The sequence below is a fragment of the Aythya marila genome, assembly GCF_965140915.1.
Source record: "Aythya marila genome assembly, chromosome: 3".
In the NCBI taxonomy this organism is placed as follows: domain Eukaryota; kingdom Metazoa; phylum Chordata; class Aves; order Anseriformes; family Anatidae; genus Aythya; species Aythya marila.
Genome location: NC_139044.1, coordinates 104712363 through 104834258, shown reverse-complemented (window position 1 = coordinate 104834258; position 121896 = coordinate 104712363). Strand labels below are relative to the sequence as shown.

The 121896-nt window shown below is 37.2% G+C and overlaps 1 protein-coding gene across 1 annotated transcript; it reads right to left on the bottom strand.

Annotated features, from left to right (window-relative positions):
- Positions 1–9350: 9350 nt before the first annotated feature.
- Positions 9351–66378, bottom strand: GREB1 (growth regulating estrogen receptor binding 1; the record flags this gene model as incomplete). The annotated part of the gene is made up of 32 exons (XM_082758453.1): positions 66109–66378; positions 59233–59352; positions 58290–58466; positions 51829–52011; positions 51385–51528; positions 49939–50064; positions 47808–47930; positions 46886–47023; positions 46429–46614; positions 45637–45987; positions 44824–44952; positions 43237–43362; positions 42575–42772; positions 42312–42492; positions 40376–40568; positions 39609–39745; positions 37932–38271; positions 36341–36456; positions 35422–35621; positions 33601–33690; positions 31626–32236; positions 25300–25402; positions 24412–24570; positions 21856–21998; positions 20912–21073; positions 19040–19244; positions 17753–17927; positions 16591–16809; positions 13691–13826; positions 12674–12874; positions 11199–11337; positions 9351–9514 (listed from the first exon to the last, which is right to left on the bottom strand). The coding sequence occupies exons 1-32, from the start codon at positions 66263–66265 to the stop codon at positions 9351–9353; spliced, it is 5832 nt and encodes a 1943-aa protein (XP_082614579.1). The 5' UTR covers positions 66266–66378.
- Positions 66379–121896: the final 55518 nt, after the last annotated feature.

Here is a 121896-nt window from a genome sequence, read left to right as displayed (position 1 = left end):
ATTACAAATTTTGTCCTGTGTAGCTTCAGACAAACTTGTCCTGATACATGTGTGATGTCTCTTTCTGTAAGAGGGGACTGCAGAGCTGTGTCCTAAAATCATATGTGGCAACTGAACTGACTGGCAGTTTCATCCCCTACATCAGGCCTAGAGAGACTTTGAAATTGAACTGACCAGTAATTCATGGCTCTGTTATGCTTTCAGGATCATAACCTTTGGCTTGGATTTTATTAATGCTTATAAGGCATCTGGTTGCAATAGGTGGTGAAATAAAATTATTATTGAAAAATCTGAACTGTGGTGATACATCTGTGACTTCAGGCAAAGCCTTCTAAATCTTTCCAGTGTTACATAATGAAATGTGCTATTTATAGGGAGCTATTGCAGGAGAGACCCAGCACTAGCTACGAGCTGATAATGATTATCGAATCAACAAGTGCACCCAGCTATGTTTGATATTTCACCTTAAGCTATATGCAAATTCAGTAAGTAGGGAAACAAGCAATGGAAAAATAAAACTTTGGAAATATAACAATTAATAGAGAAATAGCCCGTAGCCAGCATGTGGTCTATCATCACTGCAAGTGGCACTAAGCTTGGTAGCATGTAATGGTAGAGAGGACAGAAGAGGGGCAGCCCTCTCTAATAGCTGGCAGTCCACCAGGCATTATGAGCTCGAGGATTAGGGTATCACCATCTCACAAGCTGTGGTCTGACAGTATGTTTTTTTCAAGAGCTACATCAGCTTCAGCTGTGTCCTCAGTCACCCTCCTGGTCCCAAACTACACCACACAGGGCTTTTTAGGGCCTGAAACAGGTTCCTGATATGATTTATTCGGGGGTCTCCAGAAGAGCCCAAGACAGCCCAGCTGAGGTGGAAACACATTGCCTCAGCATCCCTCCTGTGCCGTCAGGCAGCCTCCTGCTGCCCCCTGTACCCTGCTCCTGCCCTGAAACTCTGCCGTTCCAGCCCACTGGTGCCAGTGCTTGACAGACTTCCACTTGATAGGAGGTAGGATCACAGGACATTGACTTGGAAGACACTTGAAGGAGAGCCGATTTTCAAAATAAATGATGCTTACTTAGATTTACATTAGAAACTCTGAATCTGAGGTGGCCAAATAGTTATGTCACTTTAAAATTGCAGGCTAACACTTCCCAGAGAAAAGAGAACAGAACTGAAGTTACCAGGATGCTCAAGTTACTGGCTTCTGTTGTACTGAAAATGGTAAGACTGGGAGCACAGAAACCCATTTATTAGCTATCTGACACATCACATTTTCTTTCTGGAGCAGTTTCAGGGAAGGAAATTCAATACAATTCTCCTCATTGCTGCTTAGCAGGGAAATGCCACACCTAGTGAATTTCAATGGCATTCCTGCTTCTGCTGAAAAGTCTATTCACAGCACTTGAAAGATAGGAACCACTGCTTGTTGGAGTAATTTTCCACTGTACCACCCAGTTCTTATGTTAAGTTGGCTTTCAAACGGTGATGAGCAAGTATAACAATCTATCAGTAATTGTTTCAATCATTATAATCCTTTGCATAATATTTATTTATACATTCTTCAAGAAGTGGATGTACATCTTTCCCAGCTCACTGTATATCTGAAGCCTTTGTCATCTTGTGCATCGTCCGGCTTTGGGATTTTTCTGCTTTCACCAGGAAGCCCTGACAGCTATGAACATTTCTACCATGCAACAGGTGAACCCAGCAACCCCTAGATTGATGCTCTTCATAGTCAGAGTTGGCATCTTATGTTCAAGGGTGACCAACACCAGATGTTTCTGATCAAGAAATCCATAAATGGAATAATAATCAGTGGTGAAAAAGTCTCTAATTTCCATAAATTAAGACAGTGGTTCCTAGCCTTTTCCCAAGTTTACCACTGCCACTAGCTGCTCCCCTTCCCACCTCCTCTGCTTCCACACTCCCCAGCCAGGCTGATGTCTCTTTCTCTCCTGAAGTCTCCTCCCAGTGCTCCCTATAGTCTCAGACCTCAGCTGCTTTTCCTTGCTCCAATCCCAATTCTCTGTGACTTTACAACGTTCCTGCTACATACACGCTTAGTATTTCTAACCAAAGACACACTGGGACTGACCCAGAAGTCACAGAAAATATTCTCAGGCTCACGTTCATGTAAGCTTTGCAGCCACTTTTGGATTCCTACCCAGCTTGTTGCCTCTCTGAGATCTTATATCAGCAAGTTTCACTGGATAATCATGCAGCATATAAAGAAGTCTTCTGTCAGTTTTAACATAGCCTAATGATTTCATTACATGATCATACAGGGCAAACAGGAGCCAATTTCTTTTTATAAACAGCATCTGTAAGTGCTCTGTCATGAGAAGGAAAAAAAAAATGTAGTCACCCCAGAATATTTAAAATAGTAATATGAGCTCACTGCAGCCATGGTGTAAACTTTATTTTCTAAGCTGATAAGATCGTCTTCTTATTTTTAATAGAATAGCTATTCTTTTAATAGTTATTTTGAAGCTCATTGAATATTAATTTAATTTATTTTTAAATACAATTACAACTCTGCTGTTGGGACAGAGCCACTCTCTTAGAGCAGTTTAACTTTCCCCAGCTTTTTCACATAGCCAAAGTTGCTATGAACACAGCATATGGAACTGCTTTTCTCTGTTTTCTTTGTTCTATCTCATAAACAGCCATGGCAATTTACAATCCCTTGAAATAGGGGCTTTGTAAAGTAAGCAAGAATAAAATCTGCCTTACACAAATGCCAAGTAGTAAGCCTCCTGCTTTGCATGTACACCGCTTGTTTTTTCTCCCTGGACACTGTTTCCGATTATGGTTACTGCAAATGCAATGTACAATGTGCAGACTAAGTAAATACATGAGATACATTGGTGGGTTTTCTAACTGTCATCTCTTTCAGCTGGGGAGATTCACCAGGCAAATAAAAGAAAATTAAATAGCAGCAGATTTGGGGATTTTTAGCTATACAAATAACAAAGAGAAAAAGGAATGAAAGACACTCAGTTAGGGCAGAGGTAAGATTCAAGATGCTGCAGGTTTGGCTTGAACAGGAGCCCAGTGGGGGACTTCAGGCTGGTACCCAGGGCTGCCATCATGCCCCAGTACAGGTGCCATTTAGTCTGGGAAAGATCCATGCCATTTTTGGCTGAAACACCAGGGGCATTTACAATAATAAAATTCAAATAGAAAAAAATGATACCATCACCAAAAACAGGTTCTGTGAGATTACAGAATGATCTGCTGTGTCGATAGAGAATCCAGTGGTTACCACAATACCCTGTGAGCAAACAGTAGTTCTCCATGGTCACTGGGTCCCTACAGGCAGAAAGAAGTAAAAACTCGCTTTTGTGTCAATCCCATTGTCTCTAAGTAAAAGGAAATCTTTCAGCTGCTGATAGCAATGCCCCTACACTTTTTCTGTAGTACCTCAGCATGCACTTTGCCAGAACAATCCTCCTTAATATGTTCAGAGCTTAAAATACATCACTGATGTAACAAGTACAAAGAAATTTCTTTCTGTTTATGCTACTATGCAAATCAAACATGTCAGTTTTCTTGATGATTTTAATCAAAACAACATTTGCATATGAAGTAGCTTTATGAAGCTTTTCTAAAAATCAAGGCAGTCAATTCCAAAAGTCTTTTTCTGACTGAGCAGGACTCTCACTGTTACATTTGACATCCCCTCTCTCTTTTACTGAATAATATGTTAGCAGTGGGCAATGCCAGCAAATGGACAATGCCTCAAAACTCCCTGAGCTGTCTCCTCTACAACCATCAGTGCTTACTTTTTGGGCTGCCAAAACAGGACTGGAAATGCTATAAAAGCATTTGCCAGTGACCAGAACTGCTGACATTTCTTTTTCAGATGAAAAGCAGAACAGATATAAGGGGTGGAAGGCAGTCAACAGGCAGAGGATATATGAGATTAGTTTGCTTTTCAATGAAGACCTGGGTCTTTAAGGAGGTAGGAAAAAAAGAAAGAATAATATGAATTTTATTTCTCACCAGCATAGCTACGGTATTTCAGTGAAAGCTGATGAACTACTGAAGCTGTACACTGAGGGGCAAATGCAGAGGCTCTTCTGTCTCCATTGTTAGCCCCCCTTCCCTTGCTCTCCATTTTCCCTTTTGTAACTTCTCCCCTGACACTTATTTTGGGTTTATCTCTCTTGTACTTCTTTCTTTTTGTCTGACTGACACCTATCACCACAGAGTATCACAGATCTAGCTTTTGATATATTTAGCAGCTGCTTTTAGATGCTGCGTAGGAGCCAAGATCTGTACATTCCCCATAACACCAGGAGGTGCTTACTAAGGGAAGGAGGCTGAAATCTCTTACATCCTGTAGCGTTCAAATCATCTGTAAAGCCTGTGCTATTCAAATGCCAGACATTAGTGCTTAAGTGCTTGTGAAGAGTTTTTTGATAGTGGAGAGAGATGGTAAGAAGGAAAATAATGTCACCTTCCCAGTAACCTTCTCTATATTTGGATACTGTCTTTTGCAGAAGCTGAATCATAAAATGCTTCACCCCCTGACACACAGTACTGAACACGATAACAATACTATCAGCAGGTGATAATGGTGGATGACTAAGCCAGCAAGCATGGAAGGCACTAGAGAAGAAGGCAGGGGCTGGATAAAGGTCTGTAAAAGCATGCTGTCAATTCCATTTTGCCTTTCATTTTGTTTCCTATTACATTATCAAGTCAATCCACATGATGGAGAGTTCTATGTTCTTGTTGCATCCAAAGTCAGAAAGGAGAGACTAAATGTTTGCATGAATGCAGGCTAATTTTTCTCACAATGGTCACTGTAATGGACCCTCCCACAACAGGCAAGACAAGAACAGGGTGGAGCTGGGACCTAGGTTCCCTACCTCCCTGTGCAGACCTGGTAAAAAACATTAGCACAAAGAAGCTGCTGTATTTTGTACAGCACAAGATGTCAGTCCCACCCAAACAAATTTGATTTTATTTATCATGATTATTTATCTGCATTACTGTAGTCACCTCAGAATCTCAATTGGACACAAAACCCCACGTGTTCCCCATATCTGAATGCTTATGGATTAAAGGAGTTTTGCTTGTAAACTATGTCAGGGATGAAAAAATTTTTGTACAGAGGTCTGGAGAGTTGCTCTCCCTGACTTATTCACCATTAATATTTGGCATCATGTGAACAAAGTGCTGTGTTCTTCTGCTATGTCAGGTGCACAGCTGGTCATTTGAAGGGAAGTAACTGCATTTTGGTCACGCAAGAGGTGTGTATCTAGTCTTATAGCAGGATATAATAAAAACAAGACCTTGCAGAGAAGTCCAGATAGATCACAGAATCACAGAATTTCTAGGTTGGAAGAGACCTCAAGATCATCGAGTCCAACCTCTGACCTAATGCTAGCAGTCCCCACTAAACCATATCCCTAAGCTCTACATCTAAACGTCTTTTGAAGACTTCCAGGGATGGTGACTCCACCACTTCCCTGGGCAGCCTGTTCCAATGCCTCACAACCCTTTCAGTGAAGAAGTTCTTCCTAACATCTAACCTAAAACTCCCCTGGCTCAACTTAAGCCCATTCCCCCTCGTCCTGTCACCAGGCACGTGGGAGAACAGACCAACCCCCACCTCGCTACAGGCTCCCTTGAGGTACCTATAGAGAGTGATAAGGTCGCCCCTGAGCCTCCTCTTCTCCAGGCTGAACAAGCCCAGCTCCCTCAGCCACTCCTCGTAGGACTTGTTCTCCAGGCCCCTCACCAGCTTCGTCGCCCTTCTCTGCACCTGCCCAAGCACCTTGATGTCCTTCTTGTAGCGATGACATCGATCAGTTTTCCCTTGTCAACTGATACAGTCAATCCATCATAGAAGGTCACCAGATTGGTCAGGCACAATTTGCCCTTGGTAAAGTCTTCCTGCCTGTCTTGGATCACTTCCTTGTCTTGCATATGCCTTGACATTGCTTCCAGGAGGACCCATTCTATGATCTTCCCAGGCACAGAGGTGAGGCTCACTGGTCTGTAGTTCCCCAGGTCCTCCTTTCTACCCTTTTTTAAAATGAGAGTGATGTTACCCTTTTCTTCCAGGCACCAGGGACTTCACCTGATTGCAATGACTTTTCAAATAGGATGGAGAGTAGCTTGGCAACTCCACCAGTCAGTTTCCTCAGGACTCTGGGATGCATGTCATAGGGTCCCATAGACTTGTACCTGTTCCTTTTCATCAGGAAACATGTCTGGTGAGGCCAGGTCCGAGACCCCTATCCTGTAAGCAGGATACTGTGGGTAGGTAACTCACAGAACAAAAGGTTAAAAGTGAGACGTTACTTAAGTATATGATGGTTTCAGCCCACCCACAGCTGCATTTTGTGAAAATCTTGAAGATGTCATACCAAAAGAGAATGTTAAGAAAGGATGTGATTTACTATTTCCATCTGATTTAGTGATATGTTTTAATTTCACACATGAGAACAGTTTTGAATTAGGAATGCTAAAGCTCAGCCTTGTGGCAGCAATCAAGTAAATATGCCTTTCTGGAATTACTTTTAAACTATTCCCCATTCACTTGAAACAATTGTACATGAAACAATACAAGATACTGAATGTTTTAATTTGGCCATTTTCTGGTGAAATTTCCAAACTTTTATAATTTCTTAATTGCAACAGTAGTGATCTTACCCATGCAGAATACTTTTAAATAACTATGCAGTTAAAGTGTTTTATTTTTTCATAATGCTTCTGCCTTTGTGTGTCAGCACCTCAATTCTTAACAAGTAACCTCAATATGTGAAGTTCAGAATTCTCGTGTGAAGTTACCTCAGTGTTTCAGACAGTAAATGTACCTGTTCAAACACAAGTACAGAGCCTAGACTGCCACAATGCCAACAACCATTCTAACCAGTGCAGGGAATTGTCCTCATAACGAGCAAACAAAGACAACAAATAAAAACCTGATGTATGAACAGGAAGCTGAAATGCATTTTTTTTTTAATCTTACAGATATTTAATGGAAAGCTCTGAGCTTGTGATCTTTCCAAATGGTTTGGCCATTACTTGTAGAGCTGAACACAACTAACAGCATGGGACACAGAAGGGGTTGTGTGCTGGATAATTCCATGAAAAAATACAGAGGCTAAGCAGCACCCAGCAGCGTTGCAAAGGTCTGAGGAACTTCGACAGCCACACTAGTGAACCTATATTTTATCAGAGTACCGTTCACAGAAATACTGCAAAACAAACCAGTCAACAACTTTATGGGAAGATACACAAGCTTGCACTGAGAAGGCACTCTGATTTTCCCAGCACTGTGATGTGAGGATCAGAGAAATATTACTGTGCAAAGCCACCACTTCTGAAAGCAAAACTGGAAAGCTTCTTGTTTCAACACAAATACTTAAGGCTTTTTTTCAGGATGAATCTTGGAGAAAGATGCATGTCTAAGCATTTGCAAAGCAAATCTCACATCTAAAAAATAAGGAAAGTTTACAGACATTTAGCATAATTTGTTTGAGTACAAGACAGGAGTTTTCAACCCTCTGTCTTTAGTCTTGATTTCTTCTAAAAGCTCCTGTACCTTTGAAGCCATGTTACATTTCAAGCCATTAAATAACACTGTTTTTTCTCTTGATCCGTTTCAGGAATTCTTTAATAGTGAGTTCCTTTCATCCAACTTTCCCCTCACCCCCAAAAAAAGTATGCTTGATAGTGCTATATATCACCAAGACAGATATCCATGCAGTGTCAGCTTTATTTATAAAGGATGGATTAGACATGAATGTCACACTCCTTTAAAAAGTTTAAATTAACTGACTAACTGTCGAAAACTGCCCAGGTGATGCTATTTACATAAAACAGTGCCGACCTTTATTCCCAAAATTTAAATGAAGCAAATCTCTGAAAAAAAAAAAGAAAAAAAAAAAAAAAAAAAAAAAAACAATAAAATATACATGCACGCCAATTTCTACCAGTTATCTTGTAAACAGCAGTCTAAATCTCTTACAGTTACTGTAATTAGCTTTTCCCTGTGAAGGAACCTAAATTTGCTCTTTGGCACAATCATACTCATGCCTCCATTTCAAGACCAGTACTATCATGGCTTCAGCCACCTAATGGCATTTCATCAGTATAAAAATCAATGACCATCTGACTGGCATATCTAGCAAGAAAGATTGCCCAAATATTACACACCTTCTGGCAATGTCTACACTCATCCTTCCTGCGCTCAGACTGAGCAAAGTAAACACTGATTCCGTAAAGACAAAAATGATGTCCAAAACTCAGAGAACATTTCCAAAAATCTAAACAAGGACTGTGATCACTGACTTCACATTTAGAGTGTACAAAATACCATGATGCCTCATGCCTTTCTATAACATGTTTTTAGATTGCCACCTAAATTCCTCTGAGTCACAGTCTCTATTTTCTCACTCTTTTGAAGCACCTTGGCCAGAAAATATCCCCAGAAAGTGTATTGGGATGGTTTCAGAACCATCTCTTCTCTGTTTTGACTGCACTGGGCCCAGCTTGAAGTCTGTAGTCAGTGCAACAGTTCAGTCAGAGGCCAAAAAACACCATCATTTTAGGTGCAAAAAGTTACTTGCAGGTCAGTCTCACCGTTTGGTATTCTCAGTTGTGTCAGGTAATTTCATTTTCAGGTTTAATTGTTCAGATTTCACTGTTAAGTCTATTTTCTTGACTCTTCTTTAAGTTAATAAAATCAGACATATATTTATGATTTCAACCCACAATTCCTCTATGGTAAAACTATCCAGTACGGTACCTGTTCAAAAATTAAGGCTCCAATGGGTTTCCTATTTTTTAAGAGTTATACTTTACATAGACTTTACTTCATATAAAAAACCTACCTGGATCAATCAGTAGCAATATACTACAAGACTAACAATAACCTGTTGCTTTGTGCCAACTGTTAGATAAATAAGACTCATAAAACAAAATCTGCACCTAGTTTTTCATTTCCTATTTTGGGAATGTACAAAAAGTTTTCTAAAACTCTTGCTTATAAACTTGTTTGTGGTGATTTTTTGCTACAGAATAAATGCATTCATTGACGTTCTTTCTGATCCAAAATAATTTCTGCCACATGCAATGATAACTTTCTGCATCATTCCCAGGAATCAAGAATTACTTCCATCAGACATTTGAATTAGAAGAGTCACTTATAGTACTTGGAAATAAGAGGATAAATTGATTGATTCTAATAAGCAATGTCATCAAACAGTCCTGTTTTTCCTAAGAAAGCAGAGCCTCTCAGAAGTCATCTTGTGAGATGGTGGCAATTAGTCTCTTGTCATTATTTTTTTCCTAGTTATATAGAAAACTTGTCTAATTCCTATTAAATATGTCGTCCGGTCAGGAAGAAAAGTGGTCTGTCCTCTTTTGCATTGGCAGTCTGGAATTCATCCCTCAGTCGGAACTGCCACTCATCTTCCAGCTCTAGCCGGACAACAGTCTGGCGAAGAGAATTGCGATCTTGACAAATAACACACAGGGTGGCACCTAGGCAAACAATTAAAAAGAATGTGAGTATCAACTTTGTTCTCAAATCACCCAGCTCCCACCACCCCTTAGCAGAAGGAATGTCCACCACTTTCAAAACAGGAGTTACAGGTGTTCTTAAGAGAAAATTAGGACACATTGGATTTCAGAGAGCTACGTTTAGCTCCCTGTTAATCAGGGTCTTCTTGTGTAGCCTGAGATGCCTAGTACTCATCTGGTAAACAGGACAAGCAATACATTCCTTACACCTTGGGGTAAAAACGCATAAAAATGTCAAGTCTAAGCAGGTGGTGATAGATCCTGACAGAAAGCAAGGTAACGCCCTACATCCATTACTGTCCTAGCCCTGCTGATCATCATTACCTCGTTGAGTAAAACCTCAATCAACAAAACACTTAAACCCACAAGACAATCACCATAATGGCTGATTAAGCTTTGTGTGCTTTGCTGACCAGAGATGGTTTAATATCAACTGTTTTGACTGGCATTCTGATACCATTTCTTGCATGACTTCCTGTCTTATGAAAAGAAGTGCTCAATTAAGAGGAACCTCACCTGCACCCAATACTCTGAAAGAGAGGTAGTGAAGTAGGAAGAGATACCCAAGACAAAACCAGCTGAGAATACAGTAAAAAGAAACAAGACAGTCAGGTGGTGTTTAACACTCAGGTAGCTGGCTAGAAGGTCAATTGGACTGCCAGTGGAGACAGAGAAATCCTGGATCAAACACACTATGTGCTACACAGCACAAAAATTGGCTGGTTTTTGCAAATTGAAACTGATAGCTTCTTGTCACTCCCTTGAAGAAATGCAGTACAAAAGCACTTCTTTCATTATACGTTATTCTGACAGCCTTGTCAGAGAAACTAAAGGCTGATTAAAATGTGGGCATTGGTCCAGAATGAGAATAGACACTGGAACTTACGTGGCTTCAGTAACATGTGCAGGTGTAAGCACTGTATGCACCAATTTGCATCTTATTACACATATCTATACAAAATTGTATTAACTACAACAAAGAACATAGCAGTCCATAATTCTGCCTGTTTCAGCAAGGCATTTGCAATAGTGTTCCTACTCCAGTAGCAGTTATAGCCAAGTAAAACAAATCCCCAGAGCATTAGATGTCTACAATAGTAGCAGAACAATCCAAAAGAAGTTAGCAATGTGACCTGCAGTGCCGATAATTTGTCTCCAGTACTGTCCATCATCACAAGCACCACATGGAGAAATTGATTATTGGGAATAAATTGGAAATAGACACTGTAATTTGAAAGGACAGCAAATAAACTTTGATGGAGTCACATCCATCATCTATTTTCTCTTGAAAATTAGAAAATATCACTTGCAAGACACAACAGGAAAATTCTTCATACATAAATCTTAAATACTCAGTTTTCAAGCAAAAGGTAATGAGTTATGAATATACACTAGGCATAATGATAGAGATCCAACATTGCCTCTCCACTTCGAAATCTGCAGAACACAGTTATAGACTGGTACAGGGCCAGCATGACCAAACAGCAAAGATGCTAGAACATATAAAGAGAAATATAAATATATACATAAATATATATGCAAAATTTTATATAAAATGCAAAAACAATAGTACTTTTCACATTTTTACCCAGATTCCTAGAGACCAGGATATAAAATTGTCTGTAATAAAATTACTGCAGCTCACCTTTAAGAAAATGAAACTTCTTCAAAAAGCTAGCTACAACAAAGGAATCACAGAGGTACAGCAAGAGACCACTGAATGTCAAACCAGAGGAACTGATATTCAGAGAGTGAGGCCGAGAACTCACATAGCAAACTGCAATCTAATTGGGAGAGAAGAAAAAAAAAACACACACACATACGTAAATTAGCTTTCTTCAGGCTTCTATATAACACCACTAGCTAAGGTTTCATACCTTGTAGTATTCACACCTGATTCGCATTCAGACTTGCTTTCCAACTCCAAATATTGTGATTGTTACAGTTCTTTTCTAAAAATCCTCCTAGTTATTAAAAAGCTATATAAAAACAGTATTCAGAACTATTCATTAGTCCTAATTATTCATTATTATTATTACCATGAAGTTTAGATATGATAGGGTTTGAAAGCTGTGGTAATGACAGCTCCCCACAACCATAACTCTGTGATCTACCCAGCACAGTTTATCTACATAAGAGCAAATACAGTAATTGTGCAGTCTGACACAAGAAGAAGCCTTTGAAAATGTCTAATTTCATTTACATCACAATGGGATTACTCAAGTCAGTAGAGCTGTGCATATACATATGTGCATATGAGGTTTCTTGTTGTCTAGTTACTTTGTTTCTATAGCTATTCCCCCAATCCACAGGGCACCAGGAATATTTATAGCACCCTTTCAGGGTTTATAAGTTTAAAATTAAGGAAACTTTCACACATGAACTGACTTCCAAAGTGCTATTCTACTTACTTGGGGCAGACCCATATCTAGCATAAATCAGCATGATTCAGTGGAGGAAGGTTGACCCACAACAAGATGTCTATATTTATGCATAAAATAGATGCATGAATTCCTTCAATCCTACTGTATCATATACCAACTCAGGTTAAAACTCCAGAACTTTACTAAACACCACCACCTCACTATTGCACTTCTATCTGACCTACATTTGTGTTTAAATATGACCTTGCTTTTAGATCCAAACCCACTAGGGAGAGTCAACAGCTCTTGAGATCTAATGTCAACTTCTCCCATTCTGGCTGCGTGTCTTGGTATTTGCTTCTTTGCCTCAGCAAATCAGTCATAAGTAATCTAACACATACATACTCTGAAGTGTTTTCTCAGGACTAGGTAGCATTTGTAAAACATTCATTTGGAAGAAATTTGTTATAGGAAGGGTCAAATTGTAACAACACATTTAAAAAACAACAACAACAAAAAGTGCTTTGTATTAATTAAGACTAACACCACTCACAGACTATATGAGTATTTTGGACAGCTCTGGTATTGCTCTATCTGTATTTTATATGTAATTTCTCCCAGTATCTCTATAGGACAAAGAATTTTATTTTAACAACATGAGGATTCAATATCTGATTGTTTGAATGCTGTTATGAATGAATGCTTCAACATAGGCCATACATTTCTAGAGCTGACTGAAGATTACTTTGTTCCATACCTGTGGTCCTAAGTTAAGGTAACAGTCCACAGATAGCACTGGATGACTGTAATTCTTCAGTGAGAGGGGGAAGAAGCGATGGCTGTGATACTGGAGGTATTTTTCAAGAAGCAACTGAGCAGGTGCTGCCAAGAAGGTATGCTTGCTGTCAGGGGCACAAATGTACTGAGCAGGTGAGATTGAAACTGGAGTGTCAGACACCTATGAGGAAAAACATTTCTGGCACAGATGAATCATGATCAATCAAGTTGCACTTATCTGAATTTTGGTTTGTACAAAACACATCTCTATTCTATATATCTATATATCCTATATAGACCTATATAGATCTCTATATATAGGTCTATATATATATAGATAGGATATACAGATCTATATAGATCTATATGTCTATAGATACACTAGATCTAGATATAGATCTATATGTCTACAGATCTATATAGGTCTATATATATGGGTCTATATATATATATATAAAAATCTTTATAGATCTAGATAGATATGGATCTATATATATATAGACCTATATATATCTATATATCCTATATAGATATATATCCTATAGATATATATCCTATATATCTAAGATTTATATAAGAAACAAAGTCATTCAGGCAAAAATATCTGCTACCAAAAATGTTTCAATGGTTCAAAGAATTATATTTGTATTTATAGAGTCTTTGGGGTTTCTTCTTTGAACCCAAGGTACTCCTAAATATGAAATCATGTGAAGATGAGTAATCAAATAGCTATAGAAAAAAAAGGTATAGTGAATGGTTATCTGAATTGTAGAGATACTTTAGGTAGTTTTGAAAGTTTTAGAGAAAATGATTACAAACTGGTGCGTTTATACCAAGAATATTGTGGATTTCAGGAAGAAAGACAAAAAAGACATGTCAGACATACCCCATTACTGGTAACTGGTGATGCACCATAATACCTCAGCTCTCCTGGTTATAGGGTACAAAAGAGAAAACAGAAATTTAACAACAGTGAAGCAGAGGTGCCGGTTCTCACCTTAGATTTAATGTGGAAGGATCTCTGTCCTCCTACTGCAATTTGCTTCTTCATGACACTGAAGTGATTGAACCGACAGATGAGAAGGCCCGCACTGTGGACACGCAAGTTGAAGTCAACATCATCACACGTAAACCTGGGAAGAAGAAAATCATAGCAATTCAGAGCAATGTTTCTCATCACAGACTAACAAACTCATGGTCTTTGATCAGTACGATAGAAAGGACAGCTGTCAAACATACAAACCCTCCACTCAGTAGCTAAGAGTCAGGGAAAGAGGCTTCATTTTCCTGATAATAAATGACGCCATTAACAATGGTTGAGCTGAGATTAAGAAAATCTGAATGAGGGAAGAACCACTTACAGAGTAAAAGGACTGGAAAAACAGCAGAAAGTGAAAGGAGAAAGGCAGCAAAATGCCAGGGAAAAGACCTAGGAGTTATTTTATTTGCCTCATCGTACAGTAATGCAGTCATAGAAAAAAGATACACAAATTACTATCCCAAATAAGGTCAAGAAAATTAACTCCTTTGACTTACAAGGACATGGATGATGTACATTTGATCTATTAAATTCAAAGAGGTCTGATTACTTATTTTTTCCTTTAGAATACAAATATGTGTTGGTGGTGGTTTATATAGTCCTCTACAGAAATAATGTCATTCTACATTAGAGACAAATTTATTTTAAGACGATTTCTCTTTTCATAGTCCAACAGAACTGCTGAGACATAGGAATAAAGCACACAGAGGTCAAACATCCTTGAGCTAAATTTGGCCCACTTCAGAAATAAAATGGAACAGAAGGTAAGCTTCTAGAGCTGACTACATGCAAATCCTCTGGCCTTTGGGAAATTCAAACTCATTTCTCCATTTCGAATGTAGATATTACACAGGAAACAGGATGATATGCAGAACTGTGGGATTAATATCCAGGGCTTGGATTTATGAGAGCTAAGCCATTACTGCAACAGTGAGCATTAGTGAGAAAAATGATATTTAATTATATGTTTTGAAAACCTTCTCTTTGATCTATGTGGATACTTGTTATCCCTGACTGTCAGTGCCTCTGTGTTTTAAAATATACCTTTTTCCTTGCCAGCTCAGCTCAGCATGTCATGTAATGCTTTGGCCTTAACAGCACCCCCATACAGCATTATGGTGAGCAACTCGTGGATTAGAGACACAGACAGGAAATGAGTGGCGTGGTCTCGCATTCCTGACATTTTAGCATTGCTGCCTGTACTCATGTCATTGTGTTTTATTGCACTGTCATTCTCTCTATTAGCCCTTCATATTGCTTCATAAGATAATACAGCTAGACAGTGTGGGAGAACAACTCTGTGCCAGAATATGGATGGGAGCAAATTTAAAATGTTCTTTTAAAGTGTCAGACTGTTCATGATAAAAATTTAGGTCATCTGTTTAGCCAGACTAAAGGAAGCAGAAGCGCTTCCCCACAGTTACAAATAAATTTGGACTTCAGAAGACATCTTCCTGAGTCAGTTTTACTGAGAAAAACAGCGGGGTTTGGTTATCCAAGTGTAGGTACTCAGTGCCATTTTAGATGACTTGGGCTATCCCAAATAGCTCACAGAAAAATAAGTGTCTTAGATTTCATGTCATACCTGCCAGCCCCATGTGGACACATCCAGAGATGCCAAAGTCTCACTTTAGACAAGTGACTCCCACCTTTAGCAATAGCTACTTCATTCTGTTGTGATAAATGCTTGTCCCTCAGAAACAGGAACAAAAAATATTTCTTTCAGATAAATCAGTGAATTTCTCTGAGATTATATATTTAGTGAATACAATTCTGGCAACTGTGGTGATACTGTGTATGGCAGTATTTTAATCTGAAATACTCTATGTGAAATAATAAATGGGAAAAAAAATGGGAAATCAGAGACAGAAGAATATAAGAAAAAACACTAATGTTAATGACGTTCATTTACTCCTTCTGAATTTGTTGATGAGCATGCATGTAGTATGCTCCAGTGTTTAGAACAGAACAGAACAGAATGGAGCAGAACAGAACGAAATAGAATCGAATGGAACAGAATGGAATGGAATGGAATGGAACAATTAAGTTGGAATGGGCCTTCAAGGATCATACAGTACAACTGCCTGATCACTTCAGGGCTGACCAAAAGTTAAAGAAAATTATTGAGGGCATTATCCAAATGTCTCTTGAACACTGACAGCCATGGGGCATCAACCATCCTGCAAGGAATCTTCTTCCAGTGTTTGACCACCTTCACAGTAAGGAAATTTGTCCTTTTTTGTGCTCTGTGTTGTGCTGCTCAGTATAAAAAGCCCAGCTATACCTCAGTTCCATGTCAGAACAAGACTTGGTTTTGTACCATCCAGACATATGGTGTTTGCCAGAAGGCCACTTGAACTAGACACCTGGGGGACTTGCACTACAGGGCACACTACTGAATGCATTTACTCTGTAACTCAAATATGACCGCTTATTTCATGGAATCACAGAATTTCTAGGTTGGAAGAGACCTCAAGATCATTGAGTCCAACCTCTGACCTAACACTAACAGTCCTCCACTAAACCATATCCCTAAGCTCTACATCTAAACGTCTTTTAAAGACCTCCAGGGATGGTGACTCCACCACTTCCCTGGGCAGCCCGTTCCAATGTCTAACAACCCTTTCAGTAAAGTTCTTCCTAACATCCAACCTAAAACCTATATTTGAAACTATTTGAAACTATAGAGATTAATGTCTTTTATGAACTGATGGTAATTTGGAAAGAATTTGAACCTTCAATAAGAAAATCTCCTTGCTTCCCATTAACAACTTCCCCCAAAAGCCAACAAGATTATTTGTAAAACTTCTTTTATTTGGTTCGTTATGTCTTTTGAAAGATGCTATTTATTCACTTACCTGTTCTGATTGTACTGTACATTCTGTGTCAGATCAACATTTAGCATAATGAAATCATGCACATGGCAACAGGAGAATGGCTCCTTGAACTCAGTACTGTTTGCTTTACTAGACCATTTTCTCATCCCAATTAAGGCATAGTGAGTGACATTGGGAGTTGCTTCAATACGTTGCAGAATTTGCTTCAAGGAAACATTCCTTTCAGTCCATGTATAGTCACTATAATAATTAGGAAAATGTGTTAAAGTATATAGAGAATGATCAGAATATTAGTTATGTGAACAACAGTTCTCAACAGTCAAAAGTAGTTATGAGCATCAAGTAGATAACTTCAGTGTTGTCTTACTTTATTGCAATGTTTCACCTCTCACTCCAGGATAGAGTGAAAACTTACAATTAACTAATACTTATGCACTGGGGACTGATATACTAGGTCTGAAATTTATCTTAAATCTTGCAAAATATTTACTCAGGTTTGTAAACTTTTCAAGTTACCTGGATAAGGTTCCAAATGACCACTCAAGGGTTGCTGACTTTGTGCTATAACTCAAGAGCAAAGCATAAGATCCTCCTAGCCTACCACTCAAGTCCATAAATACCAAAGCTTTCACTGACTTTAGTTCTCTTTCAAGGTTTGCTATAAAACCTGAATAGCACTGTTATGGGAGTAGACAGAAATACCTAGTACAAATAATGTTCTAAAGCAATGAAAATAAAAACATTTGTTCGGAAATTTGGGGAAATAATGACAGAGACACACAGACTAGGAAATTAGATGCCCAATTTTCACAGAAATATCTTTTAGCTTCCTTGGAAAAAAACTGACAAAAATGTAAATTTGAATGCATTTGTTTTCCCAGTGTATCAGGGATTGTTTAAAGAACTTGAAATTTGCAGTCCCAGTTATTCTAGTTTGAAACAGTGTTACACTATACAGCAAAGGCTGCAAGGCACTTAAATCCTCAGGGGACAGGAATGAAAAGCAGGCACTAAACATTGTGCTATGCAAAGCCAGATATCTAAGGAAAACACTTGTTTCATTAGGCAAATATTATTCTGTACTTGTACAGGGTAAAAGTATATCAAACATGCAATTTCAAAACTGATATGCAGTGAAAGCTTAAAAGAGATCAGCTGAAAAAGCCTGTGTTCCTCTATTTACCTTTTCCTGTCTCCTGAACAATCAACTTCTACTGCATTCCACATAACACAGGAGTCATCTGAAATGACAATGAAAGGCCAAATATCCTGGGGTTTTATCCCCAGCTCCTCCTGCCGATTTCGTTCTAGCTCCAAGTTATGATAAGACAACTCTTTTATCAGGAAGTGTGCAGCACCTGAAACCAAGGGCATAAACCATATGATCAAAAATAGGGACAGAAATTGTTTGCTTTTAGCTTGGAAAACTCTTGAAGAGAACATTTCTGCAGCCCAGGGTATGACTCACTGTGAAGATTTTAACACCCTCACACTCCCTGGAGCCAATCTCCCATGTCACTTGCTGTAAGTGACTTACAGGACCTCACTGGGAAGCACACAAAATGAAGCCTTTACTTCTGTGGTAAAGATTTGTTAATGTCTCAAGGGTTTAGTCACTGATTCTTTTAACACCTTACAGATTTATATATATATAAATATATATATAAATAACAGATATTTGCCTCCACTATCATATCTGAGTAGGAACATCTAGAAATGATTAACTAGCTGAACAACATAGGAACAATTTCCCTTGACTGTCAATTCTGAATGCTTGTCACTACTGCTGTCTATAAATTGTTCAAGCAGTAAATCGAAGTGCTGAATATTTCACAGGTGTTATATTAACAGAATCTACCTAAGAGATGCACATGATCAGCATGCTTACTAATCTTCCCCCATCTCTGTTCTCCCCTACACACATCTGAGACTGTAGTAGAGGGCTTCCAGCCTTATAAATTGACATGATCCACTTCTGTGAGATCCTGTAGTTCCCTCCTCTACCAATAAGCCTGAGCATGACTCAGTTGAATAAACAGAAGCATCTAGCGATATTTGAGGCTCCCCGTGCTACCTGAGATATCCACACAGAACTAGCAGTGACACAGGCTTCTGGAGATAGCACACAATTTACTTCCAAAAATAAAAATAACAAAAAATAAAAAAAAAAAAAGAGGAGGTAACTCCATCTGAATTAACCATCTCTGTTTCCATTTAAAATCAGTAGTGAAAAGTAAATATTTCTATATATGAGTCATCTAGCTTTTCCTAGGTGACTAGGATTAAGTGAATGGCACCCGAGACTGTGACACATTGTCTTCAAAGAAAAACCAGGTCACGAGAGCAGATATGGTAGCTCTGCATATAATATGATCTATATAATGTATATCTCCATTTCACTGGTGAATAACACCACCTCAAGGGCCCAGATCATGTGTTCTCATTTGTTAGAACCTTTGGCTATACTTACCTACTCCTGCACTGTTGAAAATGCTTGGAAGAACAAGCATGATGTGGTTGGGCCAGTACTTCTTATATATGGCCATTTCATATTCCTTGACAACTAAAACGTGCAAATGACTGGCTCCATCCATTGCATGGTATAAATTGAAAAGTCCATGTTCATGACGCCCAGTGGTGGGAGTAAAAGTGGGGCTTTTTATGTAATCTTCATTCTGTAAATAAATAGAAATGTGAATTTCTATATTAAGCCAGATGATGTTTAAACAAGGAGAACCAAATCTGTCAGCAGAGTAAGTCAGATTCAGTGACACTGCATTTTTACATTTTAAACTAGCTTAATAGGGAAATAAGCACAAGTTAGAAAAAAGAAGAAAACTCTTTCTATTAAATTATTTGACCATTGAGAGTGTGGTGAACTGGACAGTATTGTTAAAAACTTGACGTGACAAATGTACATGGATCTTGAGGTTAGATCTGGAGAAGGATTCATGTCCATATGACTTAAGAAGGTACGAAACATCTTAGTCCAAAACTGCAATACAAGTCTTATGACTGGCTATCATCCAAACTTGAATGCATTTAAACTCACTAGATACCTTCAGGTTTGATAGTACAGCTCCTTAGAGGCCTGTTTCTACAGACTTCCAGGACTATTACAGTCAGGGCAACTGATTTCAGCCTGGTCCCTACTAAGACCATTAAGGATGCAGAATGAATGTGTGCTTCTTCACAGAGACTCTCCAAAGTCCTCACAATTAAGCAGACCAGATTTAAAACTGCCAAAGTACAACATGGTGTGTTTGATGCCCATGGAGTTCTACAACGGAGAAGTTAAAACACATTGAGAAAAATATATATATATATTGTAAAGGTTTCATAATCTAGGTTGCAATCTAGATCATAGCACTTTTCAAGCTTGCAGAAAGATTGAAGGCACCATTTTGGAGCAGATGAATAAAGAAGCAAAGAAAGAATAAACAGTTTTGGCAAACTCTTAGAGCAAGCCACTAGCAGAAGCAAGAAAAAATCCACAAGGACCCAATGCACAGTTCAAATTACCTAGCCAAGCACAGGCTTACTGAAGTTTCATTCTTACATCGTACAGTTGTGACTCAGTTGCTGTTTGGGGTCTCCCATTTCAATCTTGAGCTGGGCATAAATGCCCAAACTGGGGGGTCATATTGATTGATTATCATTTATTGGAAGCAGCTTATTTTCTCAAATATAGAAGTGCTACTATTGTTCCACAAATTGTTTCAATAATACAGACAGTGTGGCCTGAACCATTCAGAGCTTCATCATAAGCATAGATATTAGGAGTCTCTGTAAAGGCCAGCATTCAAGATTGCATAGCCTGTCAGATGGATGATCATATGAAGTGTTTTCTGCAAGAGCACCCTGCAATTCTTTGTGCAGTTTTAAAGCCATGACAAAGATTCTTTGAAAGCCTTGCTTTTTTATGAAAGCATTTAAGCATTTATGCAGAATAGAATAGATAATCTACTGTCATCTTCTACAACAACAAAAAATGCTTCTTTACAGTAAACTGTTTAATAATTAAAACCATGTCTGAGGCTCATTGCTGAAACCATTCTCACTTTAACATCTTAAACTCATAACCAAAGAACTTTTGCCCCAGATTAAGAAAGTATGTACTGAAGGATCAGCCTTGGCAATGAGCAAAAGAAATAATTTATTAGCTGTTTGACAGCTTTGCTTCATGTCTCCCTTTCTGGCAGAAAATACAAGCTTAGTGTCAGGACATCCTTATTATCTCTTGATAGCAGGACCAGAAGTACAAAGAATCCTATTTTAACAAATTGAAAAATCGGTCATGTTGCTCTCCCATACATGGACATAAAAATAAAAATCCATCTACCTTATCTGTGACTAGTGGTAGCCGCATGCTTTCCAATTGTCTTCCTGGTTGGCTAAAGACAAAATGATGTTCCTTTGACTTTGGAATGATAAAATGCAACTGGATCTCTTCTCCCAGCATGGAATAGGAAAAGGCAAATGCATGTAGAGTGGATTCATAAAGCTGAGAATGGAAAAAAAAATAAGATAATTCAGGTGGTTAGAATCAAACATTTCCTACAAGGTCTTGCTGTGTTTAATACACATTCATAATATTACCAAATACATAACAATCACTTAATGTATTGCACTATATTTTACCTAATGATTCACTATATGTTAAACAATTCCCCCTATGATATATTACACTGAGAAAAAAAAAAAAAAGTTATGTCTCCCTCTTTTGAAACCATTGTTTCAGCTTTGTATGTAGATAGTACCAATGCTACAGGCCACTTTCTGCTTACAGAAATGCTATCTGACCCATAAAAAACAGTATTGACATCACTAATACATTCTTCCTCACAAGCTAATAGGCAGGAAATTGGAGGGTCACACTGAGTAATAACAACGTGCATGCCATTTATAACACACATACTGCAATACTGCAGTTTCAGAAGTAACATCTTTTGTGGTAACTGAGACCAAAATGTAAGCAAATCCCAGTGAAAAAGTTTACTGGGAGAGCAGTTTTCACTGATATTATACATGTAGACTGCTCATAACAGCACTGAAACAAGTTAGTGTAAATGAGATGAGGAACAGTCCTGTGAAGTACCCATATCTGCAGTCTGGTCAAGGCAAGCAAACCCCAAGAAATAACAAAATCTGTCAATCAGCTCTTTCTTTGTTTTTAATACATAGATACAGTTTGTAAGCTAATTCAAATACAGTGAATGAACACAAAACTGAGTTCAGTCTCTGTATCAGCTTTTGTTCTGAAGAGTAGCATCTGGAAATCTTTACCTGGTACCTGGGATTGAAACCCATATACTGATGGCACTGTTCACAGTGATGATAGGTGTTATACGCTGCATACTTGGATAATCTCATTCTAGTTGTTTGACGGCGTGTATACATATCCTCCTGTCTCCTGCTCATTGATCTATCTATTAAAAAAAAGAAACAACATATATGTAACATATATTCAAGTCCAGAATGTATTCCCTTGTGACAGACTGTTTCTGTCACCGTATCTTCTAGGAAAAATGGCATGAGTAAATACACGCAAAACAAAATAGGAAATTATTCTGATGTGTTTTACAAATTAATGCGTACACCAAAGAGCACTACAAAGATGTATCTGCAAGTTCATGATTATGGTAATTCTGTACAAATGTACATAAAGCTGAGGCATAAGCAAATCTAGATTTTTAAAATTAATATTGCTGCTGCTGTTATTACTGGTTGAACACTTTGAAAATTAAAAAATAGTAAAAAAGGGTCTTAAGACAGATATCTGCAATCCTGTGATGGACATCACAGTAATTAAGTGAAATGAACTCAATAAACTTACTGATGTTGCTTTTTAATGTATAACCACGTTAAATAAAAAGTTTTCTCTTGTGGGAGACAGAAGAACGATGAGATTTAATGATAACCTATGATGAGAACACCTACCTATGCAGAGTTGAGACCATGACTACATGAGCTTCATGCAGCCTTTAAATGGGAACCATTTCTGTTGAAAAGGGCTTATGTTATGTCTGTCATCTGGCCAAATACTTCATTCAAATTTTCAGCATCAAATCAGGCTGCTCTTGTCCTATCAATTTTAAAAATCACTAAGTATAGATTTTCCACAGTCTGCTTGGGCAACTTGCTCCAGAGCTTGATCACTCTTATTCTGGAAGTATTTTTCATACTATCTGCTTGTATTTTCACATGTTGCACCTTGTTTCTATTGTCGCTTGTCCTTACACTGTGTATCTATATTAGTTTGTGAATACAAGCTCCCATTATGAAGCAGTAATCAAATAGTCCTGTGAGACTTTTCCAGACTTAACAAACCCCATTCTCTCTGCTTTTCTATGTACATCATGTGCTTCAGGCTTCTATCCATCTTGGTTGCTACCCACTAGACGCACTTCTGTATGGCAAAGCCTTTCTTGTACTGGGAAGCTCAAAGCTTGACACAATACTCCAGATGTGGTCTTACAAATGCAAGGCATAGAGGAATAATCACTTTCTTTGAGTTGCTTGCTAGATTTGTAGTTGGTTGGTTTAGTAAACCAATAACTCAATGGAGAACTGGTGACTCATGTTCAAATTGCTGTCTAGAGGATCAGAAGGTTACTTTCCTCAAAGCTGCTTTCTATACAGATAGTCCCATGCCTGTACAGGTACAGAGGGTTATTCCACCCCAAGTGCAGGATTTTGTATTTGCCTTTGTTGAACTGTGTGAGGTTCCTGTGAGCCAATTTCTTCAGCCTGTCATGCTCTCTGAAAGGCTGTGCTGCCTTCCAGCATATTGACTGCTCCCCCAGCTTGGCATCATCCATGAACTTGCTAAGATTGCATTCTGTCCCTTTGACCAGGTTATAAATTGCAATCTCAAACAGCATTTGCCCTACTGAGTCCCTGATTATTACCATGCATAAGTATTTGGCCACAAGGGTGATCACAGGGTGGGAGTCTGGACATGACTTGCAGGAGGGTTTGTTCCATAATTGTTTGGGGGACTGAGGATAGGTTGACTAGGGTGTATTTTCTTCAATCTTCCTTCTAGTTCTGTAGAGGAAAGGCATAGTATTTACCTCTTCCCAGTCATCAGAAAACCCCAACAATTGTCATTACCTTTAAAGATGATAGACAACAGGAGCTGGATGTTAGCCAGCTCCATTGTTGTGCTTGGATGCATCCTACCCAGTCTCATGGGCCTGTGTATGTCCAGCTGGCTTATGTACAGGACCATAGTAAGAGATTTATTTCACCTGACCATAGACATTTTCATTTATTAATTTGCCTGTAAGAGTATTATGGCCCACAGAAAGCAGCAGACACATCTAGCCTCTAACTGACCTGACCTACCTTACATGTATACTTTATCATGAGATAATTTATACTTTAGAAGAGCTTATTTCTCATGAAATATTTTTAAGGGTGTCCAGAGGACTAATTCACACCTCAGTACTCCAGGAATCTAGATGCATTTCACCATTTCCAAAACCTAAACTAAATAAACCTATAAACACTTTTAAGAACACAAATTTACGTACATAACTAATACATGTCACTGCATTGCTACAAAACAAGACAATGTTACTACATAAAAACATTCCAGTATGCAATTATTTTTGTGGGATCAGAAAGTTTTCAATGAGACGCTACCCATTTAATATTCCATAAACTATTGATAAGCCTCATACTCTGGTGTTTCATCTAACAAACTACAAATCTCTTTCCATTATTACCTAGTCAAGTGCAATTCTGATTTCATTCTGTTCAAAATCAACAGAATTCTCACATTAAAACCAAATTAATACATATGTGTGTGCCATTCTAAATTTTTCAGATTCTAACCTTCACTGTTTATTGTCTGAAGCTTGGAACAAATCAGACTTGCATCTTCATATTTCGGGTCATGGATAGTGTAGTTAAAAGGGATCTTCTTAAATGTCTCCAAATCTGGCCATGTATCTCCAGGTTGATGGTAGCTTTGAACAGATTCTTCTTTTAAGTCTATGGTATTAATGAAAAATAAAAATTCATGGAATTACAATTTTAAACATTCTTTATACTGTTATAGAAGGTTTTGTTATGCCTACAATTCTTAAATCTTTTTTTTTTTTTTTTTTAATTTCATCATTCTGATGAAGCAATATTATTATGCATAAAGATGTGTACCTTTGAACAAAAGAACCTCATACCTCAAGAAAATTCTGGCTTTTAAACATTTCTTTTCACTGTAATACCTTGATAATCTTTTTAGAACAGTTGGTGGAATGATAATGAAAACAATGTCAAGGTCCTAGTAAGTCTGATCTACCTGGATCCAGGCATTTGCAGTATTTCCACACCACATTTGTGAACTCAGTTGAGGAAAGATACTTTATTCCCATTAAAGAAAATAAACCTTACTTCAGAAATCACAGTATTAAGTCCAGTGCATAGTTAAAGCTTGCTACACCTTCTAGTGATAAGCCTAGAGCAGTCAAAGAGAATGTGCACTGAAATCAGGCCTTTTTTTGAAATCGGTAAAAAAAGAGCACTAGTCCAATTAAATGCTTTTCTACCCTTTTCAAGAGGATGAAGGATCTGACAAGTAAAATGGACAGTATAACATATTTCAATAAAGCAAATCAATTACAAAGGTGAACAGCATCAAATATGCATGCAAATTACTTCTTGAATTAACATAACAAATGTCTACACTTTCCAGAAGCAAATATTTTTATAACAAGAACTTACTAATGTTGATTTCTTCCTCATCATAAACATCCACTTCTGTCAGTCTAATCAGCATTCTGGACAAAATACTAAGGAACTGCAGATAGGCACCCGTTTTCCCTATCTGTAAATATATAAATCAGAAAATACAAAAGAAAACTTTCATTTTCATCTGGAAATTGCACCTGCAGTGAAACATTTGGTGTTTGCATATCCCTATACTTGTATATTCATAAGCCAAAATGACATGCTTAAATGTCCAACATTTCTGTGCTCTCTCTGCAGGAAATTAGTTTGGAAAATGCATTTTATATCACATGTCTAATTCTCTCTTTCTTCTATAGTTTCTACATTGGCAGTGAACTTCTAAAAATCCATATAAGCTCAAAAAATCTTTCAAAAATTACTCCTTTATATACAAGATAGCTAAAGAGTTACTTCAACCTTGTTGTACTTGTACAATTCATCAGCACACTGACTGCTGTTGAAGTACATTGATTATTCTGAATAACAGTGTCATACCTCTGTTGGAGAACTTGTGCAGGCCACATCCACTCCTGGAGGACCTGGCATATGTAATAATGTGTTTTTTCACCTCTTGAGCTGAAAAGATATTATTTTCCTTCCCTTGTTTTCAAATTATCATTTAAAAACCTGTTTTAAAGTTACTTTAAGACTGTAGCTTTAACCTTTCTTTTTTACCAACACAAAATACATATTTTATCTTACACCCAACTGTATCACTGTCCCTTTATAGCTTTTTTTAGCTAAAAGGTGCAAGCCACAGCCAGCTATTTACTCAATTAATTGCTGTCTTCTATACAAAGTTTTTGATGATAACATCAAGAAAATAATGCCATGTCTAAGCAGACAGCTTTGCAAACCATTACATTTTAACAGAGAGCAGAACATACGGGGTTTCAATGAGCAAAAAGAGACCAGCAAACTCCTGCCATTCTCACAGGAGAATACAGAGTGAGGTTAACATGTAGACCACTATGGCACATTCTCCTGCTGGAACTGTCTGATTTTGGACTACATCTACATTACTACTGAATTGAAAGTCCAGCTTTCACTGCCATTACTTCTAGGACACGTCAGAAGCATATGGCGTTGAATTATTAAAAATAGTATTGTATTTAATATTTTCCATGATTTTTTTTATTTTTTAATTTTTAATTTAAGGCTTTGCAGATGAAGCAAGAGCAAGTAAGCATTTATTTTGTCAAAGTTCACTGTCTGTTGCCCTTAATAAATCAGATTGCACATGAAACATTTTTTTGCCAACGGTGGAAAAGGGTCCCCTGTTCCCTGCTGAGGGTTAAATAAGTCTTTCAGGTGCACTTGGTAGACCTTGCAAGAGCACACAACCCCATGTTATCCAGGGGTAACACATTAAAAAACACGACTGAATAGCGGAAATTAGGGCATGGGCTATACTCGGCCCACAGACCAGATGTTTCTAACTCCCAGTCTAGGTTTTCATGCAAAATCCCTTAAGACTGATGAGATTCTTTCTACTGACCTTGGAATAAGGCTCTAGGGTTCACTGGGATGGATATTTATTGATAAAGCAGACAAAGAACATTTTATCTTCCCACATCTGAGGAAAACTTGATCATAATTTGTTCTGTTAGAAAATGATTTCTACGTTTTTTCTCACATCAGAGTTTACCTTTATGTGCCATTATGAACATACTCTTTTTAAGTGCCTCCCACCATCCTTTCATTAAACACTGGGTGGCCTGACAGATTAAGAGCTCCTTAATTTTGAACAAATGAGAGACGAATTGTCAAAAGCACACAGCCGTAATTCCTAATTTTTTTGAAGTATATATTTAGAATTGTCAACAGATCAACAGGCTGAAAACCTTACTTCTCCCCTTCAGTAACTGTTTAAAACTTACTCTGTACATGTATTTTTCCTTTCCCTCATGAAACAGGTTTTCACCAATGGTTTTCAACAATGTATCTGGGGTCAGCAGGCTACCTCTAAGTGGTATTTGGATGAAAGGTGTCAATTGACTCAAATTTACAAAGCTGTAGGGTCACAAATTGGAAATGTTGAAAACCACAGAACTAAAATACTACTCCCAAACCAGGAAACTAAAACGTCTGCACTTTTGATATTCTGTGCATCACATCTCATTATCTGTCACATAAAAACTGACTAAGACAATACTGTGAGCTTTATGGACTGTTAGATATTTGCAGCACTGTATGAAAAATACTGGTGGGAACAAGCAAATATCTCTCATTTTCAGGATCTTTTTTTGTTAGCAGAAAGCTTAGGCTGAACACATGACAACATTCATATTTTGACTCCACTCAGTTGCACATTTACCTGCATTTTTCTGCTGAAGAAATGAATTGCTGTAATACAGAACACTTTTCCCAGTTCATTTAGAGAACAAGAAAAAATAAAAATGAATTTTTACTGACAATCAATGTTTACTCCAGAAGGGAAGAGCCGTGAACATTTGAATTCGTAGCATACCCAGATGGGTAAATGTGACTTTAAATTTAATAATATTGTTTTCTTTATGCACCATCTCTAGACAAAACAGAAATGCAAAAAGTGTCTTTGCTTGTTTGAAAATACAGAGTAGCTGTCAACAAACAGAGCTTCCAGATCTCTCTGAAGAGTTCTCATCTCATCTGTCACTCTTTTGGATCAGTTTTATGGGGCATCTGCAAAGAGATCCTGCAAGCAGGATAAGGCACTTGGGGGCCAGACATACTCAAGCAATGGAACTATTACTCTTTTGTTTCTGGCTATGTGAATTTGGAAGACAAAAGTATGATGAAGTAGACTCCAAAGAAGAAAATCACAGAAGATTAATAAACAAAAATCTCAAATCTTGAGAAAACTTATGATAGGATTGTGGGTCCTGCAAAGATTTTGTATCTTGGTTTCTATTTGTATCCTAAACAGAAGGTGTGATTTGGCCTATGAGAAACTAAGAGCATGTTTACTCTGCAGTTCTTCATTCACAAAGAGTTTTGTGAATGAAGAGCAAGAGGAAAGAATATGAATTCAAATTCTTCCTGCAGAAAATTCTAGAGATATGAAGGTCCTTTTTTTGTGTGTGTGTCAAAGACACATAGTGCCTATTTTTTTAACTTGTTCCAGGACCACTGGTAGTATTTTATTACTCTTACATGTTGATAGAAAGTACCAAATGATTTCAGTCTTCACATTTGGAGAAATGTGGCAAAGGGGAAATAATTCCATAAGGCTTTTCTGTTTTAATTTCCAGGCAAGATAGTTCTTCACATACCACAGCAGTGGTTTTCAGACTGTGGTCTGCAAACCAGTAGTGATTCATAGAAAATATGCTGATGGTCCACAGACAGCTGGTCAAATGGTGCTGGCTCTTCTCCTTGTTTCCACTTGCTATGTTCTGCTAGAAGACAGCTAACAAAAGATATATTAAATATTTCCCTAATACTTTTATTACATTAGAAGAATGGCATATAAGCCCATTGTAATAAGGTTTTAATAAGAGTAGAGGAAATTCTAAACGTATCTAAGTTTTTAGCGAGATCAAAACTTGAAGATCCTCTTTTTCAGGATTTATCTACAGCTTATAATGCAGAAACTCCAAGCACTCAGTAAGGATTCAATATAACAAACTTGCTTTCAATTTGAAGCTACGAAAAACAAAATATTGGAATGATACAGCAGAAAGCCTACAACATCATTTCATTCCAAAGGATCCACTCAGACCATAACTTAACTTCTAAGCCCACTGTTTTATTAGTATTTTAAATGATGTCAGGAGGCACCTTTCAGGATAAGAATCACTTGTGTTTGAGAATTTAATCATCTGTGTGGATAGATGAAAAGTAGCCTTATGATAGAACATTTTGACCAGTCCAGAGGGTAAAATGTCTCTGTGAAGGGTAAGCGTACTTTACTACCAATTGCCCTGACAGTGAGAAATGTAATTTTGTTTCACTAATATGTCTAATTTTCTTCATGTGTTTATTTCATATTTTTTTCATTCTAACCAACAAATTGCTTCCTGATTTGAATTTTAATAAAGTAATTGCTGTCTAATAAAAAAATAACTACTTCCTAATTTTTTAAAAAGAACTTTAATGCTTTGGTTGAGATGTTATCAATCCTCCAATAGGTACTATCTAATAATTGCCTTTTATTAAGATGCCACAGTTTTCTGCCTATATCTCTTCATGCATTAATCATGAGTCCATGTAACATGATAGTACTATCGATCACACATGAGCAAAACTTATATCAGTAAGGAAAATTCCCCAAAAGAGAAGGGACATTCTTATTTTTGTAAATTTTACTGTAACTACACACTAGAAGAGATCCTCTGTTGTTATACCTTAAATCAATAAACAGTCAACATACATTTACAGCTCTTTTGGGGGCTTACAGGTGTTTTTAGTACTTTGGGAGGTTAAAATACCAAAATAAGCAAAGCTGCTTTTTCCCACCTAATTAAATTAAGATATACCCCTAAACTGTGAATTGTGACATCAGTGTGTGAATTTTTTCTGTGTCAAACATCTATATTCTTCAGAAAGTACTGGAAAATATAAATTGGATATAAATGCAAAGAGCGTCTTTCAGGAACTGATCCAACTGTATGATCTAATTAACAGACTAGGAAATAACCCGTATTGTGCAAACAGCTGGAGAAGGGATGAAATTTCATGTAAAGGAAGGGATATCAAGGGTGAAATTCACTGCTGTACAAAAGGTCTATAGGAGACATATTCTGTATTTGGGAAAAAAAAAAAAAAAAAAAAAAAAAAAAAAGGTTTCACCTGGTTGCAAAAAGTGTTGATTGCCATACCCTGGTAGGGAGCCAGTGAATAAGCAAGTTGCCTGTCTCGTTATAATTAGTTAAACGGCACATATCATACGTGTTAAGCAATAAATCCTTCTCATGGATGTGTAGTATGCTTTCAGAAATTTCTGAATGACTCTTCTGAGAACCTCAGGTTTGCAATTGTGACCCCAAACCAAATGCTTTATGATCAAATGAATACTAAAGTGGTATTTACTTACCAGCAAATCTGGATATTTAAGGTGTCTCTGGAAATAGTATCTTTGTGGGTTTTGATGTGTATACATATAAAATTCTATCAAAAATTGTCACAGCCTGTGTTTTTCTTAGAGATGCAAATTGGCAATCTGTTCCAGAATGTATTCATTTTTGTGCTGCAGCTTTGTATGACATTTATTTTCTTGACCATGTAATTCCTCAGTCTTTGGCAGGCAAACACAGATAATTTAGATCAAAGGAATGGAGAGTAGTGTAAAACTTCTCATCAGAGTACTTTCTGGAATCCTTTATGCATTACAGTAACATTTGCAGGAAGTTCCAACATGGAAAGTCCATTTATGCTCTTCCTACTCTACTGAACCCTCATTTCAGATGTACAATGAAATTAAATCATTTATTAAATAGTAATATATACTTTCTTTTTGAAATGGATTGGCATGGAAGAGTGTTAACTCATTAACTATCTTTAGATGAATTATCTCGTTTGATGTTAGAATAACAGGAAACATGGGTCTTTGCCCTGTTTTGATTTATCCTTTTTGACTTCTGATGTTCACAGGATGTCTATATGTTCTCTGTAGGCATGGGGTCTCTTTCTAGCTTGGTACTCCTAGCTTCATTTCTTGGTACTCCAGCAGAACAAGAGGCACAATATTAACTTTAGCGTGTAACATGAGTTGAACTGAGAGCCACCTTGCTCAGAGATTAGAAAATTTAAAAGACAAGGAACTTCTTAGATCATTGCATGATTTCCATGCATCCTTTGAAATAAAATTTTAAAATTCTGAGTCTGCCACTCATCTTGTAAATACAGCTTTGCTAGTGAACAGACTTTCTTGCATGTGTTATTTACAACAGCTTCTATTTCTGTCTGCCACGTGGAGGAGACAGAGAAATACCTTAATTGCAGACTCTCAACTATCTTTAGATTGATCATAAGAAAGTGGTTTTGTTCAGATCTTTGATCTTTATTCAAAATGTAAATGATTATTCATCTTTAGCAAACTGAAATAATACATGCAATATATCTTCTGAGAAAACTATATTTTTAAGCATTTTAAGTGAGAGAGCCTGACAGAAAATGAACATTGCTGCAGCTTCATTGTCTTTGAACTTAGACTAACAAACAGTAAAGAGAGATTATTTTATTAGAAGGGAGTTAGGAAATAACGAAATAAAATAAAACATAAGCAACTTAATTCTTCACCAAAGATGTTTCAAGTATGAATACTAACTAGTATATTTTTTCAGAGAATAAAATTAAACAAAATAAATGAATGATAATACCTTGCTCTTATTACACACCTGTGGTGGCCCACTCAGCAGCAGCCTCCTTGGGTGAAAGGTGTCCATTCTGCCCTCATTCCTATTATTGTAGTCCATATGGGTTGGCTTGGGCACCGTCCATTGGCGGTAGTATAGAGATTGCTCCGTGCAAGTCATCATCTTACTCATAAGAGGACGAAAAGAACTTGCCCACATAACAGAATGATAAGGTAAAAGGGAAGATGATTTGGGAAGTCCACTGCTGTCCGTAGAGGTAATAATATCATAAACCAGTTTGGGCAAGAAAACTATAGGAGGCTGTTTTGATGCTTTGGTCATGGAGCATTGAGAGGTCTGTAGGATGAAGGAGTTGTGAGTAGGCGCAGAGAAGGAAGAGGAGGAGGAAAAAGGTGAAGAGGATGAGGAGGTGATGGAAACTTGGGCACTTTTTATGTTTTGTTTTGTATCCAGTTGTTCTGTTACTGGTGATAAGTGTTTGCTGACTGTTGTTTGTGCCCCCTTGTCTACCTTCTGCTTCTGCCTTTCATGGTTGTTTGTAGTTTCTTCAGTGCTGTTACTTAGGTGGGGGGATTTTGCTGTATCTCCTGCTGTTACGAAAGGAGGTGATGACTCACTGCAGAATGCTGTAACTAAAAGAAAAATTCTATTTCAATACAAGGCAACAATGTCATCTAGTCAATGTCATAGTTAAACACTGAAAAATCATTGTGATATGGTGCCTGTCAAGTAATGCAACCTCACCCCTGTTCCTGCTTTCAAATTAATCATACAGGAAGTATTAATGGGACTAGTTTGGAATATCTGTCTCAATGCAGCAACCACCTTTACAAAAACTGAATTTGCATAGGAAAGCTGTCAGTGATTGTTTTGTCCTCTTCTTCCCTCATCCATTCCCTGCTTGACTCAGGAGTTCATCAGATACCATCATCTCTCAAGACCACTATAAAATTATGTAAACTGTTGTTTAAAGGAATGCAAGAAAATAAGTACTAACAGGAGAGGAAGATTTCCTTAATCACAGGCAAATTTTGGCCACATGGACACTGTGAATTGAACAACAGCACAATTTTAAAAAAGAAAAACAAGTGGTGAGAAAGTTTATAAAAATTTCTTCAAGTTGTTTTGGTGATGGTGGGTTTGTGTGTGGGGTTTTTTTGTTTTGTTTTGTTTTGTTTTTATTTTTCTTTTGTAACAACCATTGTGTCTACAGAAAAGAAATCAGGCCAAATATGCATGTCAGCATGGTGAAAACTACAATTAGATCAAAAAGATTTTATTGTCACTGGCAAAAAACAACATGTCTTTAAAAAGCTGCATGACATCTCAACTCCTATATAGTTATGGTACAATTTATATTCTGCACTTCACTCAACTCTCCTAATATTATCGGCATAAAAAGCATGCTAATAAATTTATCTGACAAAAAGCCCTAGTAGTTCTCAACATTGGCTCATGCTTTCTATGTCAATTTGCAGATTACAAAGGAAACAAAGATTTTAAAATGATCCACCTCTAAAGAAGATTCCAAACAGTGCAAAATTAATGAGTGAACATTCTGGAGTGGGCGGGGGGGGGGAACCCACAAACAAGAGTGAGCATGGTTTTTCTCCCACAGATTCTCAAAAGATTTTTTTTTTTTTTTAATGTAAGGCATGTTTTCTTGTTCATAAATTGTCATAGCTTCAGTGAATACAGTCAGCCGTTGCAGTACTAACTCAGGACTGATACCTCGGTTTCCCACATTAAAAAAAGTGCCTGTTTTAGATACCCCAGCCTATGATTACTTTTCAAGCAACAAAACATTTTATTTCTTATAGTTCAGAAGTCTGATTCTTAAGGGTGGGTTTTTTAAGTTGTCTTTAGCGACACTATTAAAATAGGCGTTGCCAAAAGCTTGGTGATTTATGACTTTAATTCTTTCCCTAACAAGCTGAATAAAAGGTCTCTTTCATATCCTAACAATAACTTAACAGAGATAATCTTAAGGTCTTACTGGAAGCCTTTGAAGAGAGAGATGAAGATGCAGAGTCATGGGAATGAGATCTTTCTCTTTTCATAGGACTTCTCTTTTCTGAAGTAGAACCTGTTTCAGGAAAGGTAGCAGGGGAAAGTAAAAACAAAACATGATTTAAATAAGCCTGTAAGAAGTTATGGCTAATAGCCATAACTTCTATGGCTATTGAAGCAGCAAAAAGAACCCAAGTTTGTCTGGATTTTGTCCTCATCCTGACACCATTTACAATGTGAAGAGTATCTGCTTCTGCTGTGCAGTTTTGGATTAGCCTGTGGTCTGATCTAACTACGCTTAGCTGCAATAGCCTCACAAAATAAATTCTGCTGCCATTAGTTGGCAATTTCTAGGCATGTCTCAACCACATTTTATCTTTCAAACCCATGCCTTACTTTCCTCACAAATCAAGTGTCAGGGAAGCCAACTGACAATGAGCTCCACTTTGTCAGTACGTTAAGAAATTACCTCCTACCCCTTACGTTACAACTCTGTGGGCAAATTACATCTCAGCTTTTGGTAATGACAGTCTATATTTAGACAGCCACCAAGGATATTTGCTTGAGGTTCATAGCTTAGGCTTCTATGTCAAAATGCTTGTTTCTGTACAATTTTACCACAATAAACAGATACATAAGCACTGCTATAAGTCTATCTTCTTTGCTGCTCAGAATTGAGCCCTTGAGGAACATACCATAGTTAATGGACTAGGAAAATAGCCTTACAACTTAGGTACCTAATGTCAGTGCACCTTTGGCTCAGATCACATATAATCTTGGCTTTCTTCAACTAAATGGGCAGAGGTATTCATCCCACTTAAAGCAGGCTTCTATTGTAAACAGTCAGAGCATGACCATAGGTGTTTCATTTGTACATCAAAAGAATTTGTTTGATTAAAGTAAATATTTCTGTTCTGCTTGTTCTGCTCTCTTTGCTATCAATGAGTAAGAGCTCAATAAATGAACAGTAACAAGGTTTCCTCTTCATTAGTTTAAAAAAAAAAAAAAAAAAAAAAGGAAATGAAAGCAAGTAGTTTGAGATTTAACTAATTTACAGGAACTAAAATTCCTAGTTTTCCCCAGTTGCAAGGTACAACAAACAGTAAAGAAAAAATGTTAAGAAATTAATGGTATCTCATAATATCCATCAATTCCCACACAAATTAAAAAAATCCGCTTTCTGGGTAAGTCACTGGATGTTTACATATGATATGTTTTAATTGCTCTTAAAAACTGATAAACTTGCAACTCTACCATTTCAATTTGAATTCATGGACAGCACTCAGGAGTACTCAAGAAGCACTTTAAAGTTGCTACATTCAGATATTTCTTCTAGCCATGATGTTTAATTCTTTACAAACTAGAGACTATTCAGCTTGACTTTGAACAGTTCCCTTGGGAGGAATCTTCAACACTGTCAGTATGTAAGGATAGGTTAGGCGGGATCAGTGAGGGAGTTTTGGTGGAGATGTCCCTGCTGTGAAGTCACTGCTTCCCAGATGGCAAAACACAGAGAGGGAAAAAAAAAAAAAAAAAAAGAGGGAGAGAGGACAGAACCAATTAGCAGAGAAATAATACATGCAGAAGCATAACTGTGACAGATTAAAATGCCTCAGCAGCAGCACTCTGGGCAGGTAAGGGTGAGAGAACAGTGGTTCACTAAGATAAAGCAAAAGTGAGGAGCAGAGGTAACTCAGTAAAGCTAACACTGGCTAACCTTTACTGACTAGATATCACACATAATTTCATATTTTCTAATACAACTCAATTATTTTACAGCTTCTTTTATTATTACTACTAGCAATACCTTCTGTTGCTATTTCTTCATCTTCGTTATCAGTGCTGCTTAGTTTCTCTGGGTCACTTTCTAACACATCGTTCATAACTGCTTTCTCTGTGTGAACTTCTGAGCTCACAAAGTATGCTGCCAAACCAAGTTCTTGCTCCAAGGTTGTCCTTACCAAAGAAGATGAATTTATTAAACGTAGGTCACAGTATCTCAGTGATCTGGAGAGAAACAGATATGGTAATATGAAAACTCACTGTAATCTACTTTATTTCTTTTCCAGATGCAGCCAAAGTGAAATTTTTTTAATGATATACTTAAACTATGGATGAGATAGAGCACAGTATATCTTTGGTGCTTAATAGGTTTACCACTATGGTGTGCACAGTTTTATTTTCTTAATCCAGTTAAGCAGCTTAACTTAATGTTCAGTGCACTGAACATTAACATCAGCACAAGAAAAAGAGTATCATTTGGGTTTTAAGCCTAATACACAGAATGGGATTCAATTGAACATAAAAAACCATGTAGTGCTATTTTGGTGGCCCCAGGACATCCTGTCTGCCTCCCAGCTTCAACTCCAGAAGGTGTGGATCTCTTCACATGTCCTGTAGCACATATGCCAGCATCCTGCAGAGGTCTCATCTACCTTTTGGTGTCTGAAGTAGCTATAGATTTTTATTTTTTTTTAATATATCCTTACTCTCTCTTGTATAGTGGGACAACTCTCCTACCACTTTTAAGTTATTTGTATCTTTCTATAAGCAGGGGATTATTATTAATAATAAGCTTCTTGTATTTGTGATATAAAAATGGAAAAGCAATATCTTGACACTGAAATCTGCTTTCATCTCCCACGAGCATTTAAACAGTTAATTTTTAAACATTTGGAAAGCAATGGATAAAAAACTTCCACTGAGAAAATACCAGATCTTCTTACCGTGGCAAAGACTCCCCCTGTGGATCCATACCACTAAATATTAATATACAAGGCAAACCCTCCAACTCCAAATATGTCTGTGGCCTCCAATCTACATCTTCAATTTTCTGCCAGACCTGCATAAAATATGCTGTTGGACATACTGATATGGCACAGATAAAAATACATTTTATCATTCATTATATGAATCATTTTGTACATTGATAGAAATTCCACCAAGGTAAGCCACATAGCAGAGCCAATTACAGGTAGATTTCACCGTTCCTAAAGACTTTCAGGTAGCAGTCTGACTGTTATAAGCCTGAGGAAATTGGGACAGTATGTTCTGGTCTGAAAAGTCTCGACTCCATCTGCACACTGCTGAGGCTAGAGCATACACAGATAGAGTGGATATAGTGCATGAGATGATGAGGATGAGCTTTGGGAGACAGAAGAAAACAGAGACTTGCTTCTTATGGCAGATAAAGTATGGGTGTCTGAGCCCAAGGAGGGAAATGAGTTAGGAATGAAATCTTTTGACCTTAGAGCAATAGCTGAAAGTGTTGAACACGCATACACCACAGCCCTCACTTAATACCCTCTGAAAACTCCTGCTCTTCACCAAAGTTGTCAGTTCTGGTAACTTCATGAGAAGTTCGATAATTAGATATATGATTTGAATCTTTAGCATCAGGCTATAAAACTTTACTCACATCAGTCAGTACATTTTGCTGTGAGACTGACTTACTACAGATAAGGAATACACAGCAGGAGCAACAGTAAGACAATTCAGCTTCTATTTGTACATTTACCACTGTTGTGCATGACTGTGAAGACAAACAGGATGTGATTCAGAATTAATACTAGTTGTTTGTCTTTTTTTTCAGAAAAAAAAAAAAAAATTACAAATAGCAGTACAAGATTAGAATTAGGCCCTGGATTTCTAATGATTTTGTCTAACATATCACATTAGGCACAGTACAGAGTGTAATATACATTTTTGCTTTGATGATCAGATGTTGGTAATTTTATGAAGAACAAGGAAATATCAGAGGCTTTTGTTACATAGATGACCCAAGACTCTAGACCTAAAGCACATAAATGAATCCATGAAACAACACATGGTCCAGAAAACATAAAGCAAATCCTGAGCTGTGAATACCAGGGTGTTCTAGGACTCGTAGCTGGCATCACTGATCTGGTGCCTTCATGCCATCTGCTGGTGAGAAGAATAATATAAACCTCAATGGGTCACTGATTAAAATCTTTTAGAACTACACTAACTTTGTGAGAAAAGTGATAATTTTATTTGGCTGTTTTCCCTATTGTTATAAATAAAAGCAGTTCAGCTGCTTGGGAGGGTTACTGCTGGCAGCCAAGTTCTAGCTACATGAGTTAATATTCAGCTGAGTAACCAGAACACAACCAGAGTGAGGAGAGTAAAGGAATCACAGATTGTATGTCTAAAAGATAAAACTCATGCTCCTTACAGTAGTTTTGAGTTTTACAAGTAAGAATCACACTTCAGCTTACAACCATTACTCTCACCGATAAAGTCTCCCCACCTACCCATCTAATGAAGCTTCCCAGTATATTTCCTTCTGTAAGTTACCTTTAGTTGCTCCACAAAGTGCTTCCCTATTGTGATTCCAGAATTAGGATTTCCCAAGATTATTTCAAAGTTATCTTCAAGGGCTAGTCTTTCCCTTACATTATACAGACGTTCATATGCCACTGCAGCCAGCGGGGTACATGGAATTCTCAACACTACCATGAGGCCATGACCACTAGGACATTGTCTTGAAGAGTTTATTAGGTTTTGGGTGATTTCCAGAGTTTCAACTGAGGTGTAATTCTTCATCTGAGAAAGACCACACACTGCCATCATAGCTGCAGAGTAGTGTTGTATGAGGACAAAAGTCCTTATCACTGCACTGTGTAATCTGGGAAACCTGAAATAAATGGCGAATTAAATAGTGAAGTATTAAAGACTAGAGTGAAAAAGCTAATGTTCTCCAAAATATAGTAAACTTAAGATTTCCTCCTGTAAAGAATCCTTCATATTTACTGTACAACAGACTCTCACCAAAGTGCAGTTTGATAGTTCTTGCAATGCATCATTACACAATCAGAACTGATGTTGTCTCTCTATTTCTCAGTACAGATTTAATAAGCAAAGAGTTCAGTAATGTTACATCACTTCAAGTAACCAATACTTTACTGCTGTTACAAAATTTATTACAGAATATTTGCTGATGCACTCAGTAATACCATCAATCAAAATCAAGGCATTTGTCAACAAGAACAGTATTCTTCATGATATGTTATCTTTAGGTGTTTTTTTCTCTTGTTTTCTTACTAAAGCCCCAAACTTGTTTCCAATAGATTCAATATATAGGCAACGTTCAATGAGCACTCCATGCTTCCCAGCCCAGGTACACCCTGTCTCAATCCCCATTCTACAGTAGGGAGAAACATGGATATGTAAGAGCTTCCTGTGCTCTGGTTTTTACAGAAAGGAAACCTGAGTGTGCAGTACAAAGAGAAACTATGGCTTGCTCAGAAATGCACCTCATGTGTGTGATCAGAGCTCCACAGCACCTGGTAGCAAGCCCCATAAGTTGTGTGGACATGCTCAGTCTGTCAGTTACCAATATGAATTCACAAGATTCTACTTGTCCTGACTTATTTTTGTTATAGATCCCAAAGAGTTTATCCACAGTTGCATGCATTCATGTGCAGTGATTCTAGACTTGTCTTGCAAGGACCAAGGAAACTTAACTGTTGGTGTATTTTCAAACTGTGATGATGCTCAGAAGATTTTTACCACTGACTTAAGTGTATCAAACATAGTGATATACGTCCTTCTCTTTTTGGTCCTTTTATGCAGTATACACAAATAATACAACAAAATTAGCCAGGGTCAGCAAGTGATAATACTGGACAAAAGTGAGAATGTGTTTGAATTTATTATAATAATCTGATAATGTAATTTCAGCTTATTGTAATATAGAAGTAGCTACTGGTCCCATCCAAGTACACACATTAAAACAGGCTGAACAATGTGCATGTTCATGGTAGGGGGCAGCCTAGACTAGTTAGATTACACACCAAATGTGCAAAAAAAGATTAAAGAAAATATGAACAAGTGAAATACCCTTGTATACAGAGTTGATTTGTGGAACAGTGAGAAAAAAGAAAAAAAAAAAAGGTTTCTAGCTAGTAACTCAAGACACTAGAAAAATACGCTTCCTAAATTTCCTGCATTAGACCAAGAAGTGTACTGTACCTCTTTCCCAAAGCCATGACCATTGCTTCAAAAGAGCTGTCATACCGAAGCAGTGGAATACTATGGCCAGATAGAGTGGATTCAATGAATTCTGACAGTCCAAAGTATTTCTTGTTCTCATGGTATAAATCTACACCCTAAAACAAAGGAAGCAATACCAATTTAAAGCTAGCAAATATTAATGTACAATTGAATCACTGTTATCTGATATATTTGCAGTCACATTCTCCAACAAGCATACATACACTCAGATGCATACTAAAACAAAGAGAGAAAGAATCAACTAATTTTTTTGAAAGGAAAGAAGTTTGACTTCATTTTTCCCTGTTTCTTTTTCTCTCTACTCTCTCCCCATATATACATAAGCACAGACAGAAGATCTATGCAGGTTAAATATGCACACATATCCAGAAAATTCATGTACCTACATTTCAGATGTTGATGATTTTCAGGTGCTTTCTATTTATGTAGCTCAAAGACTTTTAGCAAAGCTACTACAGTTAATAGGAGATATAAAAGGAATAATAATAATAATAATATAAAAAAAAAAGCAAGAAATGATAGAATAAGCAATGGTTAAAAAAAAAAAAAAAAAAAAGTCACAGACTAAATAAACAAAAAAAAGAAAAAAGAAAAAAGAAAAAAGATGCCATGCAAACTTCATTCTTGTCCACAAAAATCATAGGGCCTCCAAAGTTCTACCAAGTATATAAATGTAAAATAACTTATGAAAAGCTTGCAAAAGCATCTCAAAGCATCCATCTTACATTGCTGTATGAAGAAGGCCAGTGGATCTCATTGTAAGGGCTGATATGAGTATGCTGTGTCTGGAGCGCATAGGGGAAGGAAGTCACATGGAGTGTCACAATATTTGGTGCCTCTTTCACCTCCCTGCAGTTCAACAGTCTATCGACAAGTCCTGTAGACAGTTCTGTTTGAGGATAAAGGCTATGCATAGCACTGCAAAAAAGAAATCCAAAATCCAAAATTCTCCAAAGTGATTGGCACAAGGGAATATTTGGGTCCATGGGATAGCTTTAACCTGGATGTGAAATTGAAGTTAAACATATACAAGGAACTTAGGACTCTATTCTTTACCCTGCTTTTGTTGTATAGAAGGATGGGAAAAGAAATGCAAATTTTCAGTGCACCTGAAAATTTCCATAGGACTGGTTAACTCCCTAGCTAGCAAATTACCAGTTTCTTACAACCACCAGAATATGAAAGAGAAAGGATGAAAGAAAGCTGACGTTATGGCAGTTACAAATAATCACATAGTCCTCTACTAAATTTGGCCAGATTGTTAGAATTGCCCCTGAGACAATATAATTCTTGCCTACAAAATCAAGATAGAAAATGACAGACTGTAAGTCAGTACAACAGAAAGACAGAGGGAAGCTACCTGTGACAGATCTATTGTTAGGGCAAATGCTGGTATCATAGAACACCTACAGTCAATTCATTGCTCCAGAGTAAGACTTCAGTCCAAATTCATGCTATTTAATTTTTGGCATTTACTTGCAGTGACCAAGTTACAATCCTAGTCAGTGCAAGCTCCTGTTATCAACACATAGAGATAAGTAATTCCAGGAATTTGTTGTTTCCACCCAAGACCTATGCCAGCTTTCAGAAATGCCCATGTCTCTGTTGGGTCTATGTGGGCAATCCCAGGCAGTTAAACTCCTCTTTTAGGCACCTTATTTAACTAACTGACTTCAGTTAGGGGGCATGAATCCTGCTGTACATAATAATCGCTTCAATATTTGCCACTTACATGTCTTTTTTAGATAAAAAAAAAAATATATCAGAGGTTAGTAGCAATACGGGTACATCTCTATCCCTCAGGGATGTTATATGCCTTAAGGGCCATTGTTCAAGTTCCTAAGATATAGAGGAGTTGAACATTAAACCCTCACATATGCAAAAATACAGGTTTGATGAAAACACTGGTTCTTAACCAGTGTGAAAGTCAAGGTCTTGTCATCTCATTCACAAGCAAAATTCAAAGGCTTTTTGTTTCAGAAACACTATGATGTTTGCAATGTTGGAACATGCTGGTGTTTCTGGAATTCAGCACATTCTCCAACTTCCCCAGTGCCTCAGGAGATACAAAGCAAAAGCAGCCCATCTTCTCAACAGGCAGACTGCTAAGAAGGCAAAGAAACAATGAGCTATACAAGTGAACTGACAGGGAATTTGGTAAACATTGAACAGAAATCTCCCTGCTCCCTTGAGACATTTACCTGAAATCATGTACATGCAGAAACATTCAATTCCTACAAAGTTAAAAAAAAAAAAAAAAAAATAAGCCGCTGTGTTGGCTCACTAGCTGCCTAGTCACTGTGGAGGGTGTTTGCATGTTCTACAGTCCGGAGGACTCTGACAGAGGATAATGAATTCTGTGTACTTTCACAGGAAGCTTTCCTTTGAACAAACGAAAACCAGCCAGAAAAACGATAGCTGTGGCTGAAAGAAGATAAGAATGGTGAGCCAAGATAGCTGAAATGTTCCACTGGAGCATAATATTACAAGCAGAACAAAAATAAGTCATGAAGAACCTTAGAAGAAAACACAGTTATTCAACGCATGGGAAGAGAAAGTTAGCAGAAAGTTGCAAAGAGAGATGAAGGAAGACATAAATCATAAATCTGATCTTGAGAGCTAATGCAAACAATAATTTTTCTGAAGTTGCAGTTTTCTTACCTCATTAGATCCCAGTGTGCGTGATCATGGATTAAGACAAACAGCGTGTGTGGATTCTGCATAGAGTTTTGTAAAAAGACTTTGAACTTAATCTGGGCGTCTGCATCTAGTTTCATAACATACTGTTCTACCCTCTGCTTTGTAAGATGCTCCTTTTCTAATCCAAGTTCTAATAAAATACCTAAAGAAATGGAACAAACATCAGTATTTCCAGATACAAATATTTTTAATGGTTTTACTGTAAATCCAAATAAAATAAGCACCTGAGTGCCAGAGATGAAACAAAGTCTGCTGATAAGTCACTTCAGAGGGTGGAACACAAATCAAGAAATCAATTTTCTCGAAGGAACCCAAATCAAGATTTTGAGTGCTGGAGTCAGCAATTGAGCAAATATGAGACAGCAGTTTCTGAGCCACTGCTAGCTGGAATGGACGAATCTGATGCCGTTCAATCTCATAACCTGGAAAATGACAAAATTCTGTTTAGATATACATGCAAAGTCTAATTGAATGCAAAATCTTAGAGACTGGTGAATAATAATTGAGCTATACTTTAAGATACTTTGCTTATGAGTCTGAGTTCCAATTTATGAAAATCTATATGGAAAATTAAAAGAAATCTTGCTGCACTGGGGCATTTTGGCCCTGTAAATCCCTTAAATATTGAAGAGCTGAAACTGAACTTGTGCAACAGCATTCTGCTACCACAGAAGTAAGACTTAGAGCTTCAGGGAGTACAGTATCTGATGAAATGAAGCAGAGCATCCATCAAGTGTAAACCTGCATATCCCAAGATGTAAGTTCCTGATCACCACAGAACAGAATTTTTCAAGAGTCTAGGACTCTGCCCAGAAGTATCTACCTGCACACCTAAAGACCTGCTTTCAAGTACCCGACTGTTAACTGTTTAGAAGGTATTTCTTACTTGTACACACAGCTGCTCCAGTTCCATTCAGTGCTGTTGATTTATTCACTGAAGCAGACAGCGATGAAGAGATGTGCCCTTGGTTTTCCTGATAAAACTTCTCCAGCAAAAGATCAATGTCACCCTCTATCAAATTGAAAGTATAGTGGTATAAACATCCAGGTTAATAACAGCTGCATTTCATACTGACTTTTTTTGTAGGTCTTAAAGAGCTTTATATATGCTAGGTAGTTGTCATGCTCTTAGCTTATTGGCTACTTTTTACAGGAAGCCTCATCTTTTTTCTATTGTATAAATATTAATAAAATGTATATCAGGCCAGGGAATGACAGATCAGCTATGCAGACCTCTGCCTAGGACATTTATAGAAGATATCAGAAAACTAGCTCCAAGGCTCTGATCTAAATCAGCAACAACAAAGACTTCAAAGACTTTAAAGTGACTTAGTTTATGTCCTGACCATTGTGCTGCAGTGTTTGCTAATAAGGATTATGAGAAGCATTTGAAAATCTGGTGCAGAGCATAAATATTACTACATCTTTAACATTTTTGAGAGAGAAGAAAAATCCCTATAAAGCTGAAAGATAAATGAGAGTTTTACTGAACTAAGCATATCTGCAAACACATCCTATTCTATCCAGCAGGGACGCTGCTTACAGATGATAGCTGTGCAGAAAATACAGTGTGCCTGTTCGGAGATTTTAGTATTTTCTCAGCAGCTGAAAAGATTTTTGAATATGTCTGAAGCAGGGCTTAGAATGGCAGGGTCTGCCCTGTGAAGTGCAACCCAATGGATGTGGATGTTCATTTATTTGTTCTGCTCAAACAAGTAAAAATCTCTGCAAAAGAGATTCTGAGAACCGTACCTTGAAGATACTGGGAACAGAGGCATGATGGTTCTAGAAAAACAGGTTTCTCTTTAGTGACTAGTCAAAATACCATGACTTATCCATAAGTGTTCTTGCCTTCTGCGTACAGATTTACTGGTGTGATATGCATGGAGAAGGGGACTGTGACATGCCTTTTACACAGACAAGCATGCTGCATTTGCTCTAGTTGTGTGATGTAATTACACTTTCCATGTGGCTCAATCTATTCCTAGATAATCCTGTTTGTAGTAATCCTCAGTATGCTCAGTTAAAAAATGATCCAGTAACCCTGGCTCTCCAAAATTTTCTTTTCTTTACCATGCATTAAAATCAAGCTCACAGTATGGTAAGTTCAAGGAACAAAATTTTCCTTCAATGAAATAATTCTTTCTACCATGGTCTAAACGAATTATGTGCTTTTGGCAGAAGAATCTATATCCGTTCACATGGATATAGACTTGCATGTTTTGTGAATGGATGTGCATACTTAAGTGTAATATGTTCAGTTACTTACTGACGTATTTTAATGAAACTAAGGGATTTTAGAAACTGACACTTTTAGGAGGAACTTCAATTCAAATATACTTTCACAACTTTGTCCTGTATATTTTATTCATTTCTAATAGTATCTTGCCAGTGGAAAAGTAGTATAGCTATTTTCACTTACTCAAAATATTCAGGGACTTGGAAACATGCCTGTTTGTAGCATATTATGTACCTGGGCAAAGGGTGCTAAAGAAGGACCCCAGAGTTTCTACTTTCCCTGTGACCAGCTGATAGTTAACTTCTTTTTGGTAGTCTGAAGGAGTAAGCATGCCCTCAGACAGGATTCTTGCCTGATACTTTCCTAAAAGAAAAAAAAAAAAAAAAAAGAAAAAAAAAGAAAAAAAGTCATTTTGAAAGCACTTCAATCTAAAGTAAAAATGTTCTAAGTCATAATAAACCCCAGCTAAATGAATCTTCCCCCCATAAAAGTGGCAGAGATCAATCTTTTTTTTTTTTCCTACACACTTATGCACCATCCATCTGTCAGATAGATTCATACTTTATAATTCTATGTTTGTTTTCCATTTTAGGGGGTACTTGTTGACACAGTATACAAAAAGAGCATGCAAATAGTCAAAGATATTAATGAATCTTTGTATGGCTATTCAAGTAATTTATCAGCATAGCCCTCAACAGGTTGTTGAAGGCAATAAAGTTGAAAGACTGTATTTTAGAAGCTAAGAAAGTGTTCAGGCCTCCACTCACAGTAGTATCCCAGTCACACAGAGCAGGAGAGCTTGACACAGTGTGTGTGCTGGTAACTTGCCATAATTTGTAGTAATGCCGTCTCAGATGCCTTGGTAAGAACACAGATAATTCATAGAGAATGTGATCACTGTGGAAGAAACCCAATTGTGCTTCTTGATCTTGGGTTCAAACCCATTACTCTGGGTTCAGTGCTCTGGTTTGCTGGGGCAGCTTACAGAAACTCCTCACCGCATTGAATGATTCAGTTTTGCCTGGAGATACACCCTTGGGATCTCACCTGTTATCACAATGCAGGAATCAATGGCTCGATTTCTACTAGCACATATGATCACCACGTAGTTTGTCTTTATTAATTTTCCTTCAATGAGCAGCTTAAACATTTCTGAAAGCCCTTCAGCCAGAGAGTAGCTGCACTCAATGATGTGGACGCTGTCATTACAGGAGCTAGCTGCCAGACCTGCCAGCCAGGGAAGCTGGGCTGAGGTCACTGGTGCAATCTGGCTGGGCACTTGAGGAAAGGTCTGTGGAATTGCCTGTTGGTACTGCCGGATTTCAGATAGGTGAGATTCCCGCCACGAACGCATGAATATTTGTTCCAAATCTTCAATCAGAGGGACCTGGTCTGAGGCTAAAAAAAATTAAGAGGAAAGTGTTCATATTACAAAACAAATGAACAAAGCTGTAGAGTTAAAAACATTTGTTTTTCAAAATAAGTATTTTTTTTAGAGATGGTCATGTTTCAGGTTTATGCAAGCATGCCTACTGACATTGGAAGATGCAAACCATTTCTTTCATTTTGGAGTGTTGTTGTGAGGCTCAAGTAAAACTGCCTTAATTGGAACCTGGCTATTAGAAATATTTAAGTGGTTAAGTACTGCCTGAGTCAGCATAATACTACTTCTAAACCATGGACTGTATGCAAGAACAATTAATTACAGTTGGTTTACTTTTTATTTTTAATTGCTGAAGTCCCAAATTATAGGAAAAGATGAACTTTTTGTGGTTATATTTCAATCTGTGTCTGGTCTTCAAGAACAACAAATTATTTAGCTTTAGAAAAGAATCTTACCTAGCTGAACAAGGTAGTAGACAGTCAGCAAGAGCTGCATTTCCTCTGAAATAGGCTGTATTGTGGATGCACCATATTGTTCATATGCTCTAGATAGAGACTGTGAATTTCTATAACAGGTGTACAGCAAAGGACTCACTATCACATCATTAATGTTCCCGCAAAGATATGGGAAGTTTCCATGACCTGTGAAATGAACAATATTTGTACATATCACATTAATTTCATATTTTTGTGTGTGAATTAAACAATTCCAATAGTAGATATTTAACAAGTGAGAGATTAAGCAGTATTTGGCAGTAGGATTTATCTTTGCATCTCTTAAAAAAAAAAAAAAAATACATAAAGTCTTGTTGAGTGCTTGTTTTTTGCTTGTTTTTTTTTTGTTGTTGTTGTTGTTGTTGTTTGTTTGTTTGTTTTTTGTTTGTTTTGTATTTTTTTGTTTGTTTGTTTTTACCTTTAAAAATAACTGGCTTTGCTTTACAGATTTTCAGCAAGTTGTCAGGAACTGAGACCGGTTCTCCTGAGCCCACCATCGGAGATGAGGCTGACCCCACCAAAGCAGAATGTGGTAGAGATGATAGGCTTCCTCCATCTAAGATTGTACACATAATATTACTGGAGAAAAGTTTAATAATGATTTCCTCAAATAAAAGTTATTCAGCATCATCTTAAATCCACATTTAGTATCAGTGTTACATAATTTTGTGGTTATATCACACATTTCATGAACTGTTACTACAACCCATGCTCACTTTCTTGGAAAATGTATTGTTGTGGCCTTAAACATTGTACATGCATCCAAAGATTTTTAAATAGAAGTTTATTTATAAACCTTTTCAGCTAACAAATGCATGATATACATGATATCAATACAACATAATGATTCATGGATTCATGATATATCTAGTTTTGTAGATTCTAAATATGATTTCTTGCTATACAGGGGAAAAAGAAAAAAAAAATCTCGGTTAAGCTGTTTTGTTTCTCTGCATGTCATTTTAGTTTGTATTTAGGCTATAAAATCCAAGTAAGTGCCAAGAAGACTGTGACAGATAAGTGAAACAATGGATGATATACTGACCTAACTTATGACACTAACTTTAATTTCCCAAAGGCGTTTAGGTGTCTAAAGATAGATACAGGCATTTGTTGCAATTTATTAATAATGGCTCAATGATTGGATCCTAATGAGAGTTAAGCCTAGACACCTCAAATACATACAAACGAAGCACATAAATAATTCTGGCAATGTAGGTATTAAACAGGTTTCAAAACTGTACTGAGAATCTGTATGTATCTTTAAAATACTGCTTCTTTTCCCCCATTATTTTCTGAATAATGAAATTAACATCATCATTACCTTGGATATAGCTTACCATTTTTAATTCTGTTTGGAACTTGTGGGTTGAGCTGCAAGTTCCAAGTTTCAGTAGATGATGGAGATTCTGGTGACCAACCTTTATGGCGCTTTTTTGGAGGCCCTGAATTTGTTAACGTGCCTGAATAACAGGAACATTTCAGAAAGTATTAGAACTGAATATTCATTTGTGTGCATGATAATTCAATATGTGTCAATGGACTGTATTAAGTACTGTGGTAAACAGGGTCAACTCCATGAACATCATCATTTTTTATGGCTTTTGTTTTCCTTTTCTATCTTCTGCTTAAAGACATGGAAACTTTTTGGTTCAGAGATCTCTTAATCATCTTGGAGACTTAATCTATTTTATATCAACATTTACTCTGTACTAAGAGTAATGTACTAATGAGTAATGAGGTGTACTAAGAATACTTATTTGTATTAATACTTTGAAGTCAACTCTATGGGCATTTTGCTCCTTTTACTTCTAAGTACATGATACTGCATTTCATGTAACATTTAATAACATTTTCAATGGTTTCAGCATCGTATTAACAAAGATCAGAGTTCTTTTTAACAATTTTTCTGTTGTCAGGATTTTTATACTTGCTAGTGGTTATTGTTTTTGATTTTGACATCCTATACTAACTCCAAGTAAAAGACTTCTGTACTTTCTTCCTATCCAATTTTAGCTCCAACACCTCTGTCTGTAAAACCATAACCAACTTTCTCACAGTTTTCCTGGGAGCCATGACCACTACATTTTTGAAACTTTTTTCATTACTTTATTCAGTCTTCTTGGGCACTCCTCCAAACTCCTAGAATGATGAGTTTCCACTAATATCAAGTATTTCTAATTATTGAGGGTTGATAGTCCTTCAGGAATTGCTTGAAGGACTGAGTTATTTCTATTTATACATGTGAATATGTAAAACCCTTAACTACTTCATACTTGCAGGTCAATATCTGCTGGCCAAATGATTAGTCCCATATAAAATTCAAAATGGAGTGAGAACCTGGTACTACATATACATGTATATATATATATATTTATATTTATATATATTTATATTTACATATAAATATAAATATATATATAAAATGTTGTTGGTGTTTTTTTTTTGTTTGTTTGTTTGTTAACAATCCTTTTGCAAAGGATATTAAAGTCAAAAGTAAAGCAGAAATCTTCAGATTTAGAATAAGGTTGTTCATTTGCAGAACAGCGTATGTGCACGTTAAGGATCACTTTCTCCTTTAAACTACTACCATGTGAGGGCAGTATTTAGCCATTTGTTCTGATCATTCATTCATTTAGCTTCCTGGCATGAGGTTGTGCCAAAAGCGTAACTTCAAGATATTTAGTGTAATACAAAGTACTTTTGAAAATGCCTTACTCCTTACTACAGGACTCTCTAATATGTTGACATGTGAAGATAATCCACCTGAAATTAATTGGCAAGATCAGTTTACTGAGAACATGTTTCTGCATGCAAGAAAGAGATCAAGAACCTGAATGGGCAGAGAGAAAGAATTTGGCTGAGATACTAGCAGGGCAACTTGGGAAGATTTATTCTAAAACAGAGATATAACATGTTTCTAAGAACAGTCAAGACTAAAAAGAACTTTCTTGCTCAAACAAGTCAGTGACGTAACATACCGTTTGTGACAGAAAACAACACAAATCATGATAATAGTGATTCAATGAGGAAAAATTATTTAATTTGGAGCCAGTTGTCAAAGTAGCAAGTACATCCCAAGGTGGACTGGAACACAGAAATTACTTATGTGTGGTTACTTATAAATCTTTCTTAATTCCATGCACAAAACCTGTTAGGTGAGATTCGTGTAAACAAATGCATTATTTAAGAATCTAGAGTAATAGTCCAGTCTGTACTTCTCTAAAATGATACCCATTTGTAAGTGCAATGAAAAACTTCCAATTAAGAATCTGAACTTTAATAAAGCTACAGCTAAAATCATATCATTTTTTTTCCTGAAAATTAACATATTAAAAAAAATGGAATTGTCACAAAAGACTTGGAAGGGAAGAGTAATTTCTATTCATAGAGAAAATTGTAATCATGGTATCTATTACACACATGGAATATAGACGTTGGGGTTATTAAACAACAAATCCATACAAATACCTAGCACCGATGGTCTTGTCAAAGCAGATAGGTTATTTTTCACCAACTGTTGTTTAGGAGATTCCTTGCCATTATACACTGCGGAGCTGAATGCTGCTGTTGAAGGAATATGATCTATACCTGCAGCTGCCAATAAAATAAATGTTATATACAATAAATATTTCTAGGTCATGATCCCCAGTTAATATAATTAAATGACCATTGACTTTAACAGAGCCATCAGGATCTGCTCAGTGAATACAATGCTGAATAATGTAAAGCCACTTCTGATCTCTTACCAGATTATTGCTGTCTGACTCCTAAGTGCCTGGGTAAAATCCCAGTCTGCAATTAAATACATAATTTCCCATCCTTTAGATTCTTTGCAGGTTCACCCTAGCTCTTCCATGAAGTTTACTTAAGAATCAGCAAAGAGAGTAAAAGAGTCCAAGCTTTGTTGTTTAAAATTTACTAAAAATGCCCTCAGCTTCAACTCAAAGTTGACATCCTTCTTCCAAACATCATTTTAATTGTGCTGCCTTAAAAAAAAAGAGAGATTTTTGCAAGCCAAATATGCTTGTCATTAATGTAGTTTTTAAATATGTAACTTCTGGCAAACAAATGCCAATACTGCTATTATAAAGAGATTAATGATTTGTTCTGGAGGGGTACTGGCATTCCAGATCACAACTATTTAACTGGCTTCTGTCTCTCAGACAGAATATAACCACCAACAGCTGTGTCTCCGTTCTCATATGTGGATCTCTGTAACTGTCACAAGAGACTATTCATTATGAAGAAGCTCGGAGAGATCACTTAAGCCTCTACCATCCATCACCTTTTATTTATGTAAGGCTAATGGAAAAGTAAATGTTTCAGAAAGCATTGTTAATACAAAGAAGTTACAGATATTAATCATTACTTTATCTTTTAATATTAAAGCTGCTTTTCTTCACAGAAGAAAAGGCTCAGAAGCTTTTAAGCCAATATCCATACAATCTCAGCAATAAAGGGAATTCTAATTATAACATAAAATAGATAGACTGGAGCAAGAAAACACCTATTGCAAGAAATACCTAATCTTTGCCACTTAAAAAAAAAAAAAAAAAAAAAAAAAAAAAAAAAAAAAGGCTCTTAAAAATGTGGTTTGCTTTAGTTATGAACAAGCTTCAGAACACCTGGCTATTTTGTTATTTGCTAAACATTTATACTTAAACGTAAGGGGAAAATATGGACAGCAAGAAGCCTTGACAGCATGATTCTTTTTTTAAAAAAAATTTGAATGATACCTTTATACATATTCAATTTTCTTTATTTTATGTGGTAGTGTGCTTATTTCTTTGTCTCTCTGTTCATATAAATAAAGACAGATATGCACACACAGAATAGTAAAACTACGTAGCCCAGTAAAATAATAAAAATTAGTAAAACTACAGTTACCCAGAGAGTTTTCCTTCTAAGCGTTACCTGTTTGTTGCATCCCAGCTGTAGTATTTGGATTTGCTGCTGGGAGAGGCTCACTTGACATACTTCCAGAGAGGCCCGAACTTTCTGGCAGCTGGAACAATGTGCTCGAACAGGTGCTGGAAGAAGACTGTCGGCCTCTGAACTCTGAAGAAAAAAGGAACTTGTTATCCACTGACAACAGCGACAGTCGCTTTTCTCTGTCTATCTGATTTGATAATTTCACACATGAATTACTCAAAGGCTACAGCACTTAAACGGGAGGAACTGATGGCATCACACATGCCATCCTTGTACTAGGGTACTCAATTGCTTTTTACAGCTGCACTTTAAGGAGCCTTTCTTTCAACTGATCCATCTTAGGTTTTACACAGACGCCAGCCCCTGTGATATCTAAGCTTGGATGATGAAAACCAGAGCCCGAGTAAGACAGCTTCATTATCTTACCTGCTCCTTTCCAGCAGATTACAGATCCTTTGGTCAGAGCTCCCTGTGCATTCCTGACCAGATAATACTTTAAGTGTTTCTGTTTCTTGGGCTGAGTGGTCAGTTTAAGATTAATATGATTTGAGAATTCTGTAAAGTAGCAGAAACCCTTCTTGCCACAGCCAACACAATTGCCAGAGAAGCCTGATAAAATAAATAATACATACAATCCAATGAGACAGGTTTGTCACTATTAGTAACATCAAAACATGACTATTCTCTGGAGAAAAATAGTATTCTTTTTAATAGATTGAGCTTTTTATTAATATTATCCTCCAGAAAAAAAAAAAAAAAAAGAAAGAAAAAAAAAAAAAAAAAAGATATACCAAGGTCTCTGTGTTGCATTTCAGCTTCCAAATTGGAAATTGCAAAAACAGGGCTCCATAAATAAAATAAATAAATAAATAAATAAAAGAGAGAGAGAGGGAAAAAATAAAATAAACTATATCTCCATTTCCTCCCACCTGAAAAGAAAATCACAATTCCTACATGTAAAGCACTGCATTTCACTTATATTTTAACTTTCTTTGATAGTAAGCATGCAATTAAGTCTCAAGAAATTAAGTATATTTAATCTATTATATTTGATTAGGTATAAGTATATTTAAGTACCAAGTTTCTACTACAGATGCTTGTTTAGAGAGGAAAAATACTAATGCCTTCTAGGGCTATTGATTTAAAGTAGCTATCTCAAATTATATGGCTGGACTGTGTCAGCACTTCATAACAGTTTAAGCTACCTGTGATTATGAACAACAACAAAAAAAAAAAGTCTGTAACTTTACAGAACATGACAGAGACAGTCCTTGCACGTAAAGGAGCTTATTGTACTCAGGCTTAATGGGGCACTTCCAGGGACACTGCCATTTCCTCTCATTCTGAGGTACAAAGTTTGAGCCTCAAAGAGGAATTCATGATGGTGATGGCATTATCACCATAAATAAAGAACATTCCTTGAACAGATGATTAAGACCATCTCCCTTTTCTTCTTACCGAACTTTAGTTTTCCATTTTCTAAAGTATTGTCATAAGAAATAAGTACTGCATAAAACCAATGAAACTATCTGAAAATATTTACAACTTCCAAAGAAATCCTGTAGTGTGCAATTAGAAGATAATGCTCCCCATGAACATTTATCTCTATTCTCCACATACGCCCTGAAGCATGAAGGTTTCTTTTATTTTAATCACATCTAATGGACATCTTGATATGTTATCAAAGGAAATTGAAATTGAAAGGGTGAGTTCAGTGAATCGAAAGATAGAAAAAATAAAATAAAGGAAATCAATTTAACATAAACGATGGAGAATACCATTGGAAGTAAACAATGTAACTGCAGTACAAGCTAAATAATATGGTAGATAAAATTAAGAGCCATTTATGAGAATGATAATTTCCACTACATTTCAGGCAAATTATGTTTTCAAATTAATGGTCAGTATTTACTTTTCTTCTTAAGAAAAGTGAACTAAAATGCAAGCATAGTGCTTTGTAAACACCTGTTGCTTGCTCTATAACCAGAGTACTTTCATTAGTTTTCAAAGGGCTCAGAAGAATTCATTAAAAATCTAAGTTAATGTGGCAATTGGTCTGGTATCTATGGGAACAAGTGGATAATAAGTACTGAAAGCTGCCTATTATATCACTGATGCTACTAGGTAGGATCATAAAATCAGGACAAGTCATGACTCTGCAGAATCCTCTGTGTTGTATCAGTCAACACAAAAGCATCTGTCTAACATCACAGAACCTTCAGTTGCTTCAATAAAAGCAACAACAAAAGGAAACAAAACTAGAATGGATGTGGTAAAAGCTGTAGAGTTTGTATGTATTTTATGCAGATTAAGAAACTACTGAAAATGCTTCTGCTGGCAAATGAAAGCTTCCTGTAGATCTTCGAGGCATACTGAGCATTGTTTATTTGTTTGTTTGTTTTCCATTTAAACCAAACTAACATCTTTCTCATCAAACCTCCCCAGCTCCTCTGAGATGAACTAAGTCCTTTCTGGTAAGCTCCTGCCAACACTGTTTTTCATCCCATTCATTCTGACTGATACTTTCTCTGATGACAGTCATTGCCTTACTAACACAGCTCAGCCTTGGCATCACAGATATAGCATGACTTTATAATTTCAATGCAATACAATAATGTCCAGTCATTACTCTTTTCAGGACTAACTTTCTGACTGAAGCATCTACTGCCAACCTTGCTTACAGCACTTACGTAGCAGATTGAGTAACACAGCATTTGTCATGAGAGACTCCCCCATTCTGTGCACACCCTGTTCACATGCCATAACCAGAGGTAGCAGCTGATGGAGAGGACAGCTTGTTTCATAAACAGGCTGCATTAAATATTCTTCCATACATTATAGAAAGGACAAAGGTCAGGGGAGTCAGGGCAGCCATAAGGTAACTCAATATATCTATGTCATGCAATTGATTTCACAAGAGAATTAGAAATCGATGCCTGGAGTTTAGGGGCTAAGCCTTTCACCTTTAGGTCACCAGTTCAAATTCAGCTCAGTTCAGTAGTGACTTAAGTCCGTTACCCTCTGAAGATTGTTTAATCAGAAGGTATTTGCTTGTGTCTGATATTTTATCATATGTATTTGCTTGAATGTGCCCACATCACATTGATCAATTAGTCATAATTTAAAAACCACTTCCACAGCAGGGACACCATGATCAGTAGAGGCCTTGGACTAGAAGGGTATGAAGCCTGCCCTACCTCATCACTTGGCAATGGTTCCTTTGGATTAACAGTGAGCTTGTGCTAAGGGTAAACAGATGAATTCAAGGTGGAAGGATATCCATCTAATTTTTCATAATCTAATCTTTCACATCCTGGTCCAACTGAAAATTTTCTTCCTGTTTCTCTTCTAAATGAATCATGGGGTTGTAATTAATGTTAACATTTATGTAATGTTAATGTTTTTGTGAAAAGTTGGCAACTTGCTTAACACAAAAAATTGTTTTTTCAACTGTTCAACAAAAATATTTCTTCACCTCTAAACACAAGCAAAAAGCACAAAAACATTGACAATGCTCCACATTTTTCCCTCCCATTGAGTACCACTAAATTTGAAGACTGAAATACTACGTTTTAAAAATAAATGAAATGAACATGGTCAAGCTAGAAAGCTCCATGGTACAGAAACTCATTACTATTACAAAAGCTGAATAGAACATTGTATATTTTAATAGAAGTGCCACAGTATTTCATACTGAAATGTTTTCATCTTACACACAGCTTAAAATGCAAGCAAACTAATCTTTTCCTCTGTCATTCTGACCTCAGGGACCCACTCTAAAAAAAAAGATTTCTTATTCCCTGCTAGGAAAGTGGGCAGCTGTTTGGTCTTTTCGGAAGGAAAACGGTGGGTGAATAGCTGCTTTGTTCATCATGAGAGACTCTCCTTATGAGTGAGAACTGGAAGGGGGTGGGGGGCAACAAAAGAGAGAAACCTTTGGGAGTGGTACATATTTGCTGCACTGGCTTCTTTTATTAGAAAACAATAAATATTGCACTATCACAGAAGTTCTTCCTCCATCTACACATTCCTTCAGGCTACAAAAGAACAAGAAACAGCTTCCTAAAGGCAAAACTTTAATTTGCTTTGCAGAGTAGTGAAACTTGGTGTGTAATTTGATTAATAGAAACATGCACAGTACGTTCTCAGTCTTCTCAAATGTAGACAACTTTTTACTTATATAGCCCTTTCCAGAAAACTTTTTTTATTATTATTTTTTCCCCTGTGGAATAGTATATCAACTGTAAAACCAAAGAAACAAAACAACCTCAGTCTCCAACAAAAATGACTTTCAAATCATAAGCACAAATGCCTTGATTGGTGGGACAACTTACTAGCATAATCAATAAATTGACTCATGCCCCACAGTCATATTAACAGCCCCTAATGGGAACAAGACCATAAGTCAAAAGCTGGTCAGGAAACTACTGATACATTTTGTTTTCTTTCGGAATTTTTGTACGTTCCACAGGCATCTTCACAAATGTATGCAGGTGGACCATGAGAAATCAGGAAAATATCGGTTATTTCATTTGTGCCTTTCCCTACAAATACATTCTTTTGGGGAAGAAAAAAATGAACTACAACAACATACAACAACAAAGCCTACAATACTGAGTAATAACTGCCTTACAGAAACACAGTATATTAAGAGAAAAAATTACGAAAGAATGTGGTTCAAGGGTTACAAGCGATATGCCAGAATCACCAATAAGCCTTAGCAAAAGAACAGGACATAGTTGGACATACTCTGAATCACAATGACATCTCATTTCAATTCTAAACAAATTAATTTAAATTTCCCTATAAATTCAAACATGCTTCAGGGACCACTTTCTGGAAGGCCAAGATATTTGAAGGCAGAATGACCTAAAGTCAGAATACAAAAGTAAGCCTTCTATCCTATCTTTTCAAACAAAGATAATAAAAGATAATAAAAAGAGGTTCCACTCTTCATAGTAGGAGTCTATGAAAAGTTTTCATCTTAAAACTAGCACAATAAAGAGGTGTTATCCTAATAGGCAGAGAGTTTAAAACAGTTGTCTTTTAGCTTACTACATGTCTGTAACTGAGACTCTTGATGTCTGCTTCTAATTTTACTTCCCCTGATTTGACTTGCATCAGAGTATGAAAATCAGAATCAAACAATAATTTCTACCAGATCTACTGGAGCAACGTGGTAGTACAATCGATTGTAGCAACAGTATGCTATACTCATGTCAATGAGATACATCATGTTTTTTCATCGTATTATAGAGACTGAAAACATTTTTTTTTCCAACTTACAGGTCTTTGGATCTTAAAGCTTACAGGTTCTTACAGATTTAAGCTTGTTATAGTATACAGAAAAGTTATTACTAAAATGCTTTGCAAAAGATCATGATTCACTGGTGTCTAAATGTAAATCAGCCAAAAATAATCATATAAATGGTTTCAGAAAACTAAAACTAAATAAGCAAGCTGAGGATGCAAGTAATATAAAAACCTCTCAGTTATGTTCCTGTTGCCTTTTTCTGTTCTTGTTTAGCATGCAATTAACAGATACACTACTTCCTCCCTGCTAACAGCCTAAGGAGCTTAAGCTGTTAATAGTGCTAGCACTGAATGACTTGAGTGGTACAACATTCCTGTCTTTATCTTTAAAATGACAACACATGGGTGATTTATAATCCTCTTAATTCTTTTACAATCACTGTTCAAATGTACTGTGACCAACACAACTCTGCAAGATCACATGAGGAAAGAAATCACTGTACATAGAATTACATTATCCACCTTCACACTGTGCTGTCATCCCAAATGCCTTGAAGAGTGGCTCAAACTGAGAAAACAATTGAGTTCACATCATATCCCTCAGTGTTTGTGAGAGAAAATGGTTAAAGGAAACAAGGACAAATGGTTCCTTTTTGCTATTTAAAGCTCAGACTGGTACACAGATAAATGATGAGGCATTTTTGGTTAACTAAGAAAAATAATACTTAAAAAAACAAGAATGCCTGATGAAGAAAAGAGTTCTCCCTCAGGTTATATACTATTTGTCCCAACGTAAAAACTATTCCATTTTAATTACATCAGTATTTAGTTCACTTATTCACATGACTGTGGATCACCCCAATTGTGTTGATTTGCATGAGGTTAATAGCAATCAGAAGGGCTATAGCAAAAATAGGTAGAAGGACCTAGTTTATGTTAGAAGTTAGACAAATGGATGAAAGGCAAGAAACTAGTAAGTATCCTACTTTTTTTTTTTCTTCTCTCAAAATACTGTGTATTGTAACATCGAATTCAAAACCGCAGTATTACTTGATTATACATAAAGGAAATTTTTCAACTTGTAACCATTCATTTTTATGTTTATTGTGATAATAACTAAAAGTCATGGGTTAGGACCCAGAAGAAATTCTATTATTTATATGCAATGGAGAATATGACCCCTACCCTAAAATGATGAACGGAAATCATCTTAATTTTTTATAGTACAAACTATTGTCAAACTGTTTACATGTATACAGTAGCCAAAAAGGTTTACTTTGACAGACCTACAGCCTGCCCAAGTATGTTAGTATTTGGAAAGCTAAAATCAACTAGTCCAGTGACCAGATGTGTAGTTTCAGCAACTAGGACATAAACTGCCTAGACTATGACTTAATTCTTGGACTAACAGATAGAAGGTGATGAAGCATTTCTAATGAACTGGCTTCCTCTGTATCTTTCTAAATAGAGCAAGCATAGCCAGCTCTGAGTTGTTATCTTGTTGAGCATCACCACTGAGAATTACTATACAAATGGAACAGAAATAAGACCTGCTGAACTCACTCTACAAAAAAAGACTACCAATTAATTGTAGACCACAGAAACATCCACTTACTCCAACCACAGACACTTACCCAACAGGGCATTGCGCCCATTGTCATCTGGCAGGAATCTTTTATCCACAGCACACACTAAAAGGTGATCAGGTAAATTTGGTGACTTTGCACCAACAAGTAAAAACCCTGATGGTACCTCGATATGTTCATTGGAAATTGAAACCAGTCTCAAATCTTTACCGGCCTGGCAGAAACCTAGAAAAAAAATAAAAAACAATTCAGTGTATTTTAAATTGATAAGATTATTATTTTTTATTTAATACACACAATTTTCTTTGTTAAAGAGCTTCTGACATCATTTTAATTTTTTAATGAAAAGCAGAGTTCTATCCTCTGAGGTGAAGGGCAAACTAAAAGACAGTTTTCTTCTCTGCCTTTTTGGTCAGCCATAAACAAATCCTATGAGTACAATTAAAAAAAAAAAAAAAAAAAAGACAAATCTGAAAATCAACATTTTCATTATGATGTTGCACATCATATTTATGGGACTACTTACTAATGTCATCATAACTTTGGTCATCCATTCAAAAATGCAGATAATAGTTCTTTATATCTAGAGAAATTCAATAGCTTTCAGAAAAAAAAAAAAAAAATACAGCAACATTGAACAAGGTACATTTTAAGTAGTAAAAAGTGATGATAAAGCTTAAAAATTGCCACACTCATTTTAGCAAATGTCATGCCAGCAAACCGAACCTTGCCTAACAGAGCAGAAATTCTATCCTTGTGCCAAGTATTTTAACACAAATGCTTATCTGACACACTTACAAAAGTGTGTCAGATTTATTCTTACAAAGAATAATATAGATTTGTCTAGCAGATAATGAATACTAACATTTTTTTGATTTCTACACCATATAAATTATCTCATTATAATGAGTTACAGGGGAAAGAGTCCCAGTCCTATCCTTTTCAATACGGCAAAAATGCCCAGATAGTGTGTGTTTAGTGTATTTCTTACCATCAGTAGTGCAACATCCTTCTGGAGGAGGCTTCATCTGGTAAGAAACAGGACTACTTGATTCTGAGCCTTCTTCCTCCTCCTCTTCTTCCTCTTCCTCATTATCTGCTCTGCTGCCTGCTACAAATTATAATAGCATATATGACTTAGAAAACAGAAAATGCTGGCAACGAACCAGTGAATGAACAAGGTGACCCAGTTACAGAAAAGTGTTAGAGAAAATTGGATTCTCTCCTTTTGACAATGACTTCACCGTTGCCAACTCTTAAGATATTTGTTGTTTTCTTAAAGCTCCAACTTGCAGTCTTATTCTTATGTTTACAATAGAAAAACTTTAATAAAAAATAATTTTAAAAAAAGATAAAAAGAAAAAAAGAAAAAAAAGAAAAAAGGCTTTTAGCCCTTGTAAAAAAAAAATAAATAAATAACACAACACCAGTGCAGCTAAGTAAAAATAAAACTAGGGACAAAAATAAATAAATAAATAAATAAACAAGGGACAACATGAAGGTGGCTTTTATTTATTTATTTATTTATATTAACTTCTTCATTTTTAAGCTAACCTCATGATTCTTGAAGTTCTAATTCCTGGTGCTTGAACTCTTGTTGATCAAAACACTGTAACTGTATCCTTTGTTTATAACATTAACAGCCAATATAAACCCAAATTCATTACTTCTTAGCACTTTTGAACATCCTGGCAACAGTCCAAGTACAGATTTTATTAACGAGGTACTGACCATGTCCTTGATGACCGTGTCCTTGATGAAGAAACAGTTCCTGCCTAAAAGTAGGTTCACCACAGATGATATCAAGATAATACCTAATTCTCAGGCAGTCTGTCTCCTGCCAGAATCCAGAGCTCTGAGTAAAGCACTGTCGCCCCTTGTACAACGTCAAGGAAAGGCAGATGTCTAGGAAGACTATACACAGAGGTCTGTGCATGGACTGCACTATTCTAGGTGTTCCATACTGAATGCTAAAGAAAAGAATGAATCATTTGGGATTCTTTTTAAGGGGCATTTAGGTGTTTTCTATCCAGATTCTCTGCTGTGAACCACTTTTCTGGTGTCCTGGTTACATAAGTCAGCAATTTTACCTGATAGCTTTCTTGTTAAGAGAATTTACCTGCATAATCTTAATGTATTTTTCCGCCTTCCAGCTTGAGACTGCTTCTCCCCCTCTCTCTTTCTGTGGGACAATCATTTTCCATGCATAATGCAACACCTCCAGCAAAACACACTGAACAATGACTCCATCCTCTCTTGTGACTAGGACACACTCATAGCAAATGGGGAAAAGGTGGCAAGCAGAGGAGTACAACTAAATCGTCAATGGGGAGAACATTTCTGTGGACAGGACTTCGGAAAATGTCAGACTGGATCCAGCCTTACGTAAGACAAAGGTAGGGAAAAAGTACTAGGAGTACTGAATCCATTGGGGCTTACGTCTTGTCGTACAGCTTCGTGGCTTATATAGAGACCTGCCTGCAATACAAAGAGATTTCACTGGCAAAATTTGGCGGTGAAGGGCTGCTGATATTTTATTTGAGGATCAGACAGAAGCTGGATATGCTAGCTGGACTTTAGCAGGTAGAATAGCAATTAGGGTCCTAAAATCTTCTGCTGATGCAGTTTTTAGTCTTTAAACAGACCAACACCAAAGCTCGCTGTCATCCTCCAGAGCTCAATGCCAACTGGACACATTCTCTGTGCTTCAACTGACTTTTTGGATCAGGCACTCAGAATCCCACAGAATATTCAAGGATTTTTTTTCCTATGACACTCCTCAGAATGTTTTTTTGTTGTTGTTGTTTTTGTTTTCTTCTATAGAGAAAGGATTGTAGAACTGGCTAAACAAATACTACAGAATAAATCAGAATTAGAAAGGATGCTTTTAGAAAGTAAATCCGGGTTTGAAAGTTTGTCTTTAAAGGTTACTAAGACTTAAATCCCAATCTAGAAGAGGATTTGAAAGGTATGTTTACTTTTAAATATCTAAACATCAAGCTTGAGTGCTGGTGTGCACAGATAAGGACAGAATGTTAAACACTACTGTTTAAGGGCGGAGTCCAAAGATAAAAATGCTGAAAGTGGACAAAGAGAAAAGCGAAGCTCTCCATCTTTGCTATTTAAAGCAGGGATAAGTAATGTGTTATGACTTAACCTTGACTAACATCTAGATGCTATGAAAAAGGGGTGAATCTGGCTCTCCTCTCTTTTCCTGCACTCCTGGCCATGAAGATCCTTCTTTCCTCTTTGTATCAGCACTGACACTGGAGCCCATGAGGAGCCATCCCAGCTTGCTAGCCCAGAAAGCTAACCAGTCAAACAAAAATGAACTTTTCATTTTATTTTTATTTTTTTACCAGGTTAATGTATTACGTATTTATGTATCAGTGCAAGATCCAAGAAATGCCAAAGCTGTTGGAAAGGCAGAAAATTGCTAGGAAAAATGGAGGAAGCAGGATGTGGGATTTCCCCCTTTGGCCACTGGTAAGCTGTTAGGTTTCCTCAGCCATAACAGGTAATTTCACTTAAAAAAAAATAAAAAATAGAAGTGGAAACCGAGGAAGAGGAGAGCTGCAGCACTTTCAAAAGACAACAATGAAAAGAATACAAGAGTATGTATGTACTATTAATATACAAGAATGAAGTGCTGTCACCTGTATTGAGCATCATTAAGATTTCTGCTGCTTGTTTTAAAAAAAGATCTACAGCTTCTGCTTCCCTGTTAAAACAATATCCCTCCAAGGACCTCTCTATTTTTATTTCTGCTCCATGTCTTCTTTTTTTAAACAATTCTTAAAGAACACAATCAAGCACTCAAAACCAGAGATAATATGATAGCAGAAGTAGAGTCACAACCATTGTTCTTCTGTTGTATGTTACAGAATGAAGCAGTCAGCTGATCTAACTTGTTATAACTCCATTAACCAACATTTTTTTGGTGAAGATTATGTCCATATTTTATTGAATTTAGATTTATTAATAGATACCATAAACACAATTGTTTTCTTTATTCTTCTTAGTTTCTTTAAAGAATTCTTCTCAGTTCTCATGAAAATTGATTAGATCTTTATGCTTATACAGTTGATGTACCTTAATTTAAAAAAAAAATAAAATCATATGGAAAATTTCTTCTGCCCAGGTAGAGATCAGTAACAAGTGGCTTTTCTCAGGGGTCAGTATTGGGACAGGCACTGTTTAACATCTCTCTTGGTAACATGGAGACTGGGATGGAGTGCACTCTTAGTAAGTTTGCCAGTGACACCAAGCTATGTGGTGTGGTCAACATGCTGGAGCGATGACATCCAGAGGGACCTGGATAGGCATGAGAGGGCCTGTGCGAACTTCATGAAGTTCAACATGGCCAAGTGCAAGGTCCTGCATATGGGTTGCGGCAATCTCAAGCACAAGTACAGGCTGGGTGAAGAATAGATTGAGGGCAGCCCTGAAGAGAAGAACCTGAGGGTGTTGGTTGATAAGAAGCTCAACATGAGCTAGCAGTGTGCACTTGCAGCCCCAAAAGCCAGCTGTACCCTGGGCTGCATCAAAAGAAGCATGGCCAGCAGGGCAAGGAGGTGATTCCCCCCCTCTCTCATGAGACCCCACCTGGAGCCCTGCATTCAGCTCTTGGGCTCCCAGCACAAGAAGGACATGGGCATATTAGAATGAGTCCAGAGGAGAGCCACAATCAGGGTGCTGGAGTACCTCTCCTATGAAGAGAGACTGAGGCAGCTGGGGTTGTTCAGCCTAGAGAAGAAAAGGTTCTGGGGAGACCTTACAGCAGCCTTCCAGTACCTAAAGGGTACCTGCAGGAAAGCTGGGGAGGGTCTCTATGTCAGGGGAGCATAGTGATCGGACAAGGGGTAATGGCTTTAAACTAAAAGAGGGTAGGTTTATGCTAGATACAAGGAAGAAATTTACTCTGAGGGTGGTGAGGCACTGGCTCTTGTGGTTCCACTCAAGTGGGCAGCCGAGCTCCACCACAGCCGCTCTCTCACTCCCCCTCCTCAAAGAGGAATGGGGAGAAAATATGTGAAAAGGGGCTCAAGGGTTGAGATAAGGATGAGAAAATCACGCAATAATTATTGTAACGGGCAAAACAGACTCGGCATAAGGAGATAGTAAGATTTATTGCCTATTACTAACAAGCGAGAGAAGTGAGAAAACAAAGGAAAAAGAAAACCAAAAGCACCTTCCCCCCCCATCCACCCTCTTCCACCTCCTCCCCCCGAGCAGTGCAGGGGAACGGGGAATGGGGGTTATGGTCAGTCTACAGCACTTCTTCTCTGCCACTCCTTCTCGGTCACTCTCGTCCCCTGTGCTGTGGGGTCCCACCCACGGGATGCAGTCCTTGATGAACTGATCCGGCGTGGGCTTCCCACAGGCAGCAGCTCTTTCAGAACTGCTCCAGATATGGGTCTGTACCACGGGGTCCATCCCTCAGGAGAAAACTGCTCCAACCTGGCTCCCCTACGGGCAGCAGCTCCTGCCAGGTCACCTGCTCCTGCGTGGGCTCCTCTCCACGGGCTGAAGGTCCGGCCTGGAATCTGCTCCGGCAGGGGTCTTCCTGCCACAGGCGGCAGCCTCCGTCGGTGCAGGGCCACCTGCTCCACCGTGGTCTCCTCCACGGGCTGCAGTGTGGAACCCTGCTCCACCGTGGTACTCCATGGGCTGCAGGGGGACATCCTGCTTCATCATGGTCCTCATTACAGGCCGCAGGGGACTTCTGCTCCGGCACCTGGAGCACCTCTCCCCCTCCCTCTACACTGACCTTGGCACCTGCAAGGCTGTTCTCTCACTCCCTTGACTCTCCCGGCTGCTGTCTGGCGCAGCGTTTTTTCCCTGTCTTAAATATGCTCTCACAGAGGCACAAAACAACATCGCTTATTGGCTCAGCTCTGGAAAACAATGGGGCCCTTCCCAAACATGGGGCAGCTTCTAGATCTTTCTCACAGAAACCACCCCTATGGCTCCCTGCTACCAAAACCTTGCCACGTATACCCACTACACTGGCACAGGTTGCCCAGAGAAGATGTGGATGCCCCACCCCTGGAAGTGTTCAAGCCAGGTTGGATGGGGCTTTGGGCAACCTGGTTTGGTGGGAAGTGTCCCTGCCCACGGCAGGGGGTTGGAACTTGATGATCTTTGGTCCTTTCCAACCCAAACCATTCTATGATTCTATGTCAGAAGGCTGAAGTAAAGAAAAGTAACAAGAGGGGAGAACAAGAGCTTATGCATAAGGATAGATCTCTGCTTTAGATGCTTCCTGTTCCTCTGAGTACAAGGATTCATAAATTGGAAGAACTGGAAATTTCTATTTATTGTGAGGCTAGAGTACAGGATGCCACATTGCAGACCTCTTCCACCTGAGGAACAACCTTGGATAAACTCTATTTCAGGTCCCTTCAGAGTCCCATTCACAGTTCCCTTTGTCTGAAACTTCTATGAAATAAGTGTTCTCCATCAAGCTGTTGTGGGACTTTTAATTAATTACAGTTCAATTCTGTTGCCATTAACTGCAAAGAAAACAGAATCAGCCCCTCGTGATCTAAAAAGTTGTCTGAAAGAAAGGAGTTACAGAAGTGTGAAATTGCACTTTTGTTCCTGAACAATGTGTCTGCTCCTGTAGCAGCGTTCGCAACTGATGTCAAAATCCATTTTGTGACATCACAGTTGGTTGCCATGGAAAGGTTTATGAAATTTTCTTAGAAGGATTTGATAGAAGGATCACTTTGTGTAATGAAAAAGCATTATAAATATTTAAACAATGAATGTATATCAGGTGTATGTCCTACACTAGGGGGAAAAACAAAAACAAAAAAATGTTTAATCATGTGTGAGTGGTGAGCAGAGTTATTTCTTTAAGGAATATTTTCTCAGCAGTTACAATGAGGTAACAGTAAAGGGTTTAATACGTGCGAAGTATTTTTTTTTCAATTACCATTTATTTTTGTTTGTTTTCTGTTAGTGTGGATTGTTAATCATTATGGGTTCTGCATTACATATGTTTCTAAGCTATCTTTTGTGAGTTATGACAGCATAAGTAGACCTGGTCAAAAGAAATGAAACACCACCCTGATGACAGAAAAGGATAAATAATAAAATTATTAAACATAACCTTGCACAAGCATGCCAGAGTTTTGCACACACCAGTAAACTCACTGCACACCTCTAGACTACACATATTAGAGGACACCAAAGTACCAATGAGTTTGCTTGCCAGAGCTACACAGTTTGTCTAAATCATACTACGTCAAAGAAAAAAAGACTGAACAAAGCAAAATCAGAAAAAAGACATCTATAAAAACACACAAAAAGTCCCATATATAATAACTGGAGCTGACATATCCTAAAGGTTTGTACCTTTACAGCAACAGAATGACTAAAAAAAATCATGCCCAAAGTAATCATTAACCTTCTTTATAACCAACTAAAATAATTCTGTTATATTTACTTCTGCTGTATTTATTAATGAAAATTAATATACTTAATACTCTTACTATATCTCATTTATAAATCTGTCACATATTTACCATTATTTACTGTATAATTTTCAGTAGTGTATGATAAATTATAGGATAACAGATCTATGTTCCAAATTTCCGAAGATTTCTCCAAACACTTAAAGGAAAAATTCACAGTAAATCTCAGGAAGCAGATGACTTAATTTTGTCAAAATAAAAGACAATGCATTTAATATCTTAATCAAATTCTAATACACACATTTATATACATTTTTAGATCATAAAATATCCAAACAAAAACTTTCAATGCTTTTGTTTTTCTGTATTCTAATTTAAAATGTTTGTGCTGACCGTTGGGAGAGCAAACAGCAGAATTGTCTTTGAGCAAAAACATAAATTCCTACCTTCCAGTGATGACAGTTGCTGTTCTGCTTCCAAATACAACTGAGAGAAGATTGGTCTGGGAACTAAGTTATTTGAGCGCAGAGAGGCCTCGATAGAATTATGCAACACTTCTTCAAACCTTGTTGTCTTGAGCTGACCAGCATAAGAATTTCCCATCTTCTCAAACAAAAAGACAAGGAAAAACACAACAAAAACACACAAACAAACAAACAAACAAAAAAAGATTTCAATTTTAGTACTCAAAACTCAATCACTGCACGTTGATGTCAGGCTACACCATTTCTCATGAAAGAGAGAAGCTTCACTGCCCACAAAGAAAGGCAAAGGAAAAGAACATTGACTGCCGCAGTCACTGTGCTGATCCTGGTGGTAAATTACAGGAAGTTATCTAAAAGTAACAGCTTTCTGTAATTCAGCAGAAAGGCAGCAAACTTTGACACTTAGAAGCCTGATTCTAGTAATCCCTTCGTTTATATAGCAATTGAGGAGATGCATTTTCAATAGTCAGCAATCTCACCTGTAAAACAACCCCTCTGTTTTGCATGATTTGAACAGAATAAATTGTAAAGGATTTGGGGAATAGTGCAGTTCTGTGTATATACCTTTGCATAGCCCACCACAGCTGAAAACTCACAGCTAAAGCAGTTCAACATATATGTTGTTAATCTTGGAAGTACAATAGCATTGCACTAACATATCCTAAAAGATAATGGCTTTTCCTTCTCACCTTAAACAATATTTTACCATATAAGCAAACTTTTTTTTCTTTTTTCTTTTCTTTTCTTTTTTTTTTTTTCTTTTTTTTTTTTTTTTTAAGAGAGAGACGCATCTATTTGATTTTGCCTTTCATTATTAGGATTTTATTGCTAGTGAAACAAAATAATTTACTCGGACTGTCACTGAAGAGTCAGTGTATTCCAGCTGAATATCCCAGCATTTACTTCCCACATATTTAACTGCCGCCTGCTTTCCACAGTGAATACAATGACCTGGTATAACCAAAAGCCATGCCAGCTTTCTTTTTCTGTCACAAAGTAGCTCTTGCCCTGGGCCCCATGTCCTCTCCCTCCTCAAGTAACTGTGAATAGAAAGCATGAAACGCTTCCTGTTTGTGGCAGTAATTCCTAAAACAGTGAACAGCCCCTCCTCAGCACTGGATACTGCTTGGGAAATGAGCCTGTTGAGAAGCATCCTGTAGGAATCAGTCAAGCAAAAGAAAAACTACTTTGAAATCACATGCTGCTTTTGTCAGGAGGAGAAGCAACATACAAATTTGAAAGAAATAACATACAAATTTGATAGTTTGGATATATTTTTATGACTTTACAAAGCCACTATACATATATAATCATATCTCTGTATACTTTTTTGTACCACTTTAATACTATATATATAACTATACATTATGTATGGTGTTATTAGAAGCATAATGAGAATTATATAACTATTCAGGCAGCGCTTATGAACATGATCATGGAGCAGGCATTACTGAAAAAAACAGGTTTATCTACACAAAAGCCAACTGAAGAAATTTAGTGTGCAGCACTGATGTATCCCTGTTTGCTGAAGGGTACATGGGAAGCCACAACACATTAGCTAGGTTCAGTGCTAACATGCAAGTGATGCATCTCCTCTTCCAACACAAGCAGCCCTCTGGCTCCTCTAGTTTCAAATTTTCACTGCTGCTTCACCTACACCAAGCACAGCTGAAGACAATGAGGAAAGTCTGACTTCAGTATTGTCCCTAAAAAGCTTTATGAGAGATGAATGCAATAAAACATGTCTAAATGTTAATGTCTAAAGTGAATTATACCCAATAGAGTTTCTACACAAAGGCACTACATGATATTTAGTTCTAATTCTAATCCTTCTTTCAAGCTCTATGTAATAAAGACAAATAATCAAGATACCTGACAGACTCCTATTTCATTCTTCTTTAAAATCCCTCCCCTGATTATAAACTAATATTTTCTCTTATTAGGTTGGAGACATATGGTTTGTCAGGGACCTGTCTGCTCATTTTCAGGGTCAGGTACAGTATGGTGCTATGTGACTGTTCATCACAGTCTTGAAATTCTAGACTAAAGAGAAATAAAAATGCATGAATGGTTAACTCAGTATGGTTAACATTCAAAGCTACACTTTCAGGAATAGAAACAGCATTTAGATATCATGAATTCCACAGAGATTTTACATAGACTGCTTTATTTAAGCACAGAGCCACAGTAAGAAAAAATCATGTAAGATCCAAAAGATTTTTATACTTAAAAATAATTACACAGCTCTCAGATGATACCCAAAAGTTTGACTGCAGTTGCAGAGGCTAGTCTAACAAAGGGCTGGGTTTTACCCATCCTCAACATGACTATGCACAGAAAACTGCTCTACCTGATTTTCAAACTTACTTCTTAAAAGAGCTTCTTTAAAGCACATGAAAAATAGGAAGTTTTTTAATTCATCCAGAGTAAGACACAATATTTTGAGACAACTCAAAAGCATTACTACATAAATTTGCACTAAGAACTGCTTTACACAATAAGGCATGGAGGCTTACTTGTTTTACTGATTACTATCTGCATCTATTTGTGATGAATGAGAAAACACCATGACATTCTAGTTTATAAGCTTTATCCCATATGTACATACAAATATTATTCTGTACAGTTTATTAGACACAACATTTACTGGTATCTAACATATTTGCCTAGGACTTATAGAGACCACTAGTGGACATGTTAGAAAACCTTTAAAGCTGTGGATGACAAAAACCAGCATCTTGTTGTGACAGACAAGGAATCAATGAAGATTAAGCTATTTATGCAACATACAGATCCTGAAATCCTTCACAACATAATTAAGTTTATCCATTGTAGTGCTAATTTTGAATGGTTTTGTACAGTGAAAAAAAAAAAAAGTACTTTCTGGATTTGTACATGTGGTAAACTCTTGTGTACCTGTGGAATCTTATAATTACACTGTGAAATACACTCATAAATTCAGGAACATACTTTGGAAGATATGAAAAATATTTTAGAGCCATTTTGCATCATCAAACAGACACCACTGGAACCAGAAAATGCCCATTGCAGGAGATTTGCCAGCATCAGCCTTTGCCATTCAGAATCCCAGTAGTTCTCTCAGTTGTGGGAGAGATGACTTCTGTGCAGCAAACAGGGGAGAAGCTGTTTCTCACTAGCACTGTAATGGTTGTCATCCCCTTTTCTTTAAAGCCGCCCAGACTGTGGTACCTGAATTGTAAATTGCTGACTCTGTGGCACCAGGAAGCAAAGGCTTTGAGTCCTATTCTCCTGCTTCAATGAGCTCAGCATTCCCAGCCCAGATTTATGTCTCTCTTGGATACAAGTGGGTGGCACAGGATGAAGTTTCAAATGCATGTGAAATTCCAAGCCATGAACATAGATGGTGACCTGAACTATTAAAAAAAATCACAGTGCACAACAGAAGGATAGTCCTCGACCCCATCTACTGATAAATCAAAAAGCACCTCCATACCGCAGTCAGTCTCCATGGAGAGCATGCAGAGCAAAATACTAGTCAATACAAAGGAAAAACTAAAAAAAAAAAAGAAAAAAAAAAGAAAAAAAAAAAAAAAAAAAAAAAAAGAAAGAAGACCTGGAAAACCATGATAAAAGAAGAAGGGAAAAAAATGTGCTCTGAGGGTACACATGGGTGCCTGAGAAACCACTGCAGATGTAATTGGACTGGGTCAGGTCAGTGTGTTAGAAACCCACACATAAATGCTGCCAAAGAACAGTGGCAAATCCAGGCAGCTGAAAACGCTTGTAAAAGTACATTAGTCTAAAAATAAAAAGTAGAAGTATGTTTGTCTAAAGAGAGCAGCTCTCAAATTCCAAGCAAGGAACTGTCAGGGTTCCCGTGGTAAACAGTGGTTATACAACTAGGGAAAACAGAGATCTGCTTAAGGGTTAATGTCGGATACAGACTGTCAGATACAGACTCAACTTCAAGTTCAACTGCAGCTGAAATAGCCAGGTTTTGAAGAAATTCTGCTATGGCTTCGTACTCCAGATGATGTGATTTAGAAAATAAATTCCATCTCAGCCACGAGGACAATACCATGTCTGGTCACATTAACACAAAGGACATACAGTCCCTAGAGTGGAAGTGTTTGGAGAGAGATCTTTTGATTAATGAAACTACAACTGTAACACACTGGTGACTTTTCAGTTGCAGTTGCCTGTACTAAGGAGCGACAAGATTTTGTGAAGACTGAAGATCTAGCACAGCAACTCTGGACAGAATTTATCCTATACCTAGGACAGAATGGGTGTCACAGAATCAAAGATTGGGTTGGGCTGGAAGGGACCTCTTGAGGTTTCCTAAGGAAAATTTAGAGCACAGAAATTAATCTGGCGCTTTTGACAGTTGTCATTGAAATAAGACTGTTAGAGAAAGTCTAGATTTAACAGAAACTGAGAAAAAACAAATATATGGAGGCTGTGTTAAGAAGTCTTGAAAAAGACATCAAGGGATCTAAGAGTGAAATTAGGAAGCCACGGTTAATCATTTAGTTGAGAGGTCTGAAGGGAAGAAAAGGGGAATATATCCCCAGTTTTCAAGTGTGATGGCCAAATAATAATAAATAAATAAATAAATAAATAAATATCAGTCTTACATAGGACTTGCAAATTATTACAAGAGGAAAAGTTTTACATTAAATTGCATCTTTTTGCATTTTAAAGTTTCATTGACATTTCTACTTTATTAATTTTATGTGATGAGAAATATTCTCTGATAGATAAAAGAAATTAACATCATATATGGAGTACCAATAGCTGAACCACTACTATTCTACTATTTATTTAATTTTAAATTCTGAACAATATTAATTTCCTTTCTCAGGCAACATAAAAAGATTTCTGAGATATTTTTAGCCATTTTAGATATTTACAATACAGAAGGTGTTCATATCAGACCAAAGCAGTATAGAAATGGATACATTTTCCCATTTTGAGCACTGAGCATTCATACTTTCGAAACAGCCTAATAAAATAAGTTCTATTAAATCATATTTTTATGGAAGACTGGTACGATGTCGTCAAGCCCATTATTATTTCAAAATCATTTGTCATTGCTATCACAAGAGGCAGTTCATAACTTGTATAAAATTAGGTTTTCTTTGTATAAATTTTGGTTTTAAGTATTCAAAAAGTATTAATATTTGTCTGAGAGGAGACTGCAGCTTAACAATTTGATCACACTTCAGTATTGGAAAAGGTACTTAGCATGATCCATTTGCTCACTGAACATGAGTCAGAGCAATCTACTAACATGCAAAGTCCGTCAATATTTCTAAAGTTAGGTAAAGTCTCTAATAATTCTTGAAAACCTGTATTAAAAGCAACAAGAAGAAATAAATCCTATGGCAGAATTCTAGATGTAACTACAGAAAGAAAAGTAAATTTGGAGACACTGCAACACTGATTCCCTTTGACAGCAATGATAAACAGTATATATATATACATATATGGCATATATGTGGCTACATGTGAATATATGTGGCTGCTTCACTTCAGCCACAAGATTGCGTAATCATGGTCTATTTTTTTTCTTATTTCTATGAAGCTGTCTGTAGTTATAGACAGTGCACTCTCAATCTTTGGATTTGGAAGAATGAACTATTTTTCATCTTCTGCATTAATGTTTGTCTCACATAAATTAACATTGTGTGTTAAATCTACTACCATGAGTTATAACAAATTCTTAATGCAGGGAAACTAAATGAGCTTCTTACTGATATTGACCCCCCACAAGACTCAGCAAGACACAGCAGAGTTCTTCCTTACTAAAAGTCATGGCCTGTTTTACGAGCAAGTAACAGAGAGGTTACATCTTTAGTAAAAAATAAAATGGGCCACAGACCATTTTTTGTTTCTGAGTCCCAAAGGATATGCACATAATATAGGTGATGTCTTTACTAATAAAGTTACTCTAACAAAAAACAAAGTTACTCTACCCAAAATATCCTTTGTGAATGGTCACTGGCCCAACATAACTTCAGAAGTGTGCCTGGGAATTGTTTTAGAGGGTGCTGGCACTACAGCCATGCCAAGACACTAACAACAGAAAACTGTTTTCTAGCCCATTGGAATTTCCCTGAAACTGTTCAATTTACCAATACAGTTGTAGCTACTATGGGCAAGAACAAAGCAAAACTTATTCCCTTAGAAAACAATCTGGTTGTTCATGTACCATGTAATTATCACTTGTAGAAGCAATATACCAAGTTTTTTATTTGTCATATGGGTGTAGTAAATAGGTGGACTATTGCCAATTTCTGTAAAATATATTGGTTTCTGGAAGTCAAACCTGTTTCCACAAATTATTCTGCATGAACGATTTGGCAGTAAGAAATAGGGAAAAAAGAGCTCAGAAGATTGAGGTTTTTGATACAATAATGGACTGTGGGAAACATTTAACTACATTTCTTCATTTCAGATCACTTCCAGAGCAATGGTTTACTATTTCTATGTTTTTCATCAAAATCATAATGAAAAAAAAAGTATTCTTTTTTTTTGCTGATAGCCTTACCCATAAAGCTAGATTTTGAAACTTCAAAAGTTGCTGAGAAATGAGATGATGGTATTTCTACTTAGCTGAACTCTATAGTGATAATCAGATTAATATCAATAGTCACTCATGGATCTGCATATTGAAATCCACTCCTCCAGTGAAGTCATTTGTTCCGTAGCAATAAAGCTGACAAATCATTTAAAAGTCTCTAGCTAATCAATGTTTCATATACGAATAAAGTTATGGGAGTTCAGCACACCACATTTGGCCATTACATTTTAAAGACAACATTAAAGCCTTGACTTAAACCACAGCTATCTTTGCCAGAATTTCCAGCTCATTTTCTGTTACCAGATCTTAAAACTCATATATCTCCCATGGAATTTTATTAGAAATGCTGGGGGCAGACCAGATCAGATTAAATTTAATGGTTTCCTAATAATGCCACTTTGGAAAGCAGTTCATGATTAAAAACAGAGGCGCTGATTAAGGTTGATGACAGGTCACAGACAACATAACTCTACCATCTTTATACAGCCAAAAACAATTCTGCTACTGTTTCCATAAAGAGAATATACTGAAAGAAAACTACTGCCCAGACCTCTATACCACCTTTTTTTTTTTTTTCTTTTTCTTTTTCTTCTGCTCTTGCTTTTAATTTTTATCTGACATCTTACTTTGATTTGGAAAATTAGGCTGACTCCAGGCACAGGATTTCTCCTGCATTAACGGTGAGATGATTTCCTCCAATGACTCATGTTTCCAAGCAACAGGAGCTTGGAACAAGAGTGCTGACTGAAAGGTGCCAAGCTCTCGAGTGCACTAGGAAGAGTGGGAAGAAGTCACCAAGCTTTTTGGCAACTTTACCTCCCAAGCCAATTTGCTTCTATGAATCACTGAAATCAGTTCCCTCACTCAATTCAGAAGTAAATAATAGGGAGATGTCTTTATTATCAGGAGATCTCTGCAAAGACTAATACAGTTACCTCTGCAATGAAATCAAATGTATGTATTTTCCCCATCTATTGAAAAAAATAAGCCCAATTTGTTAACTGCCCTTTGTGCATTCAGGAAAAAACAAACAAACCAAAAAAAAGCCCATACTGATCCATATCAATAGGTATGAAAACAGACTGGAACAAATCAGAGGTAAGCAGTCTTAGTAAAAGCACTATTAGCAAGCTGTTGCTTTCTTCTTTTTTCTTTGGGCAGAGAAAAAAATCCAACTATTTAATGAATCACCCTTAATACGAAATTATCTCACTTTCATTTTGGCCATTAGAAAGACAGGAATTTCAGCTAAAAACAAGTATTTTCTTATTTTTGCTGAAAATTTTCAACTGTATACCAACATTCATTATTTTGAAGAGAAAGTTTCCATTTTTCAATTAAAATCCTATAATTCATGCAGAGAATACTATCAAAAAATCACACACAAATATTTTCTATAGACAAAGGAAAAAATGAATGTCCAGACTACGTCTACAAGAAAACCCAATATGTATTTTTAAACTTCGTATACAAATTCAACTTTACTTTGACCCCAAAAAAAAATAAAGCTCCACTAAACACAGAGCACTCTAACTTGCCATAAACTCATTAAAATATACAGCTATGCATTAGGCTTGGAGATCCAGACTCAGGCATGTTGGCAATTTAGTGAGAAGGAATCTAAACTGTGACAGCTTACATTGTCGCTTTCTGGGGAAACAGAAAACTCCAATGACAACCAAATTCCTTTAATTAGTTAAGGATGAAAGGTTGTTTTGATTTTAAGACATAGTTTAATCTTCTTTACAAGTAGAAAAAAAAAACTTAAACATCCTTCACCCTATAAACTTCTATGCCTACTGTCAAACCTGAGTTGAATTGTTCTGAGAAATTTAAAATAATGATTTGTTTAAAAACTGCAGTCTATCTACCTTAGCTTATCTTAATAAAGAAGTAAAAATGCCAGACAAAGTTCAAACTGGTTGTAGTAGAGCCCTTGGTGGAAAGTCATACATCAGATTACTAGTCAAATTTAAAGAGAATCATAACCATCATAACTGGGACTGATGCCTGATAAACACCTATAACTGGAAGAGAGAGAGAGACAGAGAGAGAGAGAGAGAGAGACACAGAGAGAGAGAGAGACAGAGACACAGAGAGAGAGAGAGAGAGAGAGAGAGAGAGAGAGAGGGAGAGAGAGGAAGGAAGGAAGGAAGGAAGGAAGGAAGGAAGGAAGGAAGGAAGGAAGGAAGGAAGGAAGGAAGGAAGGAAGGAAGGAAGGAAGGAAGGAAGGAAGGAAGGAAGGAAGGAAGGAAGGAAGGAAGGAAGGAAGGAAGGAAGGAAGGAAGGAAGAGAGAAAGAGAGAAAGAAAAAAAGAAAGAGAGAGAGAGAAAGAAAGAGAGAGAGAGAGCGAGAGAGAGAAAGAGAGAGAGAGCGAGAGAGAAAGAGAGAAAGAGAGAGAGAGAGAGAAAGAGAGAGAAAGAGAGAAAGAAAGAGAGAAAGAAAGAGAGAAAGAAAGAATCTTAATTAGAGTTTTTACAGATGACAGAACATCCATTATTAACTTGCTTGGCAATTGTGACTTTCACTGGAAATCTATTTTCAGACAAAATGTTCACATCAATTTTCATTTTCTTGCTTTTTTGATTTAAGGTGAACCCTCTTTTCATAGACAATCATGCATGTCACTCCTTAATAACCTGACAACTGGACCAACTAATTAAAAGTAAACATGGAGCTAGGTGATACTCCAGTGCTGTAATCATCGTGCAGACTAAGCCTAATATATTATATGGCTATAAATACATTTAGGCAATGGCACTTCAATGTAAACACTTCCACATTCTTCTCTGCAGGAAACAATGCATTCTGATGCAGATTTCTTTGATTTTCCTGCAGGATCTCATAAACTTTGCAGGTGTTACTGGAGGGAAAATCCCTTATCAGCAGCTTCCAGTGTAGCTCTACTGATATGCCTCACTATTTCTACAGCGCAGAACCCTGACCCTACTGCTGGTCAGGCAGCTCTGCTTTGGCTTTCCTTCGGCTTTTGTGTGTTGCTTTGATCAGCTCCTGGCTCTGGATGAAAGCAATTCTTTTAGAGACCACCTTCAAACTCTCTTAAAAAAAAAAAAAAATAAAAAAAATTACATACATAAAACCAATTGAGCTTGTTAAGCAGCAGGAAGAAGCCAAGTAGAGGGAGGAGAAAGGGAGGGAAGGAGGTGCCACAAATCAGCACTAGGAAACGATGATCAAAGTGGCAAGTGGAAAATTTGTAAAAAATGTTCCCTACGTTGTACAGGTCTAGGTCATTCCCTTTCCCAGCACTGGCAGTGCAAATGCTTTCTCAATGTTACCCAGGACAAGGATAAAACTCTCCTCAAGAATTGTCTCGCACGTGTTCTCTGTTCCTTTTGAGTGTAGCAGCACTTGAGATCTTAGAGCAAAGCAGTAGGAAACAAACTGGTGCATCACAAAGAGATTATCTTGAAATGCATGTTTCCCAAAGAAAATTCTTTGGAAATCACCACATCAAGTACAATACAGTGTTTTAAGATTATTGGTGCTAGAGACTGTTTTGGAGAATCTTCAGAATCCAACGCGAGTATACAGAGTAACCCTATGCTGATTGTAAAGGTTAGCTTTTGAGCCATCCTCAAAGCCAGGCTTTTATTTTTCCTTAACCGAAGCCTAACTTTCTAGGCTCATTAGTGGAAGCAGCGCAGCAACTGCCCATGGGGCAGCCACAGGCACACAAGCAGAGCAGGGTGCATGGCTTAAAGACACTTCGGAGCAATCTCTTTCAGAGCAGCAGAGCCATAGCCAGACAGTCTCTGACAGCTCTCCGTGGATATATAGTTCTCCGTGCACAGGTTTAGAAGCTTTACTGCTTTCACGGAGAAGGGCCTCATTGACTGAAATAGAGATCTTTGATGATTTCTTCTGACAGAGTACACTATGATAAAACTGGATCATATTTGCTACAAAATGAACAAAAAGAAGACAGAAATACAATGGGAAGAGTCCAAAAAAAACACTTCACCATCTCTGGAGTTATAATAGAAGATACCACATACATCTTTAGGTAAATTTATTACAAGTGAAGACAAAACTCAGCATCAAAGTATACTCAATCAGGAGATCAGTTGCACATGTACAGCATGCTGAAAATACATCAAATCAGAAAAATTCCTAAACATAAACATGTAATCCCCCCCTCCCAAAAAAAAAAAAAAAAAAAAAAAAAAAGCATTTTTACTTAAAGAACCACTACAATGCTTAAATTTCATACATTTAAGAAAGTAAACTTAGCAGTTTGAGATCTAAATTGCCAATCTTAAGGAAGTAAAAATTATTTTTTTCTGTATTTTTCAAAATACATCAAAGTTATCCTGAAGGGAAATCATTCACACCAAAGACAGCACATAATTGATTATGCAGGAGGGACACAAAATGTAGACAAATGCATGTACTTAAAATATATCAACTGTTAAAAATTCCTCTCAACACCAGCATTTGAACAGTCACCAGTATAAGGCAGAGTGAGAATCTACCATTAGCATATCTATCTTATGTTAATGTTTCCATTAAACATTAACAGTATTTTTCAGCATGGCAATACTAGCTATGTAATAAAAAATATACTGTACCGTAATGAAAGCATGTGTTCCTCAATTACATCCAGTAAGTTACTCCCCAAATTTCATATTCTGAAATCTGCTGAACATTTTACACCCGCAGCAACTGCCAGTGATTATATCTTTATGACATTTTCCTCCTTTTGATTTAGAAGAGGCTGCTGCTTGAAGAATTGGTTAGGACACTTAAGGCTCCTGAGTCAGCACTGTACGCAACTGAACAACTCAGTCAGGTCGCCATGACACGAACACTCTCCTGGCACAGTAGAACACAGGAAGGTTTCAAAGCTATCTATTCTGCAGCTACAGCAAAAACAAAGTAATGAGACCACAATATAACCTGGCAAGCTGTCCTCTAATTTGTGTGCTGGCTATACTAAATGATAAATGGCCTGACTTTGTGTCTTATTAATACAGAAGTGCTGTGCTGGGTCATGGTGCTCCTGGGCAGGCACATATCAATCTGTCGGTTTGAAGCATTATTAACGTCAACAGTTTTTTTGCAGGTTTTGAAAGGACTATGGGTGGCTTTTTTTAAAGAAATAGGGGAGCCCTTTGCATTATTCTGATAACAAAACCACTAAAGAAAGCATGCATAGGTGTATATTATGGGTACTTCATTTTGCTAACAGAGGATAAAATGAACAGAAGAGAGATTACATATGTATCAACATTATCTTTGTATTGGTGCTCTGCCTCTATCTTCTGAATAAAAGGATATGAAATAAAACAATATTTGAGAGATCATGTTCAATATACTTCTGGATACACAAAGAAACAGCTATTACATTTAAACAAATGCTACATCTCTTAAACACACATCTAGAGCACCTGCACTGAGAAAGTGTATTTTGGGTGGACTGACTAAACATTTCCTTATGTCACAAATTGTAGCACATCCCTCCAAAAGATTAAAGCAATTCTGAAATTCTAATTTTCTTTGTTTATGCCTTTTCTAGGCCAAGAACTATTCATGCATGTGCTTGATTTTAAACTCAGTTAAATAACAATGAAATTAGTAAAATTAAACCCTTACCTAGGTGCTCAGTGGAATTAAGGTTCTATATAATCTTAGCATGTTTGATGCACCGAACAACAAGAAGTGAGTATTTCTTTTTCTTTTCAGTTTGCATATAGCTTTACCCTCAGGGTGCAGTTTCATGACTGGCTCCAGCTGCTCTGAAATCCAGTTAGAGCTGAAAAGCAACGTCTCCCACTCTCTTCCATATATTCCCCCTCTGTTGTTGTTCGGTGGCATGGATCTGAGCTGATATGCTTGAAAACTTGCCACTTTTGCAAGGTTATGTTCAGCTAGATCAGACCCCTCATCTATCTATGCATGAAGTATACAACCATTAATCATTGCAAAAGAAACAAATGGTTAGGGATGCTGGTGAGAACAGAAACTTTCTCTCCAGAGACAATTTAAATTGCTTTAAATAACATTTTTAAATTGCAAAACCTCTGAGAGTTTTCTGGGAATAAAAATCTGAATTTTAAAGCCTGATTCGGAATCACTTGGAGACTTGGGTAATTTACTGTTTTCATTCAAAACATTTTTCACATTAATTTTCAACTAGAATGGAAAGCATTCACTGATTATTTGGGAAATTAAAGTTATACACCCAATACTTAAAGCCATGCACTGTATGAAATGATGTGAAAAACAAACTGTACAGGAAGCAGTAAGTAATACTCTGGGAGAGAGACCAGCACATTATTCTGTCATATGCAAGAGAACTGGATGCTCTTAGTGCCAAGTATGGGAGACCTATTACATCAATTTTTCAAGTAGGATACAAAATCGTTTGGATGGGGAACACAGAAACTGTCTGATTTCCTATTAGCAGTGCACAGTTGTGCGCCTTAGACATACTAGCATCACCAGATGACACTTAAAAGACTTTATTGGCGTATAAAGTTTAGAGGAATCCAGATGGAAAACAAACACTGAAAGAAATACGTGTGTGTGTGTGAATGCATGGGATTTTTGGAAGAGTCACTTTTAATCAGGTCAACAATAACGTAAGCCAGAAAATACCCATTTTAAAGAGGTATAACTTGATTAATGCCAGCCAGGCATTCTTGCTCCATAACTGTAGTGCATTCACAAAACAAATTTCTGTAGGAAGTTGCATGGGGTGCTATCTAGAATGAAGGCTAGGATGTTTCAGCACCTATCTCTAGCTTTCCTTTGGGGTTGGAAGCACCACACTACTCAAAGAATATCAACAGAGTGTAAGTGTAAAAATAAGTTAATCTGATGTTCAGTGATAGAATGCAGAATGAGAAAGAAGCTGTCTGCTTTGGGTATAGGCATGGAGCAGAAGTTCCAGAAGAGAAATAGGAAGGGCAAGCAAACACAGAAGGGCATATTGATTAGTACCTGGAGCAGGAATGCCAAGAATGGGTGATAAACATGGAGGTTACGTATACAAGATCTTATATTGAAAAACAAAACAAAAAAAAACAAACAAAAAAAAAACAGGATTGCCCTGATCCAGGTGCAGGCTTTTGCACTTGGCCTTGCTGAACTTCATGAGGTTTGCAGGGCCCACCTCTCAAACCTACCAAGGTCTGTCTGGATAGCATCCCTTACCTCCGGTGTGTCAAAGAGTCCATTCTTGTAAAGCACACCCCACAGCAATTTGGCCATCTGAACTGAAGCACCCTTCACACACATGCAAACACTGTCTCAGAGGCACGAAAGTCAGGAGAAGGGGGCAGCAGAAGCAGCCAGCCCATTCTGAAAAACGCTACCCTGAGCCATGTGGGTAAGAGCCACTGCACAGCATGGCCCACGGGCTACATCATCCTGGGCTGTTGTCTGTCCTAAAAGATGGCATGGGTTCACCTGGGGTTGCTACAGCTGATCAGGGCTCCAAGCATTTCAATGTGGGGCATTCTGTACAAAGTTTTCTAAGTCCTTTTGCCTGCTTTTTATTTATGTATTTATTTAGGTGCTTGTTCTGTAACCCTTATGTCCTTCCACTATGTGAGTATATACCTTTATATATCACTTTTCTAATTCATGGAGAACAGTTACACTCAACATTGTGAGCTATCCCAACAGTGCTGCCAGAAAAAAAAAAAAAAGGCATGTCAAGAGATCACTTATCAGTTTTTGTAGAGACTCCTCTTCATTTTTTGTAGATATTAAAAATGAAAACAAAACAAATAGGGAAAAAAAAGTCTTAAGGAGAACTGCAAAATAATTTATGGACTGCTATTGTGAAATACTTACAAATGTGAAGGAAACTGAGGAAGCAAGTGTTGTGAACTGCTTCTTAAGAAGTAACAGGATACCTGGAATAGATTTATCTTTCATATGAAAATGTATTAAAAGAACCTAAAATACTTATTAAATATTGCTTTGTGTTTAAAATCATATAAATACTTTTGTTCTTCCTATCACTGAATTTACAATGGTCCTAAGCATGATGGTGTATGTTTTTTAATAGATCCAAAAAAAAAAATGTTATTAAAGAGTAAAATAAATGGTCAGTCAGGTTTTATAAAACAGCTAAGTGCTTCAATAATGAATGAGAAGAGAAAATGAAAATAATGAACGGAAACACACACTTGCCAAAAACTACAGAAACCAATAAATTTCTATCTCTTGCTAATTCCTCCTTATACACCCACTGCACAGATCTTCAGGACTGAAAAATTAAAATAAACAGGGTCACACTGACCTCAAGGCAAGCAACAGATTTAATTACTGCACCAGACGAGGATGAATCATGCCTCACCAAACCTCCCATTCCTTCTCAATAGGATGCTTTATTAATCTGACACATTGTTTTACAACTTGCACAACCTACGCCAGAAAAAAAAAGCCCTGGTTTTCTCAGTGCACAACAGGAACATTTCAGAATGTCACAACCGTTTCCTCTCCACTCTCAACCATAAAAGAAACTGTTGCTACTGTCATATCTCACTCACATTTCATTCTGATTCATGCACCGCACAAAAGCACCAGCCACTTGTTCAGTCATGCTGTACCTGTGTAAAAATCTTAAATGAATGCTCAAAGACCATTTTTTAAAAGCTTAAAAGCTGCAGCCTGACTGATGCTTCTGTAGCTATTAGCAGGTCTAACTGTTCAAAACGCTTCCTTAAGAGTGTTCCTTCATCTGGTCATACTGGGAAAAAAAAAAAAAAAAAAAAAAAAGAAAAAAAAAAATACCCTCCAGGCTGAGAAACATCTGAGTGCTCAGAAAAACACCTCTTGACAACTCTCAACTTTCCTCAGTCTCAGCGTGTAAGACTTGACACACCATGCCATGTGATGCAGGACTCTGTACAGTACATTGGGTCAGGAGACAAGAAGTGGCACCGTCTTACAGCTGAGGAACAGGCACATCACACTCTGTTGGGGAACATGATGCAAAACTGATTGCACAAATCTTGTGCTTTGTGTGCAGTTTGATACACTTGTTTTAACTCACCACATATCTTTAAATTCAAAGACTGATGGTGCTATTCCCCTGCAAATGATTACAAACTATTACAGATGCTTACACATTTTCCATTTTCATCTCCACGTTTTGTACCTACTTCCCAATCTGCCATTTACGTATGCTCCCAATCCTCACATACCTTTAGGAAAGTATGTCTATGCAAATGCCAAGGGATGGCTTTTTTCATATTTAATGACTTAAAAAGAAATACAGATCTCTGTTTCTAAGCAAAACAAATGTATAGTACTAGTGCACAACTTGCTATCCGAACAACTTGTTTTAATTACTAGAAATCATTAGAGTTTAAATTTATTTTTTTTTAACTTGATTTTAAATATATATATTTCTTAACTCTCTCATCTGGTCATTTGCACTAAAAACTGATACAAAAGAGCTTACTGGTGCATTTTAGATGCATCAATTGATAATGTTAAAAATAGTAAAAAATTCAGTCTCACTTAAATAAAAACTGCTCCTTCTTAGTTTTTAGAAGTACTAGAATCTCCAGTTTTTCATTCATGGCCTATGTACTGTAATTCCTAAGCAGCTCAATGTTTAATAACACCCTTGGAAAACTGCAGGGAAGCCAAGATATGTTCCTTCTCCATTTTACTGATGGGAAATTACAGGGCTGAAGTGATCTTTGCACAGATCCCATGAGCCTCTGAGTCCCTAGTTACAACTGAAGTCCATGACAGGTAATTTTAGCTAAATAATTTTAAGAGACAGAGTTCAAATATTTCGAAGTCACATAAGAACAGTGGCAAAGCCCAGATTTTAACGTAGTTCTCCTGCAACACCTCTTTGTACTGGATCATCATCTGTTCTTGCCTCTTAATAAATATTTAGCTATTTATTTTAAACTCCTATTAAATGTGTGACCTTTGGAGGGTGTGGAGGAGTTAATCTTTCAGTTTTCTATAGTTCCATTTGGAATACTCAAAGATAGAGTCATGTAGAAACAACCTGTGAAATATATTTTCTGATAGAAAGTGGTTTTTTTCTTATTAAGGTAAATGGTACAAGAAGTTCCCTGCAGCTTCTAAATTGTTGTAAGCTATAGCTGAAGAAAAATAAAAGAAACAGCACGCAGCTTTCTTTTCTCCTGTCTTCTTCCTCTAGAGTTTCTTAACTGATCTGCAATAACAGGAGAGATCAAAACCCAGTGTAATCAACAGTTCTGTCAAGCAGTTTGTTTCAAAGCTGATGTTTTTTTTAAATGTTTTATGAGTGTCCTCAGATCTTAACAACTTCATTGATTTTCATTCATTAAAACATTGTACGTTCCAATGAAAATTCATCATCATATCAGACTTTCTAAAAGTGTTACAGAAATTTAGGAAAAGGTTCTCCTCTGTAATGCATTTGGTTAGTTACATAGCTAGCATCTAATTCATTTGGTTTTGAAACTCTCATAGTTATCAGTCATCACAGTTCCATTAGCAAACAGATGAATCAATCCCACATTCTTTTTATGCTGAAAATTACATCTGCGAATATTAACAATACTGGAATCATGCAATGTTGAAAAAATACAAAACACAATGTCAAAAAGTTAGCAACTCTCAAATATCCATGCAAGTATTATCTGCTTTGGACATTGCCTGTGCCAGTGGCCCTCAACCTGACTCCAAGCAAAGCCAGCTTAGGTCTCAAACAACCTACTAGCTTATGTACATGACATGTAAACCCAGCCAGACTGTAGTCTTCCAGGTGTGCTCTTCTACTGGGTTTTATACAGCTAGGTCCTACTGGACTGAGTATTGATACATAAAGATTGGTAAGCAGCTAAATTGGCTTCCATTTGCACCTGTAAAGTGAAGCAAGTTCTAACATAAGAAACAGGATATACATCAGACAATATAAATGCTGACCCTCTCAGCATCCATGACCTCCTTATGAACAATCCCAACACTAGCTGCCTTTGGTAATGCCTGGAAATGCTCAGTAGAATAGCACCCAACACAATGAAGTCCAAATGCAAATATCCTAACATGTGAGTTCAGAAAGGTTAATAAAATTATTTACTCAGAACTCTTTTGCAGAGTAAATTCTAGCAGGTGGAGACCCACCTGTTGGTGCTAAAAATTAGAAGGAAAAACAAACAAAAAAAAAGGTTAAATGCATTTCAGCTAAGCATGTCATCTCCAGCCCTGCTGAAATATCTTCTTCCCTCTCCCTAGAAACAGGACAACAGTACATGACACAAATATCATCAGTTTTACATAACTGTTTGGTAAAAATGAAAGAACTAAAAGACAAGTATAAAGGATTCCATATTTATTTTAAATGTCATGTTGGATGAAACAGTTTTAGAGAACCTACATCATTAAAACCTACATCATCATTTATTAAAATTCTGTAGCTGACAGTACAGCTGCTTGGATAAAGGGATTTTTCTTTTTTTTTTTTCTTTTTTTTTTTTCTTTTTTTTTTTTCTTTTTTTTTTTTTTTCCTTTTTTTTTATAGAACAGGTCTGGTATTTGCAAATAGCATACAATGTTATTAGCAGACTGAGAATCTAGCTGCCTGTTTTTTCATTGTCTAAAAACTAAAATCAGAGAAATAATGGACACTATTTTGCAAAATGTAGATCCCTTTTCTCATATTCTCTTCCTGAGAATCAACTCATCATTACTGTAGGTTTTATTATACCTAATTCAAACCACAGACATTTAAACAATTGACAAGGTCTATCAATGAGCAATAAATAAATAAATAAATAAATAAAAGAATAAGCTTTGCATAGTTTTCTCACATATTAACATCAATGTACTTTTCAACTGAGTACATAAAAATTATTAGTTGTATGCATAGTATGAACAATGTGAAAATACTTTAAGTATTTAAGTTTTAATGCAGTTTCCAAAGGCCTCAAAAATTAGCTTTTAACAAAATACTGAGTGACGAGCTGTTAAGACAAAGGTCCTACAAAATTTATTCTAGCCTAATATTCTGCATGTCCAAAATTTGGTGTTGAAATAGTATAACATGTATATATTATGCTGTTGACTTCTGAAAAAAATAATAATAATAAAATCAGTTTAAAAAAAAAAAAGATTTATTATAAAAATGAAATGATTAAGTATAATGTTTGCTCTTTCATCCTCAGAATTTTTCAAAAAACAGTTCTGAAGTAATCTGCCATGATGATAATGAATTCTTCAAAATATTATAACCAAATTTGTCAGAAGCATAATTTCTAACGTTTTGTGGAAAGCAATGCTAAAATCCTTACTATTGTTTTAACCTCATAATACAGAAAAGAAGCTGTAGCTGAAGACAAACAACACTGTCATTATGACATTATGCCTTATTTGACATTTTGCCTTATTCTGTTTGGAAAGGAAATCATTACTGCAAGTTATACAACACAAATATGAAATGCATTAATAGGAAAGGCAACCCAGAAAAATAGATCTATACCAAAAGCAATACAAATTACAAGTAGTAATTATTTTCCACCATAAAAATCTCAAGATAGCACAATGCCAGTTATTTACTACATAATGGTAATTATATACCTTCTCTCTCTCTGAATGTGCATTGTATAATCCTAATGGTTATGGTATTTAAATTTGTAATTATAGTCATCAATGAAAATTCCTTTCAAGAATGATTTATTTGTACCTGAAATTATTTTCTCAATATACTCCTGTAGTAAGAAATTACCTAGAACATCAATACCTTGGTTGAGAAAAGCAACCTCAGTAGTATATTAAGTGACTTTATTAGTGAATCCTAACATTAAATTTGATTTTTCTTTTTGTTTTCATTAGCAAATACAAAAAGCACAAATCAGATTTTAAGAATTTAGAAGAAAGGAGCTGAGACTAAAACAGAGAATGTTCTTATGCCACTGGATAAATCCATAATCTGCTTGCACTGGATTGCACTGTGTGTACTTTGGGTCCACTTTGTCAAAAAGGACATTGTAGAACTTGAAAAGGTTCAATGAAAGACAAGAACAAACACCAAAGGAGTTAACAAGCTTCAGGACTATCAATTTGGTGGAGATTCTTCAGCACATAAAAAAAGGTGACACAGGCACCTTTGCTAGAAGTCTAACAAAATAATGACTGATACATCAACAGTGCATAAGGACTGATAGCTTACTGTATCTTCCAGTATAAAATTCAAGGGTCTATCTCATGTATATTATTTTTAGCCCCATTACTTCAGTTAGTTGATAGATCTTCATATTTTTTAAATAAACTGGGCATTGCTCTCACGTTTTAATATTACTTTGTCCCTGTAGCAGAGAACAGTCTCTCATGATCAGGAAAGATTTAAAAGAACAGAGTTAATGTGACTAGATGAAAGAATGGAATAGCACTCTTAACAGACAGCATGAACAGTACAAAATGGTATTTCTGAAACACCACAACTGGACATATTGTACCAATTGACATGTTAGGAACAAGCTTTTATGTAACAGCAAAATTCTTGCCTTTAAGGGCTTACTCTTCATATCTGCAAGCATCCATTTATCCTGTAATTTGTGTAAGAGCAAAATTCTTTGCTTAAAGGGGTGACTCTCTCACATCTGCCAGCTTCCATTTCCCTGTAATTATGCACCAAGGATACTTTACACACACACATGTCCAACAGCAGTAAAAAATTCTTACAAAGGCCAGTCTTTTTCCTAGACATTTGATAAAAGCTCTTTCAGAAAAATATAGCCTAGCATTATAATATAATTTGAAAGGAGGAGGAAGATGCATTCAGAAATGGTAGCACAAGATTAGAAGGCAAGAAGTTTAGACTTCTAATTCAAACTTTGAAAATTACATTTAAATTTGATTCTGAGCAGGTTGTCTTACCTGTCCACCACAGGGCAACTTGCTCCCATGTCTTTGTTCAGTATGTCTGATTTTCGGAAGCTTAAGATTATCCTAGCTTGTTATAACACATCCTAATGCATAAATGTTATGATCTCAGCTTTTGTCTTCTAATCCTACATATAACGTCTCACTGCAAAATAATGATAGTTCTACTTACTGAAATGTAGTGAAAAATTTGCTTGAAAATGCCTTGCCAAAGTACTGTCTAAGCAGCACCACAATAAAGCATAACTTTTGAAGAATAAAGAAAACGTAATATTAAATGTACCTGAACAATAGCTCTATGATAGAATATGGGATGAACCACATATAAATCATTCTAAAGAATTTATCCTCTGTGGGGAAACATCTCCAGAAGTACTGAGGAATAACTGTTATAACTATTGCTTGCCTACAAGGTGTCTAAGACCGAGGAATATGATCTCTGGCTAAAGAAGTGCATGAGTCAATCCTGCAAAGAGCCCGGGTCACTTCTTCTTTTTCTCCTGTGACAAAAGCTATAAAGAAGAAAAGAGAGGAATAACTGGTTTACACAACTGCAGACCTACCCCTACTAACATTCTGCTGCTAACTTAAAATGTTGAACACAGGAACACCAGACTTTTATCAGATAAAAGGTCCATCAAGCTCACCATCCTGCTTCCAGCTGTAGCTTTCAGGAAGGAGCTTAAGAAGGAAAATCTGTATAGCACGCTCCTTCACCCACACAGTCTCCCAGTTTTGGCAATCGCCTGACCTGAAATGGAGGTTATAGCCACATCCTGATGGTTAATTGGTATTCACAGATGTTTCTTCCATGAATGTGTGTGATTCCTTTCATGCTTTTGACTTGAAAAAATATGAAAAAAATCATATTTTTTCTTTTGAAAAAATTCTGCTTATCACTTGTTTAAGTGTTTCAGACAACAGTGTCCCAATATGCCACCAAGAAACTCATTAAAAGCAAATGATGTATCCCAGCAATAGATGAAAGTGCATCAGGTGGGTAGGTACTACTTGTGCATACACACATATCAACACACACACACTAACATGTCCTGGGGCTGAGGCTATTAGTCAATAACATGACACTTGTTTATGCAATAGTTTGCTTTATCAGCTCATCACTCTAGTTTCATGACCTCATAAGATTTTTGCACAAAAGTCAAAGACAAAACACACCACTTATGTGGTGATATAACTTCTAGTTATTGCTGTTAGCCACTTCTTCTCTATTCGTCCCATGCTACAGTCATTAGTGGTAAACTCTATAGAGATGAGCCTATTGGAAGACCCACAGAGACAAAGCTCATCAATAATGCTGCTCTATATGGCAGGCATTCCCACTCGGGCGAGAGGAATCAGTTTCATAGCAAGCCCACCTACTTACCAGCTACATCCAAACAGGGAATGTGGTTCCTTTGCAATGTCTCTACTGCAAAAGAAAACAAGGTCACAGGTCATTCTGTGGTATGCCCACACTACATTTCTGGGCATACTACATAGTGCCCTATGGCTCTGAGGATATAATCTTCGAATGTGGTTTGAGATGGTATTTTTAATTAATGCCAGTGTGGTGTTGCAACTCATCATCGTGATGCTTTCACAACATAAAACTGAAGGGCTGCAGAACTGTTTTAGTGTGAAAAGCCTGCTGGCACAGTGTGTAAGGCCAGGCTGGTCTTGTCCCCTCTGCCTGCTGAGAACTCTTCCAGTATGCCCAGGCACTATCTATAAGACTTCTAACCACAGGCCAAAACTGTGGAATCACTCCATATCCAGCGTTCAAACTAACCACAAGCATTGCTTTATTTAGCACTATAGACTCTGTCTTCAAGTCCATGTGCATCCTGGTCACAGTTTTCCCTTCTTCATTCTACTTTATCCAATTTAAACCTGTTCTCCCTAAATGCCCTTCCCAAAAATGATATACATATTCCACTTCTGCCTACTTTTCCTTTCCAAGAACTAAAATATTTAGCATTGGAACAACCAATACTGACATTTACACATGATGAGGAAATTATCATTGCTATGAAAAACTGAGAAAGTTGCATCTAAATACTGTGTTGCAGACCCAGAGGCACTATAGTGGTTGCATAGTGGTTATGCATATACTTCATGCAACCACAAGAAGAGAAACCATTCTGTTTACCCTTAAACTGCATAGACTAAATAAATATATGTATTTAGTAGCAAGTTGAGTATCTGCCTTCTTTAAAGCAGTAAGTTTTGTACATCAACTCTTGATTTTCTGTGTGTGGATTGTCCAACCTATGGTTTAAGTCTTGCCTTTAGTCACACACAGCACCTTGGATTGTGACATGCCACTCAGACCACTCAGCGATATGTTTCTTAAAGCTATTCCCATTCTCCTCACAAATAGTTTCACATATTCTTTCTATGCATCAATATTCTCCATATAATCTTATTCATTTGCAAATGTTAACTGTCTTTATTTCATCTGTTATTCTGTCCAGTCATTATGCTGTATCATTAAGAACTAATTGTACAATGCTAGCTGATTTTTTTTGGAAGAGTTTCCCAAGAAAATATAAGTGAAATCACAGGTTTCAGATTCCTTAAAATGAGGTTTGTGATAATCCTAAAAAATGGATCATTAATCTTATCCTCACAAATTTAAATATTTATTATTTTAATAGTACCTATTTGTACTACTTTTTGCTAAAACGAAGTATTTCAAGACAACCTCAGATTAGAGCTTCACCACAGACAGTGTACTACACATACATACCACGAGGCAGTTTTTTGTCTAAGCTTCAGTGGTAGCAACCAACCTCACAGCAAATGGCTAGACCCATTCTGCCAGCATGACTGCTCTGTTCCAGCCTCTTCTCCAGGGAACCCAGTAGTGACGATCTCATGGGCTATATGAATTATTCTGGAAACCAGCTCCCTAATCACCCTTTACCCATCAGCCTTTAGACTCTGAAAATTCAGCCATTGTATGACCAAAATAAAACTGCTCCCCAACAGAGGACAGTGCACATCCGATGCTGTATTGGATGTGTGTTTATGTGTTAGGTTGTGTAATGGGGACAACTTGTACAACCAGCCAAGACATGCATATGGAGATGACAGCAGATTGGTCCCATGATGGGTGCATTTCTTTTCACACAAGAGTAAGGAAGTGAGAGCATACATTTTTCCTTATAGGCTTCAGGAGAAGCTGTCCTGCTCCCTCAACACAAAAGTCCTCCCCACTGGACCCCTCTTTTTTAAGCCTGACTTTCAAAAGGAGTTGTCATTGCATTGCAACACAGAGTGAGTTTCATCTCTCCTGACAGCAACTGGGCAAAACAAAATGTAAAAACAAATTTAATTTTAAAAGTTTCCAGTCCAAGGAGAAACTTTTAAGCAGGATGGTTCTCACAAAACAATTTCTGCTTCTTGTATATATTCATTTACTTATTTTTAATATATTTTTGAATAGTTGTCTGGAAGGAATGTTCATAAATTTGGATAGCAGAAAGTTCTGAATAAGTGTCCAGTACAGATAAATAAAGAGGCAATTCTGCAAACATCAAAGATGGTCTGACTTCTCTCTTTAAGAGAGAAATTTATTTTTTCTCCTGTTTCCTTGACTTCTTGTGAGAAACACTCCATAGCCAATAACTTAGGCTCAGGCGAGGATCTCAGTGAAGTAGTAATTTATTCGCGATTGCAATGGCGGGCGCCCCACAAGCAGGAGAGAGCGCATCTACTAGTTCCAAAACACAGTTTATATACCTTTTGATGGCAGGACCCTCCCCTGTTTCCCCACTGAGTGGGTAATCCAGATTCACAATCTATCTGATGCTTCACAAACAATGCATGGCCTTCAGTTGCCGGCCTGTTAAATTTCAAATTTCTTTTGACATTTTTACTGCTTGAAGTGGTAATGTTTCTTTACTTATCTGACTTGACTTGACACCGTGATTTTCACCTAATTGTCCTAAGGAGTCTGATTGTCTGCATTTTACAAGGTCGCCTGCTAAACTTTCTTATCACTGTAAGCATATCTCAGTACCACATTCCCTCCTTCTAAACAATGTAACTCTGCAAAAACAACATTTCTATTCCCACAATTCCCCCCTTTTCTTTTTTTTTATAAACTGTTGATTTTTGCAAAAACTCTTTTTATTTTTATTTATTTATTTATTTTAAGTGTAATTTGGTAAATATCTTCCTCTTCTTCACTTTCTTTGCTCTCCGTTTCCTCTAATATCATTTTATCTGAGTAGGGTGGTGGATCTATGGTCATTTGTTTCAATAATGTGGTTTCAATTAACCGCTGGACAAGTCCCCTTACACAGGGGATAACGCAACAGCCAATAGCTGTCAAAACTCCTGCTACTATAATCAAGGATGTAAATATGGACATTACCATCCCTTTCCATTTACCAAACCAAGATTTCAACCATCCTGTGATGGAAGTGTCTGCTCCCGAATTTTCTGCCAATTCATTGGCAAGGGTGGTAAGCCCTTGCAATGCTCTTGTTACTGTGCCATCCGGGGCAGTATTGTTAGGGATAAAAGTACAATGGTTGCCCAGCATCACGCATACACCACCCTTCTCCACAAGCATCATATCTAATGCTATCCTGTTTTCCCAAGCCATTTTGCTGATGGCATCTAGTTGTTCAGCGATTCCTCTCATCGCATCCTTAGTATAATTGATGAATCTCTGCTGATTATAATAGAAATAATTAATCCAATCCACATTTTTATTGATTGTTACCCACCAGAACAGTAACTCAAACCCTGCAGCAATTTAATTTCTGGCTTTATATTCATCCCGAATTCCTCTAGGTACCCCAATAGAATCTATGTATACTCTATCATCAAATGATATTCCTAAGCCTCCTTTACTTCTTCTGGGTATTTGTGATGTTTCTCTTTCAAATGCCAGGGTGAAGGGTATAGCTGATTGAACAAGTGCACAAGTGCCTTCCCAATTAGATGGTAGGGTGGACCGTAAGATCTTCCCTCCACTGTACCACCAGAGATCTGCCCTGGGGATCTCTAGTCTTGAGCAGTTTCCCATCAAGTCCTTGGTAGCACAAGGCAAATTCTCCCAGATGCCAGGTAGCACTCACACCCTGCCGTGAGAGGCAAGCTGTATGGTTACCTATAGCTGTAGAGAATGCAGGGGGAACTGTGATATTGTTATCATGCAAGAAACAGCAAAGAGAGACTTACAGGCCTCATTTCCCCAGGCAGTCTTTTCTTGGTACAATGCAATCATACATCGCATCCCTTGGGAGTCTTTGGTCCACCCCCATGGGAAGGGCACTATCTGGGCAATCGGTCATCCCGAGGCACAAGCATAGCAGTAGCTACGATTGAGACTCTGGACAGTATATTTGACCCATTCTATCCAGGCATTCACGTCCCCATACCCTGTTTGAATCTCAAATGTTTGAACTGCCACATTTCAGAGGGCCTCCTGTTTACTCTCCTGTTTTCTCCTTGAGTTTTTCCCTTTCTCTGTTGGCAATAGAGGATTGTTTCCATACAGCTATTCTCAATCTGGCTGTTGTGTCTCTGCCAGTTATTTGTTCTTTCTGCTCAATTGTCATTGGGCATTTAAATCTCCACAAGCTAACACCTCACAAGCATCAAACGTGACGGCTTGTGGTACATAACCCTCTGTCACAGTCACCCATATTTTGATGGGGTATCCCGTTTTTGCTATTATCTGGTCATGCCTTTTCCAAGTTACCAATTGACCGAGGCCTTCTCTGAGGCCTAGAATCACTAAAAACAAAATTAATAATCAATTTTCCCGTCATTACTTTTAAACCTTAGGTTTCCAAATAATTATCGATACAAAAATAAGATGTACACTACTACTATAACAACCCCCCCTTGGGAGCACTGCAATTCGCTATAGGTCTGTCCTTTCTCTCAATCACAAGTCACACTCGTTAGTTACCTGTGAAAATAAAAGGTTAGTTTACAATTGTAAGCTCTTATCCTGCTCAGAGTCCACTACGAGATTTTTCTCTTCAATTTCAACTTCCAACAAGTCTTTTGTAGGAACAGCTTCCCAGGTACTTAGCGTCGATGGATGCCTTCACTCGAGTATAGTGAGTCCAACCTTTTTCCGCAATTCTTACGGCTGTTTCAGTGGTCAGTAATTGTCCTTCCCATTCAGGCCGGAGTTGACTCTTTCCAGGTCCGAATCAGGACCCAGTTTCCTGGGTGATGGTGGTGAATGGGGAATTCCAAAGGTGGGGTTTGAGCCAACAGCCCACAGGTCCTGAGAGATGACAAAGAAGAAGACAACCCCAGAATACAGTTCTTAAGGAAACTCTTATTTTGAATTGTGGTATCTCATCCCTTCTGCCCAGATAGGGCAATCTGAACAGCATCTCATATGGTGAAATTCCTATATCCTTTCTTGGTGCTGTTTAAACCTGTAGGAGTAAGCATTTTACCCAAGGAAGTTGGGTTTCTAACACTAGTTTAGTTAATTGCTTCTTTAATGTCTGATTCATTCGCTCCACCTTCCCAGAAGAGGAGGGGTGCCAGGGGCTGTGAAAATCCCACTCAATCTCTAAGGCCTGCTTTAACCCTTGCAGTAAAGCTTACACCCATCTAGTCACGTGGTCTATTAGGACAAACAAGTAACTCAGTAAAGTTTACCTGTATACTTTGGAAAGGTCAAACCCCTGGCTCCCGTCCCCCTCTAGATGGGTTACAGAACACCTTTTTATTTACCTTTTGACATATGGTACATCCTCTACATATTTGCTTCCCTAAAGTGTATATTCCTACACAGACATACTTTCTTAGCACAACATCACACATTGCTTGCACCTCCTAATGACTCTTCTGATGTAAAACAGTTAATATTTGCCTCATTATCACTTTATTCAGCATTTCTCTCCCATCAGGGAGTATCGATTTTCCTTCAGACTTCATGGCTCCTGATTCCTTAAAAAAAATCTTTCTTTTAAAACTTTTTAGTTCTTTCTTAATTTTCAACAATTCCCTGAATCCTCTCTGCATTTATTCTGTTTTCCTTCAGACATTAGATGCCTTAAATACCTGACTTCTCTTTCTCCATATTGTAATTTATTTATTTATTTATTTATTAATACTCCCAAGCCCTGCTTTCCCAGAAAGTTGAATAGCTTGTTAGTAGCTTCCTTCACAACTCTTTTCTCCTGTCCTGACAATAGAAAACGATCCACATATGTGTTAACATTAATACCTCCTTGGGAGGTTGTAATTGCTCCAAAATCTCTTTTTTTTATTTTTCTTTTTTTTTTTTTTTTTTTAGATCTTACCCAAATAGATAGGTGTCCCTGTAAACCCCTGAGGTAAAATTGTCCACCTATATTGTTGCTTCCGCCCCCATTTCAGGGTCTTTCCAGTCAGAGGTGAATATACATGTATGTTTGCTCTCAGGGCCAGAGAGCACTCCATTAATAACACTGTTATTCCAGTCTAACAATTTACTATTTGAATGCCCAATTTAATCATCAAATCCCTTCCCAACAAGTTAGTCTCTGCCTTGGATACATACAATAATTGCCCAGTGATCATTTTATCCCCTAGTCTCAGCTTGGTATCCCCCAAAAGTGGCACTGTTATCCCAGCCCCTTCTACCCCCATCACTTTTTAGGGTTTCATTAGTTAATTTAATCCCTGATACTTTACAGGTCAGTAATGACCTAGCTGTTCCCCAGTGTATTGGGTTTGATGGCAAGGTTCGGGGGCTGTGAGCAGGGGGGTGGGAAACTGCAGTGGCAGCCCCCGTGAGAAAAAAAAACCCGGAAGCCTCCCCGTAGCAGATAAGGGACAATTTCATCTGGCCCTAAGGGGCCCACTGCTGCCCAGAGCCAAGCCATGAGCAACACAGTCCGTGCCTCTGTGAGAACACATCCACGAAAACAAACAAACAAAGAAACAAACAAAAGCCTGCTGCTCAACAGCAGTTGGGAGAGCGAGAAACCCCCCCGCAGACACCAAAGTCAGTGCAGAAGGAGGGGGAGGAGGCGCTCCAGGCGCTGGAGCCGAAGCCCCCCCTGCGGCCGCTGGAGAGGCCCCTGGTGGAGCAGGCTGTTCCCCCCTCCCCGATGCTTGGGAAACTGAACAAACACCACAGCAAATATGCAAATATACCATAACTTCTAGACTGTTACTTAGATAATGCCTACATCCTCTTTCCCTGCTCATTCAACTTCAAACAGCTCTGTTAAATATTACATGCCACACCTTTAACACCTTCAGCAACTCTTTTAACACTTCCTTTATCTTTTTCCAGCCTGTACTTTTCTAATACCAGCACCAAAGGCTCAGTCAGGGTCCAACTTAATTCCATACCTTTTCCCTCCAAGATACTGAAACAACATATCAATATAGCATATTTCATCCCATATTCCTTCTTTCCTCCTTCTTCCACTCCAGATATTCCCATTCGAAGTGGCCAGCCTGGCCACGCTTAAAACATCTTATCAAAGCCTGTCTCTGCTAGGACTCGGGCCACAACACAGGCAGCCTTCTTTGCCTGCCATTCCTTCATCTCTCTTCCTCTCCTTTCCATCCTGGCCCTGACTCCCCCTGAAGATTTTCTTCATCTTTCTCCAACCCTCTGCCTCACTACCCGCTGCACTGTCAATACCATTAGTTTCGATCCTTTTTTTTTTTTTTTTTTTTTTTTTTCCCTTCATTTCTCCCCTCCAGACACACACCTCCAGGGCCTCCCACAGGAGGGTCCCCCAGTGACTGTTCACTACATTCCCCCACCTTCTGAAGCATTTTCTGCGTATTTTGCAAGGCTTTAATCACACAATGAACTTTCAAGAGCCCTTGGGATACTGGGTCATCAGGTCTCATCCCCAAGTACTTTCTCATTCTGACACTAAGTCTCTCATATAATTTCTGTGTTGCACACTATTATTATTCCAGCCAGGATTGGCAAGTGGGTATTTCTGCCCTGCCGGTATTACCCCTGGTCCTGGAGGATGAGCTCTTTCCCATTCTTGTATAGCAGCTCTCCTCCTGATCATTCACATTTCTTTCCCTGTAAACAACATACTTATAGACATAATTCCCTCCCCCAAGAGTATAAATAAGGTCGTAGGAACTGGTCTAATTGTTCAACTAGGCTGTTGGGGTCCTCGAATAAAGAATTCCTCTCCTTCTTAAAAGTCCTAACCTCTCTGCTGGTAAGGAGGAGGGGGTAGTTCACCTAAGAGGATACACAGTTAGTGTTAGTACTGTTAGTATCAGGGAAGGCAAAATTCTCAACATATCTTCTACCTTGTTCTAATTCTTGCCAGAGCCTAGAGTACGATCCTTCTTTAGGGACAGTGTTAATTACAGTCCCTGTCTCCCTTCCTGGAGTGACTGCTGCTGCCACCAGTTCAATATTAAGATTATAGGGAGCATAACTTGACTCCTTCTCTGAAAAAGGAATCTTATTGTTTACACATAAATTTAAAGCCTGCATTTTCATCAGACCCGTATTTTGGCCAAAATACTGCTGTTTCCTTAATTGATTCTTTTGTCCAGACTGATACGCAATGTTTAACCTTTTTTTTTTTTTTTTTTTTTTTTTTTTAATTACTTTTCTTTTACAATCCCTCTAATTTTGGGATTATGTTTCCAATTTCTTATCATTTTTCAGGAAGAACTATTAGTAGGCACTCCCCCAGGGATATCTCCCTGTCCCCTGGAACTCATATTTTCCCATTTTTCCTAACCCTCACCAGTATGTGCTACAGAAATTTCCCTTCTGCAGTGTACCACACACCAACGTACTGAAAAATGGGGGTGTACCGCCAAGCACTTCCCCGTGCCAGCGTTACCGCACACCTATGAGTTTACCAGATTCCCTGGAACTCGTACTTCCCATCTTTCCTAACCCTCGCCAGTATGTGCTACAGAATTTTCCCTTCTGCAGTGTACCACACACCAACGTACTGAAAGATGGGGGTGTACCGCCAAGCACTTCCCCGTGCCAGCGTTACCGCACACCTGAGTTTACCAGATTCCCTGGTGTACTTCCAAGCACTTCCCCGTGCAAGGATTACCGTACACCAGATTCCCCTGGTGTAGTGCCAGCACTTCCCCGTGCAAGGGCTTACCATACACCAGATCACCCGACCCCCAAGGCAATACTTAATATTTCTTACCTTGGTCTGTGCACAGAGTTACCGGATCGATTCTTAAAAACCCGGAGTGCCTACCTTCTTCCTTTCCCCACTACTTCACGGATCCTGCCTCTTTAACCAGTCTCGGGCCCTCTGTCAGCTTTCCGCAGAACCGCCACCGTCGATGCACAGGACCGCTGAAATCAGCGGGGCATGCCTTCCTGCTGCTGCGGCGGTGGGGCTCCCCAGCAGGTGACTGGCTCCCGGACGAGCCCCCAAATTGTGAGAAACACTCCATAGCCAATAACTTAGGCTCAGGCGAGGATCTCAGTGAAGTAGTAATTTATTCGCGATTGCAATGGCGGGCGCCCCACAAGCAGGAGAGAGCGCATCTACTAGTTCCAAAACACAGTTTATATACCTTTTGATGGCAGGACCCTCCCCTGTTTCCCCACTGAGTGGGTAATCCAGATTCACAATCTATCTGATGCTTCACAAACAATGCATGGCCTTCAGTTGCCGGCCTGTTAAATTTCAAATTTCTTTTGACATTTTTACTGCTTGAAGTGGTAATGTTTCTTTACTTATCTGACTTGACTTGACACCGTGATTTTCACCTAATTGTCCTAAGGAGTCTGATTGTCTGCATTTTACAAGGTCGCCTGCTAAACTTTCTTATCACTGTAAGCATATCTCAGTACCACATTCCCTCCTTCTAAACAATGTAACTCTGCAAAAACAACATTTCTATTCCCACATTCTGCTTTCTTATCCTTACTTATAAATTATGCATTCATGACATAACTGGATATGCCTTATGCTAGCAAACAGTGACCTATTCATTAGCTAAGTCTATTAGCTAAACCAGTGCTGAAATATGATGCTTGAAGACATGAATCACTTTTGATGACAACTTTAATTCATCCATTTTGCCACAGAATCACAATTTAACTACAGAATCATGATTTCAGTTCTGCAGACACTCCTATTTTTTTGTTGATTTTGTCCTTCTCCACTTATATGAACTATTCTCTTCAATAAAGTTAGGGATAGATATATTTGCAAAATCAGGATACAACTCTGATCAGAAAAAAATAGTGCAGGTATAGTAAAAAATAAATAAATAAATAAATAAATAAATAAATAAATAAATAAATAATAATAATAATATAGGAGATGCAAAGGTTTGTTTTCTGTGTTTTTCTAAAATAATATTATATTATGTATTAAATTATAAAATATATTATCTAGAGACCATAGTATCAATGTTCAAGATCCATATTCTGGAAGTGAGAAGGACTTTGAACTCTCAATGTAGTGGTGCAGATGAATACAATCACCTAGCCTCCCTGCTATCACTGAGGCATGATAGCAAAATATCTAGCTCCTCACCTTCCTTACTAGATGAGGATATGGGAAAGTAAGTAACGGTGAATCATCTAGCAGCCCAAAGTATCAGTTTTCAAGTGCAGTATCTGTCCAAATATATAATGATTATCTCGGTACATCTGTTACTTACCATTGTTTCAAGTTTAGCTCTCTAACCTGCAACAGTGACATTATACGTATTCTAGTTAAAGTTAACTCAGACATTTTTATCAAAGTTTTGTCTATAAACCTAATTTACATAAGAATGAGATATGATACAGAAACACATTCTCATTAAACAGTTTAATTTCAGACTTTTGAAAACATGTTGCACTTACATTTTTAGCTATATTTAAAGATGTTACACAACTATTTGCTGACAAATCCCAGCTCCAATTTTCTGTTTTTTTTTTTGTTTGTTTGTTTGTTTGTTTTAAGAAAGTGTCATTGATTCAACCACAGCTTCGTTTCATTTTTAATATCTACATTGCCATTTGGCTTGAGTTCCTGATATTGAGATCATGTAGTCTTCTTAAGACAATAATGCAATTCTGTATATCAGTGTATTCTGTACATAGGCACTATTGTTCCTTTTCAATCAACAAAAAGCCAGAGTTAGATTTACAGGAGTTAGAAGAAAAAGTCCATTTCTAGTCTGACTTCCTCCCAGTTGCCACCTACTTCAGTCCAATGAGCTCCCACATGGCTCAGGCCCCTGTTTTTTCACCATTAAACCCTGCAGTAGCCAGGATCTCTTTGCAAAAGTAGGGTTTTAAAGAGTTCCTACCCTTAAAAAGAAATGTAAAAAAGAACAAAGAGCACTGTGTTTTGCTTTTGCACCTGGACAAAATAGAAAATATTCATAATAGGCTTTTTTTCTTTCCTCATAACATTTTCAGAATATATTTTTGTATTACATTCAGAATGCACAAATGAACAGCAAGCAGCTGTTATTCCTTCAATAGCAGGCAAAACAGGAGCTGAAAAATATCAGGTACAGGATTGCTTCAGTACTGTAACTTTCATTCATTGATGAGGAAAGCACATCCTTCTTGAAAATGATGGCATCACTCTTCCAGGCATCAAAATCAATTTTTAAGCACATAATGCATAAAATATCAGTTCATTTATGACTATTTTTGTTTGTCTGTTTTCTCAGAACAGTTCTCCATAATATGTCAAAGCAAGCAGAAATTGAATTCTTAAAGGAATACGGTCTCACAGCATGTGGAGTACGAAAAGAAAAAAAAAAAAAAAAAAAAAAAAAAAAAACACACATTAAAATCAAATCTTGGATGTGCAATATATAATTTATAGGCTTGACTAATCTGTACTTTTTAAAACTAACAGATTGTTTTACTGGTTGCTGCAAATGTTATTGATCTGCTTTCTTGCTGAATTAATAGCAGTAGCATAGGACAACTCGCTTTCTCAGCTTTCCCAATGTTTTCCTGAAAAGAGGCCCATTACATGGCAGGGGGCAAAGGACAGGCCTAGATAACACTGTTTAGACATTTCTTTGATGTCCACAGGCATCATCCTCGACAACTGACCACCAGAGACAAAAGAGCACTCTTTGGCTGCTGGAAATCCCAGCCATTCTTCTCACCACCTTTTGATATCCCAAGGCTTCTATACCCTGACCTCTGCACCCTGACACAAAGATCTTATTCGAAGGATGGTCAGCCATGTCAAAAAAATCTTTCCAAATTTAGCCAAGAAACTCAGGATTTCTTTTGCTTTTCATAATTGCTTTGTGTCCTAATGTACCAGTGAGGACACTAAGAAGGTTTTACAAACATGGGGGAATGAAAATGCCAACAAGAAAAAATTGTTTCAATTTTCTGATTTGGAAACTGCTCTCAAACACCTATTTTATTTCACAAACCATTCTGTCTAAAGTTTTTTGATGACACCTCACTGTCTACTCACACCCACAGTATTTCTACCTACTCTCTATTATACAGAAGTCCACTTTAAACAGACAGATATATGAGCTTGCTAATGTAACTTCACCCAATAAATGCACGCATTTTAATTTCTGTGCATACCTTAGGAATTGATATCAATTTCTATTTTTTGTTTATATTTTTCAGAAAAAAAAAAAAAAAAAAAAAACAAAAAAAACCCATGATTTTAATGGCTTTCAAAATATTTTCCTCCCTAAATGGTGTGATGGATAAGTGGCCCCATTGCCTTCCAAAACTTTTAGAGAAAAATTTTCCACAAAACAATCTGAGATGATCATCAGTATTTTTAATCAAGCAGTTGAATTTTTCCTCTTTCTGAGGAACTAAAATTGAACAAATTGATCAAATAAAAGTTCTCAATATATAACCACAACACTGGGAGTCCCCTAAAATCCTAACAACACAATACGTTCCCTGCAGCATTTAAACATTTTCTGCACAAGCTCAGCCAGGAAAACACCTCGAGATGCACCGTTCTCAATTTATATTGTTCTAAACTTAAATTTAAAAATCTGTGACAAAATGGTAAGCTGTTTTGTATTGATTTTTTTTCCCAAACTGACATTAATAAATTTTTTTCCTACACTAACAATGTTTTTCCCAATTTTTAAGTCAATGACATTATCAGCAATAACACAACACACAAAGCATACATGTCAACATTTTAAAATAAAGTAATACATAATTTATAATGCAAACACTTGGATTCACAATGCTTGTTTTAAAGACAGTTCTAAATCACCTAATACAATCTACTCAACTCAACCAACATTTACTTGCTTAAATTTAGTTACCTAAAACAAGAAAATTCAGTTTACAAAAAGAATAGAGTGCTATTAGAATTATCAAGAATCTTGCCACTTTTAGAAACTCTCTTCTATATTAAATCACTACCATAAAAATGAAGGCAAATACAAGCAAACAGTAGAAGGTTAAAAAAAAATAATAATGTTTTAGAATTCAGAAGGTGCACAGACAAAAATCTAATGGTGGCCATGCAAAGGTTATTAGAATTGAACCTCTTGGTTTCAATGGGTTTTGAACCAAACCAAAGCATTTTTGCAGTTGTTTTAAAATAAATAATAATAATATTTTTTTTTTTTTTTTAAAAAAAAGCATGTCTTCAGGTAGAACAGAAGATTCTGAATCAGTATAGAGCCCCTAGAGCAGACCCAGCATAAATATAAAACAGATATCTAAAAAAAAAAAAAAAGAATATAAACGGATATCCAAAAAAAAAATAATAATACAAAAATGTGCCTCTTCTGAGGCACAAGTCTGTAAATATTTTCATTTAACTGAATCCTGTCCAGGACAGGACAAACGACATGCAAACATACAAGCTATATTCCAGCCTAAGGCTATATCTATACAGCAATATGAAAAGATTAAACATTCTGTGATGCAAATCCAATGCACATAAGGCCATAGACAAATCTGGGAGTGTCCCCCTAAAAAGATTACAATAATTTTTATAGAGGCTCATTACTGCTCTGGTGGAAATTATTGTCCTGCTAGCTTTACACACTCAGTCACTCCTGTGAGCAAGCCCTGTCCCTCTTTAGTCAAAAAATAAAAATAAAAATAAACTATTAACATCATAGATCTTGATCACCCCCATTCATTTTAAGAGAAACAGATTAGGAATTGTGCATGTGAGCAGCTCAGCTGGCAGAGTCGACTGTGATAACCTCTGACAGAAGTGCCATAATGAGGTACTGGGGGCAGTAACCTTTTTAACCAGCACAGTTGCAGTTGGAAGAGGATCTGTGAATAAAGCCTTCATAAAACACATTAGATTTTCATGTGCATGGTTTTATACATGGCCCTGAATTTGGTGTAGCAAATGTTATTGCTGCAGTTACACTTTATTCTGTTGTAGGTAGAAAATATAAGATCACATAGATTATTCCTTTCCAATACTGCTACTTGGTACACTTGCCAGTAATCTTTCTTCATTATGTCAGTGTTGTTATAAGTTGCCAGACTTTCATCACATAACCCAACAAACACAACTGTGTAGGCAATTTCTAACTGGATATATTCAAAAAGCTGCTTTAAAAAGAAAAATGTACTTCATCCTGGATCCACAGAAACACAGAGTGAAAACAACAGCAAAAAAACCTTAAGGCAACCTTTACCTGGAGATGAAGACCTCACTTAGAAAAATGTAAATGGATTGCTCTAACACATAGTAAGACTTAGCTTAATTTCAAGATAGCCTTTTTTCTTTAGAAAGTGAACACATTACCAAAGAAAACAAATTACATGCAAAGCAATGTAATCTAGCAGTGAAAAGGCTATGTGAAGCTGCATAGCTAATTTGAAAGGGGGATAGAGTGACCCACAACATTTTGCTTTCTTGTTGCCATCCTACACAGCATTACTTCCCATCCAGATTGGCCTGTCAACGTGGCACCTCTACTGCTAAAAGCCCTGGCCTAGGAAGAGATGCCTTTAAGCCAAGGGATGCAGAACCATTGTGTCTATATTGTTCAGGTCTAGTCACTGGAAGGACCATGTTCACACTATTTGATGTTTGGCCAAAGCGTCTTTGGGCCTCTATAGTGCATCTTTGGCCCTGACATAACTATTTGTGTATGCTCTTTCTCCAGCCAATTTAATTATTATGAAAGCTGTATTGCAGCTTTCAGCAGAGCTTCATTTTTTGGCGTGGAACTTGAAGCATGTCATACACAAACCAGGATGTGGCATCACAGTACACTCATGCTACAAGGCCTACTGAAATAGCATTAGAAAGCCACGTGGGATTAAGTAATAATTGTGTTATCCATACTGGTTAGTTGTCTATGGTAAATTCTTGGTGCAAAGTAACACTACTTCTGTATTAAAGCCTTGCAGACAAAAGGTTGTAGTTATGGGTAACTATCACATAGCAGTTGATTGAGCAAGCAGCTAAACCATGGTAACTTACACACACATCCATGCCACACCTTGGTTGTTTAAACTGTGAGCTCCAGTTTACGCATATACAGCTTGTAAAAGAAGCAGTCTACGATTCAGACTGTGAACTTTATTGGCGATGTTAGTACTAATGTTCACTTGTGGGCTAGAGTAGGCAAATGGAAGATACTCCAAATATTGAAGTTGTTATAATTTATTCATGGTTTTGTTAATTTTATTGCTATTTTAGGCAGGGAGAAAAAGGCTGGTTGCTTTTTCTAAGTTACAATACCATGAAATTTACAGCTGGCTGTTCACAGGCGGTCAAGATACAGTAACTTTACAGGACAAGTTCTGTTTATAAAGAAAAAAAAAAAAAGTTTTTTTTATTTTTGAGGAGAAACTTCTCAAAATCAAGAAGACACGATGACATGCTGTACTGTATAGCTTCTTTCCTGTATCCAGGTTTCCTCTAAAGAGTTCCATAAGCAAGGAAGCATAAGGTACAGTGCCTCTCCCACACATTACATAAAAAGAAATGGACTTTCAAAGAGCCTGCTTGTCATCAAATGCTCCTGACATCACAGATAAAAGTCTAGGAATTTGAACCTAGTGAGCAACACCCAATATTTATTGATGAATTCTGAGGCCTGGTACCAAACTCAGTGAGACACAAGGATCTTACCAGTAGTTCTGTACATGATCAGTACTCAGCCGTGCAAAGCTGTCAAGAACTATGCACTGCCATCTTGTATGGCCTGGAGCAACAGTACACCACATCCACCTCAGTGGTAAGAATTAAAACAGAAGATTTACTAAGCTACACAATAAAATCTTTCTTGAGTTTATGCCTTGTGCCCAACATACTGAGACTGAGTTTACTACAGGATGGATACTTCCCACTTCTTTTTTCAGTCTGAGCAAGACCTAGACAAGCATGGTTAGACCAAAACAAATTTTCAATTTATTAATAAAATCAACTTTTTAAGCAAAGTTTTAAATGGTAGGATACAACACATTCTAATATACACAGATTATATGAGGTAATAAATAATACAGCAACTGTAGCAGCTTCTCCTTGTGGAGCCACATCATTTCACATTGCAGATGCCTACTTGCCCCTAGAGAATGGATTGCAGCATTGGTGGAAGACCAGGGCTTTCCAAATACCATTTCTCTGATTCTGCACCCAGATTTGCTTCACAGAATTTTGCAGGTCTCTGTATGCTCTTCAGTACAGAATGAAGCACAGAATGTGCACAGTACGTCACTTTTTGCTCAGTCACCTTCTCACATGAGTAGGCCTGTTCAGTATCTCATAACTAAGTGCTAGGTCCTGCACTTTGTTCGCAACAACCCCGTGCAAAGCTACAGGCTTGGGGCAGAGTGACTTGAAGGCTGTGCAGAGAAAAAGGATCTGTGGGTGTCCGTCGATGCTCCCTGAACATGAGCCAGCAGTGTGCCCAGGGGGCCAAGAAGGCCAACAGCATCCTGGCTTGTATCAGGAATAGTGTAGCCAGCAGGACTGGGGAAGTGATCATCCACCTGTACTCGGCTCTGGTGAGTACCTCAAGCACCTCAAGTACTGTGTTCAGCTTTGGGCCCCGCACTACAAGAAGGACGTCAAGGCCCTGGAACATTTCCAGAGAAGGGCTACAAAGCTGGTGAAGGGCTTGGAACACAAGTCCTGTGAGGAGCGGCTGAGGGAACTGGGGTTGTTTAGTCTGGAGAAGAAGAGGCTCAGGGGAGACCTCATTGGTCTCTGCAACTACCTGAAAGGAAGTTTTGGGGAGCTGGGTGTCGGCCTCTTCTCACAGGTAACTAGTGATAGGACTAGAGAGAATGGCCTCAAGTTGCACCAGGGGAGGTTCAGGTTGGAAATTAGGAGAAATTTCTTCTCAGTAACAGTGGTTAGACATTGAAAAGGGTTGCCCAGGGAGGTGGTGGAGTCACTGTCCTTGGGAGCATTTAAGGAAAGGCTGGACGTGGTGCTTAGGGAGATGGTTTAGTGGGTGACATTGGTAGTGGGGTGATGGTTGGATCAGATGATGTTGGAGGTCTTTTCCACCCTTGATGATTCTATGATAACCCCACCATGCTGGGTCATGGGATTGGAGTATTTTTGCTGCCTAGGGAACACTCGGTCTAAATCCCCTTCTAAATGGGGACCTTACTGTGAGGCAGAGTACCAACTACAGTGACATTCCCCTCCTGCTTTTCCTGCCAGCATCAGGTGCACTTCAAAGCAGGAGATAAATTAAAATGGTGTGCTGTAAACATGTAAAATGCTAGTATCTTGGCTGGAGAGCTGGATACCAGATCAAATGACTCTTTTCTTTTTAAGGCCTTTTTGCCTCGTGGACCTTCTGAGCAGCAGAGACATAATTACCACTGGTTTTAACACCGTGCTCTTCTTTACACAAAAGATGACAAATGACAAAAAAAGTAAAAGAACAGAACAAGGGGGAAATAATGAAGTGTATAGCAAACACCTGTTGATAAAAGATTTTCGGCTGAATAAAAAAATAAAACTGTAAACTACTTATTAAAGTAAGTCTGAACTGGCAAGTGACAAGATTCATTTCTTCCTCTAAAAGGAGTGACAAGCGACTTCTTCAGGGATGGCAGGAAAGACTGAGCAAAATTGACATCTGTGTGTCTGTGCATATCTCCACAGCATATTCATGCATGGGTTTCGAACGGTTAGGGCACAAACCATTTATAGTTCCATCTGTACAAAACACCACTGAGATCTGGCTCACTCACTTAACCAGAGTCACATTGCAGTCAAGCAAGTCACAAATGTTTTCTTTAAAAACAAATGCACTTACATCATAAATCAACCATTTCATTACCTCTGGGGTAAAAATAATGAAAACAGCTGTCAGATGAGAATGAAATGATCTTTGAAAGTTTTCATTAACTTCACAATCATTCTTGTGTCTGAAAATAATTTTATTGCTGTTATTACAAGTAACATCCCCAATTAATTGCACCAGTAGTAACTATGATTTTATCCACTATTCTCTGTGTGTTTTTTGATCACTTTGTATATGAGGTATTACTTTATAAATTTAATCTTAAGTTCATAGAGAAAACTGGAAGGCATAGAGGCTCTGAAAATGTGGTTCCAAATCAGAAAAGACTATAATAAACATCTAATTGATAGAAGCAGCAACAGTGATTTAAACCTGTCTATAAACCCATTTGAGTCTTCTTGGAACTGATACATATAGCCCGTAGATGAGGACCTCTATAATAAAATCATAATAGTACTGCAAACATAATTCTCGGAAGCACAAACATAATTCAAACATAATCAAATTTCAAAGCACTTTATCACGACACTAAAATTTCATCAGACAGGATCGGATCATTATTTTGATTTTACTTAAATGCTTATCCTCAGACAGAAAAGTGGCAGAAATAAAAACCTATAAATGAAAAACCTTTTCATAAAAACAGAAGACCTAGAAGACCACGATTTCCTACAACGGCACTCTAAAAACTAAGAGAGCTAGGCATACAAGGATACATTTTGCAGGCAACCATTTAAAACAACACAAAAAGTGTTAACATAAAAAGAGTCAATAAGCAAAGCATCAGGATGAATTCTCCTACCTATGTCTTTGATGACAATTCTTTGTCAGTACTGCTTATTTTTATGACTGTGATGTAAATACACTTTCTACAAATAAATTTTAATTTACCACAAATTTATGTAAAACATGCCTCCAACATCATTACAGATTGCTTTTAGTGCATAAAATACTGCTATGCTGTTTAGCTAGAAAAAGGAAATTTTCTTCACGCATCACTCAATCAGTATTTCTTTTAACAGCATTTTTTTCTAAGATATACAATGTCTAAAGGGCAATTATCCTTTCCTGTTTCCTCAAAAATATATCACTGCTCATGTTGCTTCTTAAACTCTCTTTATTCCTCACATAAACATTTAAGCATGAAATGCAACACATGGATAATGGCAAATTAAGGCAAACTGAAAAGCAAACTAGAGTTCTTTGGAATCCTTACGTGTAATTATGTAGGGACAGCAACAAATCTCTACAACATGAGCATAAGTGACATATTTAAATTTCCTTAGTAAATAACAGAATCTCCTGCCACAGTCATAACAGACATTTTGAAGAGTTAGACTTGCAGCTGACTGAATCATTAACCACAGTCTAAGTGGAAAAAAAGCAAAGAATTTCAGCTGAAGTCAAATATGTAATGCTTTCCCTGTGCAACTACGTAATACATGAATGCATTCACATATTTGTGTAAGTAGGGATGTTTATTCGTATATTTTGGTGGCTGTTAGTTACACTGGCCTTTTATGACCCTTAATGGTGCCTTTTATTCACATGAAATAAACCCAAGGTTGTGCCTGATCTCAGATGAGAGTAAATGCTTTATTTTGTGTGAGAGTGGAAAAGGAGTGACACATCACTTATCATTCACCGTGCAGACTTTGTATTCATTAGAAGAGCCACAATCAATAAGAACCAAAGGCAATTTTTCCCTAAAGATAATTATGCCTAGCATCACTAGAGTGCTTAGGAGTCTGATAGGCTTTCATTTATTGACACAAATCACCTTTGAAAGTTTACAACTTCTTAATAAGAATTTGGCTGTACCTAAGGAGTGCTATAAAATGCTTCTGTTTTGTTTTGTCCTACAAAATTACACAGGTCTTCTTGGGGTTACTTTCAAACTCTGTAAGTTGCGTTAAGTTTCAAATGAGAAACTTATTTGCAGAACAACTGAAAATGTCAAACTGACTGCCACTTGTCACAAATTATAGAGCAATCTCTTCTACTTTTTTTTTTTTTTTTTTTTTTTTTTTTTAGGGTGTTTGTGTTTTAAAGAGAAACTTTGGAAGCCATTTGTTTCTTATATAGAACATGTTCTTTAACAAGAAAAATAGAATTCAAACTGTTGGTTTTGACTTGCCATTTCACATTAGAAAACTCTTCCCTTAACTTTATGCATATCATTCATAGCATTACTGAGGTTATAAAAAAACTCATCTAAGAGATTCTGGACTCTCATATCCAACAACATACTCCCCTAACAGAAGCCGTTAAATATAGACATAGACAATAGGTCTAAAACATAAGTTAGATGACAATTTCTGTAAAACTATATAGTCACCTCAAATTACAGACATTTGTAATACAAAATAAATGAAACATTGCTTCAAAACATTGTGTCTACCAAATATTCACAAGGCAAAGATGATCAGGGCATAAGTGAAATTCCATCCCCAAATCTCTCTGTTCTGTGCCTGTGCTTGTAACATCTCCTGTCAGGGGCTAATCTCACGTGACAGGCCTGATCCAAAGCTATTTGAAGTCACTGGAATGTCTCTTCCTGACTTCAGGGAGCTTTGCATCCAGCCCATATAAACTTCAAGAACAATACATTTCATAGAAGGTTGTCTTAAGAGAACAATAGCTAATTATTGTTTAAGTGGAAAAGAATATTAGCTTCAAATGAAATTTACCTGCTGTGGTAGGTTCTTACTGTTAGATGTTTTGTTATTGTTTTTTTTTGCGCATACCACAGATAAACCTTTCCAAAGTGAGAACATTCCATTTCCTAAATAGAAGCCAAAGAAAATCAACAGTAGTCAAATACCCCATCCCACCCCATCCCCCGACAGGAGTAAAGCAATTTTGTATGTAGTAAGTTTAGTTTTTCTCAAGAAGTAAAAGATCACTTTCAAGGCCTCAAAGTAAAGGTTTTCTTAGATGTATGCACATCAAGGACAAGACAGAACATGAGGTTTAAAAAATATACTAGGCATTCCTCTAGCTACTAAACCAAAAGATAGATTTAATAAACAAACAAAACAAACAAAAAAATGTGTAAGCAAGCAGCAGGCTGACAGGAAAATAAGTTATTTTGGGTTAGTGTTTTTGTTTTCCTTTTTTTTTTTTTTTTTTTTTTAATAAAACCCCTGATTTTCTAGTGAATGAAGTCAATTTCAAAGCTATGGCTGACAACGACACCACACAAGGACCAAAGTCAGGCTGCTGTTTATTGTTTAAAAGAAATAATGGAACTGTAAACCCTGAAATGGTAATTAACATAATTGTGAAAACTAGTAAAATAAAAGCCCTATTGTAAAGTTTGTGGCTCACTTCTCTAAGAAAAAAAAAAAAAAAAAAAAAAAAAAAAAAACAGAAAATGATTTAGTAGTACACAACCCAATACTGATCCCATGTACTCTTGTGCCAGGAAATTTATGCTGATGAAAATTCAAATCCAAATCATGTCCACAACCACCAAGTTCCCTAAGGCAGCAGACAATGGTGCTTCTAACTTCCTCACTCACACCACTGATCGACCAACTCACTAGAACTATTTTGGTTACTTAGAGTGGAGGTAAACAGAAACTTCCAGTTAGGCATAAGAATAACAGAATGTCCACCTTTGGAGATTGATTTCAGTGTTTCATAGTGGAAAAAAAAATAATTAAATCCTTAAGAATCTTATTCATAAGACATACAAGACTGTTAATTTTGTTTATGGTTGTTAAACACGTTGAGCCGACTAATACTGACATTACTTGTTAATCATTTTCAGAAGGGTCTATGAGTTATTAGATCAAAACCGAGGTAGCTCATACCTCAAAAAGCAAAGTAAATGAGACAAAGCAAAGGGGAAAAAGCAAGCAACATTTTCTCCAATATATACATGATAGCATTTCTGCCTCTTTGATCTGTGCATCCAGAACCAGCAACTAAAAATAAACAGTTTACTTTATAAAGACATCTATCCAAATTGCTTTTTACTCTATGGGGATGGATCAAACATAATTATAAATTTCATTTCAGGCCAGTAAGAAATTATAGGTTTGTGTATGTGTGTGTGTGTTTTTCTAGATGAAAAAAAAGAAAAAAAAAAGACAATTTCTCAGGTCAAACACCATACCTTGCCTTGGTATCACAAGTATTTTGTTACAATAATACAACAACAGCACATTCTTGTTTGACTCAACAATACACATTTCATTTAGGTGTGGTTTTTTTGTTTTTTTTTTTCATTTGTTTCTCCTTGTTGCTATTAAGTGCATTTCTGAAATGAAATACAGTCCTAAAGTAAAAAATCAAACTTTCACATAAAAAGTCAAAACAATATGCAGGCTTAAGCTTTGCATTTAATTTACATCTTTTCTTCTGACATGCACAAATTAATGAAATATTTTGTTCACTCCCAGACTACATTTTGGGTAAATAAACTATCCATTCATATATTTTGTTAAGCCTTATTTAGCCATATATTTCAGGTAACAGACTATTTGCTCTCATGGCTCTCCTACCATATTTTCTCCTCTTCCTACACAGGCAGTTGGGACACAAACTACCCACTGCTAAATATTGCTAGCTGGTATCCTGATCCCCTCGGATCTGATCTGTGCCCCTGTTACTCTATTCTTGTTGCTCACTGCTACTGCTAACACTTTCTTAGCCTTCTGGGGACCTGGGCTTCCAGTTGCACCCCCCCGCTGCCTCTCAGCATTCCCAGGTGCTGATAATCTTTTCTCTGTATTGTTGCTGTTCCTTCTCTTTATTTCAGCAGATGCTACAGTTTTGCAAGTTGCATGGATCTTACCTCTGAGACCCTCTTTGTTGCTCTGTCTGTGACCACGTTGGAAGCAGGCAGTGATGGATATTAGGGAAGCATGAGCCTCCCCTGGCTGTTTAGCAGCGTGGTCTGCAAAGAAAGATAGAGATGCTGCTCTCTCCTCCTCCCCCCTCGCTGTCCCAGCTTCCTCCTGCCTCCTCCCTCCTTTCCATCCACAAACTCTACTTCTGTCTGTGCTTCAACACAATACGCTACCTCTCAGCACCAGCTACCTAAGGTCAAGAATACAAACCCTTCGCCCTCCCCCCTGCCTTTTCCTCTCCAGCCTCATGCATCCTCACCCCTGCTTCCCACTGAATATGGTATCTTCCCAACTAGACGTGCCTTATTTGGCTCCAGGGTCTAAAGCGCAGACAATTTCAGCAGCCCTAGGGGAAAAAAAAAAATAGAGTTATAAAACAGAAGATGCACTGGAAAGACCAGGGATATGAAGGGAAAGAGGAAATCTCCTGGAAAAACTGGAAACTTTTGGGGTTTATTTGTGTGTGAAAGAAATCTAGTCACAGTAGCCAAAGCCTGCTACTTGGAGATTAGTTTTTAAAAATCTATACAGATTAAAGAAGAGTGCCTTGGATTGCTAGTTATCTCCCAAATCCAGTTAATACACTGTTCAAGCTCTTTGTTTCCCTATCTTTATTATAAACAGCTTTTTAAAAGAAGCTTCCAAACTTTTCCCCTGCAAAGCCAGACTTAAATACCAGTATAATCTGATGATGCAATAGCCAGCAATGGTGAAAGTGACCAGTAGCATTCTTTAAAGATTATGAGCTATGAAATAATCGCCTTTAATCGCATGGTAAGCACAGTAATAAGCTCTGACTTTTCTGCTTGGATGAAATGTATTCAAGTGGTCTTTTTTCACTTTCAGTAGTTATGAAGACTGGAAGCACCTTTGGGAAACCAGTCAAAACTTCACCTAAAATTCCAGCTAGCCAACATTTCTTCTTAAGGACCTAATCTTAGACACCTAAAAAAACAGTCCTTGAAAAGTGTTTATGTTGTTACAGAGACTATGAAGGGAGGTAGATGATGCTGAAAACTTCTAAAAGATCTTGCCTAAGGTTAAAGTTAAAAAGTTACATGGACAGGATCTCCCTCTGGAGGCCTTGAGAGGCACCTGACTTGCTCTAGTGATGTGAGAAGATGCATTAGGCACTTCAAGAGGTCTATTTTACTGGATACCATTTTAAAAAAAAAAAAAAAAAAAAAAAAAAAAAAAAAAAACAAACAGCACACTAACTGCTGCATGACTAAGGCCAGATACAATGAAGGTGTAGTAACTAGAAGTTATCTTGAAGATTTAGCTTTCTTAGCCCATGTTTCTTCAATGTTGGTGGCCTCATATGGCAAACAGCAGGCATGATCCATCAGTGGTCAGAAGAAAGTGGTCCATGGGGCAGAGAAACAACTGCTTGCATTCCCTGGATCATTTCACAGATAAAAGAAAGAGACTTTCTAAGGAGACTCTGTGCACAACACCAACATCCACCATACCAAAACAATCTACTGATCAACCTTAGTAAAGGTCTTGATCAATGTGAGAAGAATCAGAACGTAGCCTTCATCTTCATTCAGTGCTAGGACAAGCTAAGTAACGAGTGCAACCAATACAGATTTGATCCACTTTGAGAAGGATAACATAATGACTGAAGTGCAGGTAATTAAGGAACTGGTCTAGTTACTCCTTCATAATCATCTCAGAGCTCACAACCTGGTTAAGTCTTTAATTTAATAGCAGATAAAGTTAAAAAGAAAAAGGGGAAAAAAATGAAGAGAGAGAATCAAATGTCGCATCTTATATTTTGGTGCTATGAGGATCTCTATGAATCAGCTAAATGCTTTTTTGTGGGGCATTCTGGAGGTGTCACACATCAGCACAATGTCGGAAAGTCAGAACTTTTTCCTGATGGTCAGCAAAGGAAACTTCTGAATGAAACAGGTCATTTGGAAGTAACAGATCACCAGGGCCAGAGATTTTTTACCCAAATATGAAGCTGTTGGACTACTATCTATAGGGCTAAGGCGTGTGACCTATAGCTTAAACCAACTTCGGCACCAGAGGAATGGTAAATATGAGTGGGATACCAATGCCTAACTGAGGGACTGTGACTCTCGGTATAGTCTCCAATGATATGGAGAAGGAGGTGAATAATGTTGTGAAAGAGCTTGATAGATTGTACAGCACAGAATAGTGAAATGTCAGAATATTGTTTAAGATGCCCAAAATCAGACTGCAAAATGTTGCAGGTATATCTCCTAATAATGGATGATTTAAAAGGCAGATTCAATTAAGTACTAATAAATGAAAACTAATGGATGTGCAAAAAAAGATCTGCCCTATAGCTCTAGCAAGCCACAGGAGCGCTCCGGGAAGGAACAAGTCAGAGGCATGATGCTGACAGCACAAATAGCCTGCTGAGGTCTGGAGATCAGTGAAACAGCAAAGGCACTTGGCCTTTGGCACCTGTCTAGGGAGAGGGGGAGGAAAGGATGGCACGAGGCTGTTCAGGCTGAAGGCAGCAGCTACCAGTGCTGATCAGGGAACTAAAGAAATGTCCAGCTCTTCAGAGTCCAGGAGCATAGCAAAGGCATGCTAGTGGCACAGAGTGCAATCCTTTGCCCTCACAGCTAATAGCTTTCACTTTCAGTGACTTTGCCAGAGTGTCAGCAAACAGCAGCAGCCACAGAACCAGGCAGTCCCAAAGCGGTTGCTCCCCAGGGCAGTGGTCATGGCACCACGCCTGCCAGAGTTCAAGAAGCATTTGGACAATGCTCACAGAAACATGGTTTGATTTTCAGGTGGCCCTGGGTGAAGCCATGAGTTGGACTCAATGACCCTTGTGGGTCCTTCCAACTCAGGATACTCTATGGTTCTAAGAAAGATTTTTTCTCCTTGCTATCTGCTTTTGTCCAAGTTCAGTGAAGTAGCTCAGCAGAGAGAATGGAAAGATGTTGCTGTCAAAGCCGCCCTTCACAACACCACTTTTTGATGCTCTTTCCGCTCTGCTTTTGCTACAGCTGGTAACGGTATGTGCATAATAGACACTTACCTACTTAGCAAAGAGGTCTTTGAGAACTGCAGACAGTTTTCTGAAAACATCAGCTAAATGTTCAGCAGTTGTCAAAAAGGCACGTACAGTGCCTTTTCTGTGAAGAACAGAGAATAAAAAAGAAAATACCAGTTTGACATTGCATTAGTCTACACCTGCAGACTTCTTGTATAATGCATGACTATCTGGTCATCGAATCACAGGATGATTCACGTTGGAAGGGACAACAGGAGGTCTCTAGTCCAGTCACACAGTCAAAAAGGGTCAGCTATGAGATGAGACGAGGTTGCTCTGAGCTTTATCCAGTTGTCTTGGAAACCTCCAAGGAGAGAGACTACACAACCCCTTTGGGCAGCCTGTTTCACTGCTTTACTGTCCTCGTGTTAGGGGGAAAGAAAAAAAAAATCCATTTTTACCTTCCTTTTTTTTTCCTTTCAAATGGCACTTCTCTTCCTTTCAAATGTCATGCCATTTGAGAAAGTCTATGACAGAACAGAAAAGCAATGTAGAAGATTGAATCTAAGAGCAGTCAAAACTATCGGCAGGTTCAGAAATGGATTTGATAAACACATGAAGACCCGTCCACAAGTTCTGATGAAGGAAATCTGCAGTACATGAATTCTCCAAATTGTTCATTGCAAGGAACAATGCTATGCTTCTGTTTCTTAAACTCTTTCTGAAACTGGATGTTCTTACTGACCATTGTCATGGACAGAATATAAACAACATACTTCGGTACCACATTTTCTTAGAAAGCAAAGATTTCTGGGAAATTTCCTGTGTCTTTTTAATAAACCACAATTCTAGCAATTTATTTGTCTGGTGAGATGAAAAATCTTCACATATGTACATCAATGTTATATCTAAAAAGAAGCAGATTAGTTTTGCAAAGACGCTAAATGTTTTAAAGCAATACACTGCATAACATTCAAAGACACAATCATAGTATTTTTTTATTATACACCTTGATATAGCCATAATATGAAGTCTTTAAATATCTGTCCTTTTCATCGACCATGTTTAGCACAAGTCTTGTACTAAAGACACTCTTAACAATCTCCATTGCTTCTTCACAGAACATTTTAAAATTATATGCCATTGCAAAGACATAATAAAAGGCATTGGTGTGATCCCAGATCAAAAGTATTCTAGTTCTCTGTGGAGTTAAATTAGCAAATAAACAGTGTTTTCCCTCAAGTCTGCCTGTTTCTTTCAACTTCCAGTGACAGGCCACCAAAACAAGTTTTAGCTTCATTAGAACAGCTAGGTTATGAACTCCAGAAGCAAAAGGCAGCGACTGCCTGTCCAACTTAAACAGCAGAATCATGTTTTTGGCAGAAATGCAGGTTTCTGAGCAAAGCCTACAGACCTGTGGAAAAGCCCAGGGGTTGTCATGGCAGCCATGAAATCCCGAGCTAGTCCAGAAGCCTCATTCTCTGTATGATCAGAGTTACTGCCTGCATTACACATCCAAAACCAACCAGGACCTGGATCGCTCCACCTAAGGCATCAATAGAGGATTCCAGTAGAGGATTTCAATTCAGCTGTAACCACTAGGCCTCTATGTTCTCCTGTTTTATGGAAAACATACAGAAGTTTTTTTCTAAAAGTTTACAGAAACATTATCATTAAAATGTTCAAACAAAAGGGAAGTCTGCCTTCAAAAATCCACTTTCTGATAGAAGTCAATATGTATTTTGTATTATTGATCATAAGACATCATTTTAGCTGCCCGTTAACTATTTTTTAATTTGGGTCTTCAGTCTTCTTAAGCCTCTCAATAAAATAGCAGGAAAATTCTCTATCACTTATGTTACAAGCATGACCCGAAGTAATACTTAAATAAGCACTATCATTTAAAAGGAAAAATGCTAAATATTCAATATATTCTTGACAGACAAAGCAAGAATAGCTGAGGATATGTTTCTGTCAATAGTGAGATATTTAGGTAGCTGCAAGAATGAGGAAATAATCAAATCACACATAATTTAATTGTCTATTGGAAATAATAATAATAATGTGTATTCTGATTGTAGCACTGGACATATTCCCAAACTATAAATGACACTAATCATCAGATTCTTAGTAATGAATGAAGTTAACCCTCATTTAATCACCACCTTCTTAATTATAACAAAACTCTGTTGACATCTGTTGAAATCTGTTGAAAACCTACGAATTAAGCCATCTTTGACACCTCTACAAAAACCACGTATGACACTTCACAACTGTTTATTTTAAACATTCTAGTCATTATCAGAGAACAGAAACCATTTTTTTCCATTTTTTATTTCTAGGTGTTGAATGAAATTCTTAACTTGTCACTTCAAAATCAATGCTTTTAATCATATTAATTCTAGGTGTTCAGTGTATAGTCTACAGAGTAAATCCACCCTACAGAACGATTAATTTGGCTGACAGTTTTTTCCCCTTTTGCTAGGATAGAGTTTTCCCTGCTATGCATCTGGAATAGTACTCATAACCAAAAGTAAGTTACGTCCTAGTGCTGGATGGATACACATCCAACTGATTGTTTAAAAACAAAACAAAACAGCAACAGTCACCAGAATATTTCAGTGTGACACTACGAAAATTAACTATTATATGGTATGCTTATTACATGACCAAAATACAGAAATCTCCATGCATGTGACTGAAGGTAACCAAAACAAAGCACATGACTGCACTTTAGCTAGGTAACATGCCGGTCTGATTTTTCCTGGCAAAAGGTCATTAAAATATGGTTATAAATAAATGTGTCTAAGATAATGGGTGTCTCATCTCAGGCGGAATGATGGCAACAACTGACAAAAAGTGCTCTAGTTGTTCCAGAGCCCAGTTCAAATACATGGTGTCATACTACAAAAGTCAATGCAAACTTGTAAAGAGAGATACCATCTTTGTTATGTCAAGAAATGTAGTTGGAAAAACAGAAAGATTGTTCTGGAAAAATGAGAGGAATAGGATTATGGTAATTTGATTTGGTGCAATCAGGAAAATACATCTCCACTTCTTTTTTGGCTTTGCTAGAATCTATGTTTAGATAAATGTGATATTCACATACAAATTATTTATTAGATTTTCAATCAAAAGCACCTCAGGTTCCTCAGCATTGTAGGTAAAATTGAATTTCATCATTCCACTGGCAGCAATTATTTTGTTCTATCAGTGGTGATGGCTGCTTTCTATTTTGCAAAGGGTGGCAAAGGGAGGGGAGGGAAGGATAAGAAGATGGGTAAAAAAAGTCTACTTAGCTTTAAGAATGAAGGTGATCCAACCTTGCTGGAGTGCTGGGACCTATTCCTGAGGAGTTTTACTCCACGATGGCTGAATACGGCAGCACTGGGTCTGGCCAAGCACAACATGGATGGCTGGAAAAGAGACACCTCCAAGATGGAAACGACTCCCTGAGTTTTCCCAGCTTTTCCATCCCCTCCTGCAGTATGTCTCCCAGTGGCATGAAACCACTTCCCCAGACTCTCTTTCTCCTCTATCCTTCCCTCAGCACAGAACAGGTCCCCCAACATTTCTCTTTCATTTCATGTTCTCGCTGCTAACAGCAGTGAGAGAAACGGGAAGAAAGGATGGCAGCAGCCAACTGAAACACTTCCCTCTGTTAGGCTAGAATTAATTTTATCCACCTAGAGAAAACTGTGCTGTCAGTGAATGTGCTGTATCATAAGCTTCCTTGCACACCTAAGATCTCTAATTACTATAATTTCAAGTAGGTGCTATAAAATATATTTTCAATATTATTAAATAAAATTAATAAAGACATTAACTGGAGTTACGCCTTCATCAACCTTTTTCTCATCACGTTTTAACCACAACAGGACAATCCTCATCTAAAGTTAAATAATAATAATAATAATAATTTCAAACAGATAAAATAAAAATTACCATAATTTGACATTCAAGATATAAAGGCAACCATCTTATAAGGACATGCTTCATTTTCAAACTGACAAAATGAAATACATCAGGCGATTTTGGAACTATTTTCACTAATCAATAAAAATAATTAGAACTTTTTATTATTCATCTTTCAAAATCACATTATGACTAATTATAGCTTTCTGCTGCATTATAAAAATTATTAGTTGAATAGCTAGGTGGAAAGCAAACATTCAGTATTACTTTTTATTAATTCGTAAACAGAGGTGTCTCCCAAAGTTAACATTATGAATTGCATATAACTTCTTGTCAAAATTCAGACACTTGTCATAATTTCAAATAGAGCTTAACCATTTATTGGAAAGAATCAAGCAGAAAAGATATTGTTTCCCCCTCAACCTGCAAGTCACTCTCAGAAACTTCTTGATATTTCCACATTTTTAGTCAGCAGAATTTACAACCTGCTTTTTCAAACAAGCCTTTAACCAGTTTTGCATGTAACAGAAAAGCAATCATAATACTGGCCAATCCCATTTTTTTTTCTCTCTCGAGGTATCATTTTCATATGGAGGAATTTTGGAAAGTGAGGCTATATGAATCATTTTTAAAATTTCTGTAAAGTTTTCTACATTAATTAGAATGGAACATTCTTTAGAATGCTTCTGTCATTTGCATCATATCTGCTCCATCAGCTTCAATATACTAGAATTATTTAAATGCTACAAGATAGTGCCCCATGGGAAAAAAATAAATAAATAAAAAGGTCTTCTGCATAAAATTCCATGAGCTTGTGAGCAAGTATTGCTGCCTTGACAGATTCATGGAATCACAGGATAACTGAGGTTGGCAAGGACCACTTGAGACCATCTAGTCCAACACCCACGCTCAATGCACAGTCAGGTAGAACAGGCTGCCCAGGACCATGACCAGTTGAGTTTTGGATATCTCCACTGATGGTGACTCCACAATCTTTCTGGGCAGCCTGTTCCCGTGTCTCAACACTCTCATAGGAAAAAAAAAAAAAAAAAAAAAAAAAAAAAAGTGTTTTTTCGTGTTCAGATGAAATTGCATGTGTTTTAGCTTGTGCCTTCTACCTCTTATGCTGTCAGTGGGCTCTACGGAGAAGAATCAGGCTCCCTCTTATCAGGTACTTACACTCATTGCTAAGTCCATGCCTGTGAGCCTCCTCTTCTCCAGGCTGATGAGTCCCAGCGCTCAGCCTGTCCTCTTGGGAGACGTTCCAGGGCCTTTCTGGCCCTGAGCTGGCTTGTTCCAGTATATCCCTATTTTTCTTTTATTGAGGAACCCAGAACTGGACACAGGTGATGTGGCCTCACCATTGCTGAGTGGAGAGAAGAATTAGTCTAATTTAATTCCTCTATTCCTTTTAGAAAATGCAAAACTTTTATTTTAAGGTGATATATTGGGGGGGGGGGGGGGGGGGGGGGTCATTATTTGATGGTCTTTTTAAATGTTACTGTAACAGTAACATCACAGTCACAAATAAGGTTGGGATATTACCTTTCAAACTAAATATAAACATCATGAGGAAGCATAAAAGATTTGGTCATTAGCATTAAAGCAAATGGGGAAATGAAGCAGTTTAGTTGCTAGTGAGCAAAGGAACTGAGAATCTTCACCCCTTTTTGGTATCATAGAGCTCCTCATCTAAGTTTAACATAAATTAAGCCCTCTCTCATGTCCTATCCCACAGTTTTAAGGTGCTCCTTCAACAATCTTCTCTGCAACTCAAAAGATACAAACAAATGTAATAATGCCTTTTTGCCACAGAATATTCTGTTCATAAACTGTTTAACAGGGAAGAACATTTCCAGCAAGCTCTTGTAATACCTCTGCCAAGACATCCTCAGGTTCTTTTAGATGGGAGATGGATTTCTTCCAAGTTTCAAAACCTTACCAAGAAGACAATAGCCACTGCACTTTTTCAATAAAATCCACCAGTGTTCATATGTGGCAAGTGCTTGCTGTTTACATAACCCTAATGTAAATGGGTATCCAAATGTACCTCTCAAGTTACTTTTTCCTTCCGTGTAATTCTTCTCTAGGCAACAGGTTAAAAAAGTAAGGCTTCAGTTTATATCATGAGCTGAAACCTGTGTTTCTACCATGATACCATATCCATGACTTTTAATTTTATTTCAAGTGTGCAATTCAGTACCTCACAAAAAAAAAAAAAAAAAAAAAAAAAAAAAATCTGCTTAAGTTCTGTTAAGATCTGATTAACTGACTCAATCTTCCTCGTACTCATGTGACAAAGTAAAGAAAGAAAAGATTTGCTTTCTAAATTAATGGATGAGTATTCACTATGTATCCAGCAACAATTTTTTTTTTCAGTCAGATTAAGCTGAGCACATCAAGAAAGACTGTACTATCACCAGAAACACATTTAAATCATTAAATTTTACAGCATCAAAAATTACTCGGTAGTGTTCCACCTCTTTACTCTATATGCGTAGTTGTTATGTAGTGATGAGGATCTTAATAGGATTTGAGGGAGACTAGGAGGTTTATACAAATGGACATAAAGATATACAAAAACATTCAGCTTAAACAGATACATCTATCATCTGTCTTTCATGATGTTGCACTTTTTCACCTTTTCAGGAAGATATTAGCTCTGGCTCATCTTTTTAACGGTACATATTCACCTTCTGGAAGATCCAGTTGCAAGATTATTGTCATTAAAGGGAAGATGGCATTTGAGACAAAATTGTATAGCTTTTTGTATAGCAAATTGTATAGCAGAATAAGGCCTTCGCTTTAACTGTTGGCACTACTATATACATAAATAAAATAAATACATATCAAATATGTATATAAAGGTATCCATCAGATGACATAATTCCCAAATTTATGATTACATATATAGGCTATTAAATATCAATTGAACATTAGTGCAACAACAACAACAACAACAACAACAAAATGAAGAAAGTGAACATAGTGGCATTCAAAACAAATTTTAAAATATTACAGTGGTAATAGAAAAATCCTGTTTTGCATGAGATCTAAAACTTGCAGCCTTACAGCCCTGCATGAGGATCACCAGTAAAAATTTTACCAAGTAGACTAATTTCAGCTGCTCGAAATAAAAGCACAACCTACACACCTAAGTAGCACAAAGTAAAATATGAGATTTATTTTATGAATATAATTGGCATTAAATTACACAAATTAAGTGCTTTTAAGCAAATTTTATTTTCACATTCAAATACAGTCCCTCAAGAAATGTAATGAAACTACTGTTGTAGGATGTATTCATTTTAAAAGTTCCGATTTAGTAAATGGAATTATTGCCCTCTGGTGGCAGATCGAAAATCAATTCAATCAATGAAAACACGATTTCAGATAAATAAATAAATCTTTCATTTTAAGCATCATTACTAGTGTGATTAATGCTTAGAGATATTAAAAAACAAACTGCACAGTCATTTTTACATAGAATAAGATAACAGTAAATGGGGTAAAATTTACATTTTCACTTGCAAGAGCATAAAGAATTAATGTGGGAAACATTTTAAGTCAGCTTTACAAAATGTAAATAGAAACACAGTAGAATCAAAATCTGATCAATTGAAAGCCACTGCCTAAATTCCTAAGTCAGTGTACTGGATTTTCTTCAAAATCTCATTTTCGCTTTAAAAAAAGGATTAAGCAATATACTTTTAATGTAAATGCAGAAAAACCTTCCTGAATCTGAAGCCACATGGGGCTTTTATTTGCTCTATTTCTACCAGCCAGGGATTGAGGAGCATAGGAACAACAGAATTTCATCTTATGACTGGCTAGAACAACAGCATTGTTAAATGTTGATGCTGTGTTTTCTGTGTGGGTTAATACAGAAATTCATATACCTAAATGCTCAAATTCTGAGCAGTTAGCCTCCCTGCTAATATCTGAACACCCAACAATTATCAAAATCCTAGTCAATGGTTTTTATACTGCATGGTACATTCCTTGCATCACCCTAAACTGAAATGGCACAAGACATCTGCTCCAAACCATTTTTCCGTTCCATCTGAAAATCGCCTCATAACAGTGGGATTACAATGGTAAGGTATGTGTCCAGTTAACAATACAACAAAGGAGGAAAAAATGTTTATTCCTCATTAGACTACACCTGTCACCATCAAGGAGTTAGGAAGCATTATGTTGCTCATGTAAAAATGAGTGTTTTTACATTTCAGTGATGTGTTGTTGCTTCCATGACAGGAAAACCTTTTGCCTTTGTACCGGTCTAAGCTCTCCTTGCAATACTTACAAGAAGTGTTTGCACATCTTTAACTGCACAACTTATATCTTCTGTTAAATAGACATCCTATTCCACGTTTGAGGAGCTATAC